Source organism: Cygnus atratus, chromosome Z, assembly GCF_013377495.2.
Source record: "Cygnus atratus isolate AKBS03 ecotype Queensland, Australia chromosome Z, CAtr_DNAZoo_HiC_assembly, whole genome shotgun sequence".
NCBI classification, from domain to species: domain Eukaryota; kingdom Metazoa; phylum Chordata; class Aves; order Anseriformes; family Anatidae; genus Cygnus; species Cygnus atratus.
In genome coordinates, this window is record NC_066396.1 from 55,460,990 (window position 1) to 55,582,885 (window position 121,896).

At 42.7% G+C, this 121,896-nt stretch overlaps 1 protein-coding gene across 1 annotated transcript; it reads right to left on the reverse strand.

The window, feature by feature from the left end:
* Positions 1 to 40,858: 40,858 nt before the first annotated feature.
* On the reverse strand, positions 40,859 to 121,576 carry SHB (SH2 domain containing adaptor protein B). Its single transcript, XM_050716540.1, has 7 exons — positions 121,512 to 121,576; positions 119,540 to 120,092; positions 95,783 to 95,900; positions 75,233 to 75,448; positions 65,743 to 65,914; positions 61,366 to 61,485; positions 40,859 to 43,641 (listed from the first exon to the last, which is right to left on the reverse strand). The coding sequence occupies exons 1-7, from the start codon at positions 121,574 to 121,576 to the stop codon at positions 43,458 to 43,460; spliced, it is 1,428 nt and encodes a 475-aa protein (XP_050572497.1). The 3' UTR covers positions 40,859 to 43,457.
* Positions 121,577 to 121,896: the final 320 nt, after the last annotated feature.

Genomic DNA, 121,896 nt, shown 5'->3' on the forward strand with positions numbered 1-121,896 from the left:
TGTGTGAGAAGCTCTGTCTGCTTGTCTGCCTGCAGTAATGCCCACAACCTTTTCTCTATTCAGCTTTTCCTCCCAGGTCATATTACTTTTTCATTGACAACATTTAGCTGCCTTTGGCATCTTATTGTCCAGGCTGGCTGAGTTATTATAATTCCTTGCAGCCTCCTCTGGGACCAAGTGGGATTGATGGCTCCTCACAGCCTGTTCCTCCATGACAGGGGTAGGGAAGACACTTCTCTGATTGCACCCAATTCTTATCTAGAGTAGATGTCGATTCAAGAGGTAGTTCCTTTAAACTCTCATTATGCCTTGGGGAGAAACACTCACCTCTGCAGTGCAATCCAATTGACTGACTTTTACATCTGTCTCAGAATATGTTGATTCACGTCCATTGTGATTTTTCCTCACAGAGAGCTCACAGAAGTGCAGGTGATAGGTGACTGAACAAATAAATTCTGGCAGTGAACTCTGTGAGGGTGACCTGTCTGCTGTTCTAGCGGTGACATGGTTCCTGCTGAAAACAATTTTGTGAGACCACACGTGAAGACACAACTGATCCTTTGAAGTACATGATATACTAAGTTTGTGAGCTTGACCTCATGCTTATTATTCAGCTCGCAGTGCAGAACAGAAGTGGCAAGAGAACTTGTGTAACTGTAATTCCTTTGCTTTGGTTGAGTGTCTTACTGGCATCAGAAGGTAAGAAGGAGAAGGATTCAATCTCTGTATTAGTTGTTTACTGAAATCCCTCGGGGGATGTCAGCAAATCTTTGAGAAACATTTCCTTGGAATATCAGCAATGTTGACCAAGATGCCATGAGATTTCTCCAGAAAATCTCCAGAAATTTCTCCAGAAGACCGACTATCTGTAGATAAACCAGTCTCTGTTTCTACTTTATGACAGTATTCCTAGTGCAATGGCCTTTCAATCTTTCCGTCCCGGTCCTTCTGCAACTTTCCCCAGCAGCTGGTTGCTGCCAGTAAATTAAGTAGAGATACCAGTAAATACTGTGATTTATAGACAAGTGTTACAGTTGCTCACCAAACATCTGTCCCTGACAGAGCATTAATATATATGGCTAGCTCGTTTCCCAGTATCTATGGGAATCATCATGGTTTTCATTTTGGTTTAGTTTTGGTACGTAGAGACTGGCAGGATGCATTTTGATATAAAGTGGAATCTATTCCCAAACGTAAGAAGAAACTTGTGTTGCAAACTTTCATGTCATGCCAACATAACTGTTCACAGGCTGCAAGCTGCAGGCAAAAAATGCTTCCCAGATCCTGTGTCAGGTTCCTTGCCTTGTGCAGTCACTCACACCTTTTCAGAGATGGTGTGGAAGCACAGCCATGTAGAGGTGGTGATGTTTGACCCCTGGCAAACAAATGGCTCCCTGACTGGGAGGCAATGAGAAACTGGGCTCTCCAATGGGTAGGTAAGTCGGGTTCTTGTGGATAAACTGCTTAAAAGAACCAGTATTGAATGACAACAGGGAAAATAAAAAAGAACATATATTAGAGTGCTGTGGGAATTTAACAGGGAGATTGCTTTTTGTCCTTAGTAAATGATGACTTTTTGCACCAGAGCATAAATAGGGTGTATAAATGCTATAACTGCTGCTGGCCTCCTCTCCCACAGACTGCACTGTTCAGGTGAGGTTCTTAATGGACACTCTGTGTCTTCTGGAGGAAAACTACACAGTTCCCTTGGGGTGTCCAATGCACCTCACATAAATGTGATCAGACCAGCCCTTGCCTTTGTAAGAGACAATTCTCCCTGCTCCCTCAGGCAGGAAAGATGTGACAGAGGTGCATTGCCTGGGAGAAGGGGAGAGCAGATGTGGTTAAGGGACAAGAAGAGGTGAATAGTACCTAAATGAGGTAATATGAAGAGTTTCTTGTGAGAGCAGTTTAAATAGTGTTGAAAGAGAAAGAGAACATCTAGACCTCTCTGTTGAAAGACACATACGAGAAAACATTCATTTCAGAAAGCCTATTAATTCTGAATACGTTACACTCACTGGCAGATATTATTTGATAGGAAGTGGAGACCTCTACAGACTCCTCATGAAAATGAGCTGCTGCTGAGATGTGCTGACATACTACTAATGCTTCACCTCACCAAGGGCGCCCAAACATTCATTTTGTTCTGAACATTCTGTTCCATGAGGTTAGGAGAATGTTCTGTGCTGAACCCAAATCTTTCTTTTAATTCAAGTCAGCAAGTGAAGGGAAGATTTTATTTTGTTACGATGGGATGCACCATGCATTTATAAAGTGAAGGGGAAAGGAAAAGGAAAAAACTTAATGGATTTGCTATCAATATTATGTAGACCACTTATTAGTTTTTTTTTTTTTTTAATGCAATGCATGTGGGGGTACTGGAATATAGTCATGAGTGTTTTTGTTGCTCTTACTCGTACAACTGTGCTTATCTATGAGGCCAGTGCTGTAACATTGATCACATAGATGTAGACTGGAGACACAGAGGAACTCTGTTAAAAAGATCAATAACAAGAAAGTCACTTTGCATCACTTCCTATTACTGCAGTTTCCTTATGGTCCACTTTCCCGATGTCCACGTGCAAATGTAAACCACAGTCCTCTTCATCACCAGGTTTTGATGCTCAATACGCTTGTATCACATAACCTAACTTGCTCAAGCACTGAAATATGACTTTTAGAGACTTGTGGGGACAGGTATTCAGCTACCTGATGTAGGCAGAGTGACCCCATCTCAAGAATGAATGACACCAAAATCCTTTAATTTCCAAAGAGTCACGTCCTGATTATCTCCTCTACACAAAGATAAATTCTTTAATCTCAAAATTGTGATCTATCCTCTTCTCTTTATATTCCTTTTCCCTTTTTTGTGGTTGTCTTAGTGAAGAGTGTTTTAGACTTATTTTAACACATTTTTTTTCAGGTTTTAGCTGAGCCCAGCTTTGGTGGTACTTCCTTTATTCCTGTGTTTGGCTTCTAAGAAGTAGCTACATTGCTGTTATGTCCTAGTCCCATTTCAAATAACGTTCCCTGCTTAGGCGTTCTATTTTTGTGAACACATTAACTCACCCAGTTGATTATGAAGTCATTTCTTGCTATTAGGATAAGCTTGCATTTTGTTGTAAAGAAATTCTGTAGTTTTTCATTTTCAAGTCCCTGACTCCCCTGCAGTCTGGGTTACTTGATAAAACTTTAACTGCACAAAGTTTCTGGAACTAAAAACTTTGTCTTTCCATTGTAGTTCATCGAACAGTTCCTCTGATGAGCCATTATCTATGGCTTGCTGTTCCATAAGAAACCTCTTGTTCACCCCACTCTATTAGAAGACACTTGGTGACTATGCAGGGGAGACATTTGATATCTCAGACTCAGAACTCTCCCAGCCTCCTTTATTAATTCTTTGCTTTCCAGTTTCCTCCCTGCTTAGTCTTACTAGTTACAGTGTACTAGTCCACCTCTTTCTGTGCAGACTTTACAAGCTCCTGTCATCCTTCTTATCTAATAAGATAGCTGAAGGCTGCTTTGTCATTTTCACTCATATTATTATCAAAATAAGATTAATGGTAGATGGTTGTACGTGAGAGGCATAGAGTCATTCTCTCACTTATCATCAACTCCCTCCTGTATGGAAGTCTCATCTCATTTGTTGAAAGCTACAAGGGTAAATAAGAGAGGATCGGTTCAGAAATGTTTCTCTCACTGTTGTTGAAAAACTGCAGATGCTCTGAGTCTCTGAGTAACTCATACTAGCTACACTTGGTGAATGATGTCATGCTCTGCTTGAGTCTGTACTCCAACCCGCCATATGTTTCTTCTATTGAAATCAATTTTGGTGCTCTGCCATACTCCACAATTTGTCATTCATTATAGGAAACTGAGACAACTGTGTACTCCTCACGCACTGCTTAAAAAAACTGCCCCTTTCCTGCTTTGTTGTTGTTGTTGTTTTTCCAATTCAATGAACATTAATGTTGCTCATATCCTCCTGATTTCTACCCAGATGCTGTAGAGATGAGAAATATCATTAGGCATCTTACCATCCTTCTGGTACTGTGACATGTAGGGAAGTCTTCTAGTTGTCTTGCTGAGGCACTGGACGTAGATGAGAAGGCTGATGTGCTGGGGTGCTGGGCTTTGTATAAGCATAGAATGAAGACAAAGAGTTGTGCTTGGGACCAAAGGGTGAGCAGCGTTGAAGATATGACAAGACAGAGAAGTAAGACACCGTGACAATGTTGTCTCTAACACATTTGTGCTGCTTAGGCAGTAAAAGGCCAAATGTTGACGGTGACAATGTTGGGAGGTGGATTTCAGGCTGTGCAGTGAGAGATGAGCAAATGTCAACAGACATTTCTGCTTGCCCGTGCAGAAAAAATAGTGTAGAAAACAAGGACAAAGATGAACATACAGTTATGTGAACTTGACGCTTGTGGGCTCTGTCATTCAAACACTAAAAACCTACACTCTTGCAGCAAAGGAACTGCTCTGGGGTGATAGTCTTTTTACAGTTTAACAGAGGACCCGTAGACAGGAAAAACACTCTAGAAATCTGAGACTGACAAGGGTCACTGACTTGCTAGTGATGTCAAATTAGACATGGTCTGTAGGATGATAATCTAGTAAGAAGCATGGGCAGAATGAAGAAACAGCATGCCTCAAGCCATGGCCACGGCAAGGAGTTGGGCAGATACTCACATGCTCTCAAGAGGGGGCAGCGTCCTTATGCTAGTGAGGAAAAAAACATCTTTTTGTGTTCCCTTGTTGTCACCCCTCCTTTTCCCAAGCAGGGAAACAATCTGTGGGAATATTTCTTCTAAACTCAGATCTGTCATTAGTCAGTCCTGGGCAAAGTTAACCATCTGAACAGACAGGATTCTATTTTTGCTATTGTGAAGCCTCCGCTTCAAAACATATATTACCAAATGTGTTGCTTTACTTCTGGAATCAAGGCATCTGTAGCACATAAATAGGTGTGATGAGTAGCTGAACTCCACCACAACTGCTCTCTCACTCCCCCTCCTCAGAAGAGGAGGAGAAGAAAGTATGTGGAAAGAAAAACAAAACAAAACAAAACAAAACCGAAAACAACTCACAGGTTGAGATAACGGTAATGTAATTAAAAAGAAAAGGAAGAGGGAAAAAAAAAAAAACAAGCAAAGACCATGTGGAAGCACAGAGAGAAAATAATTATTCTCTACTTCCCATCAACAAGTGATGTTCGGCCACATCCCAGGAAGCAGTGCCTCAATACATGTTGCGGTTGTTTGGGAGGGCAGACGTCTTCATAATGGGTGACCCCCTCTCCTTTCCCTTCCCCACCTCTTATTGCTGAGTGTGACACCACACTATGGAATATCCCTTTGGTTGGTTTAGGTCAGCTGCCCTGGTGATGCCCCCTCCCCACCTCTTGCCCACCCCCAGCCTGCTGGCTCTGGGGGGGTTGGATGGAGTCCTGGTGCTGTGCCAGCACTGCTCAGTGATAGACAGCACACTGGTGTGATACCAGTGCTGTTCTAGCTACAGGTGCAGAGCACAGCACTGTATGGGCTGCTGCAGGGAAAGTTAACTCCATCCCGGCCAGACCCCGTACAATAAGTTAAACAAGCTGTCCCTGCTTGCATAATTTTCAGCCATGTGAAGTGAGCAAAACAAATGCAATCATTTTGGTTATACATCTGCTCAGAAAATGCCATAAATATGTGGTCATAAAAAGAAACAGAAACGCAGCTCTTTTGACTATAGCATGGTATCTTCTCTCAAAAGGTATGCAAACCTTTAAAATATCAATATAGGAAGCTAGGAGGAAAATCAAATGGTCAGTGCTTAGATTACAATAAGACAGAAGAATTGTAGGAGTTTGATAGGTGGATGGACAGAACAGCAGAACATTTTATATAGGTGGCCATCTGCTAAATCATCGTTGCTACTGACAACCAGCCTCGGTATTCTCTCTTACACAAGTACAACTGTCTTCACCAGGAATTCACAATTCTTGGATGTGCCATAGAGATCAGGTGCATTACGCTGAGGCTGTGGTCTTCTGCAGAGAGTTTTGGTCTCTTCAGCCTTGCAGCAGGCATATATACGCTCCCAGACTTGCACATCATTCTTTTGGACTAGACAGAAGGTGAGACAGAACAGACCTGACTGAGCACTTCATTCACCAGCTCTTTTCCAAATTATCTCTCTTTATCTATCATTGTGCAGCCTTCTGCTGCATTTGGAAGGAATTCTATAGAATTCCAAGGATCAATAGGATAATAAGAATAGGATAATAAGAAGAACAGGATTCTAGAGATTAGGCTTGCCATTTCCCTTCAGAATATGATTTCCTGCCACTCGGTTAGACAAGGGAGAAACATAGCTTATGCATTCACTTCTGTCTTTAATAGGACTTAGCATGCTACCTGTCAGACTAGTAGTTATGTCCTCACTTCAGACAAGATATCAGAGAGACAATAGAGAATGCAAATATCGAAATACCTATGTATACATGATACAGGTAAGGAAGGCAAATGCCATATATATATATATAGGTTACTGTACGTATACTGGAATGTTCCTAAACCCTGTGTGAAAGAGGACAAGACTAAATCACTGAGCCATTGGAAATAAAACAAAGATCAATATGTTCTCTCTAAAAGGATGAATACTTCAAGCTCTCATGAGATGCCAGCGCTGAATTCAGTCTTCCAGGGAGACCGTGTGTCTAATGAAGTAGCTACAAAACAGCCATCAGGTATCTCTAACCTAGAGGAACAGGCCTGAAGCAGACATCCCAGAAATGCTCTTTTTCATTTCTGTAAGTTTCCATTCTCTGAATTGTTAGAAGTCAACTGTAAAGTTTGCTCCCTCCATAGGGAAAAAAACACTTCTTTAGCCCAATAGCTTTCCCGTAGTGAAGACTTTTGGCTTAGATTTGAAAAAATAGCACACTCCCTGGGATCAGACTTTGCTTCCACTCAGTTTGCACACTCTGTCTCCACCGTTTAAAAGCAAGTTCTTCTACCACAGCAGCAGTGAAAACAGTTTGTGGGTCCCAGCACTCACTTTTTCCTGTCGGCCAGCTGATTCAGCCCAACTTATTCCATTCTGTAACCAATGTCCCTTGTGTTTTTCTAAAACTTAATCCTGCACAATTTTGGTAAAAAGCAGGAGCTAGACTCTTTCAAAGCAGTATGTTTATTCACATTGTGGTGTAATATCATTTGAAATGGAATTTGTCATCACAGTATATCTGTGCCTCTGGGGACAAGCATTTCTTTGAGATCACACATGTATACAGGATCAGGGAGAGAAGGAATGTGTTCAGAAAGAAATGAGAAAGAGGAATGATAATGAATTTTAGAGGAGCTAAACTTTGTCTTGCAGGAAATGAATGTTTATAAACTACAATCCAAATTCAGTTAAAAAGAATTTTTGCTATTATCTTCACTGATGGTGAGGAAAATTCATCCTCGTCTGATGGACATCCTTCAAGAGAGCAGGAAAAAAAACAATTTACCTCGTCAAACAGAGGCTCTAAGCAGTGCTAAGTCACTAGTCACGCTGAACTGAACAACACCCAACACAACACAAAACACCTCTGAAACGTCAGCTAGTGTCTCAGATACATACTCCCAACCTTGGAGAATGAAAGCAACACACAGTTTATGGCTATCTGTTTCATCAGAAAATTATCTACAAAACACAGGCTCCTACAAATATTTTAAGCTACACTGGTCTGATGTGAAAAACCCTGATAAAGGAGGAGGCCCTTGAGGTTTGTTTGTTAGGAGAACTTTTCTGTTGCCTCTCATGTTTCTTCTCTTCATGTTTATCAGCACAAAGTATCCCAGAAGAGTATCTAAGATGCATTTTAATCTCAGTTCACTGATAATGATATCATTATCACATATATACTTATCTCTTCATTCTGGTGTTTTGCTGCTTATCCTGTGAATACGTTTTCCTACCAAACCTTCCAAATTCCAGTGAATTGGACTTTGTGAATCACGCTTTTAAAATAAATGTTAATGAATCCCTTACTAGTGACTAATACTAGTGACATTCAACCTATAGTAAATAGCAGTGACTGCAGATTTGTCCAAACCAAAGGAAAACAAGTGAAGCGTGCATAAGTATGGTATCCCTTGTTCAATCTAGGTTTTAAAAGCATAATATGGGGCACTTTGTGAACCAGTTCTCCAAAATGTCTAGTCTATGCTTGATTTGATGAAGATCCTGCACTATCTGGGGGTCCATCGAAAACTGGTCATTTGCTCTTGATCTTGGGTTCCATTTACTCTGGTTGCTGAAACATACGGTGCCAGTGGTTGCTGGAAGGCAAAAACAAACCTCTTTGATTTTCCATACACCACAGTTCTGTGAGTTGTTTGAACTTTAGCCATTTAATCTTATCATTATTATCTGTAATTTACTTGTGAGACTGTATGAGGAATTAATGACCCAATTATCTGTTCTTATTTCTCGGTACTGTATCTTAGTTAAATAAATAGTTATCTCGCCTGTATCTTAGTTAAATAAATATCCATGTTTTCATCCCAGAACTTACTTGGTTTTGAATTGAACAGTTCAATCATAGGTCAATGCTGTTATGTCTGGATTCACACAACCTAACTTGACATATATAATTCAAATGCTCAAATTAAAATCCTATTTTAAAACTACAGTGCAGTTTCTCTATGTACTTAGTGGAGACAGTCATGTCAAGGGAAGTATTTAGCAGGACAAATAATTCTCCAGATGGTGTCTGGTCCTCCGTATAGAAATGCAGAAAGATTTCTACGTACAAAGTTTAGAATAAGGTCCTTAGGTTCTTTTGCTGAATGCCTGAAGTTGGATAAGGGTTCCCCATGTCTTTGACTTTCTATGGTACAAAGCTCTGTCTATAACACAAAAGTGTCAGTACTGCCTCCTCCTGTATGTATCTAAAAGGTCATTTTTCTAGGGTAAGGACTATCTCATGCTCTGCATTATACACAGCATGTGATACAAGAAACTTCCAACTCTTACTGAATTTTCTAGTTGCAACTGTAAGTAAATAAGAGCAAGTTAGGAAAATATAAAGATCCTTTGACAGAAGGAAGTCTTGCATGTGAGTATGTGATTGTGTTAATGAGCATTTTGGCTCATCTATGTGGAACAGAACTGGAAAATTAAATGCTGATTATAATGATTAACTAGGAGGAGGATTTCTGAATGACCCTGGGGAAGAAACGGAAGCTTGAATTCTAATGTTCCTCTTCTTGTTCTTACAATCACCTCCTAAAGTGCTTGGAGTTACACAAATGCTGAACATGGTCAAGAAGATTTTGCCTCGACGAATGGCCTTGACACAAAGTGCCTGGAATCTATGGTAATCTTTCTGCCAAGCTCAATCTGCTCTGATTTGCAGAGATAGCTTCAATGTTCCTTCCCTGGTGGGAATTTACCCTCTTCTAAGATGAACATATGCTTAAAGGGCATGGCAGGAGAATTAGCTGGGTTCTGAGCTGGCAACAGTTGGCACCACCTCTTCATTGGTAACAGGGAGGAATTACAATGCACAGGCATTTTGCACTGTGCTTAGGTTACTTAAAAGGCGAGTGACAAGTAAACTGTCCTTACATCCATATGTTTTCTTCCAGAGTTTTCACATATCAATAGTAGGTACAAGCCTTAGAGATTCAAAAATTTAAATATCATTAACTGATGGGGACATTTTGGGGAGGAATAATGACATGTCTCTAGCTTCCTCTGAAGTGTTCCAGACTCAAGTGAGTTTTTGTGAGCCAGAGAAATGAAACAGTTTTTAAAGAAAAGAAATGAGACCTGTATCTCCTCTGGCATGCACATAGATGCACATGGATTAGCTATAAGTGCCTACCTGAATTTTTGGCAGAAGTCTATAAGCAATAGGCTTTGGTCCTGCACTGAATTATTCACCACCACCACCCCAACACGCTCTCCCCCCCCTTCCCCCCCCCCCAAAAAAAAAATCTAAATATTCCTCCAAATCCTAAGTAAATTCTGTCTACATTGAACTAGAATGGATTGGATTCTGCCATTGGGTATCGCATTACACAAAGAAACCTGGCATTCTTCTTCTGAACTTTATTTCTGCAATGTCTTTTCTATTGTGCTATCTCAGTGGTGCTTAGAGATTTGCAGTAATGTAATAACAACCCGACTAAAAGTTTTGAAACACATATGCTTATAATGCATACCTTGAGTTATGTAGCTCTGTAAGCAGTGTCTGACTCAGCAAGTAAAATGTTTTAGAAAATACCAGTCTCAATAGCAATAAAAACGCAAAGCCTGTAACAAGAGAACCTGTGATACCCTTGTCAGACCTGCAGTGCACAGGTTTGTTATTCCTGTGCAAAGCACAAAACTCTAACTGTGCTAGAGCAGATATTTTCACGAGACATCCAATTCTGATTTGAAAACTTAAATGACAGAAAATCTCAAATATATCTTAATAAGGTCATCAGCTGCTATTTAGCTACTGTGTAATTTGTTATAAACTTACATTTTTTCTCCAGCCTGATTTTGTCTGCATCTTTGGTGTAATCATCTTCTAGATTAATGAGCCATTTAATCTCTGAAGCCCCTTCTGATAATGGTATTAGTAAGCCACAACCACGTCATTACCTCTTAACATCACTTAAATAAGAGGTTTTGTATCTGGTTTTTGCTCTCTTCCTGCCAGGGAAGATTTCCAAACCAAAAAATTATTTATCCAGTTCTCATAATCTTTTCCAAACTTCACCATACCTTGAGTATACATGCAAGAACCAAATATGCTCCCTAATGTGGTACACAGTGCTGCTGGAACACTTGAATGAGTAGCTCCCTGGTATACACTATGAATTGTATTCTCTGTGTCAGTGCATTGCTCTGCTCTCTATCCAAAACACCGTTGCACACTTTGTAATAGGAACTGATTCCGAGATATGAGACCTTTATTCACCTGAATTAATATTTATGCCATTCAAAAGAACATATTTTGCTATGGAGGACAGGTCTGGCCATCAAATTTATCATCAGTTCTTATGAGTTAAAGTAGTGAATAAGTTTAATAATAAACTTCATGAATGTGGGTTTCAAGCTTGAAAGTTTCTTCCAGACTATGCTGAAAGACAAAAACAATGTCAGTTATCTTGTCTACCTTTGAGAAAACTGAATTTATTTCAATTTGATTTATTTAATCAAATAATTCATGTTAATTTATTTATTAAAATAAATTCAATTTATTTCCCCTCAGTGTTTGGATACCTCTTCAGTACTTCAAGAGTCTTTAAAAATAAATTGAATCAGCAGCTTCAGTTCAGCACACCAGCCAACAAATTCCTATCAAACACTTGGATGCAAGTTATTCATAACCATAAGTTTACAAATGCATAGCTTCAGGAGTTGCACTCCAACAGCTTATTTACAGCTGGTGTAGAAATTTCTTTATTGTCCTCGTAGTAAAATGTTACTGTATCATCCAGCTAATTTCCATATATGAAAAATAAATTTTTATGGGAAGTTTCTGCCATTTCAACCTTGATGTATTCTTGATAGCTTTACTATGTCTACTTAGAAAAAAGTCTTCACTAGTCAGATATTTTCTTTCTTTATTTGTGGCAAATCTGAAGTTATATTTTCTTATACTTTATAGTAATACTATTTCATAATATTTTTATCTGTTATTAGTTGTCTGAACATAGAAACTAACAAATTATAGTCATTGCTATCAATTCTCCCCTTTCTGACTTTTTTTTTCTAATTGAATGTTCCAGGATTTATTTATTTTTAACAACTTTAAATATCACATCTCTCTCTCTCTCTCTCTCTCTCTCTCTCTCTCTCTTAATTCTGCTTTCAATCAGTTTTTCTCAGCTTTTCTTATATTTTTACTTAGTATGAGATCATTAGACTGACTTGCCAAGGGCGTATATGTTACTGATTAGGTTTGCAGTCTCTATGTACATAACAGAAGTAATGTGTTGGAATCACTTGTAGAGATCAGGGATTTCTTCATCAATGGTTGTCAGAATAATGTCTAACATAGAAATACTACACACTGAGGAAACTATTATCTAATTTATAGAATCACCAGGGAGGTATCACGGTAACATGGTACTTCCAGCTTTAGCCCAGAGTGGCTGAAATTCCCTATGACTTCACATGATTTTTTCCCCTAAGCCATGCCTAATCCAAGCTAAAAGAGTCATTTTATCACATTGTAACTTGTGTCAGTGTCTGTATTAGATCACTGTTGAATTAGAGCAGTGATCCACATGAACTGACAGGAGCTCTGACACAGGTCATGACATTTCCAAAGTAAACAACCACACACTCTCATACCTTCCTTCCTGCTCTAGCCTTCCTAAAGAGGAAGAAAGGCCAACCTGCAAGACATTTGAATCCTGCTGACAGAATCATTAATTGGCTGGAAAACTGAAGAGAATCTACCTAACCTGAGCTAAACTTGTGCTTGCTGATTTTCAAATATTACCTGCCAAAATATGGAATATATATAAAAGTTCCTATGTATTCTTCAGTGATTTATTACAGAAGCAATCCTCAGCATCATTTATATAAGTATTTGTTAATAGTATTACTCCACAGGCAGACATAACCAACCCTCCCTCCTCACATGTTCCATTAACAAGACCAAGATGCACAGCTGAATCTAGCAATGTGCCATGAATATTAGCCTCATGGATGAGTTCTGCATATGGTGTAAAACCAGTTCTGGATGTTCCTTGAACAGAAGTGGCCTGCCACCTTTCTCATACTAGTAAGAGATTTCTGCAATAAATTACAGCTAAGATGAGGAGGCTCACGTTCTGCTCTTGGACTGGTAGAGGAAAATCATGCAGGATTTTCATCCATTCACATCCTATGAGGGAGTGAGCAAAATGCAAAACTCACTGGGCTTAAAATAAGTAGTTTCTTTGCACTGTGATACAAAATCATAGTCCTGTAAACAAATCATTGAAAATCACTGGGGTGTTGCTCTTTTTCTTTCACAGCATGACGACAAACAAGCTACTGTAACCACTGTTGTCTGCAGCACTTTGGAAGAAGAGGCAGTATTTTGCCTGCACAATATTTTTTCTGCTACAGTCACATACTTTGAAATGTTTATTTTCTAAATTATGCTCCATCTTTCCTCCATTGTCCTATTACAATACATTTTTTTTTTTTTTACTGAAAAAGAAGTCATTTTTCAAACTAAACAGCATTCCAAAACTTGCAAGAAATGAAGATAGTCAACAATTTCATCTATGGATAGAGATCTTATCCACGAGAAAAAATATTTTAAACATTTAATTACCTGTGAATGCAAATTTGTCATTTCAAGTGCAGACACTGACCTGGAAGATTTTGAAAGCTCTTGTATTGTACTCATATATATGTAAACTTATTATATAATGTAGATATTTTACATAATTATATAATAATAATTATAGTGTATAATATACATTATATGTCATGCAATATGCTAATGCTTAATATATAATGTACTATATAGTATATGCTATATACTATATAACTCATACATCTACCTATATTTATTTATATCTATCTATATATAAACTGATAATACTGTTATAAAATAATATATGATACATTATATATAATATGCAATTATCTGATTATATATTTTTCTGTTTGTTACGTTTTACTTAATAATAAATTATAATATAATAATAATGATAATAAATAATAATATATACTATAATTGTCACTGAAACACCATTTCTGTAAATGCTTATCAAATATTTTACTACACATAGAATGCATACAGGTATAATTAATAGAAAATTAATGGTCAGTAGCTGCTGTTTTGGAATATGAGAAATATGTTAAATATATCCAATATATTTGATGTCTCTGCCTAAGGCAGGGCAGTTGAACTAGAAGATCTTTAAGGGTCCCTTCCAACCCAAACCATTCTGTGATTCTTTGAATATATTATTTGAATAGATTAATGAATTTCAGAAGGAAAACTGGAACAAATACAGAGATTGACTCCATAGCTCCTAGTACAGAGGACAGTGTCTCTTCACCTAATCTTCCTCTACTGTTCTGAACCAGCATAAAGACAAAATGTTGTCCAATATATTTATTAATTACTGAATTACTGAGCCATAGCTTACCAGAAAAATATAATAATAATAATAATAATAATAATAAACCCACGGTTCTCATGTATTAGGATGCAGGATGCAGTTAAAATTTTACGTACCAAACTATGGAGTGATACTGGCTGAGCCATTTGGAAGAAATTTGTCTCACATTTGCTTTTCTGTGTCTAACACTTGGACATTATTGGTATGAAAATAAAACTGAACCTTAGTTGTATGCGTATCTAAACAATTATTTAGGATTTTGCTTTTAATCCATTTTAAAACTCAGTCAACAAACAGATTTTCTATCAGTTTAAGTATGCTAGAGGGTTATGCTTTGTACCTTATTAAAACATTGTAGCTATTGCATTTTTATTTATATCAATAAAAGTGCACTATAGTGGTACTCTTAGTTAGATACAGGAATGTCAATTTGCAAATAATTTGTAAATCTTGCATTTGTAGCAAGTGTTTGAACCTTTTGACCTGTAGTAGTTAGGGTTATAACTAAGACATTTAGTCTTCATGTCAAAGAGGCTAAACATTACGGAAGCTTATTTTTAATTTGATTTCTCCCATGACTGGCAGTTCAGCTTCCTAATTTTCTGTTTAGCTTGTGATAGCTTCTGCAGTGCTTTTAGTAGGTATTAATTCCTCAAGTTCCTACTGTTAAGTAAAATCTTTGATGAGTTTTTAAAGATGATAGCAGTGCAGATTAGGTTTGAGTATAAAATTTTATAACACATTTCTATATTTCAATTTCCAATGCCTCCTGAAATACAGCTTGAGTTTCCTTTGCTCTGTGACTTTCCTGATTAATTTTCTTTCTTGACGTTTTTCTTTTTAAAGGAAAAGGATGTCCAACTTCTCCTTTTTCTCTCAGATCAGATTCATCTTCCAAGGCTCAAGAAGAAAGCAAAAAATGTTCCTGGATAACTCTTCCTTAATATCTGGGCTATGGAGAATCATCAGTTGATCATGATAAGGTATAAAGATGTCATTGTGCTTTTACCCCTACAGTATGAAAAAGAGCAGAAAAGGATAAAAGAAAATGCTTTTCAAAAATGAAATAAAATATATTGTAGTTTTAAACTCTGCTGTGACAAATGAATTTTAATAAGCAACTAAAAAGATCAACGGGTTGTAGCTTTGTTTGTTTAAATAAGACATTCATAACTTTTACTTCCTTTTTTAATAATTCGCAAATTGACACTGTACCCATCTGAAATGACAGAGACGTGTCTGAAAACTGCCTTTCCAAGTAAATTGGACTTCTAGGTAGAATTTTTTTAGCACTGGTCTTCAGGTATTTGTGATGGAGAATTGGTCATGGAGGTACAACTGAGTCTATGTGATTGCAGCAGTTGATTGCTGCAGAGGATAGGAGTGAGGTTCTTTAATTAAATTGGTCATTTTTGTTATGGTCCAGGGGATCTACACAATAACTTGGCTCAGATATGGAAGCATGCAGATCTGGCAAAAATAGACATGTACATACGTGTAAAGACAGGTCACTGCATTTGCATGAAAATCAAATTAAACCCTAATTGTATACATACCTAGACTATTCTTTAGGGCTCTGCCTTGAAAGTATAATACAACTCAATCAACAGACAGATTTTATACTAGTGCTACTAGATTTTAACTAGTGCTTTCTACCACAATGTTTTACACAATTGCAGCTATCATGTTTGTGTTTACAGTGAGAAAAATGCATTATAGTGTTATGTCTTACATATGGGGATATATATTTAACTAATGTTGATTTCCATTGACCCTAATTTTGTACCTTGGTTGAAGTTTACTAGTATAGGAGTATATTCATTGAGAGCAATAAATCTGGGACTACATTTCCTCTTCTACTGAACACTGAGGAGAGCACTTCAGTGTCTTGTACTCCTTTTCTCCTTTTGATCTTACACTGCGAATGCCTACACTGTTTTTTGTTTGTTTGCTTTTTTTTTTTTTTTTCAAGCTAGCCTGTCACAGTGATGCCTAATTGTGTAGTGAGTTACAAATGTGAAGGAACTGTTCATCATGATACATAAATATAACACACCAGAACGTCACAATACATAAATATAACACACCAGAACACCAATCCATCTGAATTTACACATATAAAGTAGGCTAACCTTAATTAATGCAAAATGTAACATCATTGGTCTGAAATTATCCCTTGTTAAGTAAATGGTGGATTTGTAACCTGTAATATGGATTTCAATGAGCTAAATCAAGTTTTAAAACTCCCAATTATTATATTTTTGTTATAAATGTCACTGTGAATAGGTAGCTGTATCTTTTCATTACATGAAAGAGACTCTTCTATTTCTGACTCACTGTCTACTGCAAATTTTCCAAGCATGCTTCGATGTTAATCACTAAAAAAACATTCTTAACTTTTATTGGAATGTTCAATCAATTCCCAGAACAATTTCATGTGAATACCAAAGAAAATATTTTTAAGAGGCTTAATGTCCTTCTAGAAATGTATATAGTGATACCTCTAAAAGGTAGAGACAACTCTCATACATATGAATAGTGATATGAACAATCATTCTTTTTTTTTCCCCATTTTTGTGTTATTTGGTATGTCACTGTTGAAGTAATTTATGTATTTTATTGAGGCACATCTGAACGTGAGAGAGACGAGGTACAAAAAATGAACAACAGATGATACTTCCATTAAGAATGGATTCTGGGATTTAAGAGCTTTCACCTCATCAGAAGTCTGTCACAGTCAGACTGTGTAATACCAGGAGAAGACCTTTATGCTTATGATGTCACATTTCCGTCCACATATATCATGGTGGAGAATGGGGTTCAGACCTGACAGAGAAACTGAAAGTCTCTAAATTAATGATTCCAAACTGTGGAGATACTATGCTGGTGGTAGACACAAAAGATCTGGAAATACAAAATCGTATGTTCCCTCTAATCACAGCAGTGAGTAGTGCTGACTAGTTAGAACTAGAGTAAGCTTGAGATTTATTTTTTTCCCCAAAACAACAACAACAACAAATAATTTAATATAAGCCTTGGTGATGTCATAAAAACTGGATTTCATCTAACCACAAGTTGGACTGAAAATGACTGATCTGGAACAACACATATAATCTTCATTTTATCAGGAAGGAAGAATAACAACAAAAATTTCTGTCTTCTGAAGGATAGCTTCTTGAGTACAATAAAAAACAGAACCTCCAATTTCTCTTGAAAATAAAACATAAAAATGTAGATATTACTTAAGCATATTTGTCCATTTATAAAGAAAGGCAGGTTTCATCACCTAAGATAAATTACAGTCCTTCAATTTGGAATATTTTCTTCTCCATCATATGTTCTTCAAGTCAACTTACAACGTCATAAAACTTCCATAATATTGTGATGACAATCTCTCATTTATTTTCTTGTATCTTATTACATTTGTATATAAAAATATAATGCATATCATGAAAAGTGTTTTATAATGACAAATAAAACTCTGTTTTACCTGCAACAGATGTCATAAATTAAAATATCACTATAACCCTTTTAGAGATTAAAAGCTTGTCACTAACTGAGGTATATCCATTACTCAGGCTTCTGGACATGCTTCTCCTATGCTTCAAAGAAAAATATGAGATTTTTAAAACTTGGATTTTTCAAAGGAAGACAGAGCACTGAATTTCAATGAAATTAATAGGAATTCCAAACCCACCAAATAAAGGATTTTTTTTCCTACTACATGTGATTACACTATTGTTAAGGTCAATAAAATATAAAATTTTGGAAAGGATTTTATATTTTTATGAGAAATAAGAACAACCAGGGTTAAAATGGTTCATGAAAATAAACATTGTTCTCAATGTTCAGCTGCTTTTCAAGTTCTAAGTCCAGAAGAAGGTTCCTGTAGGATGCTTACATGTTGGTCTTGATATAGCTGGTACCAACTGCTATTGCAGTTCTACAGGGGAACGGGGAATGGGGACTGCGGCCAGTGCCTGACACTTCGTCTCCGCCACTCCCTCACGGTCACTCCCTGCCCCTGCTCCCCGTGGGGTCCCTCCCACGGGATGCCGTCCTGCCCGAACTGAGCCTGCGGGGGCTGCCCACAGGCAGCAGCTCTTCAAGACCTGCTCCCACACGACTCCGTACCACGGGGTCCATCCATCCCCCAGGAGCAAACTGCTCCAGCACGGGTCCCCCCCACGGGCGGGCGGCAGCTCCCCCCAGACCCCCTGCTCCTGCTGCGGGGGCTCCTGTCCACGGGCTGCAGCTCCGGCCCGGGGCCTGCTCCTGCGGGGGCTCTCCATGGGCCACAGCCTCCTCCAGGCCACATCCACCTGCTCCAGCGGGGGCTCCTCCACGGGGGGGCTGCAGCGTGGAGATCTGCTCCATGTGGGACCCGTGGGCTGCAGGGGGACAGCCTGCTCCACCAGGGGCCTCTCCCTGCACAGGCCGCAGGGGAACTGCTGCTGCCTGCCTGGAGCACCTCCTGCCCTCCTGCTGCACTCACCTGGGGGCCTGCAGGGCTGCTTCTCTCACACTTTCTCACTCTTCTCTCCCAGCTGCTGTTGAGCAGCAGTACTTTTTCCCCTTCCTTCTGACTGCTCTCCCAGAGGCCCACCCAGCATCACTCCCTAGCTCGGCTCTGACCAGCAGCAGGTCCCTTTGGAGCTGTCTGGAGCTGGCTCTGCTCTGACATGGGGCAGCTGCTGGGCTCTGCTCACAGAGGCCACCCCTGCAGCCCTGGGCTAGCAAAACCATGCAATGTAAACCCAGAGCAGTACTGGACATAAGATATATTTCCTTATTTGAGTGATTCATTTATTTTAACTTCATAGTACAAATAGAAAAGTAGTCTCCTTCACACGACTTGGTAGTTTGACATTGTTTTGTTGACTCTGTGATGTTGAGAACTCTCATTTTCCTTGCCTCGCTAAGGGTGTCTTTAGGATTTTTTACATTCCTCATGCAAACACATTCCAAAAAATACTAAAGGCTGTGCTACCATGAGTATGGAGGTATGTGAAACCACCAACTCTCTATTTTTTATCTCAGATTGCTTCATAATACTTTCTTCATTTTCATCACTGTATACAGTGTACTTTTCAATGTACAAAATCTTTTGTGTAAGCACTTGGTATCTGTGTCCTGCCTAATATTTCTAATTCTGTACCTTAAAACTAACACAAATATTCTACCTCTGTTTTGATGGTTAAGGACTACACCTGAGTGAACACCATTTTCCTAAAGTGTTTCCTAAACAGCGTGGCCAGCAAGACTGGGGAAGTGATTGTCCCCCTGTACTCGACTCTGGTGAGGCCACACCTCGAGTACAGTGTTCAGCTTCGGGCCCCTCGCTACAAGAAGGACATCTCTATATTATGTTATTATATTGGCTTTTATTATTTTTTTATTTTATTATTTTTTATTATTTATTATTATTGGCTATTATTATATTATATTATTATATTGGCTCTCTATATTAGAGAGTGTTTTGATGTTGTGGAACTCGAGACTGGGAATGATAAGGTTGAGTCCCTATGGGTTAGGACCAGCAGGGTGGTCAACAAGGCAAGCATCCTGGTGGGGTTCTGTTATAGACTGCCAAACCAGGATGAGGACAGATGAGGAGGATTTCTACAGGCAGCTGGCAGAAGCCGCGAAATCGTCAGCGCTTGTTCTCTTGGGGGACATCAACTTCCCAGACATATCCTGGACATACAATACGGCTCAGAGGAAGTAGTCTAGGAGGTTTCTGGAGAGTGTGGAAGCTAGTTTCCTGACGTAGCTGGTTAGTGAGCCTACCAGGGGAGGTGCCTCGCTAGACCTTCTGTTGACAAACAGAGAGGGACTGGTGGGAGATGTGGTGGTTGGGAGCTGTCTTGGGCAGAGTGACCACGAAATGGTAGAGTTCTCTATTCTTGGCGAAGTCAGGAGGGGGATCAGTAAAACCGCTGTCTTGGACTTCCGCAGGGCAGACTTTGATCTGTTCAGGGCACTGGTTGGCAGAGTCCCTTGGGAGGCAGTTCCGAAGGGCAGAGGAGTCCAGGAAGGCTGGGCACTCCTCAAGAAGGAAATCTTAATGGCTCAGGAGTGGTCTGTCCTCACGTGCCCAAAGATGAGCCGGCGTGGAAGAAGACCAGCCTGGCTGAACAGAGAGTTGTGGCTAGAGCTTAGGAATAAAAAGAGGGTTTATGACCTTTGGAAAAGGGGGTGGACCACTCAGGCAGACTAGAAGGATGTTGTAAGGCTGTGCGGGGACAAAATTAGAAAGGCCAAAGCTCATCTGGAGCTCAATCTGACAACTGCTGTTAAAGATAACAGAAAATGTTTTTATAAATGCATAAACATGAAAAGGGGGACTAAGGAGAATCTCCATCCTTTACTGGATGGAGGGGGTGGGGGGAAACTTAGTGATGTGAGATGAGGAAAAGGCTGAGGTGCTTAATGCCTTCTTTACCTCAGTCTTGAGTGGCAAGACCAGTTTTTCTCTGGATATCCAGTATCCTGAGCTGGTGGAAGGCGATGGGGAGCAGGATGTGGCCCTCACAATCCATGAGGAAATGGCTGCTGACCTGCTACAGCACTTAGATGTATGCAAGTCGATGGGGCCGGATGGGATCCGCCCGAGGGTGCTGAGAGAACTGGCAGAAGAACTGGCCAAGCCGCTTTCCATCATTTATCAGCAGTCCTGGCTATCAGGGGAGGTCCCAGTTGACTGGCGGCTAGCAAACGTGACGCCCATCTACAAGAGGGGCTGGAAGGTAGACGCGGGAAACTATAGGCCTGTTAGTTTGACTTCAGTGCCAGGGAAGCTCATGGAGCAGATTATCTTGAGTGTCATCACGCGGCACTTGCAGGGCAACCAGGCGATCAGGCCCAGTCAGCATGGGTTTATGAAAGGCAGGTCCTGCTTGACGAACCTGATCTCCTTCTATGACAAAGTGACACGCTTAGCGGATGAGGGAAAGGCTGTGGATGTGGTCTACCTTGATTTCAGTAAGGCTTTTGACACCAATTCCAACAGCATTCTCCTCGAGAAACTTGCTGCTCATGGCTTGGACTGGCATACGCTTCTTTGGGTTAGAAACTGGCTGGGTAGCTGGGCCCAAAGAGTCGTGGTGAATGGAGTTAAATCCAGTTGGAGGCAGGTCACTAGTGGAGTCCCCCAGGGCTCAGTACTGGGGCCAGTTCTCTGTAATATCTTTATCGATGATCTGGATGAGGGGGTTGATTGCACCCTCAGTAAGTTTGCAGATGACACCAAGTTAGGTGCGTGTGTCGATCTGCTCGAGGGCAGGAAGGCTCTGCAGGAGGATCTGGATAGGCTGGAGCGATGGGCTGAGGCCAACTGTGTGAAGTTCAGCAAGGCCAAGTGCCGGGTCCTGCAGCTGGGGCGCAACAACCCCAAGCAGTGCTACAGGCTGGGAGATGAGTGGTTAGAGAGCTGCCTGGCCGAGAAGGACCTGGGAGTACTGGTTGATAGTCGGCTGAATATGAGCCAGCAGGGTGCTCAGGTGGCCAAGAAGGCCAACAGCATCCTGGCTTGTGTCAGGAACATTGCAGCCAGCAGGGCTAGGGAAGTGATTGTCCCCCTGTACTCGGCTCTGGTGAGGCCGCACCTCGAGTACCGTGTTCAGTTTTGGGCCCCTTGCTACAAGAAGGACATGGAGGTGCTCGAGCGAGTCCAGAGAAGGGGAACGAAGCTGGTGAGGGGTCTGGAGAATAAGTCTTAACGAGGAGCAGCTGAGGGAGCTGGGGTTGTTCAGCCTGGAGAAGAGGAGGCTCAGGGGCGACCTTATCACACTCTACATGTACCTTAATGGAGGCTGTAGCGAGGTGGGGGTTGGTCTATTCTCCCACGTGCCTGGTGACAGGACGAGGGGGAATGGGCTAAAGTTGTGCCAGGGGAGGTTTAGGTTGGATATTAGGAAGAACTTCTTTACTGAAACGGTTGTTAGGCATTGGAATGGGCTGCCCAGGGAAGTGGTTGAGTCATCATCCCTGGACGTCTTCAAAAGACGTTTAGATGTAGAGCTTAGTGATATGGTTTAGTGGAGGACTTGTTAGTGTTAGGTCAGAGGTTGGACTAGGTGATCTTGGAGGTCTCTTCCAACCTAGATGATTCTGTGATTCTGTGATATCATTCCTAATACTATATTACTTTTTGTATTGATGAAGATGTTATTGCCAGGTGGTGAGCTGCTGCATCTCTTGTTGGTTTTTCATTCCTTCTTGTAACATGGGAATCTGTTTTGGATGTGTAAAACATCCTGCTCTGCTCGTTATTTTTGTCAAACTGTTTGGCGATTTTCAGAGGTGCCATTCCATGTCTCAAGTCTAGATTTTCTTGGTATTTGTAACCCATCCATCTTAATGCCAGGGCTTGTATTGTCTCCACTAGCCAGTGTCTAGAACAAAAAGCTGTGGAATACATTTCCACTACATCAACGTCAAATCTGAACCAGTCAATTGACTTTCTTTCTAATCCCATAGTCTGCAGAAGCAAGAAGACATGAGAAAAAAAATAAAAATAAAAAACCTGCTTGGCCTTTTAATGCCATATTATAGCAAAAGAGAATAATTTTCCACCTACCTCCACCTGAAAGAACCCTTCTACTTTATAAAATCAGGAGGAACAGGAGAATGATGAAATGGGGATGGAGACCCTCTGGTCCTCATTTCACATCCTGATCATTGATGCTCTGCGCTCACAGCTTCATGAGTGGAGGAGATAAAAAGCATCCAAATCCTGTAGGAAATAACTAGATTAACACAGACTTTACGCAAACAGAGAAAAAATTGTGTGCGAGGCATTATGATCCAACCTCTACACATGCTATTCATTAGATAATATTTTCTTGTCTTTTGTGGGATACTCTTTTGATTCTCAAACCCTCTTTGTCTCATGACTGTCACCCAGTGCTACGTGGACAGAAAAGTTCTTTAGGGATCTTGTGCAAAATGAGGACATTACTAAGTTGCAGCTATAATTAAAGACTTATTATTTCACAGATTTTTGTAATTAATGCAGCACAGGGTTTTAGAATCAGTGTAGCTTATGGTTACTTTAGTGTTTGTTCTAATCACCTGTGCCCTCTGCAGATCAGGTCAAATCTACTTGGCCTTCAACATAATAATCATAATCCAGATTCAGAATTTACCTAAAAGTACACAAGTCACTCACTCAGCCCTTGGAGGAAGCCAGTGATGGTGGAGACATCCCTGGCCAGCGCAGGATCACGGGTTTTGCCACCCACCAGCAGTTCTAGTCCAAGTCCCACCTGGGACCCGCAGCTGCACAGGCAGTGCTCCCTGTGCTGTCATGCTTCCCTGTGCCCTGAGGGGGTCACTGCACCCGGATGGCTTGGCCCAAATCCCGGGACCTCACAGTGCTGGCAGGGAGAAAGTGGTTGATAGTGACCAGCTTGCTTACAGATCATGGCCACTTTCTTTCCAAATGGCGTTGATTATGTTAACCATATAACCAGGGGTCAGGAGCAGGGGGCACTAGTCACAATGACTCAACTGAAAAAGTCATCATCCTTACACTGTGGCCATAGTGCAGAAACGCATAACAAACTTGCTGCTACCAAAGATAAGCTGGAAGAAGAAGAGAATTCAGAGAATTCCTGGGAAGAGTATTTTGGAAGCAATCTTTTTAGACTGTCAGAGTGGAGGGAAGATCTTGTCCAGCTGTTCTTAACCAAATTTTTTTTCCTACTGATTTATAGGTTGCTTTCAAACCAAAACCTGGGTTCACTTTGGGGCATAAACTACAAATCAGGCCCAACACAAAAAGCTGTTAAATATATGAATGTGATCATTCTTCAGAATGTTTGAAACTGTGCCAGAAAAATAGATTATTTTTTTAAGCTCTTGACTTTTATTCTATTTTATTTTAATTTTTGGTGGAAAGCGTACTTATATAAAAATAACCTAAATTCATAGAAAAAAAAAAAAAAACACCAAAAAAAAACACACAATGGCAATTTTGTCAATTTTTGATTGAATAAAGTCTAATTTGGCAGCAAAGAAAATTTACATTCTCTGCAGAAAAAGAAAGCATTTCCCATTGCTAGCTGATGGTCCTTAGATAAGTAATGGGGAAAGTAAAGCATAGAGAGGATGCATCTCAAAAATCACCTCTGCAGTTCAAAGGAGCCCCTAAAGAGAACTTTTTTCTGGCTAGGCTGTCACAGAACTTAAGTATTTCTCCAAAATAAAAAATAACAAAAAATGTAGAATACAGAATGTAATAAATAACAAAAAGGTGTATCAGCAAATATGAGCAAATTATACTGATCTAAAAAAAAAAAATCTTTCTTTGATAACTGATTTTCTAAACAGAAGAAATATGAAAGCTCTTTCTTGGAATACAGAAAAAAAAAAAGTGATAGAACACACAACAAATTGTTAGTTAAACTGGAGATTACCACTGCAATTCTTCAAATTTTATGTCTGGGGTTATCTTTTTCCAAGACTTCCTTTACTGACCACAGCACAGCACAAAATATATGCGTTCTCATCATCTTTGCTAAAGACATCAAGATAGAGAACATCTTCACTTAGGAGATGGGATAGAATATTTTACGGATTATACTGAATAGCTTTCACAACTCACCTGGTGAGAAAGAAAATTTCAGATCATAAAGTGTATAGCTACCCCATATTTTTGTTCCCAGGTGGAAGCTGTTTGGTTGAATTATTTGTTATTATTACCCATGATACCCACTGCCAGTAGAAAGAAACTGTGAATGAAACAGTGATTCTAGAATCCCTTGGGTAGGGTAATTCCATCAGTGTTGAGGAATTAGTAAAGTCATTATACAGGCACTGATAGATTTAGTACTGCATCCAGCTTTGGCCATCTACATTTTTACAATTTTAAATAGAAATTCAAACAAATGGAAAGTTGGATGATCAGGTTCAAGAAACAGGAGAAGCATAAAAGTTTATTTTATTAAAAAGAGAAAATTGTAATACTGTGATATTCCTTAAATGATAACCGCACACAATAGATGTATGTTATCTTCAGTGCTACATGAAAACTTTCCTTATATTTTCAGTGGATATCTGAGATTTAAAAAACAAAAGTCTTTTTTTCTCAACTATTTCATATGACAATTATAATCTTAGAATTCTCAACAAAATGACAAAAAAAAAAGGATTTTTTCCTCAAAACTTTAAAAACAACAACAACAAAAACAAAAACTTGGAGGTTACTGAAAGAACTTGATATCCTCTCTGAATAAAAAGCAGATTTTTCCAGTCATCTGAAATTATTAGATATGTCTATATGGGAGGGAATAACATTAAGACTGAATATGCAACCTTTAAGACTTCTCCCGCTGGAAAGATAAAAAAATGTATTTTGTGTATGTGAGATTGCTATACCATTTATATATGTACATTAGATAACATTCCACCAGAAGCTGTTAAGTAAATAAAATTAGAAATTTAACACTAGGCCCGCAAGTGCAAAAATATCAAGTAAGTGAAAAGAAGGCTTAAGCCTAAGGGTTGAGCCTCAGATTTTGCTTTTAGAAGCAAGTGCTTTCATTACTTGAACTAAAAGGGAAGAGCAGATTCTGAAACCTCACAAATGACCAAACCATTATAGAAGGGGAAAGTTTATAATCTCTTCACTGCAGACTGAAGAGCTAAATTAAATAATGTAGAACTCTGAATAGGTGAATTATGCCTGAATATTAAAACTTGTGGAAATTTAAAGTTTAGACAATTCCTATGACAATTAATATTTTTACTTTGTCACACTGAGAAAGAAGTTCAACATCAAGTAGCCTAAAGTGTTCTATCCTGCCCTATTAGTCTACTCACCTCTGTTTTGGGTGAATTTTAGATAAGATCTTTCATCAAATAACCTGAACAAGATTCAGTAGAGCAATGCAGAAACTTTAGCATTTGTGAGCATTAGCTTTTATTTTCTCTCCTTATAACAGGCAGAAATACAGAACACAGGTAACATAGTAAAGGCCCTAATAGTCTGAGAATGACAGATAGCTGTGGTAAGAGTCCTTCTTCAGACATGCTCTGCAGTAACTATCAAATGTACCTGTAAATACAAGCGCAGACAAACAGGGCTTAGACAAAACAAGGGCATGAATTCAGTATGGGCCTTAATCAGTGTTCAGTTTTAAATGTAAAGTTTTGTTTCTACATAGATTAAACAAGGTTGCTAAAGAGCTCCTGGAATAGCATAAGGATTAAAAATATTAAGGAGGGTTGGAATTAGATGATCTTTAAGGTCCCTTCCAACCCAAACCATCCTGTGACTCTATGTTTGCTTTTCATGGTGCAGTTGACTAGCTTGAGTGCTTTCCAGCTGTAGAAAATCTATTAAATACCTTTGATAACCCACATCATCCTCCTTTGTACCTCTTATGTCTGCATAATAACTTTTTTGAGAATGTTCAAGAATGAGTAATCAGAATTGCACATAATATTAAGTATGTGGCCTTCCCATTAATGCATTTATTTTACATTTTCTGCCATTGATTTTCATCTGCTGTTTTCTGCTGGCCCTTCAGCACTGTGAAATCCTTTCAATGGCTAGCTTTAGCTGTGGCTGTACCGAATACTTCTGTGTTTTCAGCAGAGCTTTTTATGTCACTACTCTCCAACAATTTATGGAAATATGAGCACCTCACATTTGCCCTTTGGTGAGCTCCCTCTGTTGTGATGCCCAGAGACAGCATGCTCAGGTTGTTCCCTACAAGTGATTCAGAGTGTCCACACCAGCACCTGAGTGACACCATGAAAAATGAACAGTGTGACTTGCCGTCCAAGCTGTTGTGAATATCTGGAGTGCATTAAAAGCCCAAGCATCAATAGCTCTCAAGCTACTCCTTAGCCTCACACCAGGCCTGCTTATTCAAGTATCATTTCAGTTAAGGTATAGATTTCTGCATATGAGTGGAAATCATTAAAACTTAGATATAATTTACCTGACATGACAGTGAAAACGAGCAGCAGATGAAGATCTTGTCATTGGGAGAAGACATATAGAACAGCTACTGGTATTTTGTATCACATCTTAAGAGCTTTATTTTTCCTTAGCTAGACTGCTTACAGATAAACTATATAAAACTGATAATCCGCTCTACGAGCCTTCACTTCTCTGTGAATAACACAGTAGGGTCTCTACACATCCTACTCATCTTCCAATTCTTCAAGAACTTTTCTATTCAATCCAGAAGCCTTAAAATTAGTTTGTTGCTTACTTTTTTCATTGTGTCACAAGGGCTTCAAAATGCTTCTCTAATCAATGTGTATTTCTTTCAGCACCTTTCTACACATCCCCAGGCATTTCAAGTGCCTTTCTGTGCACCTTGTAGTCCTTGGAACACTCTTCTGTGTGGCTAAGGTGCCTCCAGGTTCCTGAGGTGGTAGGGCATCTACTTGCTTCCACTATTTGACCACAGGTGTCTTCAGGCTCTTTTCTGTTCAATGCAGGTATCTCCAAGAGTATTTCTGTGTTGCCCAGAGGCTTCTGTTTTCTTTTCTGTTAGACTCAGGGTACTCTAAGTGCCTTTCTGTATAGGCCAGGAACCTCTGATTGCTTTTCTCTTTGACCCAGTGGCCTCATTTTACCTTCATCCATGTGGCACAGGCACCTTTGAATGCCTTTGTGCAAACATGAGGGCCCTGCAAGTGCCTCTCTGTGTTGCGCATTGATGGTTTGACCCAGGGTCCTCCAAAGGCCCTTCTCTGTGGCCCAGAGGCCTCCAAGTGCCTTTCCATGCATCACAGGGTCCTCTGAGTGCCCATTTGCTATTTTATACAAGCCAGAGGCTTCCAGGAGTCATTTTGTTTCAGCCAGGATTGTCTGAATTCCTTTCTGTTCAACCCGGGGCCTCTGAGTGCCTTCTGTTGGCCTGGGGGCCTGCAAGTACCTTTCAGTGCTGGGCACAAGGGCAGTTCAAAGGCATGCTGAGGCACTCTGGTTGTGCAGAAAGTCACATCGAGGCAGCAGGGCTGTGAGAAAGGCACACCGAGGCAGCTGTGCCATCCACAAAGGCACACTGACAGAGATAGGCTGTGTGGAAAAGGCACACCCAGGGACATGAGCCATGCAGAAAGGCATGCAGAGGCAATGGGGCTGCACCACATGGGCTGCTGATGCCATACAGAGAATATCTGGGGTCACTCTGTGTTTGCTGCTTCCCTCACCTCCTACATCATGGGCAGCCTGCACTTGCTGGGGACACTGGCCAGAGTGGGGATGGGGGAATCTCCCTTCTGTCCTGCACACCCTGCCCAGGGGCTGTCATCTCTCCATAGCTCCCAGTTGTGCCTCTTGGACACTTAGGGGCAGAGAACAGAAGGACATGAGACTGGGGTTACGGAACAGGGGAGTCACTGGGGACAGACTGCCTGGGCAGGGGCTCCATACCTGCAGCAGTTTCTTCACACCCTGACCCAGGAACGGGTCTACTATGGGCCAAGCTGGGAGAATCCAGTCCTCACCAGGATGGCAAAGACCGGATTCTCTCCAGCCCCTTCTCCTGCAGCCCAGTGCCCTGGCTTGTTCCAGCTTAGAAAGCATCAGCATTTCCAGGCAGAGCATGCAGCCTGAACCAAAACTTCCAGAGAGCTGGGAGGGACCTTATTCAGGGGGCTGCATAGTCAGGCTCACCCCACCAAGACCAGGAAGGCTGGGCGAGACCATACCAGGATGACCTGGAGAAGATGAAATAACTTAAAACCCAACATTCTCATTCTCCCATCAAAACTTGTATGTTTGTTTCATTTTTCAAAGCAGAAACTAAACAATTTGTTATTTATATTTGAGCTTTTCCAGTAATTGGCAAAAGGAGGAGGAATGGGAAATTAATATAAAGGAAGGAAAGGAGAAATGCAGCCAAGAAACAAATGACAAAAACTGGAATGACCATAAACAGGCTAAACATGGTTTCTGTTTTCTTTGTTGCTGTCGCTGAAATAACCAAAATGCTAGAATTCAGTAATGAGAAAACTCAGCATGAAGACAAACTGGAATATGATAAATATTGTTAACATTAAGCTTAAATAAAATAATAATAATAAATCCCAGTTGTCCCTGCTATAACTCCTCTGGGCTTGGTTACTGTGTTGTTTCTCTAAAAGCAGGAAAGCTTCGGATTGCACATGCACCAGCCGCTGGGTGGCTGCATAGCTGTAAATTGAGGAATGCAAACTGCGTGCAGGAAGGACTCACAGGGCAGCAGACAGCAGCTCCACACAGCAGCTCTGCAGCTTCTGTGAGCCCAGAACAATGTCACAAAGTGCATTTTCAGGAAAGGGTTTGGGCTTTGCAGAATCTTGAGGAAATGTAGGTGACAAGAGCTGTGTCCAGGAATGCCATGAATCAATTCGCAGCAGAACTGATGGTGTGGAAGGGCTCTGTACTGTGGCTGAGAAGGTGATTGATGCTGTGCTTGTTGTTCCTGTGTGTTTCAGCTCTCTGACAACACATTCAGTGCAACTTAGGTCTCGAAACAACAAACAAAAACAAATACAGAAGAAACAAGTAAAACAAACAAACAAACAAAAAGTCGACCAATTTGTATAATTTCAATTCAGTCTGGCACTTTTCAAAATAACCAAAGGTGTGTTTGCACTCTCATTTGCACGGAGTTGAAACAGGAGAAATTGTAGCTAACACAGTGAAATGAAGAAGAACAAGCACAACTAGAGAGAGACTCAACTGACACAAAACAAGCCAAAGTTCATTTCAAGGTCAACAGTCCTGGGTTGATCCTCTCATGTACTGGATGGTTTCTTTGCCTTGTGGAACTTGACCCAAAACAATCTCCATGTACAGATAAGCTCTGAATGTAAACAAAATATAGTTAGCCATTGTAATGATTGGACAGGGAAGTTCTTTCTAGAACAAATAAACAAAAAAAAAATTTCATTATTGCAATTTTACTGTCTCAATCCCATAAAAATAAACTCAGGAATTATTATAATAGGAAACATGACGCTGCATATAGTCACTCTCTAGCAGAACTTGTCCCTGCTCAGTTTCCTACCTCCTCCAAGTCAGGGCAGTACGAAAAATAGTCTAACATGTAAAAGATAACAGATTGCTAGAATTGTTCTAGACAAACTGAGAACACACAAGAACATTGTTTCTGGTGCCATCAGTATACCAGAAAAATTACAGTAATTTTTATAATGCTTTATCAAGCAAACAGGAGGGAAGAACAAGGACAAGTTGGAAGGACACTTCTACTTTCAGTTCCATGTTAAAGGGCTATTTCAATAAGTGTATTATTCTTTACTAAAATGTAATTGTATATCCAGGAAAAGCAGCTCTACAAGTGGCTTTATTTGGGTCTGATTTACAGTCCTGTAAATGAGAAGTCAGTGAGTCAGTCAGTCTCTGAGTTGGTGATGTTGCACTGGATCCATCTCTAGAATTACAGTTACAGAACAATAAATTCTGTGACTGAGAGTGGGCTGAAACCATAAAAAAATGGGAAAAAGAAGAACTTCTGGAAGAAAAAAATAATAATAATTAGAGGGATCAAGGTAAATGGCAGTAATAGGACTGCCTGAATATCCCCTTTCTACACAGAGGAGCACATTCACTGCAGAAGGCCTGGAGAAGTGCTAGCTAATCCATGTTAACTTCACCAAATTTAGGCTGTCTACTACCAAGAAACAGCCTCTTCAGTGAAAATACAGATATTGCTATACATAGTTTGACATTTGTTTCATGCCACATTGAACAGGCAGGGGAAGAGTTTCTCCCATACTTTGATGTTTCATGCATTTCCCCCAGAAAGGCTCCACATCTGCTCAGAGTTTTAGGTGCTAAGGCCCGTTCCTGGCTTCCCTTTTCACATGTTCACACCCCTCCCTTGTTCTGACTCTGCTCCTGGTGTCAGTGGAAACAGTTGGAATGATTGCCCTCCCTGAAAGCTCACCAGCAAAGCAGTGATTAGCTTTTTGGTTGAGTTGCTTTCCTGAAGCAGCTCACTCCCTGACCAGACAAGTGCCCTGTCCAGGCAGGGTTAGCTCAGGCAAATGGCGTAAGAGGGAGCACAGGGTCACACCAGCTCTGGGTCTGATTAGTGACTAACCTCCTGCATTAAAAGCTACCGTAGCAGAATGGCCCTTTTGGCAACAGGATTCTTGGGGATGTGATCGAATCATGGCAAAATGTCTATAGCAGATACGCACCTGAACACCTGTGGAAGGAAAAAATGCTAACTGCATTTTCTTTGGATGCTAGGTTTAACTAAAGAAGAAGACAATGAAATCTTAGCTACCACCGAAGAGACAGAGTCCAGTCTTTAGCCACTGTAAAATTACTTTCATAGGAGTATAATAATTTACAGCATGAAAAGTTTGGATCTATGCTTAATACTTCCTCTCTTAAATATTAAAATTTGTCTTTGTTGAAATTACAGAAGGAATATTTATAGTCACAGAGCTGTTGTTCGAGCTTCCAGAATACCTTTACCACACTGTTCTTCAGCATTTCATAGACATATGCATCAAGATAGCTAAACTTTTAACCTGTCATAGAATTTCACGGACTATTTCTTCACCTTGACTTACCCAGCTATATCAAAGGTTGCAGGAACTTGAAAAAGGTAAAGCTCACACTCACCTTCAAGAAAGCATGGAGTCTGGTTAGGGAACAACAGGCCAGTTAGTTTCACCTCAGTCCTCAGGAAAGTTATAGGGGAAATCTTCCTTGGAAGTCACTCTATGAAGAGAAGGTTCAGGCTCACTGGGCAGGGGGAGAGAAATGAATGGTCATTGTACACTTTAGCAAGGCCTTTGACATTGTCTCCCTTCTATCCATATAGCCTAACTGGTGATGTAGGAATTGACAAGTTAGCTGTAAGGTGGATGGAAAACTAGCTGGACCACTGGGTGCAAAATGCTGCAATCTGTGGTACAAAGTCCAACTGGTAGCTGGGCATGTGTCATGAGGAATAGACCAAACCCTCAGGGATTAGTATTTAGTCCAGCACAATTTAGTGTCTGTAGTAACTACACGGATGATAGAACACATTGCCTTTGCATACATTTCACTGAAAAAAGAAATTAAAATTTTAAGGAGCAGTAAAAATGGGAGGCAGGGCTGCTATTCAAGCAGAACCCAGACAGGCTGGAGGAATGGGCCAAGCATGAACCATTTGAAATTTGACAAAGGCAATTGTGAAGTCATGCACATGCAAGGGATTGAGGCCATGCACTGGTACAGGAATGGCACTGGATGAAGAGAAAGTAGCTTTGCAGAAAAGGACTTGTGAGCCCTGGTGGACAACCAATCGTACATGTCAGAAATGAACCCTTGGCATCAGTGAAGGCCAACCATGCCCTAGTTGATCTCTCTTGGCATGACTGTAGCCAGCAGATTAATTCCAGAATAAATTTCCAGAATTAAGTGATTCTTCCTCTGTGTTTGGCCATTGTTACACTATATAATGTGAACATTGTTTTTGGGTTATGGGCTCCTTACCACAAGAAAGGCATGACCATTTGCCGAGTAAGTCCAGTGAAGGCCAAGAGGGGTAGCAGGGTCCTGGAGCACTGGATGTTCAAGGGCAGATTGTGACAAAATGGGTTTGTTCAGCCTGATGTAGAAAGGTGAATGGGAAATTTGGCCTGGAAGGTTGTTCCAGAGCCATGGCACAATTTCTGCTTCCAGAAAGGGGTGTGCTTGGCTGCAGGCTCAAGGATACTTTGTCCCACAGCTCAGCTCTACACAGCCTTTCCTTCAATGCTGTTACTGGAGAAACTATTCCAGCTCACTCTCTTCCCACGTGGGTGGCAGAAAGAGTGACCATGTGTCCTGGTTTTGGTTGGCATAGTGTTGATTTTCTTCATAGTAGCTGACATGGTGCTGTGGTTTGGATTCAGGATGAGAACAATGCTGATAACACACCGGTGTTTCAGTTGTTGCAGAGCAGTGCCTGCACAGAGTCCAGGACTTTTCAGCTCCTGTTGCTGCCCTGCCAGCGAGGAGGCCGGGGGTGCACCAGGACCTGGGAGGGGACAGAACCAGGACAGCTGGCCCAGGCTGGCCAGAGGGATGTCCCATGCCATGTGGTGTCATGCTCGACAAAACAGCTGGGGGGAGTTGGCTGGGGGGCTGCTGTTCCTTGGAGACTGGATGGGTGTTGGTCAGCAGGTGGTGAACAATTGCATGGTGCATCACTTTTAAAATTTTTATTTTTTATTTATTTATTAGTAAACTACCCCTATCTCATCCTGTGAATTCTTGCACTTTTACCTTTTTTCAGCGCTCTCCCCATCCCAGGTCAGGGTGGGGAGCAAGTGAATGGCTGTGTGGTGCTTAGCTGCCTGCCGGGTTAAACAGCACTAGGTAATAAATGGAAATCAAGTTATTGCTAGCACAGAAGGCCCAGGAGTACCAGGGAAGCCCAACAGCCTTATAAGAATGATCCCAAGCATATGCCCTGCTGGGGTAAAGCTAGAGCCTCTGCCTGGGACGTGAGATGAAGGATACTCAAAGCCAGTGCTTCTTACATGTTCTTTCTTACCTGTGACACTGTCACCCCACCCCAGGAGAGCAGGGGCTTTCGGCAGGTGCTTTTTGTCTGTGCAGCTCTTCCCCAAGAAGCAGCCAAGCTCAGGCACTGACTGCCTGAGCACCAGATCCACTCCTTAATGCAAGCAGCTGCCAGCAGCAGGGCAAAGTGGACTCTGCCCTGCTTCTACTGAAGAAGCAGGAAGAGATCCTGCCCGCCCGTGGGCATGCCACTCCTTCCACCAGGGCCCGGGGCAGAGGTAACTTTGCCAATTACTCCATGACACGGCAGGTGTCAAGACAGGCGCCACTGAGATGGGGCCAACTCTTTCTTCTGAACCCTCGTTCCTGCCGGGGTAACCAATAGTCCTTTGCTTCTTCCCTCTCTCCTCAGGTGATTTTTTTTTCTCTTTTTTTGGGTGCCAAAGACATGGTGTCAAGCACACTGGAAAGTGCCAGAAACGTACTTTACAATGCAGCCATGAAGAGGTCACTGTGCCCAGAGTGATAAGCATGCTTAGGGCCACCCTTTATGTGAAGTACAGAAGACACCGGAGCAGTGGTGAGCAGCAGTGTCTAGTAAAAAGCAGCTCTGTTGTCCTCTCCCAGGGCATGAGAATGGCTTCCTGTGGCAGGGCCAGGCTGTTTTCTGGGAGGGCAACAGGGCTGGCTGGAGTCCCAGGCCCAGGATCTCAGGAGAAGTTTGTTAGAACTGATGACCACGTGTGGGGGGAAGCCTGGCCCTAGCACCGCGAGGTGCAAATGGAAAGGTCTGCATAAAATCCTGTGGGGTCTGCCGCACAATTCCTGGAGCTGTGTAACTGTGAAGAGCCCAGGTTGTTCAACCAGCCTATCAAAAAGTTTAATGGCAAGTAACTGAGTACCAGGAGGGAAAGGAGGTTTGTGAGGGAATGCAGGGCAAAGCCAGGCTTCTGGCCTCCCCTCTCTGCCTGCAGAGCTGGTTGTGTTGCAAAGCCCTGTAGTGTTGTCCCTGAAAGTATTCTGGGCAGCCAGAGAAGTCTGCATGCAAGCCAGAGAGGTAGCCTATGTAGCTTAGGCAAACTCTGCTGCCTTGATTCACAGGGCTACTTAGGAGTGAAGGAAACTATGCCTACGCATTTGAGCAGACAGTTTAACTTCTTGGGGCCTGAAAGGAAGTGTGACCAGCGATTGGTTTCTGCAGCATTGATTGTCCTTGGTGACAGATGATAGCCAAATTCCTCGTAAGCCTGCTGCTGTCTGCAGGAGGTGAGAGAAGAACTGCTGAAGCTTCGTGGTTGCTGCCTAGCCAGGAAGGGCAGGAGTAGAGCTCTGGTGTCATTTACTGAGGAAAGCTCACATGTGATAGTGTGTATTCTGCCTACTAGGACTGCCTCTCCCTCTAGGAACATCCTCGCATCAGTGCTGCCTGCATCCCCACAGTCATGCTATACTCTGTTTGCTGAGTTATGGGACAGAGATCTAGTTTACCAGAAAAGAAAGAGAAGCAAGAGATGCCTGGGAAGTTCCTCTGTCTTGATGGTGCTTGCAAAAGTAAAAGATCTCTTAGCTCCCATCCCTTCCCCAGCACATTCCATGGCATTGCTGGAGTGGGTGACAGCTTTCCTGAATGGGTGAGTGGGAAGGAAAGTGTTCTCACCCCTCAGGATATTTATTTGCTGGAGGTGGCTGGCTCTGAAGTCCATGTTATGGGGAATTTGTAAGCTGTTTCATTCTGTTGGTGCTGAGGTTTCTGGTATCCCAGCTGTATGAACTATGGAGATTACTGAGGAACTCGGTGTGTTTGTGTATGGGAGTGGTTCCTGGGTGACTTTTCAGTGAAATCCTTGACCTGGCCACACAAATAGCTAAGCCAGGTGTCAGGGAGCAGCAAGGGAAGGCAATAAGAGAAAGTGAGCTGGGAGCTGAGAGTGACAGCAAGACATGCTGCAAGGAGCAAGGATGTTGAGCCAGCAAGCAGGGTCTGTCTCAGTCCACTGCTAAAACAGCAGGTCCATGGGGACAATGGCAGGCCTGAGGTTAAGCCAGGGAGCCAAGGCAGTGGGTCAGGATCAGAATCAAGGAGGTGCAAGACTAGCCATTAATGTAAATGCCTACACAGCTGTGATGTGGCACAAGTGGAACCAGCAGCTTAAAAGCAGTTTTGAAGAGAAGGTGCTTCTAGCTTTCTTCACAACAGCTCCTATCTAGGGAAGAGCTAACCCTGGGCTTTCCTCCAGGGTCTCTTGCAGGCAAGTCAAATTCTTTCACTCAGCCTCTGCACAGTGGCCTGAACCCAGAAGTATTCAGGCAGTTGTGTGATGACCGCCCCAGGAACATGAAGTAAGAAAAGGGGCTGCCCAAGCTGTTGGTTTAGAAGGGTGAAAAATGGCCTTAACAGCAGCAGAACAAGAATATTCCCTATGTGTGGACGTAACAGGCAGATGGTAAAAGCTTACAGGCCATTCTTTCCATTAAAGCTGATTTCAGAGGAAAGCTGACTTCTCTTGGGCTGAAAGAAGGCTATGAATGAACAGAAAATTCAAATATGTCGTTTAAATGAATTTTAATCTCACAGAGCTGATGATATATGGATTGAACAGATGGAGGCAGCAGAATAGATAGCTTCTTCCAGGGCTTCAGCTGAGTCCATCCTGCACATTTGAAGTCACTATTCAGAATTGTCCTTATTATACTGATATGGTTATCAATTACAATGATTTATTAAAATTATACCACATATATTTTTATTTGGAATTATTTAACCACAATAGCAATTAAGTAAGAGGGAACAAAGGACTCAAGGCCAGTTTTTGCAGTTTAAGACCAAACTGACAGTGCGGAGACTAAATGGAATCAGACACCAAACCCTCCTGTCATGGATATGTTTGATGTTAATGATGATTAACATGACTCCTCTGTTCTGCAGGGAAGTCTGTGTAATTCAGGAGAGAAGTTGGGTTGTTCACTGTAGTAGTTCCTGAGATAACTTTCTTTCCCTGTGTGGGAGAGAAGTCAGGTGTGTCAGCAAAGCAGTACCAGCCATACCGTGTGTACTCTGAGTGTAGCTCCCCTATGTGAGGTCCCCTTTGTTTCTCCCTAGGCATTCCTGTGATCTCCCCATTTTGTCTCCAGGGTTTTTCTTGAGGTCTTTTTGGGTCTGTCTGGAGTCTCCTCAGGTTGCTCTAGTATCTCCCCAAATCCTCTCTCTCTGGGCTCTCCGTTGGAAGTCTCTTCCAGGTCTCTTGAGTGACACTGGACAATACCAGTTATAGATTGCGTAGAGAGTGCCTGGTTCCAGTTTGGTGTATCCAGATTCAATCAGCATCTAACACTTGGCTCCTACCTTATTGGCACTCACAGTATGCCTTTTTTAAAGGTCCTCCACACTTTCCCCATGATACATTTCCATCTTTCATAGCATTCAAATGTTGTTTACTCTTAAATTACTCCCTTTTTCTTCTCCATGCCTTTGTAGCTAAATTTCAGCCAGGCCCAACCCATGCCACCTCCCACAGACTATCTTTTATTCTCTACACAATCCTGCAACTCTTCATACAGATTCATTCCATGTAATCATCAGGATGTTCCAGCCCTTTCATGGTGGTCATCCCCATGGCTTGTGCAACTGAGTGAGTTTGCAACCATTCAGTCAATATTTCTGCCATGGTTAGTATCACTGTTTCTTGGAGGCAGGCTTGGGGAGTGGATCAATGTAGTTAACTTGCCAAAAAGCTGCACCAGATCTCCACACATTCTTTTAAGCACTGGCAATAGGTAAATTCCTCTGTCACTGTTTCCTTTACTACAACATGTAGTTCAAAGCCCTGAATGACCTGGATAGTGGAAGATCCACCCCTCTCTCTGGCCCAACAATGACTACCATCTTGGCCTTTATGGCCGGCCATCTCATGGGCCTGTTGGACCACTGATAATTCTCCTTTGCGTTGCCAGTACAGGTTCATAGTTGCAACCAGGGTTGCAATGCCCCACTTAGTACTTTGGTTGGCTTTAGTGTTTTGGTGTTCTTCTGTGGCTCGGTTGTTTGGGACGCATTGCACTCACATAATGTATGAATACATACCTTTGCTGGATTTGGTAGACTATTTGTTGCCATACCGTGGTGGCCAAGATGTGTTTAACTCAACATTCCCATCCTTGTTTTTTTTCAATGGTTCTATACATACCTACTCAGCTTTGGCCATCATCTAAGAGTCACATGAAAATACACTGTGCCACTTCAGTAAAATCCCTACCACCCACTCCTCCACGCTGAGCTTGCAGCACCTAGGAACACTGTCAGTGAGCCACAATGATACCTTCTAGAGTTCCCACTGGGAAGCTAGACAGCTGTGCAGGAGGGAGGGCTCAACCCATCGGTAGCCTGAGTGATGCAAAGCACCAGATAAGAAGTAGCAGCAATGTTCCTCTCCACATAGGCCAGGTACCCAGGTCCTTGAACCCTCCCACCTTCTCTCGTTCCAGCTGAACAGGCCTGGTTCCCTCAACCTGTCCTCACATATCGTTTGCTCCAAACCCCAGACTCTCCCTGTGGTCCTGCTCTGGACTTGCTTGCGTTTGTTGAGATCTCTCCTTGCAGCTGGGAGCACACAAACAGGATAGTATCCAGATGCAGCCTCACCGGGGCTCTGTAGAGGGAATCATCACTTCCTTCCACCTGATGGCTATGCTTCCACTGCACAGCACTGACTGCAGTATGCCTTCACGACTGCAAAGGCAGACTTCTGACTTCTGTTTAGCTCCTTTTTCACTCTTCTCCCACAGGTCACCCTCCAGTCTATCCTCTTGCAAGAGGTCAGTGCATCCTGGTGTGGGACTGCGTTTGTTGAACTCCAGGAGGTTCATGCTGGCCCATTTCTCATGCCCATCAAGCTCCCTGTGGGTTTCCCTCCGGTTTATCAGCAGCTACAGTCCTTTCCAACATGTGGATTGGCAGAAGGAGGCAGTCCAGGATGTCTGAGAGACTATGATAGTCATGTCTGAGATCTAAGATAATCATTAGATTTATTCTTGAATAAACTCCTGATCTACAGGCCTTGTGCATTTTGACCTTTAGCTGACAGGTTAACAGTCCCTTTCTGGTGGCAAAACTGCTTGACCAACGAGAGGGAAGGTGCTGGTATCAATCCTCTAAATTTGCTTCTCTCAGTGGTGTGGATAGCAGTCAGAGCCCTGAGATTTTTCTGAGGCTTAATAGTGCTGTAAGGCTATGCTGTAGGAGCGTTTTGTATTTGGACAGCTGCCTGAAATAGAAGTCATTGACAAAAACGTCACATCAGTTTCACATAATAGGTAGGCACTGTGAACTGCTCTGGGCTGAGGATGGCTCTGACAGTATGGCACTGATGCAACGTTTTGATTTTCCAGTACTACTACTGCAGGTATCAGCGCTTAACTGTTACCTGCAACCCTCCAGTAATACTAACCTCTATATTAAGCTTAGAAAGAAAATTGAGCTCTGCAAAGCTTCAGTTAAGCTACCGTGTTTGTATCCTGGAACCAACAGCATCAATAAGTGAAACCCAGGGACTCTGAAAGAGACGTGACAAAACCCAGGCAATGCTTGAATTGATGCTCTCACTGAACTAACCACAAGGTCCAGAGCACTGAGATCACTACAGCAATTTTGAATTGTGGGTGTGTGGTTCTCAGAGTTAACTCAATGCCTAAGACCAGCAATAACATGCTGCAGCAAATGGGATTTTACATGGCTGTTTCACGCAACCTGCCAGCATCTTTTTCAGTAGGACTTCTACTTGCTTCATTTCAGACACCAAACTTTGTTCAGCTGCTGCAATTTCCTTCCTTTCTCATTCCCTTCTTACAAGGGACTCCAGCTAGAAGAAATAAAAAAGAAGCAATTTGCAGTGTTTTATGTGTGATCAAAAGGGAAAGACTGTACAAAAACCAGGAGACTCTCTACGGTTTGCTCCCTTCCTTCCTTGCTCAGACCAGGAGTGCAGAAACGTCTGTTTCATTTCTGTTTTGTTTCACAGTCATGAAATAACCCCTTTCCAGGAGTCAGTGCAGCGGTGTGTTGGGTGTTTTTAGTTGCTGTTGTATTGTTGCCTGTTGCCTGTTCTGCTCCAGCACCGTGCCAGGTACAACCCAAGGACAGCATGAATTACCAGCAGCAGCAGAGGAGGAGAAGGGCAGACTGTCCCCTGCCTTTCCAGCTACTGAGGACCAATTGATTACCCCAGAGCGTAGCTTAGCATTGCAGAGGGGTGAATATGGAATCTGAGCTTAGATGAAAGATGGCATTTGTAGCCACTACCAGTATGACCATATAGTGTTTGTGTGGACAGCCTGAGCAATGAGAGCAAGAGAACGGGCAAACCCTGAGCCTTACAGGGATAGGAGAAACAGTACATAAATGTGTCATTCCAAAACTGTTTTTCCTTAGAGCACAGACTCAGGCCAAGTTCTCTGAGAAGCTACAAGTGTGTGTTTTGTACCTCTGGATTTAAGACAGCCCTGCCCCTCACTGTGCATCCTGTCTCCACAGACTTCACAGTCAGATGATAAGCTATTAGCAAGTACAGAACCTCTACAAACCTTAAGGATTTTTCCAATTATGAAACGAGCTGTGAGGTGTAATCATGCCTACTATAACAGCTTTATAGCAGTTATATACTATAACAGCTTTTTAACAGGCTATAACAGCCTTTTACTATGCTGAATATACTCACCAAAATAGAAGCCTAATTAGCATCTCTTTTAAAATTTGCAGAAGGTAATTCAGCAGCGTTATGCTGTAAACAGCAATAACTGTAATCCTTGAGCATCTCGAGCAGTAGGACAGCGATGTCATTCATACATGCACCTGTGCTGCTTTCCACAGCCTTTGCAGAGCTGCACATTATCCAGAGAATTACTCAGGGCAGAACTGAGCCATCTGATTTTCCAGACTCCAAAACAGACTATAGCCTAATAACTACTTGCACTACATAGTTAATACACAAACAAAAGTTGTTCTGAAAAGCCATTTCCACTGTTCCCTGTTCAAAACAATCTGAGAACACATTGATAATTAGAGGAAGAAAAGGGAGATGTTCATGTTTTTTTTTAAATAAATTTTTAATGTGCTATATAGGCATGATCACTACGAGATCTTTCACCTATATGCAATACTACACACTGCAACACACCGCATTTTCAATGTACATTAAAAAGTCTAGGAAGAATATTCCTTCACTGGAAAAATATCATACAATCACTTAAATAAACAAAGACAACATTACAGTGCAAACAAAATCCTGGTTTTATTTATTCTGCAATTACTGAGTACTTTCTTTCTAAAAGTTTTTTAAAAAATAATTAAAAAACCTACCCACAGACAACCAACATTTTCTGAGATGATTTCCATTTGCTGAATCATGGTCTGATCCTTGAAACTGTAGTAAACTGTATACATATTTGTATGATGCATATTGACCTGATTTGTGTCAGGTATGGGATCCCAACCCCAAACCTGCAGACGGCAATAAAGTGGCACTGCTGGCTTCAACTGACTTTTGATCAGCCTGTGTCAAGAAAGATTCAGTACAACAGTCCTCTCCACAAACTAAAGAAAGTGTACTTAAGGAAGCTGGGCAAGGTCTTGGTTTAAAATGATTTTGGTTTCTGCTGCTAATTGCTGTTAGAGAGAGCAGGTGCCTACTTCTCCACTACAGAAGCCCAGTCTGTAGAACAGCAAGGATGGCAAATTCTCAAAAACGCACTTCAACATGGGAAAAAGGCAAAATGATACCCTTCTGTCCCAGGAGGCATGAGGGTGTTGCCGAGTCACACAGGTGAAGAAAGAGACTGCAGCAGATACAATCTGATTCCTAACATGCGTGAGCCATGCCACCTTCATGAGCTCCTACTCTGACACATCAACTTTAAAGTGCCTGTATGCTCTTGCCAATTGGGTAATGTTAATAGGAGAATGAGAGTCCTGTGAAGACATGAGGGAAACACAAAGTGCATGTAGGTGAGTACATAAAAAAGGGGATGTTTGGTTTCACTTGGAGAGGAATGTTGTCTCTTTGTAAACTTCATTGTACCACCCTTCTCTCAAAAAAAACACAGTAAGAACCTCTGCCTTTAAATTATGGGTGAGATAGGGACAGCAAGACCCACTACCGTTGTGGCACAGAGTGACACTGGGCTCCTCATGCATATGTGATCCGCTCCTGTTCAAACTGTGTTGGATGCCATAAACAGAACAAGGCAGGCTTAAAAGACAGGCAGCAGAACATTCACCACTGATGACATTATATGTGACATCCTTCAGGTTCTTATCAGATTAGACAATACAGTGAAGCACTACTTTTACAGGCAGTAAGTGATTACTCCATTACATTTTTCAGATTTGCACTTCTATGCATACATAAAAGAAAAGAGTAGGAAAGAAAGCTGAATTAAATAACACACAATTTCACAGTCCTTTTGCAGTCTGTAGAATACCTAAACTGCATGAAACCAGTTTGCTACTATAACAGCTGATAGGTTAATGCACAACACTCTAGATATAGGTGGGAGATGGCACAAAAGTGAGGACTAGCAGGCTATTGAATCCCCAGTTCCAATTTTTGCACAATTATAGTTTTTCACTTATCGCATTCAACGAGCACACAGAGCATGTACCAAATATCTCTCAAGTGGATGGGCACTGAGTTGGCAGGACTGAGGTAGAGAGCAGCTTCTGCAGCGCTTCTTGCTGGCAGTGAATAAAATACAGCAGGGGGGTTCTGCCTATGGGGAAAATGAACACTGGCCAGAAAGTGTGTGTCAAGGGACCGCATTTTAAGAACGTCTTGTACACTAGAAAACCAAATTTCTGCTCTGCTGAACACCACCGTTCTCATTTGCACAGCTGTACAGGCCAGCTTGTGGAAGGGCAATGTAACACACACTTGTAAGTCTGCTACCTCAGTGTGACAACTGTTTGCTCCAGATGAAATAAGCAAGTGAAGATTTTGCCTACAAAAGCCTTATAAAAGCCTTTGACCACCCTCATGCATAAATACTAACCCACATATTAAAATGACTCATTCTCAACTACTTAAAACACCAGGGTGCAACTTCCCCAAACAGAATTAGCCACCTGCATCTATGAATGAAACTTGCAAATGAAGACAGTAACCCTTATAGATTTATTATTGTACCAAAAAAGGATAAAAATATATAATAAACTACTTTTTAATTATATTCCCTATTCATAAATAATTGATCATGACTTGCTGTCAAAAAACTGTTTGTTAAGATTTTGTGCCTAATAGGATTTCTGTATTTGACTACCCCATGAAACTTCGGGGTTGGCATAAACTCTGGGCATTAAAAAACAAACCCCACCAAGCTGAGCGACCACACAGAGCTGCAAGGACTTGCCTGCTAAGCTCCTTCTCAGGTCCACCAAGAACACCCTAGTGTCCCTCAAGGGCAGGTTACGCTTTCACATGGAGAAGTTTCTCAGGGTAGCAAGAGAACAAACGTTGCTGGTGCTTTACAGCTGAGAAGAACTTGTTGATTCGGTTTAAAACAATGAGTAAGAACTTTCTGTTGGGAAGTATTTTCATTCACAGAGAAGCTCTGGGAAGGCTATCTGTTCCCTTTGCACCAAAGTAAGATTTCTTTCTCTTACACAGAAGCATAGTTCTAGGGGCATGCTGCAGCATAAGATTACCATACACACAGTCCCATCATACACAATTCTGTAGATAGCCCACATGCCCGAGTCTAAAGGCAGCCATTCTCCATCAAAGACTCAAGCACTGAATTCTGGCTATGGATTTAGTGCAACCCAGCTTACCTCTCACCTCCCATCCACAGGAAGGGGTGAGACTAGGATATTATAGGGTCCGCACAGCCACTGGGTAGAGCAGTGACAAGTGTTCTGCTCCCTTGATAGGCAGCTTTTTTGTGGTGTAGTAATGGATGACCTCAGGAACGCTGTCGAAGGGAGGGCTGTTCTGACCCAGGATGTATTTTTCTTTGGTTTTCGTCAGTTTCATATGCATAAAACCTTGACTGCTCCTGCAAGAAAAGCAAAGTGTTAGTTCATGATTGCGTATGGGGAGTAAGGCAGCACCACAACGAGCTCATTCATGACATAGGGGAATGCAGGAGAACAAAATAGTTTCCAGGTGACAGGCCAAGACTACTCCAAAAGACAGTGACTGTTACCTGCAAACCCCCAAGGACAGTCCAACGCGAAGGCAACCTAACCCAGTACTTTGTTTTCACCACCTTCTCTCTCTGGACCTGAGTACAAAGCTGTATTACCCTGGAACTGGCCCGGAGGCATGCCAGAGGACAGCCTGTTATCCTGTTACCCCTCAGTTTTGCTGTGAGCATTTAATTTTCCTAACAACCTGACATCAGTTCTGGACCAACAGGTGTCATTAGTTTTGGCATATCAGAAGCCTGAGGCTTCTTCACAGAGGCACGTGCAGGACATGAGCCTCATGCAGATGAGGCCAGGCCTGCCTTGTCCTGGCGCGACCTGTGGACAGAGCACACTCATCCCACCCTGGCAGCAACTGGCCAGAACATGGCCATGTGCAGACAGACCCACTGCTGCCAACTGGGGAAACATCCTCAGAGCAGCCCTCTCCCAAGACCAATGGCATAAAGAATTTCACCTGCACTGTGCTGAGCAAAGGCTGCTGGCCTGCAGCCCTTCTGCAAACACAAGTCAGTATGTGGCTTCACTGAGGAATATTTAATATATCCCTTATGGCAAATTAAACACGTTCATGCTTAAATATAGAAAGAAAATTTAATGAACAACGCATTGGACAAAGTCCTGCTACCACAAGCAGCTCTACAAGGAGTCTGCAAAGATGTGTCATGAGCCAGTTCCCTATATACACTTGACCCAGCATCAACCGTGAGCGTTGGCACAGGACACCTTCACCTGGTGCTGGGTTTGTCCCCCAGCACCACCTCTGCTGCCCACAGGTGTCCTCCAGCGCCTGCACCACACGATCGCTACAGGAGAAAGCTGCAGTGTTTCTTATCTCATCAGCAAGGGGAACTAAACTCCCTACACGGAGCCGCTCTGTCCCTGGCATTCCTGTTTCCCCTCGGCTTAGCCCATCCTGCAGCCAGACCTTCTTGCTCCCCGTGCCAGAGCCTCCCTTGGTCACAAGTTACCACTGCCAAGCGGTTACAGTTTGAATTTCCCCTTCGTTACCAAAAGGAAAGCAGAAGCTTCAGGTTCTGTGATGCACTGGACAGGTCTATCAGGAGTCTTCTAAGATGTCTAAGAGAGAGACTATCTCAGGCTACTTTTGCTAAAAACACAACTGAGAGGAAATACAGGAGATGCTGGGGCACCTGTCACCTGTACAGAGTCACTTAATGAAATAAACTCCTCTTCAGGACACCTGCTTATTGTGTATTTCTGCACTGGTTAGTCCCAAACACAGTGCCTGGAGCACTCCATTTTGCCCATTTCCCATGTTGTTCATGAAAGTGACATGACCTAGTAGTTATGGAAAGAAGCCTTGTGGACTTCAACCAAGACGCATAAAAAGTTTCTGCCTTTGGACACAATAAACCCAGGCTGCAGTGCAGGCTAGGGCACAACATGCCAGAAGAGGAACCATGTCACGGTGGACAAGACACAGAACATGCACCAGCAGTCTGCCTCTGGAGCCAAGAGAGCCCACTGCAACCTGGGCTGCACAGTAAAAGTGCAGCCACCTGGTGGAAGAAAGTGACTCCCTAGAGTACAGAGCACCAGCAAGGCTGTATCTAGACACCGCAACTGGTGTAAGCTGGTGTAATGCCCAGTCCATAAAAGAGAGAAGTCAACACAGGAGCAAGCCCCAAGGCAGGGCCACCAGAAGGGCCTGCGGGTGGGAGCATGGGGTGTAAGGGGTCAGCTGAGGCCACTGAGCCTGTTCAGGCTGGAGAGGGGAAGGCAAGGTGGAGGGTGGCAGGCTGCCTGAAGAGGAAAGTTAGGGAAAAGGTGGATGTTTCTCAGAGTTGCACAGTGAGTCACAAGCACAAGCTGCAGCACACAGAGTTCCCTCTGGGTGTAAGGAAAGTCTTCTCCATGACAGTGGTGCAGCCCTAGGGCCAGCCTCAGAAAGTTCAGGTTTCCATCCTCACAGGTTTTCTAACTTTGCTTGTAGAAAACACTCGGCAACCTGAAGGGCAAGTCCTCCTAGGATTAGGGGGTACGATTACACACCTCCAGCTGTCCACTTCCTTCTAGAGTCCTCTAGAAGTCTGTGGTTAACCTTTACCATTTTTATATTTCCAGAAATCACTAAGCAGAGCTTCTAGTTCAACAAGAATTTTTATTTGAAATATTTATTTTTAATTTTATATTGAATATTAAAGTGAAAAGATGAAAGAATCAAAAGTAACCTCTGAAACTTCACGACCAAACTACAATTTTCTTGAAACTGAAAATGTGCTTTGGGCAATTATTTCATAAGAAAGCACAATAAAATCTCCCCGTTTCAAGCAAGACACAAAACACTTAAGGGAGAGACTGGGAAGGGTAAAAGCTTTGACATCTGAGAGGTTCAAAGGTGGTGAGATGTCAAACCAGGGTGATGGCAGATACTACAAGATGCAGACTGTACGCAAGTTGCTCACCTCCTACTTTTAATACTTGATCTTTGCCAAGCAGGGATGACATCACCCTGCAACTGTATGTAGAGAAATTTTGCAGTTAATGAGGCCAAGGCTGTAGACACGCTGTTGCCCCGTGTTCAGGCCCACCCTAGTCTGACAAAAATGCCTGGAAACAAGCTATCCTGTCCTGGGCAGAAGAACAGTACTGACTCCTGGAAGCAGGGAAGACAGTATCTTCTGATAAGCTTGTGTTTTAGAATAATAAAGGGGTTGGATTTTTTTTTCTTCTTCTTCCTTTGGTCTTGCCAGACAAACACAGTGGACATCATCTCCATCATCAAACTAAAGCCCTGGCCAGCTGAGAGCCATTTCTCTTGGGCTAAGCATCTCTTTACTGCTTTACTCCTTTTAGGGCAGTGTTCTGGTCCAGTGGTTAGAGCCTCTGACTATTTGCTTACAAACAAGGGAACATTTGTGCTGCTGGTCTTCCCCTTCACTGCAAAGCAGCTGAAATATGGCAAGAACTAATAGTTCTGTGATTATATTATTCCACTAAAGCACTGTTTATGGTTCACACCAACGCTGCACAAGGCAGCTTGACTAGTGCAATTTCTTATCAAAAGAAGAACCTTCTTGCCCGTTTTTCTTCCTTTAGTAAAACATGTTTGAGGAGCGAACTGCAATCACAGAGAACTCCCCAGCAGGTAATTCATCTCATTAATGTATACGATCTTGAAAAGGAAACATAATGCAACACACACCACTGCTGGATATCACTCTTTATCATAACTAAAAGCAATTTTTGATCAAAAGGGCTATGAAATAGGGCTAATGAAATTGACCTCAGTAACAAAACCAATCCACTCCTAAAAAGCAAGATATTTAATAATACATTATGTAATTCTGCAGCTGCTGGTGCCTATCGCCTGCAGCTAATATGTACCTCTTACACCTCTTACTTTTCCTGGTAATTGCTCAATGAATTTTTCATGAAGAATACAAGCAACACTTACACTAAATCAATTCCTTTCGTGGCAGAATGACTTAAAAACCCTTGCATACAAAACTGATATGACTGGAGGTAGAGGGGCCACTCTCTTCTTACATAAATAGTAGACCTCTTAATGTAATCCACATGCAATTTGTATTTACAGGACCAAAAGCCCCATCCCTAATTTCTGAGATTTTATCCGATCTCATGGGTATCTCACCCCACATCCACCCTTTTCAAGCAGTCTGTATTACAGATTTTGAGAGGCAGACTTGCAATTGTTAAAATCAATAGTGAAGCAAACTGACTTGTGGGGCAAGAGGATTAAGCTGATGACCAAAGGCCCCTTTGAGTCATCATTTATATCACCACTTTATCTCCACAGCCCTCTCTGACATTCAGCTCATTTAGCCATTGAAAGCTGAATTCCATGAGACTAACGCACCAGGGGATTTTATTTGCCCAAAGCTCCTCTGTTAAAATTAACTGCTAACAAGGATCTTTGTGGAACTTCCCAAATGATTTATCTTTCAACTGGTCACATGAAGATGAAAAACTGTAGGTTACCTTCATTCAGTTACCATCACTTATCTTCATTTTTAGCTATGTTCTCTAATTATGCGGTAAGATCTCTGACATCCCTCCATCAAGCACTAGTTTTCTTTTCAAGGCAGTATGTTGGAAAATGGGTAGGAAATAGATGGCCAGCTAGCCTAACATTTTCATTGTTGAAAAGCTGATATTCCCCACCTGCATGCTATCTCACGTCCCACCTCCCTTGTGTCTTCCCCCTATCAGCACATATGCTCCTTCTTCAGCTTTTTGAGTTAGAACAGGTCAGAAACCGGATTTTCCTTTTGCAGGTCTTCCCCTTGATAGTGTTTTGTAGGTGGTTTGAAATACTGGTAGATTTTGTTGTGGTTTCTTGTGAAATAATTGTACAAAAAGACCCACATCCCTGTCTGTTTCTACCTTTGTATTTACACGGTTTTGGGTTCTCTTCCTAAAAGAGCAGAATGTTTTTCACTAAGTAAAACCCAGTCCAAAGTTTTTTTTTTATAAAGCAAAACCTAGTCAGAATCCTCAGAAGTGGATTTTTGAGTTTTTCTATATGGATGCTGAGGAGGAGTAGAGGTGGCAATCAGCAGCTACTTGAAATTGACTTCAAAGCTTTGCAATGTCACACATGCATGTTCACAAAGAAAAAGCACTGACGGGATTCAGACAATGGACTGATTTTGCTGACTGCTAGTGTTTGCAGCCAACATTCATCCACATATTGTCAATGACGGGCTGAGTTTTAGTTTCTGTCCCAACTACTTTCCTGGATGTCCAGAACTCTTCAAACTGAGCATTGTTCCAGGCTTACTGGTGGGTGAAAGCAAAGATCACTAAGGAACTGGAGCTTATGTTTTCAAATGTTTTCCTCCCTCCCTTCCCGACTTCTTTTTTTTTTTTTTTTTTTTAAAGTTTCCAAAAGTTACACTGTGAATCTGTTACCTGCTTTCCTTATTCCAAGTAAGCCAATGGAGCCATCACTAGTTGCAGCTAGAAATATAAAACAAGCTACTTCTCATCTTCTAGAATGAAGAACAGATTAAGTTGGCAGGAGGTGGTCAGGCAGTTGGACTCGCTATTTGTAGGTCCTTTCCAACTGAGCTATTCTATTCTAAAGCCAGCTTAGCACCTTGAAACTATGCCCTCCAGTTAAGCACTTCCAAGTGTAAAGGATTTGAAGCTGTTCACATCTCCAGTCAGGATCCTGCTGTGCTGTACATCCCATCCTTCTCCATTTGTTCCTGAAGTCTGCCTTCCAGAGCCACCTCTTCTGGTATGCCTCGGCTCGAAGAAAATCAGTGCCTAGTAACTGGCATGGGCAGAATGTGCCTACACTTGTTTTACCACACTACTTCTGCTAGCTCAGTGATGAAGATTATAGGAACACTGCTCAGAAAGAAACCTGAAAGTCAAACTCCTCCATCTTCTCCTCCAAACCCTTTCAATTCAAGCCCTGAACTTAGTAAGCAGAGAGATCAGTGAAATTTAAGGCAGAGATGAGGAAAAAGACCCATGATTTAACTGGCTGTAAATCAGTTTCTGCTTAGTTTTCTAAGTGTTGTTTGAATCCACCTAAATTTTAAATGTACAAGCAAAATATGTCCCTGATAGTAAATCACTCTGGTTTTGAAATCTGGATTTCTCAATTTTTTCAAAAGCAGTAACTATTAGAGCCTGCCAGGCCTGCCACACAATGAGCAGAACCTAAATGACAATCCCAAATTCACATTCATGAAAGCCAGTATCTTAAATAGATCTCACGCAAGACTTCAGCAACAAAAGATGCTGGAACCTTACTTGTTTAACTCATTTAACACATTGTTACACTGGGACTTCCAAATGGTGCTAGCATTTCTCAAATGTTGCAATGGCTCTGTCCCAAGCTTTTGTTCAACTGAGGCTGACAAAACAGCGACAGTGACATGACAGCAACGCTACAGACCACATTCACTCCTTTCTATTTCAACCATTCCCATGAGTTTCAAATGTAGAACAGAAAAACTCCTAAATACTGATCCCTGCACCAAACTGCTTTGGAAGTCTCAAGGACAGGTGTTTATACAGACACTATACTTGATATATGACTAATAGTCACACCTTGTTTAAAATGTTTTGTAACACAACCATAAAACCAAGCGACTTTGAATTAGAGCTTTCCCACACGTTTTCCTTCAGTTTTCAAAACCCAGTGAGGATGGGAACAGAGATTGTGCAGACAGCTCATCAGACTGTGCTTTGTTTGATCTTATGCCCGAATTGTGTTAAAAGAGCATTCAAGAAATATTAATTGGATACTAAACCTAGTATTTTTTTCAAGAAAAATGTTAATAGCTATGAAACATTATTCATGCTCACAATCAGGAAAACTGGCCAAGCCTTCCAAACGTTGGTTTTGCTGGTGAAAGTGCTGTTTTGTCAGAACAGATTTTCTGCACCAAGGCATCCATTTTAATGGAATGTCAGTTGGGCAAGGAAAAAAGCAACAACATTCCAATAATATCAGAAAAAGCACTGTAGCAGTGCTGGAAATGTGTTGTTTTGTTTTTCCATTCTGAAATAGTTTTCCATTTCAAAATTTTATTTTATATTGTACTTTTTGTATTTTGTACTTATTGTATTTTATATTGCTTTGAACAAAACCAATGTTTCACAGAAACCTACAGCAACAAAGAAATAAATTAAAATTTCTAAGATACAAAAACCTGCATTTTTTTTTTCCTCTACATGAGTGATCACTTCAAAAAAAAATTCTTTACTGGAGACAACCAAGAGGCTTACCTGGGTATATTTTTTTCTGGCTCATTTCTACTTTTTCAAGCACAGAACACATGACACTGTCATTCTGCATCTGAGAACCACTGTTACTGTCTAGTAGTAGTGCTAGGTTAAAGGTTGGACTAGATGATCTTTGAGGTCTTTTCCAACACAAATTATTCTAAGACTCTGTGACTTCTGTAGAAGTGGCAGAATTCTTGCCTGCAAACAGCCTGCTCCCTATCATTTGTTTACACTGACAGCAGTCTAGAAATAAATATTAAAATACTGTTATTAAATTTCTTATTTAGAGAGTTATGAAAAATTCCCCTAACTCTTTTAAATTATATTGACAGGAGGGAACTAGGATTTTATTCATGTCACAACAGTTCTTTTCTAATGACATTTTATGTGTTTTAAATTAGGTAAAAGGTACAAAGCGTGGCACTGATATGAAAACTATCACCTGTCCAGAGTTCTGAGTTTTGGAAAACAGGATCTCTTCTACAGATCAATCCTGAAATTTCATAAGTGACAACGGCTTTTATCGTACTTCCTCTGCCATTTAGGGAAAACCACACACCTATTTATAAACACCCAGGAGCAGTGTTTCAATACACACCATCCTCCACAGATGAAACAAAAGTCTCTGAAGTCAGCTCTGTTCTCCCTCCACTGGTAATGACCATGCAGAAGTTATCTGACAAAGCAGAAAGCAAAGACCATTCTTGCTTATACTCACAGTTTTCCCATTTAGCTGACTTGAGAAATAATCTTAAACTAAAATTTAAAAGTAGCTACATTTCCCCAAACTGAAAAGTAAGTCAGGAAATGAAGAGCAGGCATGGTATACATCATTGCAAAGCGCCTTGGCAAAAGCATATCCTTACTGAAACAGTTAAACAACAGCACTGGGAACCTTATAAAATTGTCATAAGCCAACCACTTGAACAGTGGCAGAGCCTCTTGAGCTTCTGATAAAACTTTGTAAAGGGTTGAATACCACATATTCCCTGTGGCCAGAACAGCCTCAAAACCAGCAAATAAACAGGGCTAGAGGCAATTGCATTCAGGGTTTTGAGATGAATTTAAATATTGGAGCAGATTTCAGAAGGATCAAAAACATATGGTATTACTCTTCAGGACCCCAGGCTGGAGACTTTTATTATAGTAAATAAACATTCAGCAGTACTACTAATTCTGAAATTACCCACCATTCATTCCAGAGAAAAGGAGCCATTACCACCCATCAAGCAGGCATACTTCATTCACTGTCAAATCACTGGATTTCCTTTTCCAACACACTGACTGGTATTTGGACAGAAATCAGCCATCTAAATCCGCCAGCTGTTTTCATGCAGTCTAAATGAGCTCTAGCCAAACGAACCCTTACAGGCTCTTGCCCCTTACATTTTTAGAGAAAGCAGTCAACTTTTATCCCTGTCAGGCAACACAACTGAGTATCGAGTTTGTAACCTTTCCATTACAAGGCAGAATACTGCCAAAATGCCAGCAAAATCTTTTTTTTTTTTTTTAAATACTATGACATCATTAAAGGATGATTACTGTTAGATGTTAGAGAAACATCCACCTTTTCTGTAACTTTCCTCTTTAGGCAGCCTGCCATGCCACCTTTCACCTCGCCTTCCCCTCTCCAGACTGAACAGGCTCGGTGGCCTCGGCTGTCCCCTTACACCTTGTGCTCGTGGCCCTGCCTCTGGACTTGCTCCCGTGTTGACTTCTCTCTTTTATGGGGGGTCCTTACCCCAGCTGTGGTGTCCGGATACAGTCTTGCTGGTGCTCTGTACACCAAGGAGTCACTTTTTTGACCTACTGCCTCTGCTTTAGCTGTTAGAGCCCAGCAGGTGGCTGAATTTCATTGAGCAAGACTGAAACATAGCACAGCTTACAAACGGAGATGTTCTAGTGCTGCAGTTCATGATGTACCTCTACGACTCGTGCCTGAACACCTGAAATACTTGTAAGATGGCTCTCCTCTTGCCTCTACATATCTACCTCCACCTCTTCCACCACCCTACATGCTAGTAAAAAAAATAGACCTAATATTAAAGAGCTTGCAACAGGGCATTTCAATGGCAACAATGACACAGCCACCACGAGTAGGGGTCTCAAGTTTTTTACCTAGACTTATGTAAATAAAACAGGTTTACAGAAAGAGTGGGAGAGTATCAGTGGGCCAAACACCTACTACCCTGAAGCAGCACGCTATTCATGTGTATGGCCCTCTTCAAAGACCACAGAACACAAAGCTTTCCTAATGCTGGAGAAGATGGTATTCAAAGACAGAAGTGTAGTATTTGGTTACATTAAATGAAATTGAGCAAGTGCTACCACCTTCTAACTTTTCAGATATAAGTAATATTTGTATAAATTTCCATTGCCAGACATTGCTGTATTTTGGAAAACCTATTTTTCTGTTTTTGCCAGAGAGAAGAAAACTATAAAAAAAACAAACAAAAAATAGAGTAGAGCTGCCTGTTTCAAAACTTGCAACATGGCACTACACAATAGACTCTACATCACTGTCACAATCTAAATACAAAAACTAGTGTTTTTTTCTTCCTTTTTCTCCATATCAGAAATGTGCAATGTTGAATTGAAAAAAATGCTGACTCACACGTACATACTGGTGAAGGTCGCTGAGGGGCACAAACACACCTGAAATACAATAGTGAATATGAATGCCTAGGGAATGTGTGCAACAGCTAAATGGGGATAGATGCTGCATCTTCTGCCCAAGAATGATCTGAAAGATATAGACCTACACGGTTACTAGAGCTTACCTCATCCCACAAAGCAACTCCACATCCCACTGACCTGATTAAGTACTTCCCTATTTTTATGACTAAGTAGAACCATTTTTGCCTAAACAATAAGGAAAACACAGGGTCATCAATCAAACAATGCAACCACAAAAAGACAGAAGTAACTCACTGTATTTCAGTATCAACCCAATCTGATATTGGAACCTTTGCTTTAATGAACCAGAATTGAAAAAGTAGTGCTCCTGGATATTGAAACAGGAAGTGCCTTTGGCTCCTGTACCAATAGGTTTGGAAGTGCAGTTTACAAAGGTCAGTTTCAGTTCTCCAACCAATTCTACCCATTTGTAGCTAGCAGTTTAGTAAATCCTTGAGAATCTTTTTCCATGGGGTGACTTTTTTTTTTTTTTTTAACTAAATTTAATCTTCATCTTTCTATTCTCTAATGTGATTGATTCATGCATTGTTACACAAAGAGGTCCATTTTATTATTTGTCCCAGAATATGCCAACATTTTTTTAAAAAAAACAAAACACATTTTGCAGCAAGAGCACTAGTAGTACAGTTCCACAAACTTAACACTGGAATTCACTGTCTTCTTCCACTCAATCACCATATACATATAATCTTACGAATCAGCCACATTCATGGAAGAGCTTGCTGTCAACACAGATTAGAGAATTTGCCAGGAGTTGAAATTTGAATATTAAGTGCTTTGCACAAAACACGTACATACGGTGAGTTTACTCATATGTATCTATGTGGGTTTACATAAATTCAAATTTTCCCCAGTATTTTCCCTATAGATGTTATCTGTCCCTCAAAAATGTGTACTACTTTATTTCATGGAGTCACTCCCATGGGTCAACAGATATTCTGCCTGCCTCTCAGCTCTCCCTACCACAAGCTGAGCTGTATGTCAACTTTCCCATTTGCTGTAAGAGCCAGCTGGAGACTGACTACCCCTTCATTGTGCAATGGATCGTGGATAGTCCATAAAACATGTTGCTTCTGCTCCTGCTGCTGATCTACTGCTTGATCCCGGAGAGATCATCACCTCTGTGCCCTCATCCTCCTGCTCATATAACATACCTGTCCAATACTGGGGCTTCTGGAGCTCTCCTGATGTGCCTGCCTACCTGTTAGGATGGTTAACGGTCTGAGGAATAGAAACTGTGTGCTTTATCAGTTACAGGCACACCAGGAAAAGGGTGTGAAGGAAGAACAAACCCCACCCCCCACAACAACAACAAAACAAAAAATAAAGGGAACCCACAGTCACTAGATTTGTCCCACCAGAGGGTTTATTGTATCCCCCGCTCACAAATTGCTGTGAAAAGCTTATATTCCACAGGGAAGGAAAAAAAAAAAAAGGAGCAAAAGCAATATAGAAGCTTCTCAGGCCTGCCATGCTTGTACCAGCTAAACCCATGTTAGCAAGCGTGAAGAACCACAGCCAGGATGCTCAGCGTATTGGGAGGACACTGACTACAGACAGCCAGGTATACTTCAGAACATCAAGTATAATAAATTTGAGGAAAGAGTTAAAGAAAGTAAGAGCAAGATGTATCACACTTAATTAGATGACCAAAAACAAATTTAATAATTACATTTTACAAATCTACTCCAATGCATTGACAAAGCAAGACTGGAGGGCCCACCTCCACGGCCTTCAACTTCAGCACTGCTTCCCCATACTCCAAGTACAGTCACACCAGTCACAGCATATCCATTTCGTTAGGTCTCTGCTGCTGCAGCTTGAACTTCCATTTCAATAAATCTGAATTGAGGATACAGGCCTAAGGCGGTACCCAGAGGCAGTCCTAGCATCCCCAGAGAAAATACCCAATCAAGCTGGATTCTGAGATGCAAATCTAGTATGTATCCTAGTTCTCCTGCTGCAACATGAACACCTTCATTTTGGCTGGAGACCAATTACTACACACCAACAGGTTTTACTTGGGTCTGTGCCCAGCTGTGGGGCAGTACTCCCTTCTCTCCTATACATCAGACAGTTGTCCATAATTTTATGAGTCTTTCTTTGTTACACTTCCCTTGTTTGTTTTTCTAGCATGGTTTTACAGGCCTGGAGACCTAACCAAGCCTCAGAGGATTCAATCTTGGTCCAGGACAGACAAAACAGACACTCCTGGAGTTACCAACTGTAGTCTATCAGGTAACTGGTTGTCTTCTGTTTATAGGATGGGAACAGATCTCTTTTTGGGGGAAAAGGCAGGCACCACAGGAGATGAGTGAGTCCATAACCAGCCCGTCTGAGGTGCAAGCTCAGGGAGTCTGAATCATATAAAATATAAGGACTTAGATAATTGGATAAAACATGAACACATGGATAGAAATAAGTTCTTGGGTCCCCTACCCTGTATGCCTAGTGATAGCCTGCCCTACTAAGCACAGTTTTTTGTCACTCAAGATTATATCTTCACCCAGACCTGTAATTTAGCTGCATGCAACTGAGTGAAAAAAAAACAAACATACAAATTCCTTCTCACCACATAAAATCAGCAGTTTTGTCCACTGCTATCCATTTTCCTGCCTGCAGGCATTCTTTAAGAGACTCACGGATAAATGTAGGTGTTGCAAGAGTCATCCATGAAGCTACTCACAACTTAGATACAACTCAAGTATAAAACAGATGCTATTCTTCCCTACCTGCTGGCCTGAAAAAGATACTGATGCTCAATGCCAGCCTCACTGTCCTCTTGTCACAATACTGTGGCTGCAGCTTCTTATTGACAACAGAAATCCTCTTATGAAAGAAAGGTCGTAGGTGTTTTCAAAAGGGGAAGACAATACCTGTTTTCTAAAATGTATTACTTTGGTACTTGGTGCCAGTTGGACAGCCGCAGCTTCAACCAATGTACATTTGAATTATTAGAGATGTGTTTAGCTGACAATAGCAACAAAATACTGAACCCTCACTCTGTTCATAGCTTTATTTAATGCAGTGTCCTATTTTGGCACTGATGTATATGTGAAAAGGAGACTTTACTGACAAATTAATGTGCTGCTTCACTGCAACCATGTCAACACCCTACAAATTAGAAATGTTTCATTTATTTATTAACCCGCCAGATTATTCTCTTATTTTCTATTTGTTCTAGCTGAACATGGTTCTACTACATAACAGCATTGGCTGGGCAAATGTAAATATAAATTGTGTTTCGTTCCCTCTCCCTCACAGGAGCAAGGTAATATCGAAACAAACAAAAAAATACAGATCAAACTGTAGTCAAACTTTATGGAGTATTCCCAAAGTCTTACAGAGCGTTTCTGAAGAGACGTGTCTCCAGTGACACTTTCAAATAAATTCTGGTGCAGGTAATAATATATTGCAAGTAGAAGGAACTTCCTTTCTTCACATGTCATGGAAAATGCCATCTACGCTACAGTCACCAATAAAGGCCCCAGCCTTTCCTGCAAAACATACCACCATGGGGCTGGCAATCAGGACACCCCTTAATTTTCAAGGTAAACAAAATGCTCTCACAGGTAGAGAGAATAAATACCAAGGTGTGGAGAGTAACACATTATCCAGCAAGCAGCTTACACAGAAAAAAAAATCAAACAGAAGTTACTGTAACCGTACCAGAAGCACTGGCACAGTTTCTGGGAAACAGGGTTAGTAGACTTCTGATCCAAAAGCCTCTGAGAAACAGACATCAAATACCTGGCAGCTACTCCCACGGGACGTGATGACTATGAACAGAATCACAGAACTGTAGGTCTTGAGGCCGCTGTCTATATCCCAACACAGCCTCCTATAACCGTTTTCAATTTACATGACAATGAATTTACTGAAATCGTGGCAAGAAATAGTTAACAACTGCAGTCACCTTCAAAGCCAGTAGTCTCACATTAGCATAGGCCTGTGCTCTAACAGTAGCATCACAGACTGCTTCCTGGGAGGCCATTCCATGGAAAAAGTGGCCTTATACTGTATGCTAAACAGGGACACTGCACAGACCATACCAGAGCAGGACCCGGGGCAAGTATGTAGGGCAAGCTTAAGCACAAGCAGAATCCAAACAACATGGATGCTCATGAATTATTTACAGAAAACTGCTCATTTTTTCCACTGTAGCATTCACCAACTCCAGAGCTATGATTCAAGAACCATATCCTAACAAAATTATTATAGGCAAATGTAACAAATGACAAGGTTGCAAGTTGATAATAAGAAAAGAATTACATGCCTGGTGACAATTAATTTTGTGCTACTGCTTTATTAACATGCTTACCTGATAACTATCATGTATCTTTATAGTGTGCTACCAGATGCAGTGCAGTCATGACTTACCATTTCATCATAAATATACCCGTAAAATAAAACGGGAGTTTAATGTTGAAATTGTTCTGAACTTCATTTCACTGTGCATATTCAGCAACATCCAAAAGCCTCCATATTTACAAGTCTCTTACACCTGCAGAAGACCTCAATCACCCCCAAGCCTGCCTGCCAAAGGAAAAGTGAGCAAAGCCTGTTTTTACCATGCTCTTTCGCAAGTCCTGATGCAGCCCCATGCAGTAAGAGGGGCGCTGGATTGGTACAGCAACACAAATCATGTTCTGCATAGCAGTAGATAGACAAGCACGTTATTACAAAGTCTTGGCATTACTGAGGACACTGCTATAAAGCATCCACACACAACCTCATCCATGCTCACACCAGCAACACAATGCCTGAAGCCCCTTCATTTTTATTTCATTTTTATTTCATTTTTTGTGATGTGAGATCCAGTCTCATATTCTATTGGTGATGATGGAAATTAGCTGCCTGCCATTAACTTAAGCTTGCACTTGAATGTTCCAGGGGCTCTTTTCTGCAAAGAGAAGTAATTATACTTGTGACAATATAAATAAGGTTATACGTTTCCTCAGTATAGTTTGAGGAAGGGATAGCTGATTAGCATTGTGTCTGTGATTAATTCTGCCAATTACCCCATGAACACCTTGTATTGAGCACTTTACGAGCTATACATTTGTTCTGGTGAATATGGGAGGTGAAACAGATCATCTCAGATCTGACTAAAAGATGGGACACTGGGACAAGCACAAAGCCATCTGAAGACCGTCAGCCCCACTGATATACTTCTTAGTCCATTCACTTAAGTCACCAAAACTGTGAAAAGATCACATGGGCTTGACATCTCCCATCGTCACAGAGGGGAAGACTTATGATTGCTTAAACTAGACACCCAATCTGACACAATGCACATCAGCAATACATGACAGTCACTTCAATTCATGCTCATGAACTCTACCACTTGGAGGCATATCAAGAAAAATATGTATTTGCAGTAATGCCAAGAGATGGGATTGGTAGGGAAATATACAGCAAACAAACAAACACACACACCACCAGAACACAAAATGAGTTTGAAATTAAAGCTCACAACAGGGAGAACAACAAATATAAAAAAGGAAACAAAGCTAGTGCCAAATTCAGAGGAAGTTCAATGGAAATAGGTGAAAACTGCATATTATAGAAATGAGTACATATGTTGCATTTCAAATTTCAACAAAGGATGAAGGAATCAAGAGGTCCTGCAAGACAAATGCTAATAAGGATGTAAGATCACATGGCAATGAAATGAAGAGATTTGTCTGACCTCAAGTTATGGATACAGGGGTGCAAAATAACCTCATCACAGACTGATCAGTTGCTTCTGGATAGAAGAATCATAACTCCAAATAGCAGCATGTGCTTGGCACTTTGAAAGGCTAGTTTCCTGCAGCTAAAAGTAGTGATAAAACAGACTGAAACATTTCCTCACAAGGATTGTGAGTGAAACCTGAGAACTGTCTAATAACTCAGCTTTTTGAGCTTAATGAACAAGAATTCTTCCATCACCAAAACTCTCCAAAGCCTTACTTTTTTTTTTATAATCACCTTCCTTGAGAGAGGATGCAAAAAGAACAATTAATTATACATTTAGTGTCCTGAATGAGGGAGGAAAGGGAAGAGAACCTTATGGCAATGAGAAGAAATCAAGTGTCAGGGAACATTGAACATGAACTTTGTGAGTGGTCTACAGATGGTAATGGTCAGCGAGATGGCAAGTAAAACTTAAGCAGGTTGCTAGCAGAGCAAGCAAGTTTTCATGATAACTGACATATACGGTTAAATTATGTAATTTTTTATTTAACTAGATACTTTGAGAGAAAACATTGGTTGCATTTGCAGGATATCAAAAGAGCTCCTTAAAAAAGAGGAAAAATGGCTAATGAACAAGACATGAACTCTAAGTGCAGTACCATGGGCTTAACAGGATTTTGCGGGTTCTGGAGGAGCCACGGAAGAATGATCAACATCACAGGGAGCTGATACACAGTTAATAGACAGCATGAAGAGGCCAGGTTCAGCACTAGTTTTGACAAATTTATGGAAGGAGAGCTGAAGAGTACCAAACACACTTTTCTTACGCTCCAGAAAATGCAGATTGGAGTTCAGTCATTTAGCGGTCCTATTTAATTATTAAATTATTATTTATTGTCTTACTATGGGGAGATTTAAGATAAGTGCCATCAGGAAATCTGGTTTAGAAAATCCTGAAATACAACACACTACAAGGACATTAAGGGCCAGCATCCAGATGTCTAAACTTGCAAAACAAAGAAAATAAAGAGAAAGGTGAGGCAAAGAAAAGATAATTAAGAATTGCAGGAGATCCACAAGAATTTACTGTCATCTTTTTCTCTTAAAGCTGTGCACTGGTTACATAATGAGAGTCACCATACTAATGCAAGAATTAAGTGATATACTATGGCATGCTTCAAGAACAAAAGCCGTATTTCAAGACTTTCAGAATACGAAGAGGAAAATTTAAGCCTACGTATATCTGAAGAATGTGCCATCAAGCCTCCAATGCTTGCAAGTAACTAGAGAAATATTACATCAGAGAACACACAGATCAAATGACAAAGGGGTCAACTGCAGCTGAACCACATTTCTAAAGCAGGTGTGTTCCAGTTCAAGGCAGGACTCTTTAGTGCAGAGAGACAACAACAATAAAAAAGGAACTGAGATTTTAAGAAGTCCAACAAAATATCTGAACAGAATCTTAAAACTAGGTTAACAGATGCACTTCTACTAAGCCCAAAATGGGGATATAAAACCAATCTGAAATCTACTGTTTAGATCATCTGCATAAAACAGGGTAGATCAGACACGGCCCCTTATTTCTATTGAACCTAAGAACATACATAGGTTAGCACTGTCTCTGAAAGTGTTACCATCAAGCATTACCATTATCCAAGCAGTAAAATGTGCTTCCAGAACAGCTCTGTGAAGAAACTGTTTAAAAGCCAAACTGTCAGGAGCAATAGTGGTAAAAAAGGCTAGGTCTGTTTCTTTCCTACTTGGAAGATAGGTTCCACATCAGACCCTATCTTGGAAGAAGGAAAGCAAGGGAACAGTTCTCTTTGCCCTTGTACAGCCAATATGATGGTGAAAGGCGTTCTTGTTCTCCTGCATTGAAGACCTGGGAGCCTGAGAACTTTCTCTGCTGGAAATGCAGACGAGCATACATTGAAGCAAGTATCTGTAATATATTCTGATCAGCCAAGGTAGGTGAGGCAAATGACAGCACTGAGACCGGAACAATGAGCATTTCCCAGTTCTGCACATCTTCCAACCTTGATCCTAGGCTTTTTACTTTCAAGAATTGTATCAATACCATCCAGCTCTACTACACAAAGTCTTCCTTCCATAGATGAAGCTTCTTTTATAAAAGGAATAAAATCCCCAAACAATGCAGTTGCTTATTCAGCCTGAAGCAGAAGCAGCAGAGCATTTCAAATCAGACCCAGAAAAAAAAATCAAGTTTATTTAGTTAAATGGACACCACAGGAATACTAAAAATCCCTTAACATACCCAAATTATAAGGTCCTAATTCAGTGATTGTCACTGTACATCATGCAGGCTGACAGTCTCAAACCTTCAGGGTGCCCTTCTGAGCTGAATTAGCGTATCAACAGAATGAGTAATTTTCCTTTTTTGCACCAAAGAAATTATAGCTTATAAATTACATATACTCTGTACACCGGCAAGTACTTACTTCAGTGAAAGAGAATAGTCATGCTTGCTTGTTTGACTGTTTCGTACAAGGTAGCTACACTCTTTACATAGACGTAACAGGTTTTCTGCATCTGTCCGACTGATTGCTCCATGATACCATCTAGGAAAAAACAGAGATTAATACACATTTTCCAACTCATACTGCTTTCACTACTTTGTTTTTAAGGTATGAATAATGGTTAATACCACATGGATATCTTTAAGATCTAATAAATTAGATAAAAAGCATGTTGTTTGCCTTATCTTAGGTTAACATTATCACTTGGCCTCTCAGCTGAAAGAAAAAAATCAGATTAGGACAGCATGTGACAGAACTGGTGTACATACTTTTGTAAGAAATTTGCACCCAGAGCAGCAAGTTATAACCTTTATCTTGCAAGCAGGAGATCCACAATACACACATTTACTTGATTTCAGCCCTTCAATATACCAGTATTTCAATTTATATAGAAAAGAATAAATAACACAAAAAAGCAAACAAAACCATAGCAGAAGAATACAAACAGTTTACAGTGAAAAAAATCACTTAAAATTGAGAAGGAGGAAATTGATAAGGGTGTCTGTTTAATCAACATGAAGATTAACAAAGACTTGTTCTAAACTTGGTTATGACAACTTTGAGTGCTTTTAGTAAATCCCTGGAGAATCTGCGTAGTAGGTGTGGTCTTGTATGCAGGGAAGAAAGGGAATGGGGAGAGGAGAGATGTGTCCTCTACTAAACTGACTAGTGCAAATAAACTCCTCAGTACCTGCTTTTTTGTATTGGCATTCAAAATGCTTTGACCCTTCCCCCAGCCATGTAACATGCCTGGCCCTGCACAGGGTCAGTCATGTCTCTGAAGGAGATCTCCCCCTTCCTGCAACTGGAAAAAACACTTTGAAGCACGATATGACACCGCCTAAGCAGGATAATGCATGCACCAGAAATGCTCTCTGCCTGTCATTACCAGGAACTGACTCGCCGTGTGCAAAACAGTTTCCTTCCATTTGTTCTAAATTCATTCATCTGCTTAACTTACTTTAAGAGAGATGTTCAATTAAAAGGAAAGTGAATAAACAGAGAGGTTCTTTTGACAGAAGTCATGCTTTTGACTATCTTGACCTAATGGCAGCTCCACTGTCAAATGGGCAAAATGAAAGTTGGTGTTCAGAAGAAGAAATCATCTCATGCCTGGCTACAACTGAAGCCTGCATTAGAGAAAGCTACTACAAGGAGGGTTTTACTATTATATATTCAAGACAGACTTGAAAAAGGGAGACCCTGACAGCTCCATCACATTACAAGTAACACCGACACACAGATGTAGATGTTTTCAGGCAGCATTCCTTCTGTACCTCATCAGTTACTGCTGAAGAGTATTTCTCAACAAGCAATTTAAAGACTAGGTTAAAGACTAGTCTGTCTTCTGAATGTGAAGAATACGAATACTAAGAGTCAATCAGAAAACGTATTTGAGAGCGCCTAAAAATTATTCCTATTGTTTATAAATCATTTCTTCCTAAATGGCCAAGTAAAACCAAAACAAAATATGACCTAGCCCAAATCAGGGAGATAAATGGAGTCTGATATTCAGAGGGAAGTACTTTGTGCATTCTTTGGGCCTGGTGATCCCCGGTTGGCAGAGAGGTTCATGGAAAAAGAATGCAGAGTTGGTTCCAGGAAACAAAGCCAGCTTTCAAAACAGTCAGAAGAAAAACAGCAAAGTATGAAGACAACTGATGGGAGAACATCTGATTCAGAAACAATGCCTGGAAGCTGTTCTGGCTACAGCTGAGAGTAAACAGCAGTATCGAGAAGTGTAATTGCTTGTGAATCATATGCTCATGTAAATGGGACATTCAGCTTGCTCCTGTTCCAGCTAACTGAGATAAGCATAGTGCTGTAATCAGTTTAAAAGTTCCTGGCTAATTTGCAGTTTCAACTGTACCAGGGCTGTTTGCCCTGGGTGTGTCTGTTTTTTAAATGTCAACATATAGGTATTTGTACAGAAAGTTCAAAGATTCAAATGTGAATTATGTGATCGCAGAACTGTGAAATAACAACTTGTAAAACACACCAATGCAAAAGCACGGGACATGAGAGCCTGAAGACAAGCATATCTTCTAAGATATCCCAGAAAGCACAGGCACACAATACAAACCTAGAAGCAAAATTGAAACGCAATCACACTTTCCAAGACTAACTGAAAGCATCCTGACTGTGGTTTACAGATGCTCTTCCTGATGTCTCTTGCTTTGCCTATGATCAGATTTCAGATGCTATGGGGTCACAGCTCCACTGCAAACAGGACAGCTGCATCAGTTATGCAGTAGGTGTGATCAGTTATTACGGCTCACAGGATGCACAACACTACTCCATTTCTGAATTGGTCAGAGCAAAACAGGAAGTCACCAGACCTTGTATACAAAGCAGGGAGGGATTCACTTTCAATAGAACATACAAAATGGCAGAGCACACTTTCCTTTTTTACACTGTTATGTGGAGGAAGCAGAACAAATTCATTCAATTCCCCTGTGTCCATGAGTTACTCAGTTTATGGTTACGGATTCCTTAATCACGAGCAACTAGAAGTAATTTAATATATTACACATTGGAATTTCTGCCTGTTTGGGAAGCTTCCTAACCTACATATTAGAAATTCACCTGTTAATTTGCATGCTACTTTTCATGTAGATCCTCTCTACAAAAAAAAGAGATTCCATTCTTATACAGAAAATATGGTATGGTGCCATGAAGGAATCTCACACTATTAAAAAATTAAGCATTTTGAATGATTACGAATAATCAAACGTACAATAAATCCACTCATTAATTTTCTGATCATTTATGGTTAACTGGACATTCATTTCAGTTTTGATCCTACAAAATGAAGAATTAAAAATAATATTGTGACTCACACTTGAATAATTAAAGGAAACAAAACCGACTCTGCAGTCTCCATTTCTAAGTTGCAGTTACACTGTAATAGATATCTACACAACAATCCATTCAAGTCAAAAGTTAATTAACAGATGCTCAACTTTCCGTAGTGGCTTAAATGTATTTTGGGGGCTTATGGTAGGCTGGAACTATTCAAGTCTGAGGGCCAAATTTTACAGTCAAATGCATAGCCTTTAGTTATTTATCTGTAGTATCAGCAAGTGATTTCACAACAGTGGTCACTATTTCCTGTGTTACACATAAGTCTACCCTCTGTCAATGAGCAGGTGCCTCAAAGGCTGAGGTTGAGTAGGTGTAATATCATACCACGTGGAAGATGATAATCTCTTTTTCAAGCTTAAGGTTCCAAACACTGTATGTAAAAATAGTACATCAAAGGAAAAAGAACTTCAGGAAACACCTTCTCTCAGACTCAACTGATAGAGGGGATTCTCTCCTACCAAGGATTTGAAGAGCAAAAGGATTCAGCACTAATCTTACCAATACCTGTACCATTCAGAGATGAAGTATTCTGACAGAGAACACCCTCACACCCATGTTAAATTACGTCCTCCCTCTCCTTTGAATATAAATTCTGCATCTAACTTAGAATGACAGTGTCTAAAGTGGGACTGTCTTGAGGATTAAAGACACAAGTCCCTGACTTCACTGTGTGAATCTGTTGGACGACTCAGTGCTCACAAATATCAATGTACCCTGTGTAAATTGTTCCACTCAAAGATTTTTCTTTGTTTTTGGCCCCTTTTCTGAGGCTGCACATCCAGCATGATACAGGACAGTGCGTCACTCCACCACACAAGCCAGTCTGTCCAAATGGCTCAGAGAAGGGTAAAAAGGAGGCAGGACAGAAGCCACCCTTGTGGATAACAGATATTCACTCCATAGAATTTCTCCAGAACTTGAGTTTGGAGCTGACAAAGCTGATTCTAAATACCATCCTCAGCTTTGACAACACAGAATAGAAATAACACTCTTTTTGTAAAGTTTTGTAACTGGTCTCATCAGGCTCTCACTAGAGCAGTATTACAGCCAAATACAAGGCATGTCTGAGATACTAGAAACATGATATACAGCCACAAAGATAGAGAATTCATGCAGCTTTAAAGGACATTTTGGATTACGTGATACATACCTCCTTTGTCCAATGCAAGGTAATCAACATGGTTATAAGGGGAATAACTGCATGTGATTTAGCAGACAAAATTCACTGTTCCTGAGGTGAGAGGTTTCTATTTAACTCTATATTGTCCCCAAAAAAAGTTATTTACAGTTTGCAGAATTAACAAGGATAGTTTTCTGTGTGCACTAATGCAGGGGATGCAGAGGAAAGGGAGCTGGACAGCAGGATCTAGGACATCTGCTGTTCCTGTAAGTGGGAAGGCAAAGAGCTAGAAAGCAATTGCTGTGCTTACTTACATCTGCTTTTCCAGTGGAACGGTTGGATCTATTCTCTCTCCCAGGATCCCACAAAATTCTGGGCTGCCATGTTTGATGGGTTTAAAGCCTCTTCCAGGTGCTCTTAACTGCCTGCGCTGGTCATTTGAGGGAGAAGGAGATGCTTGTCGTTTCTCACTTCCATTAAATTGGGCTGCAAGATACAAAATAATTACCTCTCTAGGCAAGGGTAATAAGGACCAACACAGCTGTAGCATTTAGAGAAGCTTCATACTTCCCAGGGAGAATAAACATGCATCCACCAACATTCAGATACAGTGGTTTACCTACCAAGTTATATGTATCATCTAAAGTGTTTCTAACTATGCAAAATACAGCCCTAAAACTCTTGCCTTTCCATCAACAAAATCCATACCCTTCTAAATCCCGTTAAAATAACCCATGCTTACATTAACAATTGGTGTTTTCTTCCCCAAGAGATGATGCTGTTGAACTACCCCTTGCAGTAATGAAGACAGGCTGCGGTGGTTTTAGTCAGGTGGGCAGATGAGCTCCACCAAAACTGCTCTTTCATTCCCCCACCTCGAAGAAAAAGGGGGAGAAAATACGATGCAAAGGGCTCAAGGGTTGAGATAAGGACAGGGAAATCACCCAAGAATTATTGTGATAGGCAAAACAGAGTCAGAGTAGTGAAATTAGTAAAATTTATTTCCTTTTACTAGCAAGCTAGAGAAGCGAGAAACAAAGCAAAGAAACCAAAAGCACCTTCTCCACATTCCATCCATCCTCTTCCACCTCCTCCCTCCAAGCAGTGCAGGGGAACAGGGGAATGGTGGCTGCGATCAGTCACTTCATCTCTGCCACTCCTTCTCTGCCCCTCTCCGCCCCTGCTCCACGTGGGGTCCCTCCCACGGGATGCCGTCCTTCCCGAACTGAGCCTGTGGGGGCTGCCCACAGGCAGCAGCTCTTCAACAACTGCTCCCACATGGCTCCGTACCACGGGGTCCATCCATCCCCCAGGAGCAAACTGCTCCAGCACGGGTCCCCCACGGGTGGGCGGCAGCTCCCCCCAGACCCCCTGCTCCTGCGGGGGCTCCTGTCCACGGGCTGCAGCTCCGGCCCGGGGCCTGCTCCTGCGGGGGCTCTCCATGGGCCGCAGCCTCCTCCAGGCCACATCCACCTGCTCCAGCGGGGGCTCCTCCACGGGGGGGCTGCAGCGTGGAGATCTGCTCCGTGTGGGACCCGTGGGCTGCAGGGGGACAGCCTGCTCCACCAGGGGCCTCTCCGTGCACAGGCCGCAGGGGAACTGCTGCTGCCTGCCTGGAGCACCTCTTGCCCTCCTGCTGCACTCACCTGGGGGGCTGCAGGGCTGTTCCTCTCACACTTTCTCACTCTTCTCTCCCAGCTGCTGTTGAGCAGCAGTACTTTTTCCCCTTCCTTCTGACTGCTCTCCCAGAGGCCCACCCAGCATCACTCCCTAGCTCGGCTCTGGCCAGCAGCAGGTCCCTTTGGAGCTGTCTGGGGCTGGCTCTGCTCTGACATGGGGCAGCTGCTGGGCTCTGCTCACAGAAGCCACCCCTGCAGCCCACCACCACCAAAACCTTGCCACATAAACCCACTACACAGGCTTTCAGTCACCTTCTACAATTAAGCCAACAAGCAAGTGAGAACATTGCAAACCCAGCTTGCCTCAGCTTAGATGGATCATCTGAACTGCAGTCTCAGTGCACTTCCAAACAGGTAACAACCATGTACCCACATCAGAAATGCTGTCAAACAGTGATCAATTAAAAATGTTTCTACTTATATAATGCAACCACAAGGCTTTTGTCTTGAAAGGCTAGAGTACAAAGTGATGAAAAGGGAAAAGCACACTTTTTAAGTTTCTCTCACAAACTCTGTGATGCCAAGGAAAGCAATATGGTTTATTTAGCAAAGCACATAGTAATGAGGTCTGCATCCTCATTCCTATAAAAACCACACTTACAGACTCTACATATCTATAACTTCAAAGAATTAAAGAATTGAATTCTGACAGAAGCAGTGAAAGGAGCTATCCACACCATCTTCCATACACTCTCACTGCCCTCCGGGGTTTGCTTCTTCATCACAAAGTAACAAACACTCCCAGCTGTGGATGGATTATTGTTTCTAAGGTCATCTAGTGGGGAACAGGCTGAACAAACCTCACTGTATCAGGAAGCTCAGGAAGCAAATATCAGAGTGCACACAAAGCAGTCAGCTTCTGTGTGGATTTCAACAGCAGCATTACAGAAAATGTTGCAAAAACAGTTACAGGGAATCCCTACTAAAGCTTGTTGTAGATCACTTGCATTCAAACCTCGACTTGTAACAACACAGCCAGTTAGGCATGTGACTGGTAATACTTAGTGCTTTAAAGCAACTTTACAACAGGAAGGGGCTGTAATCTTCAAAAAGATTATGCATACAGAATAGAGATGCGTTGGACAAGGAAAATATTCTAGAGCACTTTGTTTTGGCTATTTTTACAAGCTTTCTTCATGACTTAGAACACTTCCAAATTGCTCCTCTTCTTAGAGACAAAGTAGGCAGGCACCAATTATTACCAAAATTGGGCAAATGTATTAAACCATATTCTGAAGTATACATGGCAGAAGTATGGTTACATTTTAAAATGCAAATTCATATTGAGCTTTCATTATCCAGTAATGAGGTTGATTAGCATAACAAGGAGAAACATTGCATGTGTGTACTTGCAAGTGACACATACGAACAGCATAGTGGTTTCAACTGTAAGAAAAACACCTGGATACTATAATTTGGGAACTCTGAATACTGGTGAACTTAATGTTGTCTGCTACTGACTGAGCAACATCTTTCAGACACCAAAAAAATCATTTCACAAAAATACGAAACTCAGTTCTTACAGTAAACAGTGATATCTTTATGACATGGTGATGGTTGGAAATAGGATCTGTTCTACAAAAATAGCACAAAGTTGAAATTTCAAATGCTTTTGAATGTTTTGTTTGTCTGAAAAGCTGAGACATGTCTCTTGGCTCCTGCCCTATTTCTTTTTTTGTGAACTAAATTGGCAGGAAGAAGCAGCCTAAAAGGGATATCCAGGCAGACAAAACTGGCAAGTATGCTATCTAGTCAGGCACTGACCCATGTGATGCTGTTATCAGGATGGATTTTTAGGGTACTATAAATCCACTCTTGACTAAAGATGCAGTACATACAGTGATGGTTCAGAAGTTCAACTCCATGCAGTTGAGAGTGGAAAGTTTCTTATTGCCATGGTATTTCTGTTTATGCAACTGTTACTGTTTTGGAACCGACTGCATCCCTGACTCTTCCTCATTATCCTCTCCTGCCCTGTAGCTGGTGGCTTACCCCGCTGGGGTGGTATGCCAGAACAATCCTGCTTTTAATCCCCTAGCATCCTGGGCACCATCCTTCTGTGCATCAGCAGTTGCATGCAGCATAGGTGGCCAAGTAACTTGAAGATCCTTCATCAAGGGCTCTGTGATCAACGCCGAGTGGTGAAAGCTACTACCAGATGGCCTTCTTCGTACTAGAGGAGCACTGATATTCTTAAGTGATAACTGAGATTGGTTTTACAGATTTCACATGCATTTCCTTTACCCAAAGGTTTGCTATGCCCACCAGGAAATTCCTGCTCTCTCTCACACCCCAAGCAGGAGCCAGGGTCAGCTTGAAGTTCCCAAATGGACTCTCTGGTTTTGCTATCTCCTTTTCCAGACAGACTTATATACCAGAAAGTTACCTTGTTCCTGTTATTTTGCCAAACTCAACTCCTCTGGGCAAACTGGTTTGCCCAGCTCAGCAGGAGGTCTAACAAGACCTGCCCACATCTCATAAAAACCTTCAAAAATGCACTTCAGCTTCAGCCATTATTTCCTTCCTGCTTTCTTCTCTGTACAGCCTCCAATGAAACAAAGCCAAACCTGTTTGTGAAACAACTCAAACTTCAGACAGTCAAGATGCTGCACTCCAATACAAAGAGACACATCTTTCAGCACTGCAATCAACAGCTGAAGTCCCCGAGTAAGGCTCTACATAGCCTGCTCCGCAAGCATCAGCACGACACCAGACCCAGCCAGTGCTTGGGAGCTACAGCAAACACATGCTCTCCCTCAGACTGAGCAGACTTCACAGTTTGTGCACCCTTTTGGTCTGGCACATCTCGGACTCCAGGCTGGAGACAGACAGCTCCTATCCATACTTCACCAATAAGTCTTGAAACCATGGCAGAGGTACAAAAGTTTTCCTTAAAAGACTTGCATGAGTAGTTGACTCCATGGTAATTCTAGTGTTTCTTGCCATTTTGGCTTGTTTCCTAAGTCTATCACCTAACAAATCAAAAATGTTTGCTGCATAAAGCTCATTGTGTCTGCACTTCACATCACAAATGCATACTGTTCCCTGTGGATGAACCTCTCAAAATAGGAAAGTTTTAGCAGGAAGTGGCTTCAGTTGTGAACCTTTAATTTCTAATTCCACTTAGACAACGTTGTGATCTTCAGAGAAATCCACCTCACTCAAGAAGCCAGCAAAACCCACACAGCTTAACTAGCTACATTACAGAACCACAGTACACATGAAAGTCAGAAAAGCACTTCAAATATCTCAGCAGAGGGTCAGTACTTCTCCGCTGCAAACATGTCATTGTTTCAAACTTAGGAGTTGAATCTCTTCTTCCCTTATTTTAAATATTTATGATTCCAAGCAGTTAAAGTATAGGAGAGAACCGGTTAGACAGCAGCTTGAATCTATGCTTGCAGCCAGTCCTGATGCGTTGCTTTGTAGCAAACAACCAGGTACCTAAGACATGCTAAGTTGTAATGAATGACACACCCCATCACAGAAATCTAATTCATCTAAAAATATGTTTACTCTCTTAGCACTGTAAAACAGAACTTTGCATGCTGATGTGAGCCCATAAGGAATTCAACCATATCATAATACTTTTTAATTAAATTTCCTTTTAGTCTGTTAATTTTGTAAAGCAATATGTGCTTTCATAAAAGTTAACTACGTAATGCCTTAGAAGAATATTTACACACAGGCCAATCATAAAATCTAATATTGGGTAGATGGTGTCTCGTTAATCTACACTCAAATACATACTAATTAAAGACTACCTGATGAAGAAAAACTGACAATGCTAAGATTTTTTATTTTTTTTTAATCAACACTCAAGACTACTTCAGCATTTACCCACTAAAGATCAAAAAGTTGGGCATGAAGATGATTAGAGCACTCCAAGACTTCACAAATGCCAAGTAGTGCACAAAAAGGAATGCAGTAGAAACCAATACATTTATTCTCTGGATTTAATTTAAACTCAGCCTTTCCATTTGATATGCACAATGCATGAAGAGTAAGGTCTGAGATTTCCATATGCACACACATGACTCTTGGGACAATAACTTTTGAAGCCAGTAACCTCACCTCTGTGGCTGCTGTATTACTACTAATTGAGAAATCTGTAAAGTATGATCTCACTGCAGACAGATGTGCCCTGGTTCCACAGAGTTGTACTGTAAATATTTAGCTTGTATCTCAGTATTGCTAAACAATGAAGTTTCTGTTTTAGGTATTTTGCATACTTTGAAAGAAAAATGTCCTCTGGGTAGCACACAGTTACCATCCTTGTGCGGGAAGCTCACAGCAACTCTGATATTATTCTTAGCCTTTGGAATATTATCAAAACTAGTACATAAAGAGACACTCAGCTCACAAGGCAAAAACTATGCTAGGCTACAACACAGAAAGAAACTGCAGAGAAATGAATAGCCCTAAAGAATTCCACCTTTAAAGATTTCAGGGTCACATATTCAAGCATGTGTTCCTTCCCAATATTTTATGCAGTCCAAGGGCTTTATTTACCCTTGTCTTCAAATAAAATATTTTTTGCTCAAAAATAGCTCTCTTCCAAAATTGTCCAAGAACACATGCAGGAATTGCAGACCATGCATCCAGCCAAACACTGGAGAGAATGGAGAAAAATATCTGGATGACTCTCAGGTGATGCAGCCAGCCAGAATTAACTGTATTGCTTCCTTGCAGAAGCTCTTCAACAGCAATCTGTAGTCATTACAGGCACCCGCACAGCACTAGCCCAGTGTGCTAAGAAGGATGGGGATAAAAAAATGAAGCACAGCATTTTCCTTCCTTGTGGGCAGAAATGCACACTCGGGTACTAGGAAAGGGTTATAGGGAGCTATAGGGAGCTGGCGTCTGAAGGTAGGAGTTGAGAATTCCCAAGGAGACGTAAGAAGGTGACGTGATAGGACCAGGTGTTAGATAGGACAAGGACAAATGAGAGCGACTAGGCATAGGTGCAGATTGGTGTGACAGGCTGACTTTCAGCATCTGCAAAAACACCTTAGTGGCACTGGAAATTTAGTGATATGTGCCTCCTATGAGTATGGCCAAATTGACTAGCCTATCTTGACACACAGTATATATCCCAGCTGTGGCCAGGATCTCCCAGCCAGACAGTCTCCCAGCACAATTCTTGCAAGCATTTTAACTGGCTCAAAGGGGATGAGTCAGCTCAGGCAAGCCCGAACTGAAGCCTGCTTCCAACGTGGCAGGGTTCATCAGCAAAGCTGTATATCCTACTGGAAGCCACATAAACAGGTTAGGCTTTTGTGCTGGAGTTCATGCTCTTTAGGGAGAGACATTATACCTGCACAGCATGCAACAGAACTGGATGGTGGCTTAGATCCAGGCTCCAAAGAACCATTAGCATATACTTAATGGCAATTGACTGAGTCTGGAATCCTACAAAGGTTATTAACATCTAACATGCCAAAGCAAACCATGCTGCTAGAAAGTAGAAATCGAATTTCTCTAGTCTCTTTTTCTCTTCCATAGGAGCCCAAAAAGAAGAAAGGGGATGTTGAGCACAAGGTTTCTTTTTTGAGGCAGCTGCTTCAGGCTCATCCAGGTCTCTTGCTCCCAGCCACATTCTCAGGATGGATGCTACAGACATCAGCTTAGGTTGGAAGCAAACAAAATCAATTGCAACACAAAGACAAATGAACAAATGAAGCTGAGGGGTAGAAATCACTCTTACGACAGATCCACACTGCTGTACTACACTGTGCTACAAGAGAAACGTTTGTGTCCCCCACCTCCACCTACCTATTAGGTGATCAGGCCAGGAACACCCAAGAAGGGCAGTGTCACAACAGACTGTTTACAAAACAGTGTCCCTGTAGAACTGTTGAGAGAATGCACTCCCAATTTTGCAGTGTGGCCATATCACGGAACATAGAACTGCCAAACCATAGAGTAATTCAAGTAGAAAGGGATCTTGGGAGGTGTCTAGTCCAACCTTGTCAAGGCAGGCTCTGCTACATGATTAGATAAGATTGTTCAGAGATCTATCCACTCATCCCTTTTCTCAGGATGAAGATATATAAAAGCCGAAGACTGCAAAATATCTCTTGGCTGTCCTCACAGAGGGGAAAAAAAAACTTCCCTGTATCACATCAGAACCTGGCCTGATACAACTTATGCCTGTTGTCTCTCATCTTCCGATCATACACCTGCTCATCTGTGAAAAGCCTAGCTCTATCTTCTTGAAGACCTCCTTGGAGACACTGAAAAGCTGCTATTGGATCCCTCCAAAGCTTTCTCTTCTGCAGACTAAGCAAGCTCAAAGTCAGTTCTGTCAGCATCTCCTCATGTGCTGCAGTTTCCTGTCATTTTGGTGTCTGTCTGCTGAAATCAACATTTATCAGCATCCTTCTGACATCAGAATGCTGGACACAACACTGGGCACAACATTCCACGTCTTGTCCAAAAAATGTCAAGTAAAGGGAAACTCTGCTTGACCTACTGGCTATACTCCTGTTTACAAAGGCCAGGATGCTGCTGTCCTTCATCAGTACCAGGGAGTACTGCCAGCCGTGTTTACTCCACTTTCCCTTGGGACTCCTAGGCCCTTTCCAGTGAAGCTGTAACCTGGCAGCCTTGGTCTATATCATCTCAAGGAGTTAGTCTGCTCCAGGTGCAGATCTTTGAATTTGTCCTGGATGGGTTTCACAAGTTTGTTGCCAGCCCTTTTCTCCAGCCTGTCCCATACGCTCTGCACGACAGCTCTTCACCCCTCCATTTGACACCGTTCCAAACCTGATGACTTGCATTCCCTCTCCTCCTCCAGATTATACTGATAAAGACGTTGAACAGGAAGGGTTCCAGAACTGGTCCCATGTGGAATCACACCTGTAAACTGATTCCAGGAAGAGTATGAATCACTAAACACTACCCATTGAGTTCAATGATCCTGGCATTTTTTCCACTCATTTAGTAGTCCACCCATCTAAGCCACAGCATTTCAAACCACAAAACAAGGATGCCATAGCACAACACGTTGAAGGCTGAACTCAATGCAGATGACACCTACTGCTCTCCTCCCATCAAGGGATCAAGTAGTTTCAATACAGAAATCAATAAGGCTTGTCAGGCAGGATTTACCCATGGTAAATCCACACTGACTACTCCTAAACATTGCTGTCAGTATTCTTCCATGGTTCCAGAGCCACATCTCTCGTCTTTTCTCACACCCACAGTTCTCACCACATATAGCTCTTCCTCCCAAGCCTTCTTGGGAAGCCAAAAAAAAAAGGATGAACAACCCTGTTCCTAGACAGCTTTTAACAAGAACATATAATTGAGGGGGAAATCATAAAGCATGTATGACTAGCATCCCATAGGAGCTTCCTGGAACATGGTCAAACCATGACTTGGCCAGGCTTTGCTGTGAACACTGAGGTTCTACCAATAAAAAAAGCCCTTGGCTTCTAGAATCACATCAGTGAATGAAGCCCCCTAGCCATTTCTGCGAAGCAGCATCAGGGACTAAGAAAATAACCAACACCAAGCACAGATATTTGCAGAGAGAGCAAGTAGTTTTGTGTGAGGTCTCCCTGACTGACAAGTTCTTATGTGGAAGAAACTCAGCCATTCAAAAGAATTAATCTGAAAACAAGTTCTACACATCTATGGGAATGCTCACGATTGGAATGAAAATGACAAGTGACAAACACCAAGAAACATCACCAAAGAAAAGCATGTTACCGCATGCACATGACACAGCTACTTTATGTCCTGCCCTTTTAAGAAGTGGCCCATAAGTTAAGGACCTTGCAAAGCATCACTCTCATCACAGATCCACTCAACAATAAACACTACCTGCATCATACTCACTGAAATAGGGGTGAGATTAAGGGGTTTACTAACATGAACCGAGCACTGAGATGGTTGACAACAGCTCACCTGAAGCAGCAAATCAGTAAAGTGCAATGTTCCACATTTTTGCAGCAGGTAAGGACTTGAGACTGCCCACAAACGTTTTTGACAGATTTCTCCCCAGCCCCCATTCTCCCCACCCCTCACCCTTCAAAAGAGCAGAAACATTTGACTTCTCCTAAAGGCAGGCATATATGCTGTGAAAGAGAATTTTCTGGTCAGAATCTAGGATTCCTACCTGCCAGAGCTGGGATGGTGACTTTATTCCACTCCCATGGCTGATCATACTCATCTGCAGGCCTGTCATCATCCTGTGGCAATTTGCTTTCTCGTAAACGTTGACTCACCACACTTTCAGAATCAGATTCCACACCACTGCCTTCTGGTTCATAGGGTGTGTCATAGAGCTGCATGTTTTTCTGATGGGACTTCGTGCCTTCCTGCTTCTGAAACTCTGTTATCGAGAAAGAAAATTGCATTAGTGTCACTACTAAATATGCCTTATCATCACAGTTAATAATTTTAGAGCATTCAAGTTCCATGCACTACTTAATTTCTGCATAATTGCACAGATGGCAAGCTGCTACAAGACTTCTAAATTCTACTTCTGCATTTGCTTACCTGTCTGCAAGCAAAAGTTTGCTCTAGCTAACAACCACAGCACAGTCTCATGCCTCCATCAATACACCCTGGTCTGCAAAGAACCAGATTACAGGAAACACAATAATTATCAGCCTTTGTAAAGCACGCTTACGGTCAACTGTGCAAAAATCCCCAAGAACACTGAAATTTGTGTATGCAGTTAAGTCTTCCAGAGCAGATCATTCAGAAACGCAACTCAAATACCAACAAAAACGTATTTCAGAGTGTAATTACATTAAAGTTTACATAAAAAATTATCTGTAGTTACCTCTAGAGAATGCAGAACACCAGCAGAAAATGAGCTGGGACTACAGTAAGAACACTAAATGGAAGCAGCGCTGAACGGACCTTATCTCACATTGTATTAAGGAACACATATTTAAATTAACACAGACTTTGTCAAAAAGTAAGAATGTTGAAGCTTAACAGAAAGGAACAGTGCATTGCCATTCTGGTTTCTCTATTCCCTGGATTTTACAGGGCCTTGTCTAGATAAAGCTATGGTCACCCCATCTATGTCTGGGGGCATGGCTGAAGACCTCCAGAAGGCCCTCTCCTTGGCCAGAAGGCCTTGGGATTCTGTGAGCTGTTACATGTAAACCCTGTGTAGAAACAACATACAAGAAGGTTGTTAAGCTTCAGTGATGAATTTAATTCCCTCCAACATGCCAGTTTATTCCCATTTTGTTTATGAAAAAACTCTTAGAAGTCTTCAGGCATGTCATTATGCTAAACCATTATCGAGAGTTTTATATGAGCAAGTCAAGACACTTGTGAAGCATACAAGAGGTGGAAGCAGGGTCGGGTGACCCAGGATGTATACAGAGACAGCATCTGATTGCACAAGAACAAAGGCTGGATTCCAAGTGGCCTTTGGCTTTCCTGCCTGGTGAGGTCAAGAAGAAAGTACATCAGCAGCAACGGGAAGGCTAGGAATAATATGGGCCCATAGCTAAACGTGTCAGGGTCCCTGCCCTGGTGACACAAGATAAAGAAATAGCAGAGAGACTCAATGGCTTCTTCGCCTCAGTCTTTACTAATCAGATCAGCTCCAGGAACCCCAGACCCCTGAGAACACAGGGAAAGGCTGGACCAAGGGAGACTTAGCCTTGGTGGAAGAGGATCAGAATGGGGGCCCAAGGGAAGATTTAAATGAACTGGACATACATAAATCCATGGAACTGATGTGATGCACCCACAAGAGTTTATAGAGCTGGCTGATGTCATTGTGAAGCCAGTCTCTTTTGCCTGTTGAGAAACTGTGGTAATCTTGAGAGCTTCCTGAAGACTGAAAGAAAGACCAATGATCACACCTATCTTCAAGAAGGGCAAGAAGAAAGACCTTGGGACCTACAAGCCCGACAATCTCACCTCAATTCCAGGAAAGATGATAGAGCAACTTGTTCTGTAAACCATTTCCGGATGCATGAAAGATGAGAAGGCGACTGGGAGTAACCAGCAAGACTTACAAAAGGGAAACTGCTTAACCCACCTGAAAGACTTCCACAATAAGATGAGTAGCTTGGTAGATGAGGATAAGCTATATCCTCGGTTGCATTAGGCAAAGTGTTGCCAGTAGGTTGAAGGAGGTGATTATCCCTCTCTACTCAGCACTGGTAAGGCCACACCTGGAGAACTGTGTCCAGTTCTGGGCTCCCCAGTGAACAAGAGACACAGACACACTGCAGAGGGTCCAACGTGAGGCCACAAAGACGATGAAGGGACTGGAGCACCTCTTCAAAGAGAAAAGGCTAAGAGAGTTGGGACTGTTCAGCCTGGAGAAGAGGAAGCATAGAAGGGATCTTATCAATGTATACAAATACCTGTGGTTTGAGAGTGAAGATGGAGTCAAACTCTTCTTGGTAGTGCTCAGTGACAGGACAAGAGGCAGCAAGCAGAAATAAAAATACATGAAATTTCATATTAATGCAACCTTTTTTTTTTTTTTAAAGACTGACAGCAGTCAAACACTGAAACAGGTGGCCTAGAGAAGCTGTGGAGTTTCCATTAATGGTGATATTAGACACCTAACTAGACATAGTCAAGGGCAGTCTGTTCTAGCTGACTCTGCTTGAACAGAAAAAAAGAACCTGAGCAAAAAAAACAGCAACAAACAAGCACACAACAAAACACCTACAAATGATGCAAAGACTTCGAACAGTTCTCCCCATTAGTATATCAAAAGGTCATTCACCAATTCATTTATCAGCAAGAACAGTGTATCAGAGTAATTGTTCCGAACTATTTCAAAAGTACAGTGAAAGATCTACACGAAGACAATGGCCTTGTTGCTTGGAAAAAAAATATTAAGTTTAATGCATTACAAGTAAATCTGATGAAACCTACACTAAAGCCAATGATCTAACTGCAGGAAGGCAGGTCAGAATGATTCCTAGTTACAAATGATAACCACATCACCACCTTCAAATACAAGGAAAACCTGGGAATAAGTACCTTAAAGGGTAAGTTATTTGAAAAGAATTGTGCTTTTGACCTGCCAGAAGTAAAACAGTCCTTGTTTCAACTACCTTTCTAAGATAATTTTGCTCAAGGACATAATGCTGCACTAAGAAAAACTTTCATATTAAAAAGAACACACTGCTGATACTCTCTTGAAATCTCCTGGACATAAGCACTGCATTGCTTCTAAGCCACAAATGTGGCGTGCATCTGTCTCTCTTAATGTACTGTGAAGCCAGCCAGTGCTATACCAGGAAGAGCACGCTACTGAGGAACAAAGGCATGATTCCACCAAATCAGAGATTTTATATTGATTTTAGAGTGCTAAACACAGTTTATTCACTGGCTTCTGCTGTGTAAGATTATTTTAATACAGGAGCCTATGCTCAACATTTTTCTTTTACCCACAGAACTAGAGCATCAGTCTGCACAGAAAAGATGACGTCTTAATAGAAGGTTGTAAGCTACTATTTCATGACTTGTGGTGAGGGACTACAATTAAAAAATGTCAAATATTTGATCCTAAAGAAGAAAATTTTCTCTAGAAAAGGCCATAACTTCAGGAAATCAAAGAAGTAGAAAAGGGAGAATATACATATACATACACACACACAGATACACATGCTGACATACATAGTCTTTTTATAGCTTCCTGTAAATTTGCTTGCAAGTCCATCTTTTATGTAATACATTGCAAGCATATTCGTGAAGAAAAGTAATTTTACTGAAGTTAAATAAAAAACAGCTGCTTTCAATAGCAGGCAGCAAAGTTGATACTGTACCACAAGCAATATTAGACACTGACAGCTCAGTGCAGACTTGAATATTTAAGAATGAGGTTTCCATGCAATCTCTAACAATGACAGCTATGAGTACTAAAACAGTCACTGTACCGACCAGGGAGTCCAAAACTGTATTAATTGTACTTTATTTGAAGTCTGAGTTTGGCCACTTAATAGGTCAAGCATATTTTTCACTGTGAAAGCAGCAATGGCAATGAAAAATACATTAAGAATACAGTGCAGAAGACTTGTATCTGTTATATATAACAGTTCTCAGCTATATATATGTTCTCAGTTATATACGTGTTATACATAACTGTTCTCAGTTCACATTTTAGTACTTTGAAATTCTGGTATATTAATTTTATCCTTTTATCCTCTTACTGCTAATACTGAAAAGTGCATTTTTGTAGAATTATACTCATTAGTTAACTAGATAGTAGAAAAAGAAGCAACTGAAATTTTGAAAGAGCTAATTTTGCTAGCAGGCTGGAAGACACTCACAAGTAATTCTTATTCTCTCAAATTAGCAGTTGTAACAGAATCAGGCCCCAGGAGCCTGGACACCTACATAAAACAGAGAACCTGACCAGCAAGGTCCAGAAATTGAGACATCTGGAGGACAAGTTCCTGTGATACAAGACTGAACTTCACATTCTTCTCCCCAGATGGTGAGCAATTCTGACAAAAGTGAACATACAGAACACACCTCGAGCACCACTTGACACACAGATAACCTCATGGCAATCTTTCCAGCTGTAAACTTTTTAAGTCTTAAATAACCCAACAGCATTACTCATTGGGGCACTGTATTCCTGAGGTGAGCTTGGAGCGAACTGGGGGATATGTCATCAAGAAAACAGCTATGCAGACAAGAAAAAGAAATTCTGAAGATGGTACTACTTGCTTACAGAATCTAGTAGGTGAGCAAAGGTCTCCTTCCAAGGGGATGCAACAAAACCAAACTGCCAGATTCTCCTACAGTGTACAGAAGCCACTGGCTATTTCCTTCATTTCAAACTAAAGCATCCAGTAACAAGAGGTCAAACAGTTTTGTTGTACTCCTAAAAAAAAAAGCGCACACAAGTTTTGACAACAGTGTTTTCCCAGACCAAGTATACCCATTCACCATGCAGTAGTAAACTCAGCCTAATCTGATACATCATTTCACACCCATTTTGTAACATTTCCTTGGCTGAAATATTATAAAAACAAAATGCAGGAGTCCTCCTGCAACAGCTGTGTAAGAAAAAGGCTCCCTGAAGTTGAGCACTTGTGAGAAAGTTGTTTTCTTGTCTGGTAGTGGCAGCCTGGTCTCTGGCAGTGAGCTAAAGGCTCTGTTGTGCAGGTTTGTAAGTGAAGGCAGTAGAACCACAGGTTCCTACATCACAGCAGAAACACATCTTGCCTGCCTACATCCAGTATGCCAAAAGGGAGCCTCCTGTTCAGGCAGATATGGTAACTCCCCTGCAGCCCTTTAGAGCCATATTACAAGGACAGAGGTAGCACTGGAAACCAGAATTCTGGGCTTCAGATAAAGTCCTCATGTTGACTAATCCTGGTTCTAGCCTGCAAGAGAGAAGGCAGCAAATCAGACGAATCCTCTGATTTTTTCAACCCTCCTCTTCTACTGGAAAAGCTTTCAACATTTTACACACAGGGATTTCACAGCATCTGTGATAACATAAGGCATACGAGCTTCCTTAACACTCTGATAGCAAACAGTAATTCCTTCGTGCCCCACTGAGAGACTTATAGTGTAATTAGACTGTCCTAACAGATCTGCAGCTGTCTTCTCTAACACCAAAGTCTTATTCTAATGAGCCAGATCTGACTACGAATGTAACATGCTGGAAATGGCATTGCAATCATGCAATGCCAGCTTCTGAAAAGCTAGCACTGAAACTTTTTAAGCAAAGTGCAAGGGCTGTGAACAACCTTTCTCCTTGACAAGACTAGGAGCAGGACAGACGACAGAATGCTGTTGCTGGGACCCTGCACAGCACTTGTAGTTACGCCCACATCCACTCAACAGTACAGAGATCAATGCAGAATTTAAGCTCATACTGGTGGATAGAGCTTTGCTCTCTTTCCTAGAGCATGAGACAGAATACTTTGCAATGCTCCACACCCCAATCAATAGCTGTTGGCTGAGTGAAAATACAATGATTTTTCAGTCCTTTATGCATGCACTTGACTTTGATCAGATACACAGCCATTTGAATTAAACATACTGTTCATTCTTTTAATACACACAAACATTTAAACACTGTGCTGGAGGAGGACTGTATAGAACAGCTGTTTACAGAACACAAATGTAAGATTTTCTGTCCTCCTACCTCTGGACTCAGACTGTGGATCTCTTTCAGATGGTCACACCCCTCTTCCCAAAAGTCAGCATTTGAACAGCATCAGTCTTATTTACATGGATGTAGCTTTCTGCTTACACACATCAAGAATGCAAACTGGCACAACAAAGTAAAACCAGCCTGGAAGGAATACCATTGTGCTGTTACTACATTTGTACCACTCAAACCTACTGGATAACTCCAGCTACAAAGATCTTAGCACTGAAGAAATTATTTCTGGAAATTACAGATCTTCCTGGCATCAAGTTTTCAAGGCACACAGAAAAACTAAACAATTATCAGTGGAAAGGTCTGAATATTTAATTAGAAGCAAGCAACCAACAATCCTTTGCTTTGGTCCACTGTTTGCATCTCGGTCTCCTGCTGTACAAACACAGTAACCTGAATAGTGAGAGCATTTCAGCAGCCAGGGAACAGACTAACCTGTATTCATCTAGGATAGTCAGAGCATGACTTTCAAAACGTGGATTTGAACATTTCATACTCAAAAGCTCCAGAAGGCAGCCTGCAAGGCGTTTGGAGGGCTTGCTGTAGCACTCTGGTTTCTATCAACAACCCTGGCAGAACTAGAAGAGCACCACAATTCATAAAAAAAAGTACCTGAGAACGTAACTCAGGAACAAAGCCTACTTGTGGACAATATGTTGTCAAATATTGTTCTTCACCAGGGAACAGGCTTTGTTGAATTGTTTTAAACCTCTGCTCTCTGCACTCACTGCTCTTGCAGCTTGCAATGGCGAGTAACCCCTCCGAAGGTCAGAGAGCTGTTTGCACCAGGCCACACACCAGCCAATAACTTGCCGGAGGCGTAAGACAGATGCTAATGCAAAGATCACCTTGACAGAACATTTACTCCCACTGAATCTATTTCCTTTCCCTCTCCATAAACAGGCCAGCCAACTGCTTGCTTTTCCCAAGCCTCACCGTAAACATTTCTTTTCATGCCTATCTCAGTAAGATCATCTGGAAACACTTCAGAACTCATGCTGCAGAGTTCTCATCATGTCAGTGCAACGTCTATTCAAAACAGAAGCTGAGTTTCACCTCTGCTCAAATTTCACCTCAGACCACCAGAACTCAAGCTGCTTTCTGCTCTGCGCCCAGGTCCAGCTGGATGTCTCCAGATGCTGGGCAGCAGAGAGCACCAACACCACCCCAATAACAGTGAGGTCTTTTTTGCTTTGAGACTGAAGCAACTGCCTCCCAGTGCTCACAATTCCAGTTTACCCTGCAGGAAAGGCTAGATAGGGAAAGATCTTCCCCCAGTTTTCCTTCTAAACAGAAGCCAAACAACTCAGAAGTGAGCCAGGGATGAACAAGAGATGTTTGCTCTCCTGCCTTGGTTTGAAAGCTTGGCATAACCTCTCGATGTGAAAAGCAACGACTTGGAACAGCTTACACCATGACAGGAATACTCCTGGACTCCAGGTGTGACTCATTCCCCCAGGAAAAGGCACGTGGAGCTCCTTTACATCCCAACAGCCCTGGCAAAGTGTTATGCGGGTCAGAGCAAGGGCAAGAGGGGAGAAGTCCCAAGTATCAATAAACCAGCAACAAAAAGCATTCATATCTTTTACAGATACTGTGTTCTGAAATAAAACAAGCAAACACTCTGCCAAAGAAGACAGGAGGTACATGTTTTTCTTTGGGGGATGTCTGGGGAAGCGGAGGGACACTGATTTAAAACAAGACACATAGGAAGAAAGCCTAAATCCTGGTGGACGGGAAGAACAGCAGTATCGTTACCAAAGCACATGAAAACTGCCCTTGGAAACATAATTCTTTTATGGCAGACGCAATGAAATTAAAAATTAAATTTCATCAGTTCCCTGAAGGCAGAAGTTTATTCTACAAAGTCTACCCTCACCCCCAAACATCCCATTGTCTGTTAAATGAGCCGTGATTAAAAATTAGAACTGACATCTTAAAACTCAGAATTTCTGCAGACTGCATATTTCAGAGGTGCTTTGCTGCTGCTTAGCCAGCTACCCATTACACATTTCTCAGAAAGACCTAAAAAAGGAGAAAGGATGCTCTCTTTATTCGGGGTGGAAGCCCTCTTGGGCACAGAGCATGCGAGCAGAGCACAGCACTGGTACTTCCACGTACACCTATTAGCACCATGGTTCTCACTGACCCATGAAACAAACCAGAGTGTCCCCCCCCAAAAATGCTCTAAGGTTAGCACAACCAGAATCAATTCTCATTGAAAGACATTTTAATTCCAATGCGGTGGCTATTTTAAACAGGTTAACACTCTCCAGTGTCAGGACAGAGAACAGTGCAGCAAACATGACTGCTGTTTCCTGCAGTTTGATCAGCCTTGCAACTCATGGCTGCTGCCAGCGCTCACAAATCCCTTGCCAGCTCTCTTCAGACACACCGTCTTATCCCTTGACAGGAATCACCTTGAGAGGTGTGCGGAGTGGAAGGAGAACCCATTCATAATGTAACTGCAGTTCAATGCTTTCACACAAGAAAGATGTTTTCTTGAATCTCATCAATAAGCAGACTTTGACAGGCAAACAGCTTACTCAAAAGCATGGAACAAGACAAGCACTGAGCAATAAGCTTTCTAGTGAGTATAAATATGTATCTACATTCAAGGAGATATTGCAAGGGATATCCACATATGAGCAAAAGTGAGTTAGTTTTTTAAATCTTTTTATTTTTTAATTTTAAAAAATATTTAATTTTTTTTTCTAAATCTAGACAAAATACATAATTTGTTCCCTATATTAGAATGTTTAAGAAGAATCCTTTTGTCCAGATGTAAGTAATTTCAAACTTGGCCTTACCTGGGGAAAAGTGCAAAGTGGATGGAGACCTCCCTGCAGGCCTAATTGGCCAGAGATAGAGTGGGGATGACGCTGCTCACAGGAAAAAAAAATACATGGCAGACCGAGGCAGTAGATTCACGTAGCCAGAACAGCCGCCATTCAGATTTAACAAAAGCCAGACAAGGTGTGTTCTCAGCCAGATGAGATGTGCTCTCATCTGATTTTAGCCACCTGACAGCATTCTCCATACAGAGTGCAACACTGAACGAAAGGCTGCTGCTCAAAAACTCCTGGAGAAGATTTCTTCCAAGGACATACAGGCTACATGGTCAGATTCACAGAAATGTGTATTGCACATTGTTTCAAATGAAATATCTAGCCTGTGCATGATTGTGTCAACTGTGATTTAAAAAAAAAAAAAAAACAGAAATGCAAGCTCAAACACATAGCCTGAAGCTCCCCTGATGACTAACTTCCATTTAAATCTATTTTCTCCTTATTAGTCATTTTTCATAAAAACACCCTGAAAACAAAGAGAAGCCAAAGCTTTGGAAGTGATATCTAATGCAAGAGATCTTTCCCTCTGACCAGGATTCCAGCAAGAGCAGGCACTATCAGTACTTAGTCATACGTTTCCTCCTTTGGCAGGACTTAAAAGCCACACAGCATCTGCATACCAAACAGTCTGTTTTTCCCTATTCGCTGCAAGAACAGCCACAGTGATTAAGTGCAGTTTTGAAAACTAAAAAAAAAAAAAATAGTGATCAGCTACAGACATCATTTACAATTTTGCCCACTTTGGCTTGCTTTCCCAAGGAGAGTGCTGTTCTAGTTGCAGCCTTTCTGTCCTGTCACCCAAATTGAGCTATTGGCACAGTCTAGGAGCTCTGATCAGTACCTGAGGACTTGTAATGAACCTTGCTGAAAGTAAAAGGCTTCAAATATAACTACAACTGTTAGAATGGGAGATTCAGTGAGCTCCATTTCCAGCACAGACCCGCACAAGCATACAGCAGGAGCCATTAATGTACACAATGAAGAAGGGGCTAGATTTGCTGTTCAGCTATGAAGACAAAAATGGTTTGAGTTAGAATTCTACCTCCTCGGGAGCTGACCAAGAACACTTCTCTGGTGTCATCACAACCCATCACGGATTTCTGTTTCTCACAATCCAAGGCCTTGCATGAAGTAGAAGACAACTAACTTGCTAGCACTGAAAAAGCAACAGGGATATGAACACTGAAATTACTGAGAATATGTTTCAACTCACCCCCTTGGCAGGTGATTCCTCCATCCCTTGAACCAGCCTAGCAAGCGATTGATGGAAAGAGAAACCGGTCCGCAGCACTTCCAAGCATCAAGTGCTCGATACTGTGCTGTCCAGCTGCTCATACTCAATACCTTGCACTTGTTCGCAGACTTATCTGTAGTTGTCACACTGCTCAGACAACCCCTCATTAGATACCGATTTTTAGTTGAAAGACCAGTCACAAAGAAATCTGTTAGTATTTCAGTACTGTAGTTTCTTTTTCCCCTTGGCACAATACATTCATACAACAATACAGAACCTGAAGTGGTGTTTGAATGCATGCAGCTATTGACAAAATGCTATAAAGCATTCAGTCTATCACATCACCATTCAACAGCATTTGTGCTTGCACAGATATCTAACAACAGCAAATAAATCTGACTAGCATTCAGCACAGCATCATTAAGAACAGACCCCACTTTTAGGGAAACCAAACCGCAGTCATGCAAACACCATTAATCAGCTCTCTTCTTCCCTCTCTGTAACAGAAGCATTATAAATCATGAAGAGTAACATCTGGGATTTTCCACTGAGGTCAGGTCAGAAAGTGCCATGTTATAGAAATTCATTCCAGTCATGATCTTGCTGCATATAGCTGAGTCAACACTTTCTGATAATTTTTCCAGTTACACTTATTTTCCAATATATGCTTCTAAACCAGTAACAAGACTGCTTGCAAACATTCTTAAAGTACAAAACCTCATCCAAAGAGACAACTGTAGAAGCTGTGTTGGTTGCTGGGTGTTTTGCTCTGTTTTTAAAGACAGACACAAAAAGATCCCCCTTAACAGAGACGTTAGGAGAAGCTGTCTGTTGATCTCTGTATTTCACTATGACGCCAGTTTTTCTCAGTGATGGTGCACCTCACAGCCTAAGGAAAGGTGCACACAGGGCAGTAAGTCCTATTCAGGACACACAAAAGCAATGGTAGATCTGAAAGACATTTTGTCCCTTCTCTCCATCTCCTTTTTACTTCAATAGATGCAGCAGAACAAACACCTTCTTGCTCACCTGGGGCTGCATTATGGCCTTAACAACTGCTCCAGCACCTAGGAAAAGCTCACGAAGGCTCGGGTCTGTCATCCTATTTTACTGCTTTACAGTCCATTCCAGACAAATGCAACAGTTTGACAGACCTTCACTTTCCCCCCCCCCCCCAGAAAATGAATGCAGAATTTAAAACAAGTCCTGATTTTCTCGAGGCAAGACTTATTTCCCCACAGTTCGCCTCATTTGTTCTTAATTGCTAGTCTGACCTATAATGGCATCAGTTTTGCATACCTACATCCTGCTTCATAATGCCAAGTTGTATGCAAACTCTTCCACTCCATGCCACCAACAGGTGATGCTGAGCAAGGCAGAACCAGAGCAAGTTCACACCAAGCTTGAGTATCTCCATCTTCTTTTCACACAAGTTGATACTGCTCAAGAAATCTAGTCATAGTAACACAACACACCGCCAGGTACTAGAGCTTTGTTTGGAAGGGATGACAGAAACAAATGCACATATCAGGATATCAACACAGACCAAAAACCTAAGAGGCTTGTCTGCCCCCAGCTAGAAAGGACAGGCTGCTCCTGCAAAGAATAGCCTCTAATCATTTTAGCAACCACAGTGTCAGTGAACAGCTGAGTCTGCATTGGTACTTTGGCTCCCCCAAAAGAGCCCTTTCAAGCAGAACTGTGATTCTGTGAACTCTTCACAGACAGAAACCAGACAGGGTAAGAAGCTGTATGTTGTGTTGCAAGCCCACATAAAATGCACAGAGCACAAAGGCTGGGTTTCTGAACAGTTCCTGCTGAAGTTATAAGCCCATTTTATGACACTGCTGTGAAGCCATATTAAAAAGCTGGTACACTGATACAGCAAGATGTTCAGCCTCTGTTGCTAGCAGACAGAACCGTCTGAATCTTCAACCCTCGTTTACTTTGAAGGATAAGAAAATCTCCTTTGGTTTGGGTCGCAAAACCAAAAGAGATGTAGGAGAAATGGCTGCTATCAAGTTAACAGATGATGTCAGAACACACAGACTCCATTTACCTAAATATGCCATTCTTGTTTTGCCACTACAGAATTTCAGAGTTTGGATGAAAAGCCAGCAGGCAGAAAAAAAATCTATCCATTTACCAGTAAGCTAAGCACATAAATGACAAAATATTACAGTTTGAAGGGACATCATCCCCTTCCAAGAAGTATTGTTGTCTTTACCACATGCTTAACTAGTACATAGCATACCAACTTGTTTTACTCCAAACTGGCTTAACATTTCTGTAAAATATAGTGAAAAAATATAGTTACTGAAGTAATAGAGAATATAATATGAAGGGATGGTAGAGAATACTTCTGAGAAAGAAAAACTTCAACAATTCAAAAAAAAAAAAAGAAAAAGAAAAAGAAAAAGGTACTCCCAAGAAGGACCTTTGTCTTCAGCACAGCGAGCTGAGATAAAGGTAAAAATTCCTTTTCACTTCATGGCACAGGTAATGTCCACCACTTTTTTTGTTTGTTTTTAAAGAAAGTCAAAGTTAGAGTAGAGATATTCGTTTCCAGGGTTGTAATCCTAGTACTAATGCACTTATGAAAATGCTGCTCTCAAACATTTTCACATGGGCTCTGGAGTCTAGTAACCACACTTTCTTTTGCTAAAAGCCACTTCTCAAAAGAACAAGTAGAAAGATAATAGTAAAACTAAACTTAACAATGAAGAATTGAAGGATCATTTCAGTGAGTCAAGGGACTGTTGGAAGAAGTTTTAAAAGTGCTGTCAGTCTTGTATTTTGCTCGAGCATCACTGTTCCAGCTCCAGTTATCAAATCCTTGTAATGCTCAACCACAACAGCCCGCTCGTCTCTCGAGCTGCTGACTCTTCACGTAACAAGTCCCTCTGTTTTTCTCTTGAGAACTGTTCCAGAAGAACAATAGGATCTCGCTAGGAAGATCATGGGCTGACCTTAGAAGTCAGCAAGATATACCACTGATGTCCTCCACCCAGTACAGAGTAACATTCTTCCCAGCCAGAGCCAACAGGGAGAGCTTACAAAGCTCACTTCTTTTCTCTGTCGACCAGAACGGTACCAGTCAACTAGATTTCCATCACACTTCCAGCTGGAGAGCTGCCAGAGTTCCCACCAATATTGTCCAGGCATGCACGCGCTGGCCCAGTCCAGCCTCTCCTCAAGCTGTATTTCAGCAGGTTGCTTCTTTACACCTTGCAAACACCAGTCTTGTCTTTCCAGTGATTAAGTTCAAAAAGATCAGTACTAGGAGCACACCAGCACAGTGGCAAATCTGAAAACATACTGAATCCAAGCAAAGATGCATATCCCATAAGCTGGAATATCCTGGTTCCCAAAGCTGTTTCTCAGTTTCACAGAATATCTGACAGACCAGTCACAGGGTGTGGGACAAGTTAGAACCTCAAGAAACCTCAAGAGGTCACCTTCTTTAGTCTGCTACTCAAAGCAGGGCCAGTGATGTGGCCAGGAGAGGTTACACAGGCTCTGTACCTGCCATCCAGTCATGAAAGCTCTCACCTTTGTAGACAAAAGATTTCCAAGATTTCCAGTAAATTCAGGCCTCATGAATTCTTCTCACTGTACGGTCACAGCTCTCTTGTGTACTTCTCAAATACCAGCTACTAGAGTTGTAAAATGACCAGTCCTCTTGGACTGCATGGAACCTCAGTGCTTCTCACGCCGCTGCCAGGAGCATCCCTGCAGCTCACATCTAATGTAAAAGAACCACTGTCCTGAAGTAAAGCTGATTGAAAACTTGCAACTTGTCAGAGGGCGAGGTAGAAGGGGAAGATGGAGTGGGGAGACCCATGTTCAAGTCACGCAGGCACCAAGCAATAAGCACCATCGTATGTTACAGATATTGCTCACATTAGGAAAACAAATAGGTTGTGTCTAAGTAGCCCTTTTGATCAAAGTGGCTTAAAACTAGTGTTTCGTATAAACACAGCATGATGTAGGAAGTCTTTCAAACCGTGGGCGTGGGTTTAATAGCATTTTGAGCTCGATGGCTTGTCTTTCCCAACCACCCAAGCACTCATTCCCTCACTTTGGCTTGTGTTCTTCTGCAAAAAGCAGATTCATCAGAGACTAAACAAGTAAATCTCAAGAATTAAGTTTCTTCCACATGTACTCTCAATCTGTTATGATGCTGACATACCTTTCCAAAGTTCTTGACACTTTATTCCCCTTACTTTGTGCAAATGGTTGTGTATTAATGGGAAGTGACAGAAACCCCAAAGAAGTCAATTTACATTTCTGAAGTAAGGCTTGTGATTCAAGTCTTACCTTTAGTCCATTTCCAGACTGTATCTAGTCATAAGGGTAAGATTAAAGCGTTGAAACAGAAGAAAAAAAGTTATTTCAGTCTTGGTTTAAACCTATTTTGGGCAGTATATTTTTGAACTGAAACTAAGGCAACAAAATCCTGTGCATCAGCTTAACATTCATTCTCTACTCTAAATTAGGAGCACCCAATTACCACAGGCTTGGTATCTTTGCAATTCTGACTCCAATGTTGAGTTCTGGCCCATAAATCTGCTGCATGGAATAGCAAAACACACCATCTCTTCCTAATTCCAGTTCCAGACCAAGACTGGAGGGGAAGGATGGGGAGGCAAGAGGATGCTCTTTTAGGATAAGGCCAGGCCTCATATTTACATTTACTCAGCTGCACAGAGTAGAGAAGGTTGTTTTTTTTTTTTTTCCTCCATACATTTGTAAGCTTGTATGCACTAACCAAAGCAGCAAGCACCACTATAATTTTAAACATTAGGGAGAATGCTTTAAATTATTTCAGGGGAGGAGACAGAGTTAAATATAGAGAAATGCTATTCATTTTATGTACAGCTGGTTTCCACCCCCAGTTATGCATCTAGTTTTAGCAACCACAACACATCACAGTCCCTCCCAGCACAAGAAATTAGACCCCATGCATTCTGGTCTTATCTCCTCACAGTCACCAACAGGGTACGAAGTATCCCTGGTGGCCACTGGAAACGAATCTGAGGTGATGCAGTTTCACAGCATATGCCAGATCTGTCACTTTGCTCTGAGAGAAGGTGAGGACTCGTGTTGAAGCAGCTTCAGCATTATTTCAGTCATACCTCAATTTATGCACATCAGAACTACCGGAAAGGAAGAAGTCCTCTTCTGTATTGCTTCCCATTACACAATAGATGTGGGATACTTAGAACATGCCTTCTCCCTGTCATCTGCTTTCCTTTAAGTAACTGCTGAATGAAATCTCTGTCCAAACGTCCAACAAAGCAAGAAACAACTTCAAATAGTTTCTGAAGCCCCGGAGGTTTCTAAATAACTAGCTCTAGTATGTTTTAAAGAAAGAGCAGAGCTGTTGAGAACATATGGCCTCATTTCTGCTGCTGGGCTGTAGGGAGTTCTGCATCACCTACAAGCCAGCAGTACATGAGGGCCAAGCTCTATAAACACACATGGTAACACTAGCATTATGCTCCAAACCCTTGGTATGCCCAAGACATGTCAGATATCCCCTTCTTTGTCAGCTCGGCGAAGACCTCTCCAAGATTTCCAGTGCAGTCTTTTACAGAACTGACAAGTAAATAAAGCTATCTTGTTACTAGCCACAAGCTCACCTCGATGTGCTGTTGAACTTCTTCAAATCTTACATGGTGAGACTGCAAACTACTAGCTGAGAGAAGAGAGACATCAAATTTCAAGAATGAAGTTACCTTACACTTCTTCCCACCTCACATGTGAAGAAAAATCTTGCTGTGCTAGAATGACCAACATGTGGTCACACCCATTTGACAACAGACAATTAAAATATATGAGTTTTAGTGAGGAATCCAAAATATCATATGAAATGGGTTGATGATGGGAAAGTTCTCATTTCGGGCCAACTTCTAGCCATGACTAGCCAAATGTTAGATCTTCAAACAGAATCTATAAATGGAGCACACACAAATGTAAGCACAAGAGAACAAGCTTAAAGTCTTTTCAAAACTATGCCACAACTGTCAAGCTTGGTGGCCAAACACAATGACTCTTAGGTGATGGCTACAGCTGTTCCTTGTATTCCAATACAAGCAGATAGCAAATCTTAAACTGCTGAGCCACTACGGTGCCTAGAGACCACGGGCTGGTTTGCTAGGCTCAGTGACCTTCCATAGGCCAGAAATTTTTATTCTGAACATCTCTTGCTGTACATGCTAATATATCTGGCCTAATATTTATCAACATAATTATCATTGCTCTTTTTGCATTATTTGCAACTGTATACTTGGCGCCAGCAAACAACATGCCAGAGGCAACCTGGTAAAGGAAGAATGATTTTACAAGAACTGACTCACCACCAATGTGCTGTAGTGACTATTCAGATGAAGTTACATGTCTGTACAAAAAAACAGCCTCTCCAGTTACAAGGGAAACTGACACCCAAGGTCTTCTAAAGTAGGTGCAGGTTCATGGGAATACTGTTTTCCTCACACTCCCAGCATTTCTGCGATAGCCTGCAGCAAGACAGACCTACTGCTCCCAGCATGCCCATGGGGAGCTCCCAGTTAAGACAGATGCACTTGCTCTGGCTAGGCAGCCTGTCATGCACTTGAGATTCCACCACAATTCAGGCACAGACTTACTGCAGTACCTAGGGAAGAAAAAAAGCACTGATATGCACAAAGGCATTTGTGCTTCTAGCACTGGCTGCACCCTTTCTACATCCAAAGCACAAAATCCCCAGGTGTCAGCCAGTTAAAATTGCTCACTGCTCTTCTACTGCATAGCCAGGATGATGTGTATAGAGACAGGATAATAAATACACAGAAAAAAAGAAAGAAGAGGCAACAAATTTTCATTTGGAATCCTCTCCAATATCCTTTGTTCTTGTTTAACCTCAAAAAAGCTCCTGTTGGTGCAATCCTCATATTTATTAAGGTCCCTCTGGATGGAGGCACTTGCTTAGTTTATGTTCACCTGCACAACTTTGCTGATGGTGAAGATGTATCAACAGCCAGGCTGGTGAACATGTTGAACAACACAGGAAAGACCATAAGACAACAGCCATCTCTGTGCCATGAACCAAATGCTCTAAAGCATCTCTGGAAACCTCTTTCAGCTCTTCAAATCATGGACACACCTTTCTCCTGTTGCAGTCACCCACTCCTGGAGCGTGTACACAAGCTGGTCTGATCAATTTGTTTTACACAGACCAGGTTTGCATGGGGAAGGACACGCTCCTTTCAGATTTGACAACATCCCGGAGACTTCAGCTTTTCATTTACATCTAGAAGCCCTTGTGGGACGTACTTAAATCTTCTGGTCTTCTAGGGGTACTGGCAGCATGCTGCTGTGCTGATTCAGGACTGACTCGAAGGGACACACATTGATACTTTCACTAATCTCAGAGGTTGATATATCCTACCTACAAGATCTAACGCACCCTGTTCAAGGACAACCATGCAACTAACTTAATGTAAGAAATGCATCAAGAACAGAATGGCACTCCTGCCTCCACAGACTCAAACATCTGCCTTTGATGGTCCTGAAAGAGCCTTAAGTAGCCTCTGAAGTTATCCCAAAGAGAAGAGAGGCACAGCATGCACTTTATCAATTGTGTTATGACTGTCTTCTGAAGTCTGCTCACAGCACTTGCTACATAAGGGATACCATACGACATGTTACTTCTCAGGGAAGGTGACTATTTTCAGAAATGCCACCCACCAAAATCTGTAGCAGTCTGAAATAAGAGGATGGATTTCTCTCTTCCTACCTGAAGCTCATGCATGAAATGGGGACCAGAGCCCTAAGCAGGGGCTGAGGCTCCTGGCCCAGTACTAAGTGATGCCTGAAAAAGCAAAAGAAAAGCAATGTGTACCTTCAAACTTCCAGGCAGGACACAGAGCTGAGGTATTTCTAGGCCTCTAAGAAATCAAAGCACTGATGTACTGTCTGCTTATGTCAGCTTCCAAACCAATATCCAAGCTCAAGGGCCTTGCTTGCCTCAATCCTCCTTCACTCCCCATTCTGGCACACAGAAAACACAGCTTCTAATCTGCAAAAAACAGCAGGTTTTTTTTCCTGCCAACACCCTCTTTAAGGCGTACTTTTACACAGCCTTCCCCTCAATGAGGATGCTTCTTCTCTTGGAAAAACAAATAAATAAAAAGTACACATGCTTTGGGTAAGGTGGCTCCAAATTAGTTTGAGACTTGAACTGACCTTACAATTTAAATAAGCTGATTTTTATATGAAGGCATGTGCCATGTCAGGCACCTGGTACTCAAAAATCACGAGTTGGAGGTAAGAGGCTGCCTTCAAAGCCAAATGACAAATTAAAAAGGGCAACAGATGCTGTCTTATCTCATCCCTGTAGCTATCATTCCTTATCAGACCTTGAAAGGCTGACATCTCCATCTGAGTGATGATCTAAAATTGGATCCTCCTTCAAAGGTAAGCTTTATGAGGTCTGTGGTCCAACACATAGCTGTGTGTTGCCTTGATTTGGCATTTGACTGCAAATGTTGCATGTGGTCTGAAGAACTGATTAACTCCTCCTGAGAAGCAGAGATACTTCGAAGAGCTGACTTGACACATGCAGTTGTCAGGAGACAGTGGAAAGGCACCATCCCTTCCAGCTCACATGGCTGTGATACAGTCTTAAAGGACTTCAATGGGGGGAAGAAAATCACCCAGATTTTCCCCAGTATACCCATATCCATGAATTTGGGGAACATTTCCTCCTCTCAGGTACAGGATTACCACAGAAAATAAGCAGAGCCTTCTGCATCATTTGACACCCAGCGCAGGCTGATGGGAGTACACACTCAGAAGCGGCCTATTTTTAACCTCCACTAGCACTGCCTGGGAACAATGGATGACATCCAGAGCAGCCTGGATGTCACAGGCACCACCATTCTGGCCTGGCAGGGTCTCAACCTTTCACTTCTGGAACGTAGTGGAGCAAACCGCTGTTCCTCTGGGGAACTCTCTTAAGCACGAAGCATCTCCCAGGCCTGATCCAAGCAATGACACTTGACATATCAACGCAGTTAGCTTCGCCTGTTCTTGTGATGTGTCTCATAATCACAGCAGAAGAAGGCTCTAGACTGACACTAAGGGAAAAATAAGAATTGAAAGCATGCACAAGAAAGCAATGGAAACATCATACAACACACTTGGAGAGACAGCCCAGTCATTGCAAGGGGAAAAAAAAGGTTTTATACTGCTGTTCCAGAGAGAACTGAGTCTTTTCAGCTGTTAGCCCGGATGTAAGCCAGAACCTGGGGCAGCAGCTTTATAAGGAACCCCAGTCACAGTGATGGGGTTGTTTCTTCCTTCATCTCTTTGACTCCAATCTTTCTTCACCTATTTCTTGCTAGGATGGGGTATACAGGTATTATTAGCAATGCCAGTATCTTCTTAACAGGTAACTTCTTTCTCTCTACTCCATCTTCTTTTCAGTATCCTTAGAAATCAGCATCTTCTCAGCTATCTGTACTTGTTTTCAGACACGCATGATAGCAGCCAGGCCAGGATCTCACTCCATCCAGGATACAGCATGTCGGACAGATCACGGGACCTCCTTCATACATTGTTTTTATACTGGGACATCCAATCCCCAAACAGAACAGGGACATGGCAAATATGCAACCACACTTCAAGCACACCGCACACCAGAAACTGGATTCAGAGGGATTTTCTCTGAACCTCTGGCATAGACAGGGCAGACACTTAAAAGTATCAGCCCAGGCCAGCAGATGTGGACGGCTGCCAGGAGATAACTTGTTATAAACATGCATTTGTTCTCAGCATGCTTCTGCCTTTGCCTCAAGTCAAGCCTTTCCTCAAAAAGCCTTTCCAAACCTTTACATAAAGATTGCTTTCTTCCAATCAATGTAACTGCAAATCTGGGAAGACAGTATTTTAGGTGACACTACGCAAAAGACACTTCAAGCTTGATTAAACCCAATTCTACCACAGAGTGCATGGAATCAGATGGACCATTTATTAAAATCGTTCACTTCCAGGCTTTTTCATTTTTTAAGAATTACAATCAGTTGAGAATTAATTGCTCAGAGCCAAACAATTCAAAGATGAAAACACCAATGCTGGTAAGCAAACAAGATTTTAATAGTATTCACAGATTGTTCCTCTACATATTAACTATTCTCTCCTGGAAAAAGGATCTTTGCATCCAACAGCCTCATCTCTCCCTTCTGATTAATCTTTCATAAAGGCCCAAAGCCAGAGCTGCCAATTGAAAAGGAAAGCACACAATCAACAAGGCACTAGAGTGATTTTTACCTCATAATGAGGATAAAAAGAACTGCTGAAGAAATCTGAGAAATGCAAAACAGATCTGCACAAACACATGTACTATTTCTGTTTCATAGCAGTTAATATCCACGTGAACCGCAATGCAATTAAATATCATGTGCAATTTTATTTTCTTACCGGTCATTATTCTCTGGGCTTCATATGGTTCCATATAGCCAGTGTTCTCCCCTTTTACCATTTTGTTCAACTCACTTTTGGCATCAAAGGGATCTGAATAGTCGTCTGCTATCAAGACCTGAAAGACAGGAAAGTAACTGTTACTAGAATCTCAAGTCAGACGTCTAAACCAGAAGACAGTAACACCCTAGCAGCTAAAAAACATTTCACAAAGCTACACCCTATGCCATCTTTGAAGTACAATCTGAGTTCAGAGTACAAAATTGCTGAACTTCATTGACTATATGGTGCTGAAATAGAAACGTGCTTGTCCCTGCTCATCTCAAGGATCTCACAAAGGCAGGCGCTATGTCAAAAGTTTTACCATTTGCTGAAGACATGGAATAATTGGTAAGGACAAATTAGAAAGGTCTAATCACTTAGCACATTCAATCCAGTGCAACTCTTATCAAAGAAATTTGTTAATACTTGGCAAAAAAAGCACACTTCCACTTGCACAAACTCCATCCAGTGTTTTTAGCTTTATGAGACTCAACCCGAAGTACTGCTAACAATTTTATCTGCTGATAGGAACCAACCCTTCCTACTACTGATGGGTAGGAGATAATCTTGGTTTCTAAAAGCTAAGAAGGGGGCCAGGGCAAAGAAAAGAATCCTCATGTGAGAGTTACTGGAGAGCATAGAGATGTGACACAGGACAGGAAAAAGAGTCTGAAACAGAGAAAGCAGAGGCAGGCTTCTGTCCCTCAGTATCAGAACCACCGCAGAACCATAAAACAATTCTGGTGGGATGGACCCTATCTGGTCCTTCACTCAACACAGGGAAAGCCTGAAGGATCCTGCCCTGAATGTCAACTCTCCTTCTGAGGGATTTTTAAATCATGTCTCTTTCTGTCCCATCATTCACTTTACGCCTTTAAGACCAGCACCAGTGGGACTGACAGCAGACTGCTATTTCAACAGCTCCAATTTTGTTAACAAAGAAGTAGGAGTACATTGCCAGCTGTAAGACTGAAGCTGCATCTGCTCTGTCTCCCCCTGCCAGAATAGCCCCACCAGACAGAGACAAAAAACACCACTCTCAAGCACATCCCAAAGGGACATTTTAGATGTATTCGTTATCACTGACCACAAAGGCATAAATGTCAGAGCAAGGCTTAGCTATCCTACAGTTACAGGTTAACAGCTGGGATACCAAACTGTCTTGGATCGATATTTTAATTAAAAATCGAGGGTGTTTTCCTCCACTCAAAGTTGAAAGTGCTTGGAAATTTCGTTTGACGAAACCACCAGACTGACAAGAATAATAGAGGGAGGAAAGAATAGTTCGTTCTCTCTCATAGGGACCAAAATGCTTGTCTCATTGTTGTGAAAAACAGCTATAGCCCAAAAGAGAGAAGTCCCCTCCCCCAGCTCCGGCAACATATGCCCAAGCAGCAAATCAACTGCAATGTCAGAGACGTGTCAGCGGCTGCACACACTTAAGACAAAGACAACAATGTGCATCACGCAGCACTAATTTCTCCTCGTCAAAAGGAGAGGTTTATCTCTAAAAGCCCTGCAGCTGAAATGCCCATCCATTTAGGCTTCTGATGCAATCCTGTCAAAAGCTGACGGATGGTAGCACGGGCTCCCTGCTGCTCTCCTATTACAAATGTCAACATGTAATTCTTGACGGTCCTTAGTATAACTATACTAAAACATAAAACACAGAACAGTCTTACATAGACAACTATTTGATATTTCTTCTTCCCCATTTGCCAAAAATCTAATGGGAGGAAAATTACACAGACAAAATGCTGTCAAACAAGATAAAAATCAAGACTGATTTGCTTTAAGCATAATGGCAATGTAGTCAAGAGCTCAGAATATCTAACGTGAACACAAAGACTACAGAAACTAACCTGGTATTCAGAAGAGGTTTAACAAAACAAAACCCGCTAACAATTCAAAAATTTGTAAGAAGGTTCATATATCCACATTAATTCATTATTATATATATTATTATTAAATTATCCATGGATTTGTACCAGATCTGACTGCAGCTGGAAATAAACCCTGCTACCATATCCTCTGGTGTGAAAACCTCCCTAGTTTGGACAGGGAGCACAAGCTCCTCTCATTCTGAGGAATAAGAGCATCAGAAACACTAAGGAACTCAGGTCACCATAATTATGTTTTCAATTTAGTCACCAATCAACTTTGTCAGATTGAGAACACCTGCTCCCAAAATAGCCCCAAAAAACTCCCCTCAAAACCCACAAACATATCTCCAACCCACTTTTCAGAAGTCAGGCAGGCAGAAAGAGCAGTCTGCTTCTCTCTCCTCGAGTTGTGTATCTGCATGTCCTTAGAAGAAGTAGCTCTACAGCTATCAGCTGTAAGAAAACTTCTCAGGTGACTGTTACAGTTTCCATTTATACTAAAATTTATAAATTCTCTGCCTATGTATAGCAGTCGGCTAATACAAACATTTGATTTCTTCTATACTCGTTGACAGCTACCAATTCTCCACTTCTTTCCAAAAGAAGCTTTCATTCAAAATGCCATGAAAACCTCAAATTAATATGCTTGTCAGTTCTATTATGACACATCCCATGTAAATTTCTAAACTCCTTTCCACAATCCCATTATGGAAGATCACCTCTACTATGCAAGTCTTTGTGCTACCTCTACAGAAATGACTTTTACCTTACTAAGTGCATATTCCAAGCCTCTATGCATTATGCCTGTGCAAGCCCATAGTTAAGCAGCAGCCTGGTGTGCTGAGCTGACAACAAGCCCCAGAAGAGAGAACTTTCACTCTGTGAAACTCACCGACTGAAGGCACTTCTGGAGGTCACCTGTTCCAACCCCTGCTCTAGCTGGGACACCTAGAGCAGGTTGCTCAGCACCATATCCAGATGGCATTTAAGTTCTCCAAGTAGAGAACTAGAACATCTAGTCCATAATTCATCAACTTCTTAAGAATCTTATAGGAGACAGTGTCAAAGGCCTTACTGAAGTCCAGACAGGCAACACCCACTGTTCTTCCCTCATCCATCAGGTTGGTCATTTCATAGTAGAAGCTTATCAGGTTGACTAACCATCTGACTCTTGAGACAGACTTGCTAGAAAACATCTCTCCAGACCTACTGCCACTTGACCAGTTGGCACTTACTACTAGATCATGGTCTACCAAAGGCAGCTTCAGAGAGACAATCCACGCTGCTAGCTAACTACCCATGTGAAAAAGCATCTCCATGCAACCTTCCTCTACGTGGCACACAGACCACTGACACAGTACACATTCAGGCAAGTTTCCAGCAGTCTTCTCTTCACTACGAGACACATAGATCAGCTGTCCAAGCAGAGGTCAGGTAACCAGTGTGATCCCTATCAATGCAATGGACAACGTCTTTTGATGAAAGGCAAGGTTCTGACTACAAGAGTTTTCTATGGTACACAGAGCAAACCAGACAATGCTTCATGCCAGTGAATATAAATAAATACTGTCCTCACGACCATTCCTGCCAACCTTACCAAGCACAGGCTTACCAGTTTTACAAGCAAGTTCTGTTCACTAGCTGATATTCAGCAAGCATACCCCTTGCTGTTCAGTGGGGCTCTGCAGACTGTGATCTGAATCACCTCCATGCCATGAGAAGATCCAATCCAGGAGCACCATGCTGTCCGTCACCTCTCCCACCATACACTGTAGGAGTAGGCCTTTCCATATGGTAAACAAAGTGCCTCCATATTCACCAGTGTTCATTAGCATTTCAGATGAGGATAATTGTGTCATGAGTTTTCCTACCAACAACCTTATAGGAGCTTCAACCTGCTGGGCAGCTGAACTCAACCACGTTGTTCTCTTACTCCTCTTCGTCAATGGAAGAAGGTGAGAATACATGATGGAAAGTGCTTGAGGGTTGAGATTAGGATGGGGAGATCACTCACCAATTACCATTACAGGCAAAACAGACTCAACATAGGGAGATTATTCTATTAGTAATAAGCAATAAATTAGACTAGACAAGTGAGAAACTAAAAGCAAACTAAACCCACCTTCCCCTGTATTGCTCCAGGACAGGTCCCCCACGGGTGGGTGGCAGCTCCCCCCAGACCCCCTGCTCCTGCTGCGGGGGCTCCTCTCCACGGGCTGCAGCTCCGGCCCGGGGCCTGCTCCTGCGGGGGCTCTCCATGGGCCGCAGCCTCCTCCAGGCCACATCCACCTGCTCCAGCGGGGGCTCCTCCACGGGGGGGCTGCAGCGTGGAGATCTGCTCCGTGTGGGACCCGTGGGCTGCAGGGGGACAGCCTGCTCCACCAGGGGCCTCTCCCTGCACAGGCCGCAGGGGAACTGCTGCTGCCTGCCTGGAGCACCTCCTGCCCTCCTGCTGCACTCACCTGGGGGGCTGCAGGGCTGCTTCTCTCACACTCTCCCAATCCCCTCTCCCAGCTGCTGCTGTGCATTTTTTTCCTTTTCTTAAATCTGCTCTCCCAGAGGCCCACCCAGCATCACTTCCTGGCTCAGCTCTGGCCAGCAGCAGGTCCCTTTGGAGCTGTCTGGAGCCGGCTCTGCTCTGACATGGGGCAGCTGCTGGGCTCTGCTCACAGAGGCCACCCCTGCAGCCCCCTGACACCAGAACACTTAAGCTCAATACATACCTATCACCCACTGCCCAGCAAACTGGTCAGCCATTTGTTTTCTGTAATTCAGAGGCCAAGGCCAGCACAGGAGACCATGGCCTGTGGCCTGCATGCACACATCCACATCTTGAGCTAAGTGCACTTCCACGACAAATGGATAAACTTGTCTGACCAGCTTCTAGAATGGTCCTTCATGTTAGCGACTGACAAATGGAGGACAGGAGAGAGAGAAGAGAATGGAATACATCCATCATCTACCAATAACATCTCTCTCAGAAGTCTCATCTAGCCAGGACACTCAGGAGCTAATACTGTACCTAGACACAGCAAAATGGAAACACACTGAGGTTCTGAAAGCAGCAGGCTAGACAGGGCATTCACACACAGGGTCTGACCTGACTGGGACATAGCTAACTTGCCTCTCCCCTTTGCTAAATCCAGACACATTTCACATGGGTCCCAGCTGTCAAAATGAATCACAGCTATTAGGAAACCCCCAGATGGCTTCAGGCAGCCATTCGGATTACAAATGTCTCAATTTGCTGCATTTGCTAGTACTTAAATTGCATGCTGTTCAGCGACAAAACTATGAACTACAAAAAAGTTTTGATGGTTCTGCTCTAGATACACAATTAACAAGCAAGAAAAAGATTGGGAAGTGAAAAGCTCTCCTTATTTTGACTAGCAATCTAGTGCACTTCAGTCTCACCATTACAGCTTAGTCTACCACCATGCAACAGAAGATGGACATTCCACCTCCTGAAAACAAACATGCTATGGCAGTCAAGAAAAGAAAATATGCCAAGCTGCAGCTCCTGTTGTTTGTGTTATCCGCCTCTCTTTGTCAGAAAAACAGGTGATATAAGCTTAAAGTGAGTCATCCTATTGTCAATAGACATCTGGCCATGTCACTGTTAAATTTCCAGCTTTCCTCAAACACAGCAAGTCTTCAATCCTGTGTAGCTTCTGACATGTGGGATACTATTTCCAAGCAACCAAAAAAAAAAAACCACCACAACCAAACAAAAAAACATCCCACCAAACCAAAAGGACACCTTAAGCACAGGTTTAAATTGTTTTCAAAAGTGGTACTGTGCTGCTTAATGTCAAGCAATTTTATTAAAAATAATTTTGATACAGCAAATATAGTGCAAATAGTTACTCAAATTTACAAATAGATTTTTTTTTTTTTTTTTTACAAATAGCTTTAGAGGTTTCAGTAGCATTACCATTCCTACCATACATTCATATCAGGCCATCACAGAAACATGTACAAGTAAGCTTTCCAGACTTCACCTGAGAGATCTGCAAGTACAAGAACCACCTACAGTCCAGGACAGGGCCTAGCTCAGAGCTGCGATTCAGGTTATTCTAACTTCTCTTCACAGTTTGTGTTTCCTAACACAATAAGATCTATTGTCGAGATCAAAGCACACCTGTTACGCTGTGCCACACAATGCTGCTGCTAACATCCGTTACACTTCACCTCAAGTGCCTAAGCTATTCTGTCATTAGTCACTACTTCCCACCAATAAAGATAAGACACTTTAAGCCAGAGTTGTAAAAACTTGGTTTGGGTCATGAACATGATGAGACTCTTCTGAACAACGTCTGGTGGTCGTGGTTTCACACTGATGGCCAAATAAACCACCACACTGCTCTCTCACCCCCGCGTCCTGAAAGTAAGGTGGGAGGGAGAGCGGAGAAAACTTGCTAGGGAAAAAAAAAAGGCTTATGGGTTGAGATAAGGATAATCTAATTAAAGGAAAAGAAAAAGAAAAAACAAGCAAGGCCGTGAGGAAGCAAAGTGAGAAAGAACAATTATTCTCTATTCCCCATCAGCAAGTGATGTTCGGCCATGTCCCAGAAAGCAGGGCCTCAATACACATAGTGGTTGTTCAGGGCGACAGACATGTTTCACAATGAGAGTCCCACCTCTCCTTCCCCACCTCTTATTGCTGAGTGTGACACCACACTATGGAATATCCCTTTGGCTGGTTTAGGTCAGCTGCCCTGGTGATGTCCCCTCCCCACCTCTTGCCCACCCCCAGCCTGCTGGCTCTGGGGGGGTTGGATGGAGTCCTGGTGCTGTGCCAGCACTGCTCAGTGATAGACAGCACACTGGTGTGATACCAGTGCTGTTCTAGCTACAGGTGCCGAGCACAGCACTGTATGGGCTGCTGCAGGGAAAGTTAACTCCATCCCAGCCAGACCCAGTACACGTCTGTTTTGCTGCTCCACTACATTCTGCCCTGCAACATGCTCACACTGAGCCTACTTCAGTAGAGGGAAGGGTACCACTTCTCCCAAGGGTTTTGCCTGTGGAAACAAGACATGGGATGACCAAACAGAGGGGTTATGAAGTGCTACTGGAGAGGTGAGCAAAATCGTAAGTGTTGGGACTTTGAGCCCACCAGTTTGGGTGGCCAGCCTTCATACCCATACCCTTCACACCTGACCAGCCTCACCTGGGTCCTCCATCCACACACTGTGCTCACAGCTCCATTTCAGCTCAGGCTGAGGCCTTGGTCTCATCCTGAGTGGTGTTGTAGGTACTGCTCTTCCCAGCTGGACATCCTGGACATACCCAGGACCTGATACAACACTTCCCTGAGTCTGCTGGTCAGCAGACAGTGTGATCTGTTACTGTCACCAGCCTGGCCCTACATGCGAGGCTACCGCCTGGCCTGTGCCAGGGTTGCTAGAGTTAGAGCAAGAACTTTCTGCTCCACCTTTAAACCAATGCACACAGAAAAAAATATTTATAAACCTAAAACCCTCAATAAAAACAAACCCCCTTCCACCCTGCAGAACAGGTAGAAGCATTTCTGCCCACAGCTCACATCAACCGATCCTGAAACGTGATTTATTTTGCAGGTATTCCTCTATTTCAACAGTTGCTTGTTTTCCAAAAGCATCAATTTGAGCAGAACAGTTACTATCTCAGTGGCTGGGAAGTCTAACCGAGTTTTTCTGGTGCAAAGAAGCTGCACTTGCTCTGAGCACTTGTATGTCCTCATCCTTCTGGAGAGGGAGGCAGCTCCTTGTATCAGGAGGCATACTTTACTACCATACATTCTCTGCTGAAATTCAGATTTAATCTAGCACAGCCATCTTTGCTTTTAAAATGGAAACACTGTTTGGAGTACAACAGCTTGGACTCAGAGACACTAGGGGCTGGCCCCTCCATCACTGAAAAGAAAGACCATGCATCTTAACAGTGCGAGCACAATAGAGTAAAATTGGGCTGAGTCACATGAACACATGAACCCTGTCATTACAGGGTCTGTGAAGCCTGTGTTCCAGATACCAAGCAGAAGACAAGCTTCAACACTGAAGCCACCTGGCCTGCTGTTTCAGAAACCGTACCAGGATTTGGCTTGGCATAACCCTCTCAATTACTGAATGGTGGACAGACTGAGGTATATAACTGACACTCACATGCTTCATTCTCCTACAGGCTTTTTCCAAACAAACAGACACAAACACCACCACCATACACACACACACAAAAAAAAGTTTTGCTTTCAATCACTCAAATGGAGTAAACTACTTTTCCACTATTCCACTAAATGCTCTTGCATAGTAATCCATCTACATGCAGTTAATCTGATGTCACTCAGCTTTCTTTCCAAGGAAAATGAATCAGTCTTGCCTTTGGAAGAATGGCATATAGGGAAAGAAAACCACAGAAAATTTAAAGTCAAAATGCAGAAACATAGCCAATAACATCTTAGAAAAAAATTATAAATTAGAATAGGCAAATATCAATCATATGAATCACCTTCCAGAGCCATTTAAGAGGTCCCTAACAGAAGAGATGAAAAAACAAACATACAATATTGTTTTCTATCATGTAGATCTAGGAATACCTAATGTATGAGTACCTTCAAGCAAAAGAAACTCTGAAACATAAATAGAAGTGCATTGATATAAAATTAAATGAGACTTGTATTTGGCCTTCCTAGATCAGAGACAACAACAGGGAACACTCAGGAGTTCTCCCACACTGGTAAAACTCAAAGGCAAAAGAAAACGAGCATGGCTCAATTACCGGGTAAGTTGGCAAATTTGTAACAATAGCACCAGCTAAGATGCTAATTAGCAAATACAAAATTGTTTTAAGAAGAAAAACTCAAAGTTAAGTACAAGATGAAATTCAGTTTTACCCCTCTAGTATGTATTAACTAAGACGCAAGCATTGCTATCTTTGTTCTTCTAGAGTCTTAAAAACACCATGTAAGACCTACATATGTTGTTATGCTACACACAAAAGGAGTTTTTGCATATGCAAAAACAGGAATTGCATATAAAGCCACAGGAAGAAAACAAAGAACAAGCACAAATGCATAATTTTGCAGGTATCTATCTCACTAAAATCACATTTCTAAAAGGAACAAGAAAAAACACCAGAAATGACAACAAAAATGAGAACTTGCCATACTGAAGCACAACCCTTTTTTGAACTGAAAGAAGATACAAAAAAACTATCCTGGAAACAGCAACTTCAGCACAGAACTGTCTGTTAATTGACTTGCCACTAATAGTGGCTATCCCAGTTAAGCACACATTATTCTGGAAAAATCCAAAAGGAACTATGACAAATAGCAATAATCAGAAAACAAAAGACCTCTCCTGCTAGCTGAGCCTTTGGGAGAATTATTATGAAAGACCCTTTTGGGTAGAGATTCATTATTAGTTTGTAATTAAATCTCCCCCCAGAAAAATGACAGACTGCGTAGCCCTCCTTTCCCAGCTTTTGTGACTGGCAATTAAACCCACCAATATCACAGACAAGAATATGCAGCTGTCAGCAAAGATAGGGCAGGAGCTCTCACTTAAAGATGACCACTCAAGTTGTGTCAGAGAACACCACAGCTACTATGCTTAACATAATGAAAATTCTTCATCCTCTCTGAAAATCTAGTCACAAAAGACCAGTCACTCTGTATTACATGCCGTTTTGTTTTTTGTTTGTTTCTTCTTACAACCCTGAGAAATTTTTGACAAAGCCAAATTTCTCTCCCTGTCCCCAAGGGATCTCCAGGTCTCTCACATCACAAACACGCCCCAGGCAGATATTTCTGTAAACACAGTACTTTCATGTGATGCTTAGGCGCTACACATCAGAAAGGTCTCTGATGACGAAACCTAGATGAAGTTCAGCCTGCATACAGAAGAACTGCCAAGTTTCATCCAGATTTGTTTTCCAAACCAATGAAAACTTGCACTCCTGCTTTCTTCCATGAAGCCCCAAATTCCAGAACATGTTCAGGTAATTCTCTCTGTAGTTTCAGTAGTGCCTTCTTTCAAAATAAAGTTCAATGTATGTGCATGTTTCCCAGGTTTGTGAACTTTACATGGCTGAATTCCCACAAGAGCCAGCAGAGGGATCTCCACCATCCTGGTGGCATTAGATCCGGAATAGTAAAAGCAGGATTTTGCATATCTCACTAAGGAATTGGAAATTTAGGTCATGATACTAGCGGACTACTCTACAGATCGTACTGTGTATGGAGCCTTTCCTTCTACTCCTAAACTTGCATGTTGGACGCATGTCCCAGGTGTCATCCATAGCTTTGATTTCCAGAGGGGAATCTATTCTTCTCTAAAATGTAACTGAAGCTCAAATTTGGAAAAGTAGCTCCAAATTTTCTGAGAGAGGGTGGACTGGTGGTGAGGCAGAAAAAATACAAAAAAAGGATTTAATAACATTTCAAGGGCTACTCACTCATGCGTAAGGCTTTGTTCTCACAAAAGACTGCTGTTTGCAGTTTACAAAGCTCAGGCAAATGCATTAACCTACACCTCACACTGACAGAACCCAACTGCTGACAACCTGAGACAAACAATTCTTGTCTTCTTGCCTCCCCGTCTCCCTCCCTGTATGCCCTTGGCTGCCCAGGCAGTGACTGCAGTTCCCTGACACAGAATCAAGGAATGACTTGCGTTGGAAGGGACCTTAAAGATCACCTTGTTCCAACCCCTCTGCCACGGGCACAGATGCCACCCGCTGGATCAGGCTGCCCATATCCCATGTGTGTCTAGTTCATGTGTGTCCCTACTTCACATAGGGCAACGCAGACCCAAAAGCTGCTGAAAGGTTAAAAAGAGTTATACCTGCTTCCCCTTCAGTAGGGAAAGAGTCCTTTCTTGAGCCATCCACTCGGCTACTTTAAATTTGAAAATGCACCTTCCAGCACCTGCCAACAGATCCAAAAGTTACAGAAAGATGGACATACACAGCAGTTAATAGGCATTGTTCCTTCTGGAATACCAGGTTAAAAAAGTAAATAAGTGTAGGATTTACCTCATGCACTGCTGTTAGCAGAAAGCTTTGTACAAAAGTTTTCTACACTTCAAGCATGATGCACAACTGCTCCAAAAATCACATATTATATCTGTTTCCATGTTAATGGATTGCTTTACTGTAACACTTAACGGAAACAGTGAGACAGCCAGGAAGGCCTGGATGGCAGTCCCTTTGCTATCTACCACCAAAATCCATCATACACTGTTTCAGTTGCCAGGTTTCATATTACTTACGCTACTTGGACAGCAATGACTGGCATATGCTCAGTGATGGGATACTGTCACATTGACACAGGGCAGCAAAGGGAAGAAAAGAAACCATATTCCTTGTCAGGGGGTAGCGCTGACCACAGCTCTGCATGAATGTCTGGGAACCAGAAACTAAGACCTTGCTAGGCAAGGGCACATACAAAGATGTTTAGACACAAAGTCTCTCCTCCCAGTACTGATCAGTGTCAGGGAACATGGGGAGCAAGGGAGCTTGTAAAGACGTAGAATAGGTATTTCTTCAGTAAATACAAGTAAATACAATGGTACAAGTAAATACAATGGCAAGCTGGCCACCACAAGAAGATCAGATCATAAACCAGAAGTTTACTAGACAACTTGACAGTTAAAAAGAAACAGATTCACCTTTCTCCTTTCTAGACCTTCCTACTCATTAATCAGGCTAAAAGACATTTACCTAAGTTCCCACACATGTTCTTGTGTCTGCCTTCTCATTTAAAGGTCCCTTAAATCACATGAAATTGCCTAACCTTATTTTGCCTATAGGTTTCCCCTTCCACATATGCATGACATTAGAACAGTCCCAATGCTAACACCGCTCGCAAGTGTGCCTTAAGCTGGATGTGTAAATAACTGTAATGCAGAACTCTTTCCTTATCTGAGCAGTTTAAGGGAAGAATGCAGATAATATCTGTGCTGTCACACAACAGTAAGGAAGCTGCATTTATGGTGGCCCAAATGTAGAAACAGAGTTGTGCAATGCTGCTGTCTCAGTACTTCAGTGTTAACAGGCAGACTTAACTAGCTCAGCTCCTGCACACACCCACGTGAAAACTCAGGGGACAATCTACAGAAGAAAGCACAATTCTTTCCTTCTTGCTGATCAGCAAGAGTGTTCAACCCTGCTTTAGTGTCCTCACAATATCATTCTCTCCCACTGACTCACCCAGCCATGCCCAACTGTATACACATGCACTTGATCTGAACAAAGCCCTATTCACTCCTTTATGCTTTTGCAGAAGAAGGTATGCTTGTACACTTCAGAGACCACGTTAGACTAACTCCACATTCACCAGCTGCAAAGGTTCAGCTGCAGAATGGGAAAGACACTCCAGCTTGACAGAGCTGTACCTTAGATCCTGCACTGCTGTCCTTACAGGAATGCACTATATTAACATTACAAAAGTCTGTTGGCAGCACTCAGGCTCCAGGGCAGTTTTTGAACACCAGACTTAAAACAAAAACAAAGGCTTAGGTTCTGTGAGATCTCTGAAGACAATTAAAATCAGAGTCAAAGCTCACTGTCCTGCTTTGCTCAAAGCAGGGGTCATGTGAAAACTAGACCATGTTGTTCACAGTCTTGCCCACACAGGTTCTGAAGTGCTCCACAGCTGGAAGTTCTGCAGCCTCCTTCTAAGCAATATGCATGCATATAAAATAACAAGTAATAATTATAGCTATATAATACATACACCATTTATTTATGTATACCTACGTACATACATATTATGCAAATATCATAACATTACATTCAATATATGTAACAGGAAAACCTACATTTGAGGCAAAACAAATGAAGAAGATGAGTGTAATTGGTAGACTCCAGCAGCAGTTTGAGATCAGACAGGAGCCGTGTACACCGGAGGATGTTACTAAGCACGCATTTGGATTCCATTCAGTTATTACTGTCCCCATTAAGATGGAAGACATGAAAGTGCTATATTGATGGACTGCTCTGGACATTTGCCATGATCCCTGCTCTGCACTCACTCAATTTAGAAGAAAGCTTCACTAAGCAATACATAGTATCCACCACGTATTTTTCAGTTATATTTGAAGTTGGAACTTGTAAAGCAACAAATTCGCTTTTGGCATTCTGTTTTCACTGCCTCCTTTTGTTCTCCATGCAAACTCCAATACTGCATTATTTATAAGCAGATTTTTTTTTCCTGCACTATCTGATAGCTACATTTAGCCTTATGCAGACTTACTATCGTTTGAGGTTAAACTGCGTACCTCTTCTTTGTCTTCTACATTTATTAGCTTTATCAGTCTGAAGACTAATTAGAATTGCTGGCTCAACATGAAAACGCAATGACAAAAGCGTAACCATAGGGACAGGTCTCAAAACTACTGTTAATATTATCCATTCCTCTGATACTCGTGGTAAGCTAATGCTTGGTCACAGAGGCAAGTTGAACTTTTACAGGGAATGCTTCAGGGCCTCCCCTGTCTGACACAAAAACGTACAGAGACTGGGAGAACACAAACTGCATCTGCAGCACACAGCTTTTTTCTTCTGTCCCCATGCACTGTCAGCTGCTGGAACCAGGTCAAAATCATCACACCAGCAGAGGCATATAAAAGCAATGAATTTCTTCCCTCTTTACCCCAGCTGGCTTTTCAGCATACATCCTCACAGCAATCCTCAGATAGGAAGATTAAGTGGTGAATTTACGCAGAACCAGTAAAAGAAAACCAACTGTGAAACACATACTGCAAGCTGGTAAAGGGCAGGCCCGTGCTAGGACCTGGAAGGCTGCTACACGCAGTGATGCCCTTCCAGGGACACCCCTGCAGCCCACCTCACCTCTCAGGGACAGGGCTCCAACCCGCTGAGCCACAGCAGCACGATGCAGCTCCTCTTTCTGCACCAGGGAGGAAGAGGTGTGTCCTCCTGCTTGCTCACAGAAGCCCAGGTGCGTAGCTCCAGGGTATCACCTTGCCAAGAGAATCACAGCCAGCATCCTGCTGCGCTGTTCTGCCCGCTGGTCTGCGCACAGCTAGCCCCTTCTGAACACAGGCTGTTCCAGTCTCGCCTCCAGCTGCCATCACAAACAGCTCTTGTCCCTTTCTTCCCTCCCTTCAGCATCAGGAAGCATATGGACTCCTCCAACACACTAGGTGCTCTAGCTTCGGAGTGGCAGGAGACCCTGAACAGGCTTTCCAGCCGCAAAAGAACCGCCCTACAGTGCTATACTACATCTAGATGATCAGCACAACCTGAGTACATCAAGCCAGCAGCAGCTGCCTTTTACCACAAAGCTTCTCCATACTTTGTGCCAAAGAGCGAACAATCATTCCTTCCACAATTTTCCCAATATCGCAATGATGGTGGCAAACTCTGTATCATTAGCTTGCTCCCTCACAGCTCAGGGCTCAATGAGTTGCATTACACTGGGTGGAAAATCACTCTCCAGTCTGGTTGGCTTTACTCAAGCCTGTTCCATGGAGCAGACGTACCTCAGAGCTCAGTCCACAGAAGACCAAGGAAAAGCAATCTTAAGATGAACCTCACACCCTGATGAGCCAGGGTCCCTACATCACAGCTCAGGACTCAAACTCAAATTCCACCCGGATTTGACGTATCCCTCCTCTACGCTGTAGATCACGGTCTTGTTCCCCATGCCTTAGCAGCAGTTAGAATGACTTCAGCATTTAGCAGGTGTGTATACCACCAAGAGCACTCAAAAGTACACGTGGTGAGACCCTCTGCTGACCTAAACTGGTAAGGGTAAGTGACTTACCCAACTCCAGACAAAAGCAGTAAGTACAAGTTTCCAGTTGTGCCCGCTCACAGCGTAACATGTGCTGTCCAAATCATCTTTATGGAATGGGATCACCCTGTTCCATTCGAATGGGGTGCATTGACAACAAGACATGCTCCAAAAGGCAACATGGCTAGTTCTCTGGGTCAGAATAATTAGGTGGCAGAATTTACTCATGAGCAAAGAGGTCTCACAACCTCAATACGTGATAAACATTTGGTTTGAGAAACCACTAACTGTAGCTCTTTGAGAGCTGGACCGGAGGGGCTGCCCAGCGCAGGAGATGTCCTGATGTCGTAACACAGAAATGCGAGACCAGTGTGCAGTGTGGCTTTAGCTACTAGTCTCTCTGGGGTAAGAGATCTAACCAACCTGAGATTTAGCAATTGCTTCACGTTTTTTGTATTTGTTATCTGATCATGCTCTTTGCTTATTGCTGGCAAAACTAATCTGTTATTTCTACAGAAAGTTGTTGCAAAGCTGGTGTTGCCCCACATATTTCTTTGTTTGGTATCCACAAAACCCTTGTTGTATAGCAGCATGGTGGCAGCAAATCCAACTCAACAGCACCCACGTCCACTCCAATACTCTCTGTCACCCTAAAAAGCCCTTTTAGCAACAACACCCATGCACTTCAGTGAGCTCAAACTTTAAGACTCATCCATTCACCTTTCAATACACCATGGTGACAAACAGGCCAGTTCAGTCACCCACGGGTCTGCAGAGCATGGTGTTACACACAGCACTCGGGAGCTACAGCGCACAGCCATAGACCTCTCCGAGTCCCCCCAGCTTCCCCTGTCTGAGCTTCATGACAAGAGTGTGGGAGGGAAAAATGAAAAGCGTTTGTCTAATTCCTCGGGGACAACTTGTTCTTCCCAGCACTGAACACAATGAGCGCCTTGGTCACTTTCCACCTTTCTACCACAACCTAGGAGCATTTGGCAGCTCACAGCTTCTCTTATGTTGTAGCTTCTGATTCTCAACCATCTTGAAGTCATTTATCTCTTCCTCCCATTATGAAAATTTCTTCCAGGATTTAGTGAATCACTCAGCTCACCTTCTTCACTGCTGCTGCAGTCTCAGTAACCTTGCGTTGCTTTTGCCAGAGATGCACGTCTGTCAGCCACATCAGAGCTTCTCAAATGAATTTCAAGCTTCATATTGGCTGCAGAGGGTCTTCATTCTTCAGTATCTACTACAGATCTCTGGCTGGGCAATCATGCCAAGCACTGTGGCTGACCAGCTTATTTCTTTAATGCAGACATGTCAGGGGATGGAAGACAAGAGAGGAACACTGGAGACTGAGGCAAAGGAACATCTCTCTAATCTGAAATAGCGATAAGTTAGTCACAAATCACAGCAGCCACAGCAAGTTGGACCAATGCTTGCACCTTGAATTGCGGGACACATCATCCCAGTCAGTTTAACACTAACCAAGCATTTACTCCTTTCTACACTGTCCTGGTTTTGGCTAGAACAGAGTTAATTTTCTTCCTGGTAGCTGCTGTGGTGCTACATTTTGGATTTAGGATGAGAATAATGCTGATAACATGCTGATGTTTCAGTTGTTGCAGAGCAGTGCTCGCACGGAGTCCAGGACTTTTCAGCTCCTGTTGCTGCCCTGCCAGTGAGGAGGCCGGGGGTGCACCAGGAGCTGGGAGGGGACACAGCCAGGACAGCTGGCCCAGGCTGGCCAGAGGGATGTCCCATACCACGTGGTGTCATGCCAAACAATTAATATGGGGTGGCTGGCTAGGGCAGGGGGGTCCCTGCTCAGGGATGAGCTGGGCATCAATCAGCAGGTGGTGAGCAATTGCATTGTGCATCACTTGCTTTGTATACATTATTGTTATTACTATTACCATTATTACTATTATTATTTCTTTTCTGTCCTATTAAACTGTCTTTATCTCAACCCACAAGCTTTCACCTTTTTCCTCCCCAGTTCTCTCCCTCATCCCGTTGTGGAGGGGAGGATGAGAGAACAGCTGTATGGTGCTGAGCTGCTGGCCAGGTTCAACCACAACATATACACACCACAGGCAGAGTTACACAGAAGGCGGGACAAAAATCTGTTTGCTGGAACAATACTGGTTGAAACTGAAAAAGAAAGGTATCTGAGAGGGTAAAATTTTTCTTTTAAAGACAGAGACCGCTCAAAAAAAAAAAAAAAAAGAGAGACAGCACTCTCAGACCACCTGAAGAGAATCCATTGCAATGCAACATCTCCCTGACAAACTTCCTCTGAGTCCCAGTTACTGACCTACAATCTATCTCTGCAAGGTTCAGACAGGGAACTACCCACTGGGTACGTAGCATTGCTCCGGGCCATTCCTATCTCACTCAGCGCATGCCGATCTTTAAAATTACATTTGGCACACTGCTGTGACTCTTCTCTGAAGATTAGACTACGCCGTTTTTTAAACCACGCAAGATTAAAACAGATCTTGAAACATTTCAGAAGAGCAGGGATCTGAATTCCAGGAGGGTGGTAATCTTTCACACATGCTCCTCCTGCAGTTCCTCAGCAGCCTTTAGTCTGCAGTCCTAAATAACTGCTGTAGGTGGCTGAAGTCCATCAGTGGTCACTACCGCTCCCACATATGAAGCCTATGAAATACTTTAATACTTTGGAGATTGCAGTCACTGGCAATCCAATGTCTAGTATGTTTGTAAAGTCACATGGAGAAAATATGAGAATTCAAGCATTACTGTTTGACATCAAAGCACAGAATTCAGCTACAGAGAACAAAACAGTTCTGCAGGTATTTTTCATCCATGCCAAACAGACCACAGCTGTTTTTTAAAGAGTTAAAGATTAACAAGCTACTTGCTTTAAGCTGACCTCCATCCCTCCAGTGGAAAACATCCCAAGTACTTGCAGGCCACAGCAGCTATGAGTAGTGGAGGTTTTTTGTTTGTCTGGTTTTTGTGGTTTTGTTTTTTCTTTTTTTTTTTTTTTTCCTCCTCTCTCCAGCTAGAACTGAAAACTGTGGTCAAGAAGTCAAAATGACTGGCCTGGTAGACACGGGAAGAACAGTGGATGTTGCCTGCCTGAACTTCAGTAAGGCCTTTGACACTGTCTCCCATAAGATTCTCAAGAAGAAGCTGATGAAGTATGGACTTGATGGGCAGCGAGGCGGATTGAAAACTGGATAAATGTCAGGCCCAGAGGATAGTGATCAGTAGCACAAAGGCTGGTTGGAGTTCACTCACTAGCAAAGTACCTGATGAGTCAATACTGGGTCCAGTCCTGTTCAATGTCTTCATTAATGATGTGGATGATGGGGCAGAGTACCCTCAGCAAGTTTGCAGAGGAAACAAAACTGGGAGGAGCAGCTGGCTGAACACCAACCAGCAAGGTGCCCTTGCCACAAAGAATGCTAATGGTATCCTGGGATGCAAGGGGTAAAGTGTTGCCAGCAGGTCGAGGGACGTGATCCTTGTCCTCCACTCAGCACTGGTGAGGCCACACCTGGAGCTCTGTGTCCAGTTCTGGGCTCCCCAGTACAAGAGGGACATGGGTACACTGGAGAAAGTGCAGTGAAGGGCCACCAAGATGAAGGGACTGGAGCACCTCTCCCATGTGGAAAGGCTGAGAGAGCTGGGACTGTTCAGCCCGGAGAAGAGGAGGATCAGGTAGTTTCTCATCAGTGTATATATAAATACCTGAAGGGAGGGTACGAAGAGGACAGAGCCCAGGGCAGGGGCAGAGGCAGTGTTGCTGGACCAGGTATACTCCAGAGGTCCCTTCCAAACTAACCCATTCTGTGATCCTGTCTCCTGTGTCAAAGGCTAAGCTCCCTGGTTCAAACTTCATGTCTTTTGGTATCTGTTTCAAAATGTGACTTTGAACATAGATGGAGAGAGAAAAATTAATGCACAGACTAGCTCTGCAGTAGCTACCTCTCAGGCCATAAACTGCTCAGAATACAGGCCTAAGATAGAGAAGAGCACATATGCTAATTCCTGATGTCCAGGAGTAGGACAGGGACACAACATCAAGATTAAAGTGTCAATGACCAGAGATGTAATTAAAGAGCTCACAGCTGGACAATGCAAGGAAAGACAAACACAAGCATTATCAGAAAACAACTGTGTCTATTCTGAGCTTTTGCCTAGAACTTCCAACCACACACTTAATATTCTGTATCCCACTCTCTCAGTCCAAAGTGAATGAGAACTTTGTACCACACAATGAGCACAGCTCAGAGTCTCTGTCACTAGCAGCAGTGCCCATGTGTTGGATGGGGGATGACATCCCAGCACAGACAGATACCAGTCTTGCATGCTCTCCTGTGAAGGAAGACAAGGCACACATAGAAGATTGCTGCAGGCACGTATTCCTGCTTGCTGGGGGTCAGGAGGGGCCATGGTTTGTACACATTACACAGAGGTTGCAGAGAAGGGGATGGAAACTGAACAAAGGTCCACTATCCTGCCCAGCTTCCTTACAGGCATTCGTACCGCAGTAACAGCCTTTTTCAGAACGAGGCCATGTGGAACGCGTTCAGCTGCAGTCTCCCAGTAAATGATTCAATACCTACATCTGCGTTCAGAAGGGGCAAGTCAGTCTTTTACTTGAAGCCAGTAACTGAGGCACTGTCAGTGTTCTGGATCCATTTACTGCAAAGGTATACGCAACACACTCTCAGAAGACAACCACTCTTCCATCTTCCAACCACCTTCCATCTGCACGTGTCCAACTGCTTCAAAATCCCTTCTGGTAGCCTTTTTCTGCTCTAATTTTCTTTGTCCAAAAGTCTGAAAGTCTGGATGGTTTCCACGGCTGAGATGGTTTGCAGCTGTTGCAGTACGCTGCAGAAGCCAGGCATGCTTGTAACCAAACAACCCACCACATCACTTGGAAGAGCCCTGAAGTCACAAGGACTCCGCAGGTTTGGGTAACAACTGAGTACCCTGCCCTTCTTAAGATGGATAGTCCCTTGATCATCAGACTGATGCATGTAGAAGAATACATTTCTATCTGTCCGAGATGCATGGAAAAAAATACAGCTTGCTGCCTTTATGCATGGTCATATCCATACCTTTCACGCAGGATCACAAGACCAGAGGCCACCAGTATTATTTTCCAGACCTCTGGCTCAAAGGCAGAACCATATGTCAATAGGAACCACATGCAGAAAGCAAGATTGTTTCAGAGTACAGCCTGTTGTAAAGAGCAGCAGCCTGACACCCTGCTGCAACTGGATTATACATGGGAATATGACACAGACTTCCATCTGTAATTTAGGATCTCTAGAAAATATATACTTGGGTATAGATAATTCTAACAGCGCTAAGATATCTTGTGTTTCTCAGTGCATCTCAAAGATTCTGCTAAATACACGTGACTTGTTCCCACCTGCAAGATCAAATGCAGACCTTCCGGATAAGAAAATAAGACAAACATCTTCTCAATGTTTACTAAAAATTTTGATAATATACAGATATTAATATTGTTCTATGGAGCATAAGCACTTTTATCCTAGAGCTGAAAAGCTCAAACTGCATGTTCATAGCCAAGTGCAACACAACAAAAGGTAGTTGTTTCATGCATAATAGAGGGACAGCTTCCAAGGCAAATGGCCTTAGCTCTCACACTTAGCTAGCATCCAGATCTCAGTACCACGAACTTCTGAGGTAGATCCCATGGAAACTAAGTTTTTCCTTCCTATGCAAGTACAGAATTCACACAAAGCCCTTGTCTTCAGACCTTTGGAAATTAAGCTGCCTTAAAGTTTCCTGCCTGCCTGCTACTGACACACAACATTTACAACCTTTTCCCCTGGATCAACTCTGAGTGTGCGGAGGTGAGATCTCTACTGGATCAGATACATCCTCTCCTGGGGAAACGGATCTCACAACTTGCAGTGCCTTCTGCAGTACCGTACCCAGAACTGCTGCACTGTTTTACCTCTGCTGCACAAGGGAGAGGGCAAAACGCTGCTCATTAGGAAAGGACTGTCTTTTGAAGGAGAAGTACACTACAACCCTCGCTTTTAAATACCAAGAACTTGCTGCAGCAGAGTAGTGATACATTTGCTGTCTGAATAGTCTTTGAGTTTCTTCAGCTCCAAAGCCAAGTGGAGAAGCATTCGAGTGAGAAGTTACACAAAGTATGCTTTTACACAGACACTTTCTCCTCAAGTATTACTACCTTCACAGATTTACACACAACACCAAAAAAAAAAAAAAGGAAAAGGAAGAGTCACTCAGGAGGATCCCAGTTCACCAAGAGGTTTGTCCACTCAGTTGATAGTAAGCCGCATCTTGCATTTGTTCTTACAGAAAGAGAGCAGCCGCCGAGCTTACACATACGGCCACATGTCATTCTGGCTCACCGACACTCATTTGCCTGCTGCAGGAGAGGTGGGCAGTTAATTTCTTCCAGGTTAGCATTAACGGTGGAAGCCACTAATTTATTTATCATCCATACTAGGGGAACTGAACTCCTTCAGCCACAAATTGTTACCTAACCTGATCTCCCTTGCTTTCAGATAAGCATCACTGCTAAAGACCCCAAACCTGCCTGATAATACTACCCAAATAAGAAAATAAAAATAAAAATCCACAAACCAATTTGAATTCAAAGTCACCTTGCAGTGGTGACACCCTTGGGCACCTCCTTTGAAGGCCATTCACTTCACCATTACAGGTGTACTGGCCTCCTACCAATTTGGGTTTCTCTGCTTCAGCCTCGGTCAATCAGTATTCTCACCTCTACCATCAAGCCTCCTGAACCCCAGATGCATTGCATCTCTGCGGTTACTTTCACAGCCTCCGAACAGAATCTTGCAAAATACTGTGATGTGCCATTAATTTAATTTGTATCTCCTCTACTACCTGAATCAGTTGGTCTATCATTCTTTTCCCCAGGAATTTAGACTAACCAGTCTGCAGTTATTTATACTGTGCCATTTGTCCTTTATATGTAACCACACCAAACAAGCACCTTAAACAGTCTCCTATCCATTCCAGTACCTCTTGCAAATTTAACACACAACGACCAGGCACAAAGCTTCAAAAAATTCTCACTGAATTTGTTGAAAAACATACTTCTCTGTTAAGGAAAACAGCACTTTATCCTTGCATGTTCAAAAAAGAAAAAAAGACCAGAGAAGTTTGAACAGACCACAAGACTTTACCAAACACTCCTGGATTGTTAAACATTAACACCTTTCTGAGATGATGGACCTATTCTGCAACTATATTTTCTTTCATTTGTAATATACTTTCCAGTTTAAGCTACGCTAGTCATGGATTTCTTCCCCTCTCAATGTTTTCAACATTTCTATCAACTTTTCTGAATGTCTGACCTCTAGATGTTTTCTGTCTTTTTTTCCCCCCATTTGACACCTTCTTTACGGTCACCCTTCTGTAGGAAGGTTATTTCCACCTGCTTTATTTGCCATTGAGCACGCCGCAGTCTTCACTGAAATCCTCATTTTTTCTCCTCTCAGCAAGTGACAGAGCTGTTCTGTCAGGGTTCACTTTGCCGAAACGAAAGCATTTGTCTGCCTGCCTGTTAGGGCACTGCTTTCCAGGTTCACCTGTCAGTCCTTGCATATCAGGGCTGTGAAATGATAGTGATCTCATTTCCATTGCTGGGAGGAAACAGTACAGAAGGCAAGGTGCGTAGCTCCTCATAACCAGGCTCTGAGGGGGGAGGGCAGGGACAGGCACACCTGCCTTTTCAGACCAGTAAAGATTTCCTGCTCATCTCTCTCAAAGCCAGGAAGCATGTGGCTACGGCATGAGCATTCTGTATCTTTTGGGGAATCATCCTATCTTGAAAAGGTGCAGGCTGCTCACTCAAAACCAGTTTTAGAACACGCAGAAAGGCTTGGAGCAGCACACACTCATAACCACACAAGGTAGCAAGTTGGGTTAAGATGTCATTTCTGTTTTGAAAATTGCTTCACTAGGTTCTAACACAGAAAGATTAAAAATAAAAAATAACTGCCCTTTTTTATATAAAAAGAACAGCAGCTGCACTTGGAAGCATTTCGCCCCAAGCAGTTATTTTCCCTAAAGTATGAAGTTGTTGAAAGTATTTGCCTAAGAGTGGATACATAACCCTCAGCACAGGTGACTGACAGAAGACTGAATATACTGAAACCGTAACCTTAATGATGATTCACTTCCGCGAAACAAGTCACTTCCAGTCAGGAGCTAGGTGTAAAAAGACGGACCAGGTAATAGGAGTTTTAATCTTGTATCATCACCATGACAAGCTGATTTATTTGGAATTCCACCTGGACAAGATATTATTTATCGGGTTGTCATGGAGATGTGCTACCACTCAATCCAATCACCTTACAAACTCAAACATGTACACGCAGATCATCTGAACTGATAACATTCAGCACATACTTAGGATTCCTGTGACACAGTTATTACTCTGCAGTTTCACAAGCTAGTTTACAACGGGGATAAAATTTAATTTCCTATACATATATATATAAAATTAAACTGTGCTTACAGGAAGAGCAGAGGTGGGGGGACGGAACGTCTGCTGTGTTTACAAAATAATTAATGCGACTTCCCTCTGCAGAGTTTCTCCCTGGTAACCAGAGTTCAAGATCCCAGCACTTGAAAGTGCCGTTTCTACAGTATATGTGGCGAACCACCACTAGAAGATAGGAGAACATCTGGCTACAGGAGCCAGTGGCTAGGCAGCTTGCTTCGGGTACCTGCCAGCTGCGAACACGCAGTGTGAGGCAGGCGTTAGGCTCCTGTGACACGGGAATTCGCGCTGCCTCACCTTCAGCTCTGAACCGGGAGGTAACGAAGCCAACGTGTGAGAAACAGCCACCTCCAGGAGAAGCAAGTCGCTAATATTTCGACGTGAATTGTTGCCGTAAGCTCACGGCTAGCCGCGGACATGAGAAGTGCAGCTGGTGAGTGCCCAGAGCAAGCCTACTCTAGGGGTTATACCCTAAAGCTCTCAGACCTGCAGAGGAACGTTAACGCGTAAAGAACACCCTCCTGAGAGGGAGAGGGGCGCGGAGCCCTGCGGAGCGCGGCACCCACCTTCTCCTTCCCCGCAGCAGGCCGCGGGCGGCTCGGGGCCCGTCTTCTTGCCCTCGCCGATGTCCACCCTGATGAGGCGGTGCCGGGGGGAGATGTACCTGACGTCGGGCGGCGTGCCGGGCCGCCGCTCGCTCTGGCTGCGGAAGAGGTGCGGGGAGCCGGGCGCGGCGGGGCTGGCGGCGCCGCAGGACGAGGAGGAGAAGAGGCGCGGGGCCGGCTCGCCGGGCTCCTCGGGCCGGCACAGGGCGCGCAGCTTGCGCAGGGACGAGCCGGGCCCGCTGTACGGGTCCTCGAAGTCGCGCTCCTTCTGCGCGCGGTAGGCGCGGAGCAGGTCGCTGGTGTCGTCGCGCAGGTGGCGGTGCGGGAAGCCGGGCGAGGCGTGCGGGTGCTGCTGGTGGTGCTGGTGGTGGTGCTGGTGGTGCTGGCGGTGGTGGTGGAGGTGCGGCGGCCCGTCGGGGCGGGGCGCGCCGCCCGCACCGTTGCGCTTCTCCCGGTAGTCGGGCCGCGGGGGCTGCGGGGGGCTCTTGGTCTTGTTGTTGCCCAGGCTGAAGTACTTGTTCAGCCATTTGGCCATCGTCCCCGCCGGGCGAGGGCCCTCAGCGGCGGCCGCTGCCCCCGCCGCCCTGCGCGACAGCTCCGCTCGCCGCCCGCATGGAGGAGCCGGGTGGCGGGGCGGCACGGGACCGGCCGCCCCCCTCCGCTCCGCGCCCCGCTCTGCTCCGCGCCCCGCCCCGCTCCGCTCCGCTCCGCGCACACGGGTCCCCCCCGGCGGGCTGCGGGCCCCCGGCTTCCCCCGGCCGCAGCCCGGCTCTCCCGAGCGCCGCCGCCGCGCCTGCACCGCGGCCCGGGCTGACCTCAGCGCGCCGCCGGGCGGGGACGCGGCTGCGCGGGGCCGCCCACCGGGACGGGACGGGACGGGAGGGGCGGGGACGGGCGGGGCGGGGCGCGGGGACGCCGGCAACGGGGGGCGGGGCCGGGGGAGGGGGGGCTCCGCAGGGCAGCACGCGGCGGTGGGGGCGAGCGCTTGGAGTGCGCCGTGGAGTGCAGCTCCTGGTTCCGCACGGAACCACCCCAAAATCAGCCCACGTGTCTGAGAGCGGTGTACAAACGCTGCTTGAGCTCCCCCAAGTTCACTGCCGTGACCACTGCCCTGGGGAGCCTGTCCCAGGTGCCCGACCACCCTCTGGGTGCAGAACCTTTCCCTAACACCCAGCCTGACCCTCCCCTGTCCCAGCTCCATGCCGTTCCCTTGGGTCCTGTCGCTGTCCCCAGAGAGCAGAGCTCAGCGCCTGCCCCTCCGCTCCCCTCGTGAGGGAGCTGCAGGCCGCCATGAGGCCTCCCCTCAGCCTGCTCTGCTCTGGGCTGAACAAACCCAGTCATCCTCAACCACTCCTCACATCTTGTGCTGTAAACCCTTCACCATCTTTGCAGCCCTCCTTTGGACGCTCTCTAATGGCTTTATGCCCTTCTAATACTGTGGCATCCAAAACCACACACAGTACTTGCAGTGAGGCCACACCAGCACAGGGCAGAGCAGGACAATCCCTTCCCTCAACCAGACAGCCAGCCGCATCATGCTTGATGTGCTGCGGGTTACGCTGGGCCCTGGTGGCCATCACCACCACCAGCAGTGTCTCCCTGGGCGTCTTTGCCGCAGGTGCCACGAAGGAGGCAGCAGGCATGAGCCCCCTTCTTCTCCCAGCTGCTCTGAGCCAGGAGGGCTGCAGGCAGGGTCATGCACTCCCATCCCTCTCTTCACCATCTCTGGCCTCTCCAGTCCGAGTGTCCACTGCCCGGGTGTGCTCCTTCCCTTCAGCGGGACGGGGTCTTGGGCCGCGCCCCCAGCAAAGGGCACCAAGCCCTGCTGGTGGCTAGGGCTGGTGCTGCTAAGCAAACAGGATGTAGTCTTGTCAGTAGATGCCTTTCCCAAGTGTGTTCATAGAAAAGGGCTACAGTAAGTCGGAGATGATACCTGTGTGAATCACCCTGCAGAGCAGGTTTATTGCCAGGAGGGCTTGTCACCTTCTGGTCCACCATGGTTGTGACCAGTTAATATTGCTGTTTTTTACTTGCTCTATTTGCCCAAACTATAGCAGCTTCTCCCAAGATTTTTTCTGCCTAGCTGTGTTACTCTCACCTACTGTCTTTAGTACCCATCTCTGTAATGATTTGGTCTGGCCTTGGCAAAAGCTGAAGGCACTGAATGGATATGTAAATGGGGATAGGACTCTTCCTTAGGCTGATCTCTCTAGGCCCATCTGTGGCCTCTGCAACAAGAAAGAAATTAATCAGACCAAAGAACTACTGAGGTGAGAACTTGGCTGGTGGTTCTTCAGTTGTGGGTACTAATCCAGGAC

Excerpts from the sequence above, each read along its gene's own strand:
- SHB (XM_050716540.1), bottom strand. The coding sequence starts at position 121,576 with ATGGTGGACCAGAAGGTGACAAGCCCTCCTGGCAATAAACCTGCTCTG. Across the intron at positions 120,093-121,511 it reads CTGCAGGGTGATTCACACAG|TACTTCAGCCTGGGCAACAA; the intron begins GTATCATCTCCG and ends TGGCTGAACAAG. Across the intron at positions 75,449-95,782 it reads AGCCCAGAGAATAATGACCG|AGTTTCAGAAGCAGGAAGGC; the intron begins GTAAGAAAATAA and ends TCTCGATAACAG.